The sequence below is a fragment of the Leuresthes tenuis genome, unplaced genomic scaffold, assembly GCF_036924035.1.
Source record: "Leuresthes tenuis unplaced genomic scaffold, fLeuTen1.0.hap1 SCAF_20, whole genome shotgun sequence".
NCBI lineage: Eukaryota > Metazoa > Chordata > Actinopteri > Atheriniformes > Atherinopsidae > Leuresthes > Leuresthes tenuis.
The window spans coordinates 13,123,030-13,260,878 of NW_027325374.1; the positions used below are offsets into that span (position 1 = coordinate 13,123,030).

At 40.4% G+C, this 137,849-nt stretch overlaps 13 protein-coding genes and 1 long non-coding RNA gene across 15 annotated transcripts in view; 3 read left to right on the forward strand and 11 right to left on the reverse strand.

The window, feature by feature from the left end:
• LOC140278906 (alpha-tectorin-like) overlaps window positions 1-2,859 on the reverse strand; it is a 13,199-nt gene extending 10,340 nt beyond the window's left edge. Inside the window, exons 1-3 of the mRNA XM_072373990.1 lie at window positions 2,782-2,859; window positions 2,620-2,643; window positions 252-367 (exon numbers count right to left, since the gene is read on the reverse strand). Coding sequence (XP_072230091.1) covers window positions 252-367; window positions 2,620-2,643; window positions 2,782-2,827 — 186 coding nt within the window. The 5' untranslated portion in view covers window positions 2,828-2,859. The remainder of the gene's footprint in view (window positions 1-251; window positions 368-2,619; window positions 2,644-2,781) is intronic.
• A 13,661-nt stretch (window positions 2,860-16,520) lies between these two features.
• LOC140278026 (neurexophilin-1-like) lies at window positions 16,521-17,777 on the forward strand. Its single transcript, XM_072372915.1, has 2 exons — window positions 16,521-16,580; window positions 17,070-17,777. The coding sequence occupies exons 1-2, from the start codon at window positions 16,521-16,523 to the stop codon at window positions 17,775-17,777; spliced, it is 768 nt and encodes a 255-aa protein (XP_072229016.1).
• A 2,376-nt stretch (window positions 17,778-20,153) lies between these two features.
• LOC140279014 (speckle-type POZ protein) lies at window positions 20,154-31,661 on the reverse strand. The gene is made up of 10 exons (XM_072374188.1): window positions 31,575-31,661; window positions 25,336-25,547; window positions 25,122-25,243; window positions 24,678-24,829; window positions 24,456-24,583; window positions 24,174-24,351; window positions 24,026-24,081; window positions 23,104-23,226; window positions 22,453-22,595; window positions 20,154-21,759 (listed from the first exon to the last, which is right to left on the reverse strand). The coding sequence occupies exons 2-10, from the start codon at window positions 25,411-25,413 to the stop codon at window positions 21,615-21,617; spliced, it is 1,125 nt and encodes a 374-aa protein (XP_072230289.1). The 5' UTR covers window positions 25,414-25,547; window positions 31,575-31,661; the 3' UTR covers window positions 20,154-21,614.
• Window positions 31,662-32,254: 593 nt separating this feature from the next.
• Window positions 32,255-34,013, reverse strand: LOC140278688 (uncharacterized). Its single transcript, XR_011909212.1, has 3 exons — window positions 33,849-34,013; window positions 33,544-33,648; window positions 32,255-32,706 (listed from the first exon to the last, which is right to left on the reverse strand). It is a non-coding gene; the product is annotated as an uncharacterized lncRNA (long non-coding RNA).
• A 161-nt stretch (window positions 34,014-34,174) lies between these two features.
• On the reverse strand, window positions 34,175-39,094 carry LOC140278862 (uncharacterized). Its single transcript, XM_072373958.1, has 11 exons — window positions 38,766-39,094; window positions 38,421-38,541; window positions 38,192-38,336; window positions 38,022-38,115; window positions 37,682-37,818; window positions 37,483-37,540; window positions 37,184-37,320; window positions 35,969-36,895; window positions 35,228-35,845; window positions 34,417-34,707; window positions 34,175-34,320 (listed from the first exon to the last, which is right to left on the reverse strand). Exons 1-11 carry the CDS (start codon window positions 38,849-38,851, stop codon window positions 34,175-34,177), a joined length of 2,760 nt encoding a protein of 919 aa, XP_072230059.1. The 5' UTR covers window positions 38,852-39,094.
• A 2,375-nt stretch (window positions 39,095-41,469) lies between these two features.
• On the reverse strand, window positions 41,470-43,648 carry ndufa4b (NDUFA4 mitochondrial complex associated b). Its single transcript, XM_072373756.1, has 4 exons — window positions 43,352-43,648; window positions 42,173-42,261; window positions 41,936-41,996; window positions 41,470-41,765 (listed from the first exon to the last, which is right to left on the reverse strand). Exons 1-4 carry the CDS (start codon window positions 43,400-43,402, stop codon window positions 41,709-41,711), a joined length of 258 nt encoding a protein of 85 aa, XP_072229857.1. The 5' UTR covers window positions 43,403-43,648; the 3' UTR covers window positions 41,470-41,708.
• Window positions 43,649-44,569: 921 nt separating this feature from the next.
• LOC140279013 (protein FAM117A-like) lies at window positions 44,570-52,618 on the reverse strand. Its single transcript, XM_072374187.1, has 8 exons — window positions 51,943-52,618; window positions 51,174-51,319; window positions 50,420-50,518; window positions 49,949-50,065; window positions 49,268-49,396; window positions 48,969-49,149; window positions 47,067-47,229; window positions 44,570-46,336 (listed from the first exon to the last, which is right to left on the reverse strand). The coding sequence occupies exons 1-8, from the start codon at window positions 52,064-52,066 to the stop codon at window positions 46,051-46,053; spliced, it is 1,245 nt and encodes a 414-aa protein (XP_072230288.1). The 5' UTR covers window positions 52,067-52,618; the 3' UTR covers window positions 44,570-46,050.
• A 2,967-nt stretch (window positions 52,619-55,585) lies between these two features.
• Window positions 55,586-64,583, reverse strand: rundc3ab (RUN domain containing 3Ab). The gene is made up of 11 exons (XM_072373133.1): window positions 64,222-64,583; window positions 60,130-60,245; window positions 59,741-59,868; window positions 59,300-59,385; window positions 59,115-59,204; window positions 58,940-59,020; window positions 58,599-58,764; window positions 58,299-58,456; window positions 57,936-58,055; window positions 56,864-56,964; window positions 55,586-56,761 (listed from the first exon to the last, which is right to left on the reverse strand). Exons 1-11 carry the CDS (start codon window positions 64,326-64,328, stop codon window positions 56,619-56,621), a joined length of 1,296 nt encoding a protein of 431 aa, XP_072229234.1. The 5' UTR covers window positions 64,329-64,583; the 3' UTR covers window positions 55,586-56,618.
• Window positions 64,584-68,066: 3,483 nt separating this feature from the next.
• Window positions 68,067-78,077, reverse strand: pth3r (parathyroid hormone 3 receptor). The gene is made up of 13 exons (XM_072373750.1): window positions 78,012-78,077; window positions 73,835-73,940; window positions 71,944-72,054; window positions 71,580-71,704; window positions 71,263-71,357; window positions 70,897-71,050; window positions 69,956-70,109; window positions 69,808-69,868; window positions 69,657-69,723; window positions 69,478-69,572; window positions 68,815-68,956; window positions 68,643-68,684; window positions 68,067-68,549 (listed from the first exon to the last, which is right to left on the reverse strand). Exons 1-13 carry the CDS (start codon window positions 78,075-78,077, stop codon window positions 68,067-68,069), a joined length of 1,701 nt encoding a protein of 566 aa, XP_072229851.1.
• A 2,224-nt stretch (window positions 78,078-80,301) lies between these two features.
• On the forward strand, window positions 80,302-83,290 carry taco1 (translational activator of mitochondrially encoded cytochrome c oxidase I). The gene is made up of 6 exons (XM_072373751.1): window positions 80,302-80,338; window positions 80,513-80,795; window positions 80,875-80,981; window positions 81,344-81,471; window positions 82,041-82,203; window positions 82,584-83,290. Exons 2-6 carry the CDS (start codon window positions 80,516-80,518, stop codon window positions 82,791-82,793), a joined length of 888 nt encoding a protein of 295 aa, XP_072229852.1. The 5' UTR covers window positions 80,302-80,338; window positions 80,513-80,515; the 3' UTR covers window positions 82,794-83,290.
• Window positions 83,291-85,304: 2,014 nt separating this feature from the next.
• Window positions 85,305-91,519, forward strand: kcnh6b (potassium voltage-gated channel, subfamily H (eag-related), member 6b). The gene is made up of 11 exons (XM_072372916.1): window positions 85,305-85,370; window positions 86,519-86,944; window positions 87,136-87,529; window positions 88,566-88,765; window positions 88,865-89,122; window positions 89,236-89,439; window positions 89,554-89,659; window positions 89,829-90,092; window positions 90,376-90,556; window positions 90,919-91,123; window positions 91,223-91,519. Exons 1-11 carry the CDS (start codon window positions 85,305-85,307, stop codon window positions 91,517-91,519), a joined length of 2,601 nt encoding a protein of 866 aa, XP_072229017.1.
• Window positions 91,520-99,624: 8,105 nt separating this feature from the next.
• Window positions 99,625-124,705, reverse strand: erbb2 (erb-b2 receptor tyrosine kinase 2). 2 transcript variants are annotated; one of them, XM_072373830.1, is made up of 27 exons: window positions 124,416-124,705; window positions 116,348-116,499; window positions 116,018-116,198; window positions 115,694-115,834; window positions 114,816-114,881; window positions 114,585-114,700; window positions 114,348-114,489; window positions 114,035-114,163; window positions 113,326-113,467; window positions 112,136-112,209; window positions 111,900-111,990; window positions 110,953-111,155; window positions 110,407-110,536; window positions 109,509-109,599; window positions 106,942-107,096; window positions 106,814-106,861; window positions 106,535-106,673; window positions 106,308-106,430; window positions 106,125-106,223; window positions 105,845-106,030; window positions 105,514-105,669; window positions 105,359-105,434; window positions 105,014-105,160; window positions 104,778-104,875; window positions 104,444-104,632; window positions 103,434-103,815; window positions 99,625-103,302 (listed from the first exon to the last, which is right to left on the reverse strand). In XM_072373830.1, exons 1-27 carry the CDS (start codon window positions 124,486-124,488, stop codon window positions 102,944-102,946), a joined length of 3,888 nt encoding a protein of 1,295 aa, XP_072229931.1. In that variant the 5' UTR covers window positions 124,489-124,705; the 3' UTR covers window positions 99,625-102,943. The 2 variants fall into 2 exon arrangements, with proteins under 2 accessions (XP_072229931.1, XP_072229930.1); XM_072373829.1 differs by having other exon boundaries at window positions 103,434-103,818.
• A 4,543-nt stretch (window positions 124,706-129,248) lies between these two features.
• On the reverse strand, window positions 129,249-135,172 carry pgap3 (post-GPI attachment to proteins phospholipase 3). Its single transcript, XM_072373419.1, has 8 exons — window positions 134,769-135,172; window positions 133,961-134,058; window positions 133,579-133,731; window positions 133,402-133,464; window positions 132,755-132,816; window positions 132,362-132,498; window positions 131,628-131,832; window positions 129,249-131,450 (listed from the first exon to the last, which is right to left on the reverse strand). The coding sequence occupies exons 1-8, from the start codon at window positions 135,055-135,057 to the stop codon at window positions 131,387-131,389; spliced, it is 1,071 nt and encodes a 356-aa protein (XP_072229520.1). The 5' UTR covers window positions 135,058-135,172; the 3' UTR covers window positions 129,249-131,386.
• Window positions 135,173-137,309: 2,137 nt separating this feature from the next.
• The window catches only part of mylpfb (myosin light chain, phosphorylatable, fast skeletal muscle b), a 3,513-nt gene continuing 2,973 nt past the window's right edge, over window positions 137,310-137,849 (reverse strand). Inside the window, exon 6 of the mRNA XM_072373103.1 lies at window positions 137,310-137,849. This exon is cut by the window's right edge and continues 454 nt beyond it. The gene's annotated coding sequence lies outside the window, so the exon portion shown is untranslated.

Sequence of the window (137,849 nt, forward strand, 5' to 3'; positions counted from 1 at the left end):
TCCAATATCCTGACTTTGAAAATGTCCACATATCAACTTTTAGGTGGTCTATTCATCTATCTAGTTTTTTATTTGTTTTGTTTGACTCCACATTCCATAATCTGTTTCTCTACTTTTGGATCTTTGAATGATAATAAGATGCTGTGAGATACTGCTGTGGAACTCTGTTAGCATAGCTCTTTAGAAGGTATAAACCACTTAGTTGAACTCAAACTGTCATTTTTTAATGATAGAAAATGAGGTAAGCATACGTAAATCTGAGAATAAGGTCGTCCAAAGTAAGAGAAAGTCCGTAGCAGCGAAATTGCAGGGGAACTTCCATCATCGGATCGTGAGCTCCTAGTTCCACCAACATGGTAGAGGGGTCCTATGAAATAACAAGAGCCACCACAGTTACTTTCACCATACATTTTTTTGACATTTCTACATCATGACATCTCAACAATAATATCCATGTTTTAACCCACAATTTCTTACAAAGCCCGCCATGTTACATCAGTGCAAATATAGTATCGCTATGAGATGCTAAGGCATAAGAATGAGATCTTGTTTCTCTACATCTTAGTAATGTATGGGAGTAAGATGATAAGGGAAGAATTTTTTTCACACTGTTAGCCTTTGTGGAACTGGGATGGGTATTTCCCATCAGGAGACGTAATCACTGTGGGATGCATCACATTGTCAGGATCGAAAATATATACGTTTTCTTCCATAAAATGATGAATTTGAACCCTTCAAATGACGATGCGTTCCTAACCCTAACTCAGTATTTTTTTTTTTTTCTCTGTTTTCATCAAACATTCACAGACAAATCAGATGTTGCCGTTGCTCATTTAACAGTAAAAAGAAGTGCTTCTCAATTCTGGTCCTCGGGACCCACTGCCCTGCATGTTTTAGATGCTTCTCTATCTCAGCACATCTAGTTTCAGTTGATGGATCACCAACAAGATTCAGCAGAAGTTGATGAAAAGCTGATAAGCTGATTATTCAATTCAGGTGCGTTTGAGCAATGAAACACCCAGAAACAAGCAGGGCACTGGGTCCCGAGGACGAGGACTGGAAAACACTGGTATAAAGCTTTTTCGCTCATGCTCTACAGTCCTGAAATTGTCTCTGAGGATCAGCTCATTTGAACAAAAATGTCCACAGCATTTGCACCTGACCTCTTGTGGCAGTTTTCCAGCTCACTAGTAAAAGCTCAATGTGCAAATGTAGTTGGTATCATAATTAAGGAAGGCAAAGCTCGTGATACTTTCATCATTAGCTTGTTATAATAATGATAATAATGTTAAAATTAATTATAATAATGAAATAATAATATGATTAAATGCACTATAAGAGAAATTACACTTTCGGTTTAAGTATTTAACTGCAAGGAAAGCTCAGGTGTGATCAAAATACCAAAAACTTTAAAAAAACAGATCAGATAAATGACTATAAAAAAATGAAATCGGTTTGTTTGATTTCAACCTCAGGTCAGTTTACTGAGAATCAGAAACACTTGTGACTGATTTATAAATTATTTCTAATTAGAAAATTAATTAGAAAATTAATTAGAAAATTAATTAGAAAATTAATTAGAAATTAATTAGAAAATATACAAATAAACACAAATATTTTTTTATTGTAGCATTGTAGTTATTTCTTTATTAATTTTCTTTCTAATTTTGTTTTTATTTAATTTATTATTTTTGTCATTTGTCTGTTAATTTGATTGTCAGTGCGTTAATTTCAGTTTTTTAATCTGAACCAATCAGGTTTGAGCAGGAATCGTATAATGTATGAGGAAACTATATAATCAATCTCTTATTAAATTCTAATGATACATCAAAGTCTTTTAATGAATGCATTTGAGGAATGAAATAAACACTATTTTCACGGAAACACTATTTTCAAATTGAAAATTTGTTTTTACAAATTTCCTAGTGTCATTAAAAATCTGTGATCCGATTGGCTCAGAACAAGACTGAGGGTTAAGCAATGACAATAAAATAAAGACAAATTACAGAAAGAATTACAAAAAAAGAATATGGAAAAATAAAAGGATAGAAATAACTCACATACAACATTATAAAAATAAAGAAAAAACTGTAGACATTTATCAGAAATTAATAAATAAATATGTACATAAATAAATGAACTAATAGATGTGGAGAAAAAATTAAATATCTTTACATTACTCTATTTGTCCTTATAATTTTGTTTATATTTGTATATTTCTTAATATTTTACCTCTACTGAGGGACATTCAAGCTTAAGTCCGCACTTTCTATATTGTACTAGTACATTTAAAAGTGTGCACATTTTTAGTTTTTGCTGAACATTTCATTATAATCAATAACCTTTAAACACTGACATCTTGGCATAGGTTGTGTACATATGAGATAGAACTGATATAGTATATCAAGTGTCAGTTTATAGGACTGCACTTACAGTGGCTGGTTTTACAACTCTGCGCTTCACGTGTACATTTGCAAATAAGATCAAATGTACTGCGTTCTAACACCTTATGCTTAAAGCTTTGCTCGTTAGAGCAGTTTGTCTCATCTGTTAACCATTTGTAACCTGTAGCACTACAGAGTATGAACAATCAACAAATCTGGTTGAATTTCAACTTACCTGAAGACTGAGCAGTCACGCCACCTAAGAAATCAAGTACAAACATATAATTAGACAAATATCTAAGAATGGCTCACATCAATACACATAAAATCAGTAATTGCATTTACAAAAATACATGCATATTAATTGAAATTGAATTGGAATTGATTAAATACTTACTTATCAGTGACAGAAGTAGGAGAGGCAAAATTAATTCACTTTCCATTCTTCAATTTTCAAATCAACCGCACATATTTGATGGAATAAATAAAAGAAAAAGAAAACTCTTTAGAGATTGAAACACGTTACTCTATAGAAAACTATTGAACTGAAACTTAAGTCACTGTATTTTAGCAGTCTGTGCCTGGTGCAGATTGTTCGACTATTGCTTGCAATAAATTGAATTCTCAATGTCTCTATAATATCGTTGAATGAACAATTTAATTTTGTTTTTGAATAAAGTTTCAGTCATACAAAGTGATAACTTTACCTTCTCATGTGTGTCTGTTGCTCCTGCACATCTCAGGTGAGGCTGCAGAGGTGGAGCGAGGCTTTATACAGAAAAAGTTGGCACAGTTCCACACAGCAGATGCCTTTCCAGTAAGTTGCATTGGATGGATAAAACAGTTTCCTCCTTATGAGAACTCAATCATTCCATTGTAGTGAGGAAATTATTTACACCAGGTGTTTTCAAATAAGAGACCGTAAACCTCCCCTCAGATTAAGTTTAGGGAAAGGACATCCCACTACACTTTTTCGCTGTTGCATAATTCCCAGGTGCCAATAGCATGGTGATTATGCTGTTAAATTCCATTCACACCTCACAAGTGATCCAAGATAATCACATATAACTGATGAGCATTATCATACATAATGTCTGAAGATACTTTTTAGTTCCCGACAGTTGAATTATCCGAAAGAAGTACGTTATTTGAGTTTTCAGCCTCATCACATGCATTTCAATCATTCTTTTGTTAACTCATTTATCATTCTCTCACTTCTATTTTCTTAGCTTCCCCCGAATATGATTGAAGATCTGTGGTGAGGCCCACTTCACATTTTAAAAACATTTGATTCTATCAACTAACTGATACAGTGTCAGGTTTAGTTTTCTCAACTTTGCAACTGAAAAATACATATTTCTGATAGTGTCTGAATTTTCTAATTATTTAACCATGATTACATGGTACATGCAGTGTTTAAATACAATTATAAGGTAATTTATAACTAAATTTACTGCAGTAAACCTGTAGGAGGAAGTCATTTCAATTCCATCTTCAAAAAAATGTGTTTTCTTGCTGTGATGCAGCTCCTCCACTGCACACCCATGTTCCAAAATGTTATTTTCCCTGACATGAGTGGAAAGATGTTGCTCGTGCTTCTGTGGTAACAACACCGCAATGTTAAAAATGAAAAAACAATTATAAACAATCGAGAAAGTCTGTTGCTATAAAAAAAAACAAAAAAAACAAAGCAATAACAATTAATCTGACAGATGTGTGCTTAAAATGTTCACCCAACCACCCAACCTTAGCTCAAGTTCTTGTTAAAGCAGCCTGTATAAGTAAAGTGTGAGTAAAAAAAGAAAAGCAAAGCAAGATGACAACAGAAATTTATCCAAAGTTGGTCAGAAGGGAAGGGAAATGACAAATTGTTCCCTATTATTACGAGTAAGAAAGAATGCAGAAATGTCCATTTAAAAAAAAACTTGTCAACTTAAAGTCACAGCAAATCGTACGCAAATCAACATTTAATCAAAAATTATTATTGCTATCGTTGGTGTAGCATTTTGTGTTGTCTGCAGATGTGAAGTGTAAATAGCACCATGTGTAAACAGGAAACCGGTTTACTGATTCATTATTGTATGATTGTGGAGAAGAGGTGGGACTCAATAAGCTTTAGCTTCTTTCCACTCTTTTTGAGCATATTATATGTCATGATTATTGTTATATTAATGGTGTATTGTTTCAAATAAATCACATCAAATCAATCAAATCACATCAACAGTCCTGTTGTATCACTCAGTTCAAGCCAAGCTTTAGCTGTTAGACAGATGGCTTCATATTTTACTCAGAAATACGCTTGTATACAGGGGAGTCCATGACTCAGTGACTGCAAGGTACCCAGGTCCTGTGATGCAAAACAATGCCAAATCATCAGCGCTCCACCACCTTGACAGAAGAGTTATTTGTGTTGATATGCTGTTTTTTGGTTTACACCAAACCGGGTTCTGTGCATTATCACCAAACATCTCCACTTTGGTATCAGCTGTCCAAAGCATGTTGTTCAAGGAGCCTTGAGGTTTGTTCAGAAGCAATTTTGCAAACATACAATTTGCTGCCATGTTCTGTTTTTTAGAGAAGAGAATTTATCTTGGAACATTTCCAAACAAGCCATACTTGATCAGTCTTTTTCTTATTGTATGGTTTTAACTTTTAACTACGGTAACATTAAATGAGCTAACTGAGGCCTGTCGAGTCCGAGATGTAACGCTATGTCTTTGATCTACCCAGACTGACTGAATATCATATCAGATTGAAGATAACTGCTGATCTCTTTCCTCTTTGCCACTGTATTAAGACACACCTGAATGCTCCATACCAACAAACTTCCCAAACTTTCCTTTTACAGGTGCTCACACTAGCTAATGGTCAATTAGTTAAAGTGTATTTCATTAGTCGCACCTGACTGCTCCTTGCCAGCTTAAATGTTAAAAGACCCTTACATAGCTAGGTCCAAACAAAAAGAGATATGTATCTCCTCAAGTGAAACTATGGCTTTGCTGGAGAAACAAAGGCATGAAAAAGAAAGCAACGCTATGAACAACGCTATGGTAACAAAACAATATGACCTCGTGTTTTGATAGATTGAGAAGTGGTTTGGCGACATCTCTGATGATATCTCTGCACTCACATACTGACTTCAGATCAGATAAACATATCCATTCAGCAATTAGTCTGCAGAGACATTAAAGGAAAAAAAGTTTTTAGGAATATAAACACATTTATCATCAGAGCCCAGCCAGAGCACTGAATCTTACAATTACTGTTAATGTTGAAAAGTTTCAAGAGCTTTTTTTTTTTTAATCATCCCTGGGAGAGTGTTTGTTTAAAGAAGTGTCTCAATAATATAAAAGATATATATTTGATGAGATGGTTGAAGAGATGGAAAATACCATACAAAAATTAAAGGTGTGCCAAAATGATGATCAGATAAGTTTTCTGGTCCATTTACTGAGTGTACTGTGGAAACCAGTAAAACCTGTGTGTGGAGTTGACATTGGATTTCCCATCAGAGGTCAGAAATTAGGATGGAGTTCAAAAGTGCCATACATCAATTAATATGTGATCAATTATCCTTACAGCAACAGCTTAGAAACAGCTAAGCTGTTACATTGAGCTAGGACAACCTGCTGGGAATCAGAAACCTTTTTGAGCACAGCCTGAGCGGCACCGGGCGACGGGTCTGTGGAGCAGAATCACGTGTAGTAAACGTGCAGGAGGAAGTCATTTTAATTCCATCTTCAAAAAGATGTGTTTGCTCGCTGTGATGCAGCTCCTCCTCTGCACACCCACGTTCCAAAATGTTTTGATGAGTTATTTTCCCTGACATGAGTGGAAAGATGTTGCTCGTGCTTCTGTGGTAACAACACAGCAATGTTAAAAATGAAAAAACATTTTTAAATGTCGTTTTTGTTTTCTGGTTCCCACATTTTGAGTTAAGCTTGGAGTGTGAAAGACTGAGTTGGCGGTTATATCATTTATTGCGTATATTATACTCTTCTTGCATGACTTCTTCTACTATTGTTCCTTCATTATTTTGTTTGTATTCTGTTTATCTTTTTTTGTTCTTTTTGTTTAACATGATGATTTCCCAGTTTGAGTCTATCTAAAGTTTCTCTTAAATAGCTATAATCATTTGTAGTCTTTCAAATCTTTCAAATAGGGTCTGTTTTGTTATAAAAAAAAACCTGTATCAGTATTTATACATGAAGCAGTGGCACTCTGCTGCTGCAGCAACAGATGAACAGTTAGTCTTGTATGTAATTTCCCTTTTTGTGCAAATGCATCATACGAATATTTTGGGGGAGGTTATACATGACTGAAATAGATCTGTTTTCAATATTTCCTCTGTCATGAGATCCGGGGCTGTTCAGAAAACATTTGGGACAGCAACACAACATCGTGTCATTTGGATAAATAAATCCAAGGACTGTTATTGTTACTACTCACTACACTGATTTTTTTATTGACTAACGGATGCGAGAAAGAGCCATAATTCGTACATGAATGAAATGGAAAAGCTGAGGAAGTTTCAGAACAGCAGAGACACACAGTGTTACCGCAGAATATACAGGTGAGCCATATTATCCCTTAGTTAGAGGACGCTTGGAGGTATCTGTTGGCTACAGCAGTAAGCGCCCGTCCATGGGAAAGAAAATAAATATATCCACAGAAATTCTCAATAGTGAACTGAGACTGAAGAATGAAAACGAATAATTCATCAGCCAGCAGAAAACTTCTGCCACAGTGCATTATCCAACAAGAAATAATTCAGCTGAATTGATAGCTTAGTGATGGTCTTTTTGAATAAGAAACAGGTGACTTTAGGTGACGTATGTCGCTGACTGGAACAGCAATGTAAAATTATGTAATAGGGTTTCCAAAAGTCCATGCAGAATGTGAGAAGCAGTAAAGTGTGCTTTCATCATTTGACTGCAGGTAAATTCCAGATGAACACATCTGTCATTTACATCCCCGGGGCCATCATTAGATAACCCTTGTCACGTGAAATTTCCCTTCTAATGCTACAGGGAAGGCTCCACAGAGGCGGATGGGGTTGACTCTGGAAAGCGAGACTGGTCACAATTAAACAACTTTGTGGGCAATCCAAAACACCACTTCGCATGCATTTAACACCAATGCACCAGGCATTAAATCTTCACAATCTGGCAGTTTGAAAAGTGTTAACAACTGAAGTAGGCGCCTTTTTTTTTCACCTTGTAGCATTTACAACGGCACTGGTGGCGCTTTGTAGGAGCATTATGACTCTTTGTTTTTCAGAACATTTTCTCTAATACTGAAAGGCAGACGCGACATTAAAATATAAAACTGAGTAAGTTTTCAAAGTAACTAATTAGTAAATCTTATCTCTTTGTTTCTTTGGAATTGTTTGTTATTTACGACATATTTTCTCTCTACTCTGGCAAAAAAAAAAATAAAAATCCATTATCTTTTTAAATCGTCATCATCTCACTGTCACTGTCTCACCCCTCACACTCAGCTCTGCTATGTGGGCTGACTTGTGAGGTCCTATCAAAGATTTGAAATAAATAAACATAAACTTTTAAGAATATAGCCTTTGTAGCTTAAAGTCTGCTTGATTCAAAGGAGAGCAATATAAAAATGAAAAAAAAACCTCAGCTTTTACATGGATGTTTAATGAAAGCAGCAGTGGAGTTTTCAGCTGCATTTATTAGCATCATCTGGTGTTTTAGTAAAGACAGCTGCATTTATAGGTCCAGCTCGAAACTGTAGTGGCTCTTGGGATTAGGAAAACCAAACCAGTTCTTAGCCAGAGTCAACAAAGAACGAGCTCCAGCATCGACCCTGAACCAGCACTGGAACTGCATTGATCGCAAAGAGGAAATTCTCAATGGTGAAGTCCAGTATTAAGAAAACAAATAATAATCATCTTAACACGCTGCTTTTGGGACGAAAATTGTGTTGGTGATAGTCACATCTAATGCACCTGGACTAGATTTCCTGGAACTTGAAGTTGAAAATATTTGTGGGAGGTATGCATCTCTTTAATGAAAGCAAAACATTAGCTTTGCTGTGAAAACAAAGCGTGCAATGAAAATAGCAGAAAAATGCTATGGAAAACAAAACTTGAAAGAACAATGAGATCTGACATGGTTGGACAGATTAAGGAGTGGTGTGGTGTAACTAGGCAATTTCACATTTCTCTGTCTCATTGCCTTGACTGTCAACATATGTACTGACTACAGGTTAGATCAATGTCTGTCTTTAACAATTCCTCTGGCAAACTTTTAAAAAGTTCCATATGTTCCATGTAAAAATCCATATTTAATCCTCATGAGTCAAATAAAGGCTTAATGATAGCAGCCACATTTCTCATCAACCCTCAGTTGTCCACTCAGGGCACTGAACCTCGCAATAACTGTCAATGTTGAAAAGTATAGAGAATTGTTACATTATTTGCTTAAAGAGGTGTCCCTGTAACGAAAGTCAACAACAAACGTGGTACGTGAGATGTGAAACACGTGCATCACAGTAAAGATATGCAAAAAATGATGAGCCGATAAGTCTTCTGGTCCATTCACCGAGTGTTCTCCAGAAACATGTAAAACCTGTGTGAGGAGTTGGTCAGAAAGTCCCAAAGCTCATGAGTGAGTTACGGTATTTGTTTTTACTGTAACAACCATAATTACATTGGGCTGTGGAGAGGGAGGTCTGGGGATTTCTGCTTAAACTATTGCTCCTGTGACCGTGGTCGTGGATAAGTGCCAGATAATGGAGTGGATGGATTAATGGTAGATTAATGAACGGGTGGAGTGGAAAAATGTCTTTGCTTGATTTGGCAGTCGCGCACTCAGCCAGTTTTAGATCCAATTCTTGCTTCTAAATGAACAAGGTTTCCGAAGTGAAAGCTTTTATTTTATACATTTAAAGGCCTTTTGGAAAAATAAAACCAGCATGGGGAAATACTTCAAGACCTGACAGAAATATCTCAGTGGACAGGGTCTCAAAATTAAGAGAAAATTTAAGATGATTCATCAAAATGGAAAGAAACTGCTTTACCACAGTCGGTATGAGTATCAACCCTGTTAGCTTTGGATGTTAACCGTCGGTAATCACAACACTCACCAATTAGTCATGAAAGGCCCACACTGTTGCTCTGTGGACACTTACAGCCAGACAACCCACTTCAACTCTTCCATGGAGCACTAATTGTTGGATCACATCTGAAAAAGAATTTCTGAGAAAAGTTTCAGGTGACCATAAACCTTGTGACAGCTATGATTAGGCCACTGCATGTGAGTCATCAAGGAGGTTCCATCATTTTGCCTGCAAAGGACACAGTCACCGCAGAAAGATTGAAAAAATCACATTTTAAAATAAATCTACTAAATTGAAAATAAGTGCTTAGTATTAATTTGCCTTCGGAGCAAATAATATGATATTGTAAAAGAAAAATTGCATTTTTTTAAAATGATGCTCTGATTTTGATTCACAGACAGTGATCACTTGGGGTTCCACAGTGCAAACAAGGAACAAAGCAGCTGAGAAACCAAGTTTTTAAATCATGACTAGCTCAGGAAAGCACAGCAGAGCAGAGATTGGGAAACTCAGCAATTTGATTATTTAAGTTTCTTGTTGAAAAAAATTGCTGGAAAACCAACCCAAGTTGGGTTTCAGAATCGGAATGTCAGGGCCATACCAGCCCAATAAGGCTGCCTCACAAATAAAGAATGGTGATAGCAAAACTCAGTGTTGCATATGAACGCATTGAAATGAACTTATTGAACTGCGAGGTTGTTTTTTTAATTGCCACGCATACTTAAGCAGTGTTTAACCACATTCTTGGCAATTGTGAACTTGTGCCAGCACACACCCAAGGGTAGCGTTCTCCAGGAGAAACAACCAGATCTTATGATTTCATACTGCACATAACACAGGTATAAATACTGGCTATACAACTAATGCAACTGCATTGCACAATCACGCATGTGTAGAACCACACGGCAACATTCCCACAGCAGACAAACCAACAGAACCTGACTAAAAGTGGCGTATTAAAACCAAAGCAGAGAGCTCAAAAGAGATCTATAAATGAGTTTTTCAAAAAAAGAGTGAGGCCTGTCAGCTGAATGTGAAGAATCTAAGAGACAATTCTCCACAACATAAAGGCAGATGAGTACATGTTTGTGCTGACTTTGGCACAGAAAGCTCCACCTCTTTTTTTGGCACAATGCATGGATTTATCTGCTGTCGTGCACCCACACCTGACTTCGTCTCACAGCTGCTGGCCTGATGTCTCCTGAAGCTTCTTTTAGATGTACAACATTTTGCTATTTCTGGTTGTTTTAAAGTTACAAAATACATTTTGACGCTACATTTGAGACTGATAAGTTTGTAACTGGGCATTTCTTGGCTAATATGCTTTTATCAGTGTATGGAAATGTCAAGTTGCAGATAGTAGGACAAGAGACAGGAGGAAGACAGAATTTTTAGCAAAATATTTGGATAGATAAGAATAGACAGAGCTTATTTTGATCATCTTGTAGTGGAGTCCGGTGCTGACTCAATACTCAATTGGCCTCAGTGCATGGTTTTTAAAAGATTTATTATAAATTGTGTATGATAAATGTGATGTCTGATACCTCCACGGTTATTTAGAGCCATCAATATTTTCTTAGGTGTAGCCTATGCACTGACAACGCCATCTTTTTTTATATAACAGTATGATTTTGTATGATCAAGAGAATGAAAAAGAATAAAATTACGAAACAGTAACATAAAATTAAAAGAGATTAAATAAAATGTTGTGATAACAGCACATACCAGTGTTTAAACAGGAAACTAAATAAGAGGATTTTCTCTTTTATATCATCGGGTATGATTCCAGTTAAGCCTGACAGATAGGATTGATCGATACAAACAGCATGTTATGCATACAGGCTGTGAGCATCCTATTGATATCTCTTGTTTATCTTTGCTCTTCGTGCTCCATTCTATAGACTGAAAATGTACTGAATATAAATGGCAATAGCGGACTTTTTATCAACAGAAATGTCTAAACTCTCTTGTAGCTTTGTCCTGAAAAGGGAAAGTGACATTTGATAGTTTTTGTTTTTTTATTGTAACTCAGGTTACAGATTTTCCAGGCGCAGCTTAATCCTTGAATGTACAACCCAAAAAAAAGTGAATAGATCAAATTACGGTCAGTCTAAAATTAAATGGAGACAGTTTGGAATGTGTTCAAATGCAGATTAATGTTTCATTAGTAATGCTGACAAAGTCACCTGTTTGTCTTCCAATGACTGACAGTGAATTGTCGGTAGAACATCAGCTGTGCACGGGGAGTGAAATCTTGGCATTTTGCTTGCAAAAGAAGGTGTGTGAACATTCAGCTTTCATTTTCGAGGTGCCATTGTGACAATACAGAAACAAGATTAACTCAAGAGATCAAATCTGTGCCAGGTCAGATTAATGCTGTAATCTGTCATTGGTTCATGGTTGACAATTTGTTTGTCTTTTAACGCTCACACCTACATAAATACTTCATAGTTACTGAGAAAATGTTGGCGACTGGATTGTTGCTTGACTGCATGTGTCATGACCGCCCTAAAAAAAAAATGACTGCATTTGTGTTTCTAAAAGTAAAATAAAAGATAGTCACACAAAGTTAACCTCACTTGTAATAAGTTTTATTTGTGGAATCAGATCAGAGGCTTAAAGGGAAAAGTTTGAATACATATACTGCAGGTAGCCCCAGTCTGGAAATACAGAATTGGTATCTGTTGTCGTAATTAATACTAATCGAGCAGTTTAAACAAAGGGTGTCAAGTTTAATAATGCTCGGCCCAACGTTCCAAACCGTTCTGACGCTGCTGAAGATGCATATGAATTTATTTGTGCACATAAATGTAGACTTTAAAGGAAACCTATTAAAAATATACTTGGGAACAAATGTGTATTACAAGCATTTTTAAAAGTGTATAAATGCTTTTTATAAATACAATACTGAAAACCCCCCACAAACACAAATAATGTTACTTTTATATCACATGAATTCAGATCTTTTTTCAGAATGAATCCTTTGAAGTGTCAGTACAGCTTTGCAGAAGACTATATGCCACACTCTGTCACATACACGTAAGTCATACTTTCCTTTAAGACAGATGGTGCTTTGAGGCATCTGTAAGCGACATGTGACTGAGTGCAGGGGAAAGAGACATCCAACTTAAGTAACTCCTCTTTACCAGAAATGAAAAATAACAATCCATCTGACAACTAGCAGAACATTTCTGACGCAGTACACATATTTATCCACCAAGACAAGTTTAACTTAAATCCGTAGCTTAAGGTGTTGCATAAGCAACATGACTTTCGGTAATGTGCGTGGCTGACTGTAACAGCAGTGTAAATTAGACAGGCAGTAAAGTAACCTGTGATCATACGACAATAGGAAATTCCAGGTAACGCCAATAGATATACAGCTGTCATTTACATCCCTACGGCCATTATTAGATCATCTCTGTTAAATGAGATTTCAGTTCAAATAGACACTGAGGACGTTAATACTCCTCACTTTGTGAGAGACAAGAGGGTTATCTGAATATAAACGTCAGCAACTAAATCCCAGTAACATTTATGACAAAACGTTCTAGCGACTGTGGAAAAAAATCCATTGTAAAAATTTGGATTGAAAGGCCTCAGAAGAGACACTTTGGGGTCGAGGGTTTGTGTGAGACTTAATGTGGTGCCTTTTTTCATGCTAATCTTTAACTGGCCACAATTAAATCGCCATCTCTATCAGATTACAAATAGAACTGAATTGAATGAAAACATAATTTATTTACCCCATAGGGAAATGATTTAAATATACTATTTTTTTTTAATCATATGCTTTCATTATGTGTTGTTATTGCTGCATGACCTCTTATATCTTTCTGTGTTACAACGCAGCTGAAGAAGCCTCATACTGATCACTCTCTGTTGTGTGTACAATGTTGTGTAGAGGAGAGTGGTCAGGGTTGCTCTTTATGCTCATTAACTTGTGAAGCATTCTTCATTTTTACAATCAAGTTTGGGGACTCCAGATCAGTCCCCAGCACAGAACGAGCCTTTTTTTTTAGCAATTTGTTCAGTTTCTTTGAGTCACTGGCTCTGATGCTCCAACCCCAACAGATGGCAGCAAAGTAGATTGCACCATCCTCCACAAAAGATATACAACACCTTGATGCAGAAATTGAAAGGCCTAAGCTTCCTTAGGAAATACAGTCTGTTGTGTCTTTTCTTGAAAACAGCCTCGGTTTTTCCTTTCCAGTCCAGTCTGCTGTCCAGGCAGAGTCTTAGGGATCAGTATTCCTCCATCACCCCCACCTCTTATCCCAGGATAGAGTGTTTGGCTTACTCCCGATCCTCCTAAAATCCACAATTATCAATTTTTGTTTTGCTTGTGTTCAAGATGAGGGGATTGTTTTCCCCACACCAAGCCACAAGGTGATTGACCAGTTCTCTGTACTCAGCCTCTTGTCCATCACTGATACCCAGCAACTGCAGAGTCATCAGAGTATTTCTGTCGATGACAGGACCCCCGAGTTGTATAGGAAGTCTGAGGTGTACATAGTGAAGAAAAGCTGTGAGAGTACAGTCCTGTGCTGCTGAACACCTTCTCGACATGGAACTCTTCAATCTCACAAACTGTGATTTGTGGGGTGTTCAATAATCCTGGTGGTTGTGGAGGCATCCACCTGTATTTTCTGCAGCTTCTTACATAACAGTACAGGCTGAATTGCATCAAAAGCCCTGGAAAAATCAAATAACATGATCCTCACTGTGCTGCCTGCTTTGTTCAGATGAAAGTGGGCTCACTGAAGCAGATAGATGATGGTATCTTCAACATCAACCCCTGGATGATAGGCAAACTGTAGTAGGTCCTGAAAGGTGTTCACTTGCTTACTTAGATAAGCCAATAGCAGTCCTTCCAGGACTTTCATGATATAGGATGTTAGGGCAACTGGTCTGTAACCATTGACGGGAGATGCATGAGATTTTCTTAGGTACTGGAACAAGAGATTATGTCTTCCACAGCACTTGAACTTTCTCCAGACTCAGACTAAGAGGTTGAAGAGGTGCTGTAGATCCCACAAAGCTGTTCCACACAGGTCTTCTAGACCCTGGCCTTGAAACCATCTGTAGCCTTGTTCTAGTTCAATTTCTCCTGCTGCCTCTTCACCTGGCTGCTGGAGACAGACAGGGGCAGAGGAGGTCTCATTGTATCCTGATGTGGGGGGAGACATTGATGAGGCTGTGTTGAAAACCATGACTGAGGTAGAGTGAGACATCATAGAGATGTAACAGGGAGGGTGTGGCTACAGGTAGTGTGTGGTCTGTATTAATGGACACAACGATATGAGCTGAACCTATTGAAATACATGTTCAGCTCATTGAATCTGTCCAGGCTTCCGTCAGTCGGATTCTCATTCACCTCGAAGCCTGTGAGCTTTTTCATCCCTGACCATGCATCTCTCGCGGTTCTGCTGGAGCTTACTTCTTACTTTTCTTGCTGCTCCTGTTGTCTCTGTCAGCTCGCATCATTCTGAAGATTGGTAGAGAGGCACTGGAGTCCAGTATGTTCCTGCAGCCTTGTGTCAGTGAAACACATAATACTGCATTCGCATTATTCTTTGTCTTCCTGAGTGCTCCAAGCTTTTCCGATTTATTTGATATGATATCACATTTTATGTGATCTGACATTCCCCAACAGTATCGAGGGAAACCCTGGCTTGAACTTCCTCCACGTGTTCTTCTATCTTGCCCGACATCTACTGTGTTTCCTTTTCAAATCGTACAGAATCTGGGGACTTTTTCTGGCTTTAATTGACCTTAATTAGGTCATTTATCATAAAAGATGTTGAAACATGTGAGAAATATGAGGGGAATCCCCTCAAGCAGCACAACTTCTGAACCAGCGCAAATTTCTGAAAAAAACAAAGAGCAGTTTTGCAGAAAAATTGTTGAAAAGAAATAACAGAAATAACAAAAATACACACTATACTATCAGAGCTACTGCAGCTTGCTGCCAATTTTGGTGCAGTGTATACTAGAATTAGAATAAATAGAACTAGCATTATCCAAATTAAATTTGCTACACTGGTAAACCTGATCAGTGGTAGAGACAGAGCAAAAACTGATGAGCAGAAAGGGTCTTAAATGTATTTGAGCTGTCACTCAGATAATCTTAGCATGGAGCATTTAGGGGCTGCTGCCAAATACTGTGTCACTTTACTGAGAGCATTTATCTACCTGAAAATCAGTACTCAAGCATTTTTATTATTTAAACTTATCATTTACTACAGCTTTTAGCTGTGGAATGAGTGATGTACATAATTTGTCATATTTTGTGAATAAAGTCAGTGAGGTTCTTTCCACAGGGCTTTGATTTGATCTGATCTTAAAGATTCAGATTTAAGACCTTAAATCAAGACCTTAGATCAAATTAACATGAACACACCCACTCAACGTTTCTCCCAGTTATTATGTTGCAGCTATTAATGCTTTTAATTCCTATACACTGCCAAATTCAATACAGTCTCTGTGTGTGATATTCCATGGCGGTGTACATGCAGGACCTCATGTTACAGACAGACAATAACCTTTAATTTATCTGAGATTAGCCTGCAGTTTTAAAATCTGGCCACAAGATGGCAGTATTATACCATCATGGTTTGGTTTTCTTCTTAAACACCTTTAAGGTTCATAAATTATCATTGCAATCAAGTGTTGATTGAGAAGATCATGCTGAAAGTTTTCAGCGGGAGTAAGACAATGAGGAGGACTAAAGGGTAAAACGCCTAAAACAGATACTGTATGATTCTGTTAATACTTCGAGGGAGGGTATGTGTTATGAGGGTAGTGCGTGTGAGAGAGGTAGCGAGAAATAGAGAGAATGAAGTCAGATCAAAACTGTGTGCTGAAAACCTCCAGATCTGAGAGAGCCCCTCAGTGTGAGTGCTGTGAGTGGAAGCAGCAACCCACAGAAGGTTTCCTCTTGGGCCGTCAGACCCAAACTTTTCTTTATTTGGCTATTTAACATGGATCCCCAAAAGTTCACTTGGCCTAAATGAAACTCAATTGAGAGTGGTTGACTGTTGGAATGTACGCACCATGGAGGTGTTTTCCCATCACTGTTTTGTTGGGATTTTTCTGAGAGGAGCCTTTTGTCTGGTAAGTAAGTCACTAAATGCACTCAAATCAAAATGTGATAGACTGATTCACTTATGTTATGGCACTTTACCTCTTTTGTAGTTATTCTCAGCTAAATTTTACATTACTAGGCTACTTTGTCCACCTTACAAACCTATGAGACTACTATTTTTCAGTTTTATAAGTCAAAATACTATACATTCTTTGAACATTTACATAATTAAAAAAACAGCTGATATCTCAGTGGTGTCAAATGTCTTGTTTTTACGGAAATTGATCAAATGTTAATGCTTTTTTTAATTTCAATCAAGCCATTTCTCTTTTCACCTAAGTACTTTACAGTAAATACTAGAGCATTCTTTTGTCTATTTTGAATTTTTGGTATCCGTCAAAAGTTTTTAATCAAGGATTCAGCTTGAAGTAGAAATGCTCTGCCTCTCAGTTCTTTAGAACATCTTCAAAGACTCACTGTTCAATTCCTCCCATGTTTTATTTTTTGTTCTTGTGTAGTTGGTTCTTGGTGCACACGAGGCTGAACTCAACAGAGATCAAGAAGCATCCTCAGTCAAGACCAGGGTGCTTCAGACCAGGAGTTTTGTTCCAGGCTCCAATCTACCCGTTCCCCTCTCCATCCCCCCATCAAAGCAGGGACTTTGGGAAATTCTCGGCGGCAACTCCAAGTCACACTCCAACCCATCCGTAAAGATAAAGCTTCAGCCCACCATGAAAGTTGGTGGAATATCTAAACTGTCCAGGACGTTCAGCTGGGGGGACTTTTATTCAAACATCAAGACAGTTAAACTGAATTTGCTAATAATGGGAAAGATTGTGGATCATGGTAATGGTTCTCTTGGAGTCTACTTCCGGCACAACTCCACAGGAGTGGGCAATGTGTCTGTCAGTCTTGTCCCCCCGATGAAAGAGGTTGAGTTCGACTTGGAGCGCCAAAGTGTGGTCAATCCCAAGAACTCAAAGACGTTCAACTGCAGGGTGGACTACGAGAAAACTGAGCGCAGCAAAAAGGTGATGCTGTGCAACTATGATCCATCGAAGACATGTAATCAAGAGCAAACCCAGAGCCACGTCACCTGGATGTGCTCCAAGCCGTTCCAGGTCATCTGTGTCTACGTGTCTTTCTACAGCACAGACTACAGGCTGGTTCAGAAAATCTGTCCCGAATACAGCTCCCAGAGTTCGGACTACCTGCCTACAGGTTAAACACAGCTCATTACACCCGAGGGAGATCCACAAAGAGGAATCCAGCTTGAACGGCTTCAAGCCAGACTGAGGGATGATTTTCATGAAAATGTTTTACCTAACAGTGTTAAGTAAATGTTTGTAGAGCAAATGTTTCATTCTATTCATCGTAGTGTATGTAGGAATGTAGCTTAAAATCATGTGCCTATAATTATCACTGATCTGCCAACTAGTTACCCGTCTGATCTTAAGAAATTTTACAGAGCTGCAAGAAGTACCCATTGCAGCCTTCATATTTTTAGCTTTTTTTCTTAACCATATTCCTGAGGTAGTCAATGGCCACCACCTGAATGTTTGCAGTAGTTGCAAATTTATTCTAATCACAATTACTCCAGTTACTCCTGTACAAAAATTCCACCCTGAATTTCTTTTACTGAAACTTGACGATTATAAGTCCAAAATGGGCTAATACAGTATATCATTAATGTCTTGTTAGTAACACTAAAGTCAAAGTATAGATAATCAGGGCACTGCTGATCAAATCCCGTGTATTCCCCGACCCTCTGCAATGTATTCTACTCTATAAACGAGTACAAACCCTTACAATAAAGTCCAGCAAGTGATGCTTTGCTGATTTCTGAGTGCTCCTTGGGCAACTGCTGGTCTGAGGCAGCACACGGTGACCACACAAATAATTAAACCCCCCGGGCCCACTGACAATTTAACAGATCTGTCTCATAAGCGGGTCTTAAAATGAGAGTTCTCTATGTGATGAATTGGATCTGATGGCGCTAAACGCATGGGAACCTCTATGTGTAAAGCTGGAAAATGTAAAAAAAAAATAAATAAATAAGAAAAAAATAAGGGGGAACAAAGAGAGAACACACAAGCACACACTCCCCCACTCACTTACTCCATCACTGCCAGACTGAAATGATTTATTCTCCTTTGTTTTCTAATATCCTTCAAGCTTCTCCAAGGACCACATAATTGACACGATTTTGACAATAGACTGGAAGACAATGAACAGACAAGCTGAGAGAAGCAGCGAATATCCCCTCACACACACACACACACACACTTGGAGTAATTTAGCAGACAATTACCTCCAACCTTTGTTCAAGGGAGCTGGTAGGATGAACCCCACAGTCTGAAAGATATGGACTTTTGCCTTCTTACGTTCACCTTCTGCAGAACCTGTCTGCTAAGTTTAATGGCTGCAGGGCAAATGAGAAAGTTGCAACACTTCCACATTTTATTGAACAAAGAAGCGGTCTGCCCCAACAAATTCCTGCACACTTCCAACCACCTGTAACACTGAAGATCAACATGCCTTAAACTCGCTCAGTGTTATTTCACATTTTCAGCATATTCGCTCCTTCTTCACTCTCTACACCAGCTGCAGTTTGGGACGAGGACAAAACAAATCACGGTCAGTGTTGGTCATCTTACTTTAAAAAAGTAATTACTTACCGTTACAAATTACTTCTCCCAAAAGGTAACTGAGTTAGTACCTAAGTTACCTTATTGTACGAGTAATTAGTTACTCAGCAAAGTCCATTGTTAGAGGACTAATTAACTCTAAAGAATCCTCCAACTACTGTAGCTGGTGGAGCTTTGTTTCAATCAATCTATTTTTTCATGGGTTAGTTTCTAAAATGTAACCGCAGGAGCAGCTCCAGTGGTCCCACAACTTGTCGACGTGTCCTCGGGCAAAACACCGAACCCCAAGTGGCCCCTGAAGCCGGGTGAGCACCCTTTCTGCACCGACTTTAATGCGTGAAAGAGTGACAAAACTGTAAAGTGCTGCATAGGACAGCTTTCAGTTAAAAGTGCAGACAATCAGATTTGACGAGTGGTTCGTAAAGTCTGCCGGTAAAACATCCGCCTGTTAAACTCACAGCTGTCATTCTGTGGGGTAAAAAGGAGATTTTGCTCTGCAATGTAGTGCTAAGTAGCGTGAAAAGGTCATTTAAAACCACTCGCCTTCAGCTCGTTAGTCGCTCTGAAAAACATTTCTAGCTCTTTGAGAAAGATCTGGAAAAGTTACACAATTGGAAGGATCCCCAGATAATCCAATCAATTTGAATGAAGGGGACTATAATCTTCAGGATTAATGCACTCACAGTCCTGCAGGGGGGGGGGGGGGGGGGAGGGGGGGGAGGGGGGCTCTGTGTGACGGAACGGACAGTTCATTGATTCGTATAAAAATACTCAGACAAAGATCCAACTGCATTCAATACAAAATAGTTGTGGTTTATTTTTCTGGGAACAAAAAAATGGCAACAACTAAGTGTCACTTCTCAAAATCAGAAATATCTACAGGAAAGAAACAATAAAGGTTCCTTCTATCAATTACCATTTATCCACCAGGTTGAAATGATAACTTCAAATGCATGTTTGTGTGGTTTGTGTTTTCCTTTTTTTTTTTTTCACATTTTCTCTATTCTGAACATTAAAACGTGTTCATTTCATTGTCATTTCCCTTCAGTCTTCATGCCTGCAAAGAAAAAAAAACAAAAACAGAAAAACTCTCCACTTATTTCAGTTTCCGCCACTGAAAATGCTTTTGTTTGACAGCTTCAAAAACACGAGTGTCTGTACAAATACTATGAAAAAAATAGAACAGTTCTGATGGAAAAAAAAGAAACTCTTTGACAACAGAACATCAACATGCCTGATTGAACCCTAATGTTATTTGTAACCATTGCTTGACATTTTTGCCTCCCTTTGTCGTGCCCTGGTGGGTTTGTTTGCTGTCACCATGGATACGTTTTTCCTCTCGAGGTCTAAAAACACAGATCCACACACAACACATACAATTTTTTCCCCCCAAGAATGACATCCAGTTGTGCGTTGCTATTTTCTGTATCCTCTTTAAGCTGCTTCTTCCCAGCCATTTAGAAAATAAGAATGGATGCAGATGAAGCTGGGAGAGTTCTATATAGGAGTATGTGTGTTGTTTTTGTCACTTGCTGATAAATCATCTTAAAGGGTACTTGTTGGTGGTGGTCCAGCTGGGTCTTTAGTCCATGAAGCTTGCTTCATTGTGTGCTTGCCTACAGTATTTTCTACATTACTGCTGGTAAGGGTTGGCAAGGGGTTGACCTGTGACTTTAGTGCAATGTTTTCCCAACAGTCTCTAGGAAATTCATGTTAATGATTTTGTCCCATTTCTGCTTCTTTGACTAGCCCTTGGTTGTCTTTTTTGGGAGTGGGGGGGGGCTTCTAGTTTTTAACTAGAGGTCCACTTCATCTTCTCACACACCGGCCCATGTGTCCTAAGGTTTGGGTGCCATTGTGATAGATTTAATCCAAACACCGTGAAGCTTTGTGATGAAATGGACACTTTAAAACTTGATCTGCCACAGTACTTCAAAGACCCAGATTTCCAGACACTTGGCTCTTACTGGGTTAGCGTGTCCAGTTCTTCCTCCCAAACGGACTCCAAAGTAGGAACTAGCAGGATGTCCAAGGATACACAGAAAAGAGCACAATGTCAGACCTCACTAAGCCAGAGCCAGGGAGAAAGGGGAGGGTGGGTGTGTTTTTTTTTGTTTTTTTTTTGTAAACAACAAACATCCACTTCACAAGCCCACGTATCCCTCGCTTCCATCTCCTCCTCTTCCTCCCTCTTCTTCCCTCCATCTTTAGAAGAGACTAAATACAGCAGGTTCTGGATGGGGCAGAGGCGGAGCTTCAGGGGAGGCTCCAGGTAGTGTAGAAGGTAACAGCTACGGGAAAAGTTGTCCCTGTGTGTTTAGGAGCAGGGAATAGATGTGTGTGTGGGGGGGGGGGGGTTTGTGTGCGCATGTGTATGTGACCATGACTGCGTGTAAATGCCTTGCTGTGAGGCTGTTAGGACTGTTTGAGGCGCTTGCGTGGGGGTCCGAGAAAAGGGCACTGAGCAGAAGCCAGGGAGCGGTACGCTTCGGCCACCAGGTGCGGATGAGACACAACCATGGACTTCCATCCGGCTGTCTCCATCACCTCTGCAGCGTGGCTGGAGGACAAAATGTGAGGAGAAACAAAAGAAATTATTATTTTCGTGGTCACTTTATCGGCCCGACTACACAATATTAATGTCCATTTATGGTGCGTCGGATAAAGTTGGTTAAGCCCATATTCATGATCGTTTGTAAACTTCTGGCCACAGCCACAGAGGAAAGACACATAGCAGCTTAAACTACTTCTGAGCTGAAATTAGTTATGATGTGCTCATAAGAGCGAACATGAAGGAAAGAAAACCAAAAATGGATTTTTTTGGACATATCACCCACATCACAAAAATATATGTGGGCAGACAATCTGCACAGACACGTGTTCAGAGTAATTATCACACATCCATCTGAGGCACCAGGGGAGGCGACAACAGACCAAGTGAGAAGTCAGAATGCCCCGATCCCTCAGAAAGACTTGACAGGGTTTAATGATATCGGACACACCACTCCACGGGGACACATGTGAAATTAAATGATTAACTGTGACAGAGCCACCAAAAGATGAGGCCTGAGGGAGCGGCCGAGTCCTGGTACCGTCGGTAATGATGCCGGGATGCAAAAGAAAGAGATGAAACAAACTGACATAACAACTGAGACAAAATGTACAGTGAACATGGGGGACCTGCGAGTCTGCAAAAAGGTGCTGGAAACCCAATTATACGTGACAAAGAGCTCCTTTCTGTGTGCGAACTTACTAGTTGATGAAGTCGACTGCCTGTGTTTTGAGCTGGTCGGCACTGTGCAGATCGGCAAGGATGAGGATCTCTGCGGCATTCTCCACAGACAGACTGGTACACAGGGCATCCTCGCACATGACCTTCAGTCTCTCCAGAGCGTACTGAAAAAAAAAGAGACGATTTCCATTATTTTTTTTTTAATATTACTGAAGTTTTCAAGTGAAAAAATATAAATCAACCATTAGGCTGGGCTTCTAACTTAAAGTTACTCAGATTCAGTTTTCTATTTGGTGTCGAGGGGAAGTGAGATAAGTGGGAAATCAGTCATGAAATCCAGATTAACTGATGGGACGAGGTTTAGGAGGTTTTGTGCCATGAAACCTCAGTCTTCCTATTATGTGACTCCCTGTACAAAGTTTATTAAAACAGAAATACTTTGTATTCTGATTTACCAACAGGAACTACTCGTTCTTATGAGGCACACAAGCATTTCTCCATCCCCCACACAGCTCGACTGATAAGGACGCAGTTGTACACGGGCCAATAACTGTGGCGGAGTGCTTAAGTATGTGTCATTGAAAACCCTTCGAACGTCCATCTTTTTATCTGCTGTACAGCACCTGCCCAACACCTCCACAAAGCAGAGGTATGACCGTGCTGTTGAATCACCTTATCAGCGGCTGCAAGCAGGTCGTCAGCCATCTTGTCCAGGTTGGGAGCCTTGTCTGTGTAAATGAAGCACATCATCTCTTTGAAAACTTCAGGCTCCACGTCGTTGATCTCCACACGGTTCTGGCAGATCAAAAAAAGAAACGAAGGTTGGATGAGGTGCTTCGCCATGACACAGCGTCCTTCATCTTTAGAGTCTTTGCTCGGCTAAAATATTTCAGTATCGTATTACCTGGGGAAAGAACGTTTCACTGTGTCTGCTGCTGTCAGTTCATTTAATTCAGGCAGGCAGAAACATTTTATTTACATCTTCTGAACTTTCTTCATTCTATTCGTGTGAAACCGCTTCACTTCTGCTGTATTTTTTATTTCAAATGAGAATTGTTCAAAAGTAAACGACACAGAAGGTTTAAACCATAAAACTCTAATGGATGCAACCTTACAGGAAACCAACAGCTTAAATAAAAACGTTTGGCCCGGTCTCAGTTTAACTGGAGTCTGGTAATTATAAACCAACATCCAGAAGAAGTTTCTCATAAGATTTAATGAAGCGACAAAATGAAAAATCTCCCCCTCTCTCTCTCTCACAGACATCTGAGCGACTACTCTCATTTCTTACACGTGCCAGAATGGGGAAAAAAAAACAGAAGCAATTCTCTGCTTGTGGAGCTTTGTCAGTGAGGGATGAATCCTGACCCCCCCCCCCAAGTGTAGCAGGACAATTGCATTTCGGCTGCACTATCATTCAGTTTCACCCAACATCTTTCTGTTGCAGCCATTTAACAACACACAATCCTTCACTCGCTTTAACCCTTCAACAAAGTGTGTGGGGGGGCTGTGTTTTTCAACTATCAAGGAGCAAAACAAATTTATTTCTGGAGGAAAAAAAAAGGTGGGGGTGGGATTGGGACCTTGGTCTCACCTTTTTGCTCTCCTCCATCTCGTGCTCGAACATGGCGCTGAATACAGGGGAGCGCGCTGGGGAGGAAAGGAAACGTGTTCGTGAAGGGAAAAATACTAACTTCTATATATTCATGTAAGATGGGGGTGAATCCTAATCATGTCTGTACCTGCCAGGATGGCTTTGTGGGCCTGAAACTCTTGGCCAGCCACACACAAGGAGCAGTCTGTGAAGCGGGAGTTCTCCCACAGGCCTCCGAGCTCGTCTGCTAGTCGACAGTCGGGCACCTTCACCATGTTCATTGTGTTCTGACCAGATATGTTGACGGAGTCCTGCACCACACTCACCTGAGGGGCAGAAAAAGAAAAAAAAAATCACTGAAATGTAATAAACCTAAACTGCCAAAACATTCAAAAATGAGCAATTTAAAGGTTAAGGCTCGGCGCTGTACCTCACAGAAGAGCGTGAGTTTGTCATCGGGGAGGAGACCATTGGCCTCATCGAGGAGAAAATCTCTTCGGATGAACTTTTTAAAGCCCCAGTCTTTCCCCTGAACGAAGCGATACGCTCTCTGACTTTCTGCAGACGGACAGCAAACACACAAGTCACAAAGATGAAGAAGCACAAACCTCTCCTCAGACTGATTCTGTATCCTTTCACATTTCCTGCTCACCCATGGCTTTGGTCTCCTCTCCCTTTGCGTTGAGAATGGAAAACTTGAACTTTGCGCGCACCTCTGCCTTTGGACAGCTGACCAGCAGCAGGTAGAGGGACAGGTAGTCTTTGCTTTCCTCATCCAGGCCTTTTGGATTCACTCGCAAACACCTGATTGTAAATTTTAAAAAAAACAGTCAACATCTGTAATAAAATTAAGTGGAGGTCATAAAATATTAATCAACTCCTAATGGTTTAAGTCACTCCTTAACGGACTATTATGCTGTGCTGTTCCATTATGGCTTACTTGTACAACTTGCCATCATAAACTGTTTGTCCAGTAAGCCATTTTAAACAAAGTCAAACCAAACAGCTAAACGAGCATCAAACAGGGTGGAGCTTTTCTCAATGTTTTCAACAGTCCAATTCCTGTGAAAACAAAGCAAAGCCATTGGGAACCCACCATTTTAGTTTGTCGTTTGCCCCCGAAGAGAAGGTGGAACTCTTGATGACCTCACCCATCTCCTCACGACAGAAACTGAAGTTGTTGATGGTCCACATGTAGGAGAACTTCACCACTTTGATCTGGAAAAGAGATAAATAACCCTCAGCAAAGCCTGGCGGGATTCACATAAAGTTAAATACAAGGTCACGTGGAATCCTTCTTTTTCTTTTACCTGTGTGTAGCACCAGCTCTCGGCCACAGGCCCGCTGGACATTTCCGCAGGGGGAGGGGGACTCGGGACTCTTGACATTGCCAGCGTGACAGAAGGTGTTGGGGGGCAAGAGGGTGAGGAGGAGGAGAAGGAATGTGTCGCTTCCACTCGTCAATGTTCAGCCTTCCCGTCCATCTGCATCAGTACACGCCAGATGGAAGCAGTTTGCCCCCCTTGAAGCACACAGGAAAATAATTAAAAAACCAAAAAGTTCTTAAAAAAAATCCTTTTCCGCCTTTAACGCGCTCTTCTATCATACAGACAGAGAAACCTTCACTAAAACATTATTCAAACAAAGCTCAGCTTACTGCGATGCACCACACATACACTTGATCTTCCATTAATCCACTCGATCATTTCATTCATGTGGTGGGGTTAGATGAATTGTCCCTGACTAAAAGGGGGACAGCAGTTGATCGATGGGCCTTGCGTTGGTTTTTAGGATCAATGGCTCCCGCAACTGCAAATAAGTCTCAAAAATTAACGATAAGTCAACGAGCAGCCTCCCAGGACCATGACGGGGTCTGGAACCAAATTCTCATGATTTTACACCGAAAAAAAAAACATGGAGACTGGTGATGCACACTGAGATTGTGTACCTTTGTCAAGGTTTTTAAAAAGAAATCCCAGGAAGAAGATTCTGGATCCAGATTGATGTCAGAGGTTTCTTCAGTTCTAACATCAAGCTGAGTTATACCCCAGCAGTGGGAAAATTGTCATAAAAAAAATCTGTCCATAGCTTTTTAAGAAATCCTCGGAATCACAATTTCCACAGAATACAACTTGGTGGTTTTTGCCTAATCTTGCTTTGAAAAGAAAACACAACAATGGTAAATCCGAGTCTCTTTCTTGCATTGGCAGAAGAACAAACAGACTTCAACAACCACATTTCATCCTTGGCAGAAATGATGATGCAACATTCAAAGAAAATGACAAAACTACACATGTACCCAGAGTACATTTGGTTTGCAGTACAAATAACATCAAATACATACCATAACCACATATTTGCAGCATGAATAAAAATGTCCATCTACCATCTCGACACAATTCCATATCAATTGAAGTTCCTTATCTTGATATGAAGCTTCTGTATTACAGTCTGCCACTTTGATGTAACCATAATCTTTTATTTTTCCGTCTCACATTGAATCTGTGACAATTTCCCCCTGTTCAGTATCAGGATTTACCTTTTCCTCTCACCAGTCTTTGAACTCTCAACTCATCTCTGCCTTGCCCCTCATTCCTCTCACACATGGAGCCTTTAATGTCTTTATGTCTTCTTTCTACAAATTCAATCTGGGCTGCAACTGAGCGACGGCTGGAAGATTAACTTTATAAAGGACCTGATACATCTGCGGTGAAGCCACATGAATTACTCAGCCTGAAAAGATAGAAAAACGGATTTGAGGCAAGTTTTACAACATTTGAACATATTTCCAGTGGTCTAAGGAGGAAGATCAATGCTGTCTTGACATCCTTCAAACAAATTAATTACATTTCAAGGGGGAAAAGGATGTAGCCTTTACTGTGTGGTATTTGTACACAACTGGAGCACTTCTTTGATTTGATATCTTATATGCAGTAACAGTCCCTACATCTTTCCCCAGCTAAACACCTTGGTGGATTGAAGAAATATCTTCATGAACTAAGGGGATGCTATTAGTCAACATCAAAGTGAGCGACAGTGGAGGAGGAAAACGTTTTACCCGAGATAGCCTCCGTGGAAACATAACTGCGGTTATCAACAAATCAAATTAAATTACTGAATCCATTTCAAACAGTTCCCATCAGCAGCACAGTTCCTGTTCCAACTTTTACTTTAATTAAAAAAAAAAAGAAAAGAGAAAAGACCCGATGACTAATGATCCAACAAGTTTTCTTGATTTCTTCAACGGTATCGACTGATGAGACGGAGAGAAATGAAGATAAGAGAAGAAAGTACCGTGAAAGAAAATGAAAGAAGAAGAGATAGAGAAGTCAAGTGGAAAAACAAATGAAAGATGGAGCACGGTCTGTGTGTGTGCTCCAAGATGAATTGCCACCAAAAAGAGGTTAGATGGAGACAAAGGAAAATCATAAAGAGAAAGAAGAAGAAAAATGAAAAGCAGAACAGCTGTAGACAGATGACTGAGATTAGGGCTCACTCTGCATTAAAAGGACTCCATCAGTGCTGTATCCAACTGATCTGCTGAATCCATTTAATTGAACTTGTTTACTGTCCCTTCTCAGTGCCTCGAGAAGACATTTGTTGAGAATGGTGTTACATGAATAAACTGAGCTGAAAGAAGAAGAAAAATGACATCATGGAAACTTCCAGTAAAAGTTCCAAAGTTCCTCTTAAAAAAAGCCTTAATGCAAAGGTTTCAGGTAGCTGGTTAATTGTGAAACCCCTGAACAGAAACCAGCCTCAGTGCTTGAAAAAGAATGTTTGATCTTACTGTGAAACACTGCATTCAGATCTAATCATTCAAGCTTTCAAGAATATTCTCAGGAAAACTTAGCATCCATATTCCTGTAAGGTCACACCACAGCAGAGCGACAGACATAACAGCAGATGAACAGATTTGCAACATTAAGAGCACACGTACCAGACAATTACTTCATGATAAAGGTCCATACAGCCTTAAACAAAAAAAAAAGGAGGACCATTCCAGGTCATCTGTATTTCACAGAAACTTTCACAGACCAAATTAGAAAATTACCTTAGAATTTGTGAGAAAAAAAACTGGCCCAACCATCATCTTGTGTTAGGTTCTTTCATTTTAACAAGAAGAGGAGGAAGCAAGCGAACAGGCATCAGAGCGCAGCTGTTGCTTGAAAAACTCACACCAGCATGAACTCAGATTGTGGCCACAGTCATACATGCTTCCATATTTTAAGAAGGTTACTTTGCTTGGCTGCACAGTAAACAAATCAGCTGTAACAATGAAACCTGCAGGACGATGACAAAATCTGACTTGCCTATTCTTCCTATATAACGTCCTATAATTCAATTATATATTGATTATGTATACCCCAAATCCACTACTTTGCTATTCTGTACACACAACATCTAATGTCTGCCGATCGTCCCTTTTCTTCTTTAACTGGATGGCGTTAAAGACGGGGTTTCATTCAGTTGCAAGCGACACCAGCAAATTTCTAAAGGTTAAAAGCTACGTGATGAATTCATATGCAAGCTTTCACCAGGCAATGTGTTAACGTATGGCCACTGTACACAAGTAATTTTTTTAAATTGTAAAGGCAATCAAAGTCTACCAAACAACTGGTGCCAAAAAAAATCCATTTCAAGTCTGGTGAAGCTGGTGCAGGACGTGAAAACAATCTATTAACCCTGTAATCACAATTTTAATCTCCAGCCAACAGTCTATGAGGGCAAACCAGACAGAACCTTGAAGAAACTACTAGAACAAACAGCCTAGTTTATAAACAGTTAGTTTATCACAAAACTTATCAGAGAGCAAGAGGAGAGAAATCTTACAGACAAGATTTGATTAACACAGATTTTGGATACTAAGGTCAACAAATATAACACGTCGGAAATAAGAAATTAAAAAAAAGTATATCTGTGGAGTTATGATACATACAGTTGCATCCATGGCCCGACCGCCTTTTCCCTGACATTTTAATACCCCAAACACAAAAAAAAAGAGCTCAATCTCTGCTCTAAATTAAAGACTGAAGGTATAGAGGCATTTCAGACAGCAATTTCCAAGAGGAATGGAGAAAAATTGCAACCCTTGTCAAAGTGTCAGTGAACACAATGTCTGTTTCCAAAGCGCTGGTCTTTGAGGACTGCAGTCAGCTACAGACAAACCTTAAAATTATAATTGGTACAGGGGCTGGGGATCGATTGCAGAGCACGTGTTCAGCCTCTGTGGAAGCGATTTCATATTCTGCCCTTGGACATGGTGCTCCTCCTTTCCTAAAAACTCAATCTCAGTAAGGTATGAGCTATTGATTTTGCTCCAGCGATCAGCTTGCCTCACTCGCACCCTTGACTTTGTGCAGACCCACAATTACAGTGAAGGGGATTTGATGGGAGAAAAAAGCTTTACCCATTTCTGTACTTCCTAACTAGAAAACCCTGCTCACTTCACCAGGCATGGGAGGTTAAATGGAGGAGAGACCTCACTGCATATCTAATATGCTCACTCACCTTGCTCATGCTATTAACAATAGTTACACATGCTGTGTTGACCTCCAAGGTCAACAACTCCCAGGGAAAAAATTAATTGCAAATATTTTAGTCTTCATAAGTAGGGTTTGGAGGGATCTGAGTAAAACTGAGCTGACACTATTACCATTTGTAATACTGTAAAACAGTGCGAATGTAAGAAATGAATACATGTGCAACATAATTCACACTGTACACATTTCAGTGCCATGTATAGCTAACTCACAGAGAACCTTTTAAGAGGATGCAAACTTTTAAGACCAACTAAATATTTCACGTAGGAAGAGTGAATGAGTGGCACAGAACACTAAGTAGATGTCTAGTGTATGTACGTGCTTTATTAAACTTAGTACGGGACCCACCCACAGCTTCAGTCCTCTCTGACTATCAACCTACACAGAGCAGAAGTAGAAATGATCATATTGTTCTCCCGACTGTAAACCTGCACATCGGAAACTTTACCGAACAACATGCAAACACATGCACACAGAACACGAGCTAATCAACTGTTACTCTCCATCCAACGTTTTTATTCTTGTGTCGTGTTTTGCTCATATACATGTTCTGATTTCCCTCATTTTCTCGGTTTTAGTTGTATTCAGATGTTTGATAAAAAAAACAAAGAGGGGGAAACAGTGTCGATCAGATAACCACACAACATAACCCTGATTAAACAGGCAAATATTTGAAATTTATTTAGGATTTAACTACTTTTCCATGGAGGGAAAGTTGGATGAGACGCATTTCACACCTTGCAAGTTACATCTCTTTTCCCAACCATACAAAAGTGGCAAACGCAAGCTAAAGGGTAGTGGATTTTTCATGTGGGTCATCACTGTAAAGGTGAGCTCAGCTAAACTGTGCAATGTGTTGTGGGCAAAAAGATGGGCTCAGGAAAATCTTTAATTAAAAGGCTATTTCAACTCTGCTGCGTGGCAAGTTTTTCCCTTTGGAAAAATGGGCAACAACTGAAATAACTGCAACAACTGCAAGACGTTCAAGTGTCGCACTCCGAGTAACACCACTTCTCCGATAAATAAATATCATATAGTATTGTTAAAGAAAGCATGGCTGAAGACCAGTAAAAATCTTTAAAAAATCCAAATTATTTCTGACGAAAATATTGGCTGGACAGATTTTCATAATCTGTATTCTTTTTTAGAAGACACACACACGTTTTTGTTTGTTTTTTTAGGTAAGGAGTGAAATAAACAGCAAAATCTTTGCTGTGGTTTTCAGTGTATTCCCAGTTGAGTTGACTCACGCAACAATATGAAGATCCACACAGAACTTTGACTCACTATCTTAGCCAAAAATAATAACCAACAACTTGTAAACCAGACGGTTTTTGAGCAGCTTGGTAAAACACAACTTAGAAAAACATACCATGATAATATGAGCACTTCTAAGGATAAACCTACTACAATAAATACACTAATGTGCATTAGGTAAATGGTCATAATAAAACAGTTTGAAGGCCCAAGCTATAAAGTATCTTGCTCCTGATAAATATTAATAATCACATGTATAATTACCTTTCATTTCAGCGTGTTTCTGTTGAACAATTCGTCTTTTAATGACATGATGCTGGAAACTGACAGAAGCCCTGCTAGTAGTTAATGTAGGCAGTGACAGTAGCAGGTAGTTAACCTGCTAACAATACAGAGGACTGACACTTGTATATTATTTGAATTGGTACTCCACTTTAAATGCCTGTAAAAATGACACTGTGCTCATAAAACGAAAATATATTTAGAGGTACAAGCCTCTGATAATGTTATGAGTACATAAATCCTGTGTGTAATCCACATAATCTATCGATAGCACGGATGCTAACTTAATCGAGCTCGGTGGCTGGTTAGCCACATTTCTGTAGCGGCTAACGTAAGCCAAACAAAAAGGTCGGGGAAATTGCCAAAAAATGTGCCATTAAAAATATAACACGACCACCTTCATTGTGTCATCTGAAGTCGTCAGTTCTTCTATTACGGCTTTCTGGTTTGTTTACCGACAGACTCACCTGTATGTTGGGTTAAACTATAACGCTAGTTGTCCGGGATTTTCTGTTGTTGTTAGCTAGTAGTTCTACAACTGGCAGTTCCCGATAGTCCTGTTCTACGAGCAGCGCCCCCTTCTGTCTCGGAGCGATATCAAAGCCTATGTATACATTACTATAAATCTTAGCCTATCCACTGGTGAGACTTTTGTTTTTGTTCCGACCTTGCCAGTTTGTTATTGGAAGTGTATTACGCTATGTATCTTCAATATTTCTGTTGCTCACCATTCACAGGTATCCAGGAGTACTTTTTCATTTTTTTACAACAAAAGCATAACTGCTTTTCTCAAATACAGATGCACATGTCCTCACAGTATGAGCTTATCGACTGGTTTAGCTGTGAGGGATTTGCGCCATCTGCTGGATGCGGGCAAAACACCAGACAAAAAAAAATGTCTAATATAGTCGTAACAATACATTTAGACCCATTTAGTTTTGGGATATACATCTAGAAATGTACACTATTGAAATTATACTATTTGAAGAATTTTTTCTATGACGTTTCTATATATGTTTATATAGATTAAAAATATAAAAACCTGTATTATGTCAAGCAGAAATCTCAGTTGAGGGACTGTGTTCAAATGCATTTATTGATAGGAGTTCTGATGCCATTCACAAAGGAAATATTACTAATCACACAATCATATGACACACAGGACTTTATTCAAACTTTTCTTGGTTTTAGATATTTAGTTTCATACTGAATACATATTAAAACGAAAGCCGATAACAAAGCACACATTGCCACAGTCGAATGCTTTTAATATGCACAAACACACACCCTTCCTTTATACAGTATAACTCAGATTTAAGAAAAAAAGACAAAAGCTATACATGAGAGACAGAAAGGAATTCTTTGTAATCAATTTGTTGACAATATTTACACAGGTATAGACTCCTGTATGCTCCGATTAGTAACAACATGGCCTCAAATGCAGTGTAATGCCATCATTTCTTAAAGATTCACCTCCGTCTGTTAGGGACAATAACATTTCCGCTGGTCGCAATGGGGATTAAGAGCTTTCGCTGCTCCATTCGAAGATATTTTTCAATTAGCACCTCCACTGGCACCTTGTCATTCACGTATCCCTGCCTGTAAAATGCAGACACACACCAGTCAAATGTCAGGAAAGCAGCTAAATTGAAATTCATAGACATCTGTCCTTTGCTTCGGACTACACATTTCAAAATAGTTTTTTTTTTTCTTCTTCTTTTTTCATCTTTTCTGCTTTAGCATTTCTCTCTAAACACCACAGGACATTGTGTGCTGCTTCGTGACTGACGGCCAAAGGGAATTATTATGTGATTGCAGCACTTGTAGTTTGAAAACTTTATAGTGGGCACTAGGTTTCATTAATGCTAATACAGGTTTTAAACCAATGAAGGGTCAAATGACTCATTACAGAGAATTATCAGACTTTGCTTTCTACATTTAGCTTTGCATTGTTTTTCAGCTCAGAGGTGAGTTAGGTTTAAGCAGCTCTAAAACCCCAACATACCACCAGCAGAGTACCAACGTGTCAATGTCGCTATTAATCGTTCTTCAGCTTGCAGTTAATGTGATTCTTGATGCAGATTTGCCGAGCTCAAGCACTTCAACCTACACTAAATGGCAAGATGGAGATGAAAGTCAAGTATGAAGAGAGAGCTGTGTGAGTAAAAAAAAAAAGAGCCATGTGAAGATAAGTTTTGTAATATTTGAGCATTTTGCGTCAATTCAGCGATCTAATATAGGACTGTATTTATTACCATAAAACTCCTGCTTGGTTTTGTTCTGACGGAGGAAGTTTGTGACCTACTTCCCTCCCATCTTTACAATGTTTTCCACAAACGCATATGATAGGATTTTTGGGGAGCTGCTCATCAAACAACAAAAACATCCGTCTTAAATTTGGTGACACATTCAGTCGGGCACACCGTGTAAACGCACCTTTTCAACAGAAGTTTAGCGTCTTCAACCTCGATGGTTTTTCTCTTTGCATGGACGGCATACGTTTCCAAGTCCTCAGCCAGCCGGTCAAAGAATTTATCCATTCTATTGAGATGATGAGACGCATTGATTATCTCAGCATTGATAGTATTATATACAGTATCAGATTTCAGAGCAAACAGATGTTCCAGGTGATCAAATACAGGTTCTAAATTCAAACCAAACAGAGAGGAAAGACATTGCTTTTCAGTTTGGAGTCAAGTTTCTCGTTTATTTGTTCAAATGCAGTTGAAAGAGTTACTCACATATCATTTAGAACCGGGTAAACATCAGCAGAGACCTTTGTTTTGGCAAAGTGCCTGAAGACACTCATAAGGTAGGCCTTAGGAAGGACTGTGTTCTTCCTTGCTGGCCCCGTCTTTCTCAGTCTCACCTGCTTGGATTTGGCCGCAGGTTGTGCTTCAGGTGTAGCACTGAAAGAACAACAGACATTAAGAGACAGTCTATAAAAAAAAAACTTTACTGGCGATAAGGCAAACGCAAATTAAAAACATTTAAAAAAAAAAAACACTCTGTATGACACCCGACACTTGAAATCAGTGGCGTCGTCGTTTAAATAAACTACAAGTTTCTACAAGAAGGAAACGTATTTCAGTGTAGCAAGAAATGCAGCTTGCCTGGCTGGAATGTTTTCAAAAGCAGAGGGCGACGCAGCAGGATTGGGGTAAAAAAAGTTCCTTTTCTCTTTGACAAATGCTGGCGTCTTGCAGGGGAACTCTGAAAAAGCCATAATGAAAAATAAAAATCAAGTTTCATGCTTTTATGATTTCATTAAAGAGCAAAAAAATGCACACGGTGCTTAAAGAGACTTGCCTTCGCCGTCATCATCCTCATCCTCATATTCTTCTTCATCGGCATCCTGAGCAGGAGCTTCTTTGCGTGAAGCATCACTCCGTTGCCTGCTGACTTCAATGTCCTGCGTCACCTCCAGATGAAACGAGTTCTCCTTTTCAGCCTCTGGGTCATTCTCTGAGCAGGAGGAATCTTCCTGTTCAGCCCAGTCAGGCATCCCAGTGTGAGGCTGACTGCTCTCCTGGCCTCTCATTTCCAGGCTGGTGTTTAAATCAAGAGTAGTGTGGGCTGTGGGCTTCGCATCAGACCACGCTGCAAACAACACAAATTATATTCACCGTCAAACGGACAGCTTGTGAAACCCTAAATCTCAATACCACCGTAAATTCCGGATGTTTTCATTTTTCTCCATATAACCCTCAACTCAACTTCTTAGTGTCCCAGTAGATAATAAGTAGTCCTTCCCAGGTCACAATGTAATCTATTTACGGTTTCTTCCTCTCAGATTTGAGGATCTGATGTCTGTTCCTTCTCATATCACTAAAATAGGTCTGAATTTTGGTTTGTTGCTTTGCTAAAACAAGCTGTGATTTCTATGATTTGTGTATAACTGAAGTAAACCTGACTGAGCCGTTGCTATCAGTCAGTTTAAGTGTGTTTTGTTAAAAATAGAGGTCTCGTTTATTCAAATCTTTTCTGCAAAGACATTAAATAATTACAGAAATCTTAATCTATCTTAAATAAAGTTTTTTTAAACTGACATAAAAGAATAATAATAATAACATACGTGGCAGGGCTGTAATCAGTGACTGACAGAAATATTTGAGTGTACCTGTCGCGGTGGCCTCGGTCAAACCCTCCCCTGCCTCTGTGACAGGAAGAATGAATGCACCCTCAGAACGATGAGCTCTTCGACTGATGTGTTCTGAGTCATGTTCCAGCTGTTCCAATACCTCCTCTTCCTCCTCCCTTCTTCCAGTCTCATTTTCAGTCTGATACTCTGCTACAGCCTCCTCTTCCTCAGACTGGGAGCCTGCTTCAGCCTCATCTTCAGACTGGGAATTTGCTGCAACTTCTTCCTCATCCTCTTCTTCCTCGGCTTGAGAGCTCAGAGCAACCTCCTCTTCCTCAGACTGGGAGCCTGCTTCAGCGTCATCTTCAGACTGGGAATTTGCTGCAACTTCTTCCTCATCCTCTTCTTCCTCGGCTTGAGAGCTCAGAGCAACCTCCTCTTCCTCAGACTGGGAGCCTGCTTCAGCGTCATCTTCAGACTGGGAATTTGCTGCAACTTCTTCCTCATCCTCTTCTTCCTCGGCTTGAGAGCTCAGAGCAACCTCCTCTTCCTCAGACTGACATATCTCGACATGTTTAGCACCCTCCGCGGCAGCACCTTCCTCTTCTTCTTCAGTTTGAGAGTCTGGTGAGACATGCTCTTCCTCAGACTGAGAACCTGCCTCAGCAGCGCCTTCCTCCTCCTCTTCAGTCTGAATCTCCACTTCTTCAGACATGACTCCAACATCTGTGTCACCAGTCTGAGATTCGGCTGCATCCTCCTCTTCCTCAGACTGAGAACCTGCCTCGGCGCCTTCAGACTGGAATTCAGGAGCACTCTCTTGACTCTGAGATTCAGCAGCGCCTTCCTCCTCCTCCTCAGTTTGAGAATCTAGTGCTACCTCCTCTTGTCCAAACAGACAACGTGTCTCAACATCCTCTTCAGGGTTGGAACTGGCCGCACCTTCCTCTTCAGTCTGAATCTCCACTTCTTCAGACATGACTCCAACATCTGTGTCACCAGTCTGAGATTCGGCTGCATCCTCCTTTTCCTCAGACTGAGAACCTGCCTCATCGCCTTCAGACTGGAATTCAGGAGCACTCTCTTGACTCTGAGATTCAGCAGCGCCTTCCTCCTCAGTTTGAGAATCTAGTGCTACCTCCTCTTGTCCAAACAGACGACGAGTCTCAACATCCTCTTCAGGGTTGGAACTGGCCGCACCTTCCTCTTCAGTCTGAATCTCCACTTCTTCAGACATGACTCCAACATCTGTGTCACCAGTCTGAGATTCGGCTGCGTCCTCCTCTTCCTCAGATTTTGACATGACAGCAGCATCTTCGCTCTGAAGTCCAGCTTCAACTGCATCTTCCCTCAACTGAGCCTCTGAAATGCATTCGTCTTTCTGAGATTCAGCCACAGTCGCTTCTTCACTTGGAAACACGTGCACCGACTTGTCTGTTCCCAGCTGGTGCTGCTCCACTTCTTCCTCCAGCTCCATGTCTTGGATCTCTCTCTGAAGCTGAGAGGCCATGACAGTGGGTTTGTCCTGAGTTGCAACAATGGAAAAGTTGGAGGTCATGGCATCGGGGTGCTCGAAGAGAGTAGTGCTGGAGTTCACAATATCAGCCGTGATGTCAGGCTCGCTGAGTTTGCTTAGACCCAACGAGAAGCCCTCAGAGTGTGCAGTCTCACCGAGATCTCGCTCCACCAGCGCACAGCTGCTCACACCTGGGTGACACGGAGGAAAATAATAATTAGCAGTGACACTAAATGCACCATTCGCTCCTCCAATGCAAAAAACAAAAAACCTAACAGCTAAATCTGCCTATTCAAAATGTGCATTTAAAGACATGTAATAGGTTAGAATTGACCACAATTCCCCAACCAGAGATTAAAAAGAGACCATCACTACATTTATCATTCATTATTTTCTCTACAATTCAGTTGACTAATAGATAAAAATTGACAAAATAAATAAATAAATATATATATATGTAAGAAAACAAAGAAGATCACCTCCCATCTGCCGTTTAATCACAGCGGCACCAAACTCTTCCTCTGAGATTTTTCGACGATTAGAAACTCTCCTCTGCAGGCCCCTTTTCTCAGTCCGAACCTCAGCAAAGGGTGTTTTTAGACTCAAGGAGGTGGAACTGAAAATCAGATTGGACATATAATATGTTTTAAGTGTGCATTCATCCACTTGTCACTGGCCTGTGAATCAGATCAGTGCTTCAGTGTCGGATCAATTCATTTTCATGAAAACAATCAAATAAAACGCGACATTACAGATTTTTTTTAATCAGGAAGTTCACCTTGACAAAGAAAGCGATGATAGGTCACCAGTCGAATTTTCAATGTCCGCATCAGCATCTGCAAGCATACGCACACTCCATAAAACACACAGAACGTTCCTATGCTATAACTGTAACTGTATGACTTTACATTAACAGAAATGTAGAGGGGTTAATGTAATTAGTTTTATCAATTTGAGCAAATCAGTTGCAACTTTACCCTCACCATGTTTCAGGCGTTTTTCAAAAGCTGTTACATTGAGGCTCCGGTGTGGTCTCTTTCTGCTCAACCCCTTTGGCCTGCTCGCAACGTTTCCAAAAGTTATATCAGGCAGATCCAGCCCAGACAACTCAATACTGAAAGTATAGAAAATATAGACCCATCTTACACCACATAAGTTAACCTGTTGTCTACAAACAGCGAATAAAAAGAAGCAGATTTGAAGAAAAAGTGTGTACCTCTTAACAAATATTACAGAAATCACTTAAAATACTGTTGTTTGGACTTCCTAAATACCAGGACCAACCTGTGACCAAAAAAATTAAAAATAAAACCTCACCTCGAACGTGTCCTGGTAACAGTATTTTCAGCTGATGGCAGTTCTGGCTCTTCAGACGGCCCTTTCCCATGAACCACGGGGGATTTCACGGGCTCTGAGAGACATGACAAAGGTTATGGCTCCAAGAACAAGCTGAAACAACAAACAAACGCGCAGATAAATGCACATACCTGTCTGCAGGATGTTCATGAGTAAGTGCCTGGGAGTGTCTCCATCATTAAAAAGCACTGAGGCTGTAGCAGGCGTGTTCATTCTTCTGAGGACGACTGAGGCAGTCCTCCGTTTAGTGGCAGGCAATGCTTTTTTAGTTATGGTCTGGGAAGGAGGAAAAATAGGTCAAGTTTCGTAAGGTTAAAAAACAAGACAACGGTCAGCAAATACCCTGCTCTTCTTCTTCACCTCGCGAATCTTATGTTTCAGGCTGCGCCGTAAGATGTTCTGTGGGGTTTGAGCATCACCATCTTTCTTGCTCAGTCTGTTACTGCGCCGAAGTCCGCTGGTACTCGGTCCCTGAGCGTCACTAAAGTCAAGACAGTTTATAATTGGATTAATACTAGGCACACAGTCATGCGTAATGATCGGCAATCAACATTTTTCGTGGCGTTACATTGAACTACCCTCAGTGTCAGTTAAGTTAGGTTCAGACACCAGCAAATGGCTAATGGCAATGTCAAATGGATTTCGATATTGTCATCTATAGCTCGAAATATCAATAACTGCTCGAATGAAAGAAAAAAACAGTACATGCGATTGATGGGAGTCCTGGGTGGTTCTGTGGAGAGAATATGTTTAAGCAGGACCCGAGCAGACAGGTCCTCCGTGGGATCCATTCAGACACCGAGCGAAGGCAAACCAGCTGGACAGCTGAAATAAGCTAACAAACGTTTGCAAGCAAACACTAACGTACGTTAACTGTCAGACTGTGTGGACAGCCAAATGTTTCCGATAGCCACGTGTTCAACAAACAAACATTAACCAAAAAGAGTGAGCTTAATTATAGCGTTAATTTAAATCAAAACCCTGTGCTAAGCGCCTACTGTTGACTATTTCAACGTTTTCGTTCGTCTCACTGTCCCGCGTTATTTTTGAGTGTATCATCGCGAGAAGACGGGTTCTTCTTCGTCTGTTTCTTTTTGCACCCTGCAAAGGAGCTACCACCACTCTGCGCCGTTTAAAGAGAACGGTGCCGCCGCCACCAACTCAAGTGATCGGCCTTATTTAAGCGTACAAAATAATTCATACCCACAACATCTAACAGAAGAAAACACAATTTAGAAAAAAACACGTGTCCTTTGATACTTTTGATATTTAGTGGGTTTTTTTTGTAAAATAATTGCTAAGATTGAACTATTATTTTAAGGTGGGATCTAATTGTCTAATTACCGCATTCAGAATTTTTCACACTTGTTTTCTTAGAATAGATTATTAGATAACACATAATACATTGAAACACCTCATCTCACAGCACGTCTTCTCGTTTTCCACTCTTTCATTTTCACAACATCTTGGTCCTCCTCTCTATCCGACTCTCTGTCTCTTTCTCCTCAATTACGGTAATCACACAGCCAAACATGCTCATCACATCTGAACACAGCTTGTTTGGTGTCCCCCAGTGCATTTTCACTACAAGCCTGGGGTGGGTCCCAGTGTTGTCAAAGACCTTTTCACTTGGTTCCTGTAACAAAGATGAGATATCACAGCTCTTTGAAAAACTAGATATCTGTCACAATGCCTTCCCATGTCCATTGATGACACAGCTGAACTTTTAAGACACAGTTTTCCAACTGTTTTCAATGACGTGTGAGCTCAGAGATGAGCTTGGGGCAATTGGTAAATGAATTACTGACCATGGTACGATTGAAGATGTGCTCAGTAACATTAGGGACATCCTGGTGCCATTTCCATACTTTGCACACAGAAGTGGGCCACAGAAGGCAGAGTTAAAACTAAAAATAAGACTGATGCCCAAGTGATGAGGGCAGGGACTGTCCAGGGAGCCCTGATCCCACTTCAGGTTAAAGCTGAGTCAAGACAACTGTTTAAACTGCTGAACGCCTTTGACTACAATACTCACCCACAACATCAAACAGCAAATAGAAACCAAGGCACATTTGGCTCAACGTGAGCAGCTCTACCCCTGAAAAAGTCTTTCTGACCCCTGCCATTAATCTCACATCTTATTCCTAACAGAACATACATATTGTGGATAGATGTAAAGTCATGGTTATTTCTCATGATATTTGGACTATTTCTTGAAATATACCACTCACTACTTTGAACTACTTGTATTGTCGATAATGCTATAACTGCTTGTATCAGCTAAATCAAAACACACTTTTTAGTGCAAGCATACATTCTCATGTTATCTTCTCAGTCTTTATGATTTGAAGGGTGGCAGACAACAGCACTTCTAGCACAATGTGCACTAAAGAAGCTTTAGTGTCAAGTGTATGCTGATCTAAGAGCCAAAACAGAGGAACAAATCCACTAAAGATTAGATAATTAGGTACGTGACTGATGGGATTTTTTTTTTCTTTTCTTGCTAAGCAAGAGAGTAGAGTAAAAAACCTTGAAGGAATATAAAAAACCTGAACCAGTCAGCGATGAGCACCCTTAATGATGGATGTTGTCACCGACACGGCCAGTAAAAATAGAAAATCTGAAAAGTTGACAGAGTGCAGAACTCCCAGCTCATGATAGGAAACAGATATGCCACAAATGTTTTTAAGTATTGCTAAGACTCTTTTTTTTTTGTTTGTTTAAAGGTGTCACCTCAGACAGGTCAAGTCTGGCTCCACCCCCCCGGTTACTCATTCACCAGCTTTAGAGTATAATTGCTGAACTAAACTTTTCTCAGTCTTTCCTGAAACAAACAAAAAAAAAAAGATGTTTCGGAAGTATTATATCCTAATCAAACATTCTTTGAAAAAAAAAAAAGAAAAGAAAAGAACAAAATGATCATAGTGGCGCTCAACACATTTCCACTTTGACTGCGCAGAGCTTTGGTGGGTCTGTTCTGCCGAGATGTAAATATTAGTTTAACGGCAGATTTACTGACAGCCTTTGTGAGACTCAATATCAAGAGTCTCACACACAAACTTCAAAACTTACAGTTAAGCTTAGTTGGAAGTTACATCGCGTAGAATACAGGTAAAGATTTAGTGATTCAAGTTGGTTTCTTTCAAGAAGTGGATGACCAGGCATCAAACTCTGTGCTTTTAAGTTACTGCTGGTCAGATCATTTCACGATTTACACTGTAATCAAACCTGAAAGAACTACTTGATTTCATAACAATAGCCCAAAACACTAGAATATACTTATTAACACTGTGTTAGTGCAGCACCATGAACATACTAATATGCATTTGGCATTATTGATCTCGATAACAGATGTCAGGTGGTCTTTCAAGCCAACCTGTGCGAAAAGTAAAGATGAAAACGAGCCACGTGATTGTAATGGTTTTAATAATTTACAGCACAGCAAAGCAAAATAAAATACATTCATCAATGAGTAAAACAGGTGGTAGCCTGTTTTAGTCTAAGTCATCTGTGAATGAACGATCCCCCTTCCTCTTTCACACTGGTAATAGACGGTCAGATTCAGATCCTTCATTTAGTTTCATGGCCTCTCTGTATTTGATAAAAAGAGCAAAGGCTCCTCACACAGATGAGACAAGACACGCTGACTTAGAAATCTGGTCGGTCCTTCTTCAGTTTGGAGTAGTCCATGTTCACTGTGAAGAGCTGGAAGTGCACACAAACAAAGAGACAAGTACACACAATCAGTATGATAGAGACATGGACTTTGACGTAAGATAGCAGAATGAGGCTTGCGCTTTAACCGAACACATTAAGGAATCAGAGAAGCAATAAACTCGCATGTTACTAGTGCAAAATGTGTAGAGGGCTCCTACTTTGTACTGCTGGGTGGGCTCTAGCTTGTTATAGGGCTCGGGGTTATTTTTACGGTCCCATCTGAAGACAGAGAAAGAGGAAAACTCTTAGTAAAACAACAAATTGCTGAAGACATTCTGGTTCTTTGCCCAACACGAAACACTGTAAAATCACCCGACTTTTTAAAAACCACTGACAGACAAAAAGTCAGCCGAGGCCAAAGAAAAACAACAGCTACTGTCTCAGGTGATACTTACGAGACGTCAGGGTTCTTCAGAGCCAATCTTCCCAAGTACATTATGCTCATTGTTGCCCCACCACCAATGAAAATGAAGAGGGGGATCAGCTAGTGGGCAAAGGACAGAAGTTGTATTAATACACAAGGACAAGAAAGTGTGCAGATTTCTTGTGCTGTGTATCACCTCCACTTGTTTTATCCAAATAATCTCACGTTCAAATTGTCGAACTCTTAACTAAAAAGCAGAGATCACTAGACAATCATGAAAAAATTCTAAAGGCTGATTGTGAAATTAGCAAGACACTCTCAGGAGGAACAGTAACAGCCTAAAACAGGTCTTCATGCTGAAATGTATATATATCCTAATGTCTTGTTATTACACAGAGTTAAAGCGACATAATGAACACTACCTAATTTTAACCAGAAGGAAACTAGCGTTTCACTCAGTGAGTGAACAGCAGGGGACATAAGCACATAACTGGTCTGTTAATATGGACGCTGCCATAAAGCAAACAGTTTCACCCTGTCGTCCTTGGACAAATAGACTTCAGTCAGGAAGACCAAACGACGCTGTACGTGCTCCACCGACCGATATACATAGCTGCCATCATCCTCCTCCATATGTTTTTTTCTTGGTACACCATTTTAGCAAATCTTTTTACAATTTCTGGCCTCTGAACGTCGGCTATCACAGAGCAGTCGAGCTGGTGACTCAAATTTTTACACTCCCAAAAATAATCATAAGGCGGACGCCAGAGCAAACACACAAGCTTTTAAAATGGGCGGATAACAAAATAGCTTAATATACACAAAGTGGATTTAGGTGCGTTCAAAAGCTTTTTATCATCCGTTTCATCCGAAATCTGTGTGTTGAGGAATTTAAAATATCATGCTGTTACATCTATACATTTTATTCGTGAGGCCTGTGCGGTCAAACAGACCAAACGTTTACATTCACCCTCCCTAAAAAAACAACAACAAAAAAATCAAGCAGCGCGTGGATGACTAAGACCTTTTTTTTTTTTTAGATTTGGCAGATTGTCACACGTCGGACAATTAGGGAGATTTTGAGAGTCGGAGGCGCGCGTTCTGCCTAACGGCACGCGTCCACAGCGCTCCTCAAAGGCACGCTTCAATGTCACAGGGTTGTTAGTCAAATAACACCGAAAATGACGGTAATGCGGTGGGGGGCACTTACAGCTGGGTGGCTCTTGAGCTGCTTGGAGACGACTCCCAGTATGGACGACATGGCGGACGTTCCTCCGACACTAGTCCGTTAAAGCGAATTTCTGTGGACAGCACGCGCGCCGCTGCAGCTGGGTGGATTTCCTCCGGTTTCTCTCAGGCCTGACGCACGCGGAGCTGTACACCACCTCATTGACTGTAAGCCAATCCCACAATGCAACGACAACAGCTGTGTAGCTGAACCCCAACGTGGTTAAACTCTATTTACTGTATTCAGCTCTTAAAGTCCCCCGCCTCCATTTCTTATTTGCAACACACACGTACACAAGAAATGAGACGGACATTAGAAAAAAAAAAAAAAAAAAAAAAAAAACACGAAGACCCCTTCAGGTTTATTTTGAACTGTGAATAAGAGACCGTTTCCAGGCCTCTCGCCATTTTCCAGCCACTGACTAGATTATTACCCAAGAGATAAGAAAGACTCGCTACAACAATTCTCTTTAAGGTTGAAACCTATTCATTAACGTTGTTGTTCTTATGGCCATCATTAATTTATCCCTAATCTCCCTTTTTCACCACACTTTTGTGAAAGGACCCCTTGAAAACAAGAGTGCATCTGTGATTAATCACCTTTGAAGGACAAAATCTACTTCGATTTATTTGGGTATGGGGGTGGGAGAGCGTGACTTACCACAGAGTAACAGTTCATTTTACCAGCAAAAATCGGGTCATTTTTCACCATCGTGACAACACAATCCAATAAAAACAGAATTTAATAAAAAAGGGGGCCATAAACAGATTTGATAGAAAGGTCACCATCTCGATACGGTTGGATAGTAAGTTACACTCTTTTGCATTGATCAATTAATCAATTTGTTGCCAAAATGCCAGAAAATAGTGAAAACAGTCATGACTGCAGTCATCTGCAGGAAGGAAAGAAGCTTGGATACACAAAAGCCAATCATGACAACTTTCTTCATGAGATTTTTTCTCCCTCTATGATTATGAAACTAGTGAAGTTGCTTTTGGAGATAGATGATGGAAAGATCCAAAAATTCAACATCTGGATGATGTGGCAGCGATGGAAGCTTGTCAGTACTCCATTATTGTGAACGGTAGGAAAAATATTTATCATTCTTCCCATTTCCCAAATGGGGCCACAGGTCTGGCACCACTCTGTATCGTTAGGAGATGCGACTTCAGAATGATTCAATCATGACACAGACAACAGTTTATCATCATATGTTTATGTGGACAGAACCTGAGACAACAGTACATCCCCCAGCATCCAAAAAGACTCAGGAAGCATTGAGTATCATTTGGAAAAAAACAAAAACAAAAAAAAAAAGACTGTTTCAATCCATCTGCATTTCACCAGAACGCTAAAACTAGAAATTAGTGAAAAGATCAGTCAACTTTCCATCCACATGCACACATACAAACGAACCTGTCAGACAATAAACCCGGGAACAACGTGTGGAAGAAACGCCTCTACTAAAGAAAGCCTCTCCCTGGAAGTGCATAAAAGTCTACCCAAAACAATATCTCACGTAACACCCGCCTCGAACAGACTGACAGAACAAAACTAAAAAGGAACAGGGGTTTTTAGCTTATGCTGCAGGTAACTGGAAACAAAAAAAAAAGATGTAGAAAATACACTTTACTACTCTGAAAATTTACAACAAAGTACAAAAAGTGAATATAAAAATAAGAATTGCGACTCAAAAGTAGCAGTTCAATTTGTGCAAACATATCTACCAGAAATAAAAACTATTTGATCATCGACTTGTCAGCTTGGCAGAACAAAAAGAACATCTTCAGCAAAACATCAAGGATGACACATCTATACCACTAAAAATGGTTAGGTAGTCAACTAGGCTGTGAAACCTCAAACTATAAACATACCGTCAAGCACACATCTAGAAACATTAATGAATTATAGGTCTTTATCCACTAACACATACACAAATTAGTTTTTTTTTTCCTTCTTCTTTTCTTTTGTAAGTACACAAGATAACAAAAACATGTAAAACTTTAAAGCAGGAACGCATGAGCCGAAGCCTGAAGGTATCGATGCTACCCAGCTCCGAACAAATGGAAACTTCCCTTCAGTTCACAATAATCAAAATGTGATTTCATTGTCTTTCCTTTTAAATCAAGCAAATATAAAGTACCCAACTGATTTGTCATGCACTAGCGACGCGTGCAAGGTCGAGCTGCACATAAATATCTTTGAATACTTAAAAACAAGCAAGCTCATCCAAGAAGGGGGTTTTCTCACTGCACCCAGACTCCCGACACGCTGGACAGAGACGGACACATAAAACGCAGCTCATGGCTTCTTTGAAGAAAACAAATCTGTGCAGTAAGTGAGCAGTCAGTCAAACAAACAATGTGTCAAAGCTCCATGTTTCATTTGTTGTTTTTTTTGGCCAACAATATATGTCTTTGGATAATAAAATGATGGAACCAAATTTAGAGATGTCAAATTTCCTTGAAACCCAAAACTATAGCTTATAAAGCACTTACTTTGGATTGTGTACAATCTTCATCCCCCTTTTTTTTTTCTTCTTCCCACCTCTCCAAAGACTATAATCTAACTGGCTATTTTATACCTTTAAAAAGAAAGGAGTGAGCCTTTCCTAAAACACAATCTCAACACACCTGTCCTCAGCCAGTTAAATATTTGCCACCTCATTTCCACAAAGGGGATCAGAAAGCGAGGCCCTCTCCGGAGCCCTCTCCCATGACGGTGGCGGTTGCCGGAGAATCTGAGGGAGAAGCCCGGTTACCAGAGGACGCTGTCTGGCTCGTTCCCTGGCTGGAACAACTCCCTGCTGGGGAGACGGCGAGGCTGCGGAACAACAGGTCCATGGAGGGGAGCAGAGGCTTAAGGAGGCTGACAGGGCAAAAGGCTGAGCCCCCATGGGGGGTGAAGTTCACCTTGTTGGGGTCTGGGCAGGAGGAGATGAGGGCTGGCTTGGGTTGGCGTGGAGCACTAAAGAATGAAAGGAGATGTGGCTGTGAGGCCAAACTCGTACTCAAAAGTATAAGCGGTGGAAATGAGGTACAGATTGAACACAAACTTCAGGATAAAATGATCACGATCACACGTGCTACACATGCCACTCAAAGAAAGAAAAAAACCTTGAAACCCACAAGTGTCAGTATTTACCTTAGTTGTATATAATAGGTTTTCAGGTTATTCCCTTTTCAAGTGCATAATGTCATAAAAAAATAAAAACAGCTGCCTTACATTGTCCCATCTTTATTTACCCACTGGTGTAGTTTCTGCTAATTCAAGCATATCAGCCATGATCAAAGTCTGCGAAATCTCCAAGCCCACAAACTCAAGAGCATTCATGCATGCCTGACATTTAAGGAACAGAAACCCAGTGCGTGACTTATCCACTCACCTTGCTAGAAGCACTAAAAATCAGATATTGCTCAAACACTTCATCATCAAGACTTCATCATAAACAGACACTGGAACCACTACACAAAGACTCGGTGCGTTACTTCATGCTGAAGTGATAGCTTTGGGGGAAAATGGTCATGATGTAAGAAACTAACAGAAATGTTAATAGCACTTCAAAATAAAATGATCAACCTGCAAACAAGTGTCATGTGGACTGCAATATTTCTCCGTAGTGGTATTCAATCCAACTCCATCCCATCTATAACTGCCAAGGCGGCCGGTCACATTCAGATGAAAAACAAAAACACACCTGATTTCCTCCCAGACTCGGACCTTTTCGCATCCCTCCGGAGGCTCTCTCTGGAAGCAGCAACTTTTGTTGGGTCCCGGAGAGGAAGAGATCAGCAGAGGCAGGGAGACGTCAGCCTCATTTTGGGAGGACAACGGAGACAAGAGGCACATCTCTATACCGTCTATAAAGAACAAAACCAGAGGAGAAGAAAATTAATTCCGTAGACGAAGGCCGGTTGTCGCATACAGCATGAACACCTGGGAGTCAGGTCAGAATTTACGACACAGCTGCTGCTCGCACAGTCACTTCGCAGCAGGATATCCACAAAAAGAAACACTCCAAAGCAACGCCTGAGTCGCAGGTGGTGGACGGGTCCCATCAGGACAAAAGGCAAACATGTACACCGTCTGGAGCACAGCTAGAAAAATCTCTGGGCTGCAGTTCAGATGTAAAACGGATTCTACAAGCATTTAGCTTAATAACAAAATCACAGAAAAAATTTAAATAAAATTTGCCTTTTAGGGCAGCAGACATTTTGAGATCTTAATAATTCTTTCATATCTTGACAACTATAGTTCAGATCTTGCCATTCTGCATACTGGCCCACTGTGGTGACTCCATTTCCTTCGCAGCTAAGAATTAGGACTAAAGGCCGACCTCGCTTTCACAACAGAAAAGAACGACAACTAAAGCTGTCAAAAATGAGCTTTTAATATTTATACCCAGTATGACCACAGGAGGGCACTCAAATACCAGACACAAGTGGTAGGTTGTGCACTTGTGACAGACTTCTGATCATATCCATATCCCAGTATACCTGCATGTGAAAGGAATAGAGGTATTGACAGAAATGCGTCTTACACTGTGGACCGTGTGAGAAAATGTTCCAAGAAATGCAAACGCTCCTAACTTTTCTCGGTTGGAGATCATCGTACCAGCGAATAGAACTGAACTCACACTGGCACATGGAGTCATTTGACAAAAGAAACTGAAAAAAAGGTGAATAAGAGCAGCTCAACTGGGAATTCAACTGCATTAATTCCCACTTACACGTCACCATTATTACAAAAAGATGGAATTTTGGAGCATGTGTGGAGTGCTAATAATATCTAGTTGGGGATATCCGTGCAGGAGTGAGTCGATCTCCAATCGTCGTGGTGGTCCAGCTTTTAGAGCTTCAATTTCATATTATTTGAATCAGTCTAACATATTTACATCCATTTCCAATGTCTGGTTTTGGTCAGTTTAATGCAAAAAAAAAAAAAAGAAAAACTGAGAAGAGCAGACAGCTGCTAATTTTCCCTCCCACTTTATTCGACAGCCCTGGTGTCAGCCCATAATTGCTTGCTAGCTCGTAGGTCCTGAGCGCTTTCTGGCAGAGTTAACAGTGGGGGCAGAAGGACAAAGTCTGTCATTGGGCATGAAATGGGTGGGATGAGTTATCAACATTTGGTTTCCAGAAAATGACCAACTAACAAACACAATTACATCTACAAAGAAAAAAAAAAAAACAGCTTCTCTGCCATTCTTGGGTCAAATATCCATATAAAGTTGTCGCATCACACAAAGACATTCTGTACTGAATGTTTTGTTCTGAGGGAACAGCGCAATGGCAAAACATGAAAATGAAAGTAGACACTGACAAAAGATCTGAATGTATGAAGTAAATGGGATTAAAATAAGATCTGAGGCAATATGAGCACACTACTTAGAAACAGTTTGGCTCAATTTCCTGCAGCATGTCAGAAACTTCTGTTTATAGGTGTACTGAGCCACAGAAAAGCCAGTCAGGGGAAACAAATAAGCGTCCGTTGCTACACCTGTGAGATGGAACGCAATGTCTGTGTCTAAACACTGCAAAGGACTAAATAAGATGTCAAATGGTCTGCACTTATGTGGTCAAAAAAAGTCAAAACAAACCTCGGTGAGGGTCAACAGAAGCATCCACAGAGTTAGGCTGGGAGGTGCAGATGTAGTTGGGGGAGGAGCAGGGTGAGGAGGAAGATGAGGACAGTGGTGTGGTAGTGCTGTCATTCTGAGATCCGCTGCTGAGGCTGTGCAAAGGGACTGGAGCTCTGTGACCGTCTGGAACCTCGAGAAGCTGTCGAGACCACAAACAAAATGATTTGCATTGTGTTTTAATGACGCTGAAATTATTCCGGACATAAGACAGCAGCAGAAACGCCTTCACGCTGTGTGGAGGCCGTCATGACGCTCACCGTGTGCTGTGGAAGTGGCGGCTGGCTGATGAACATGCCTTCCAGCTCCTGGTTGAGGCCCTCCACGCTGCAGCGCAGTCGAGGGACCAGTGTAGACAGGGGAGTGAGGGGGATGGGAATTGGCTGAGTCTGAAGACACAAACAAGCCAACACAAAGTTCGGTTCAGCACCTCTTGACATGCAATGAGACAAGATACTTTCTAAAACATCTTTCTCTGAAGTGCTTCATGACTACTTCCTTCATATGAAAAGCGCTACATAAATACAGTCCATTGTTAGTATTAATATAAGAAATAAATCCTCCAGACTTCCTTTTTTTTTGTTGGTAAAAACAAGTTTTAAAACCATGAATGACTAAAATAGGCATTTATTGATTTGTAGCCACTTTGGTCAGAACGCACTAGAACCCAGTGAAGAGTAGCACCGTGCAACAACACAAGCACCAGCTGTGCTGAAAAGCAGAACTATGCATTTCTTCCTGAGAAGCAGAAACGCATGTGATCTTCCTGTTGCTTTAGTGTTTTATTTGATTCACTTCCTGTGTAGAGCTGCACGGCTTCTTTATTCACTTGTGATCAGTGATGAACTATCTGGGAACCGACAGCTTTCACAGACAGAAGATCGTGTCCATTCATATGGCCTGGGTGAAGTCAGTGTGTTTGTGTGATGATGACGGGGTACCTGAGTAGCTCCAAGGCTACAGCTCCCGTGAGGGTAGCCACACTGACGATCTCTGTCATGGCCCCCAGAGACTGCAGGTTTGTTGCACTGCTGGAGTTGTTGTTTTAGTTTAGCAATCTGCAACGAATACGTTAATTGTCAGTCAGCTCGTACACAAAAACACACCACAAGTCCCTTAAATGCACACATCGCAGATCTAACATAAAAAAACAGCTTGACAACCACTTTGAGATACGATAACGGGATGATTCAGATAAAATATGAGAGCTGGAGAATCAGTGAAAAAAAGGGAAGTTATCCTTGCAGATGAGATCATCTGCCTCCTGTTGCTCAATGATGTTAGAAAAAAAAAAAAAAAAGAGTCAGGCTTTTTTTCATGACCTCGCCGACTTTGACAAACAGAGAAAGTCCGAGTTTGGAAAAAATCTGTCTGTTATGAACACGCGTTGAGCAACACAAGTGGAAACTCACCTCTCGCAGATGCTCAGCACTGCCCCATGATGCTGAACGTTTGTGGCTGCCACTACCCCTCCTGCCCTCCTGGGATTTATCTGCCCACGAGTCCGGGGTCTGCATGAGAAAAAGAACCAGTGCTTTGAAGACTGCATGTGAATAGCAGGATATCACATCTCAGGACTGTTGTGTTCAAGGCGCATCACATAAAGACCTGACATTTGCATCACCAGTAGCTTGCCACTCTGCATAGATGAGCTTTTCATGCTAAAAAGGTTCATTTGCAGCCACATCATATCATCAACACCCACAGACTCTCTTCACACTTGTCGAAAAAGTTAAAGAGCAGGAGAAACTGAAAAACAAAGAGTGGAGGATGTGGGCAACCGAAGAGCAGTGGTGAAGGCCTGCACACTGAGCAGAGAGGATGGGTGCAACCAAAACGACCTCGTCAGCTGACTTCAGGGACTGTTCTTATGGCTGTGGTTCACACTCTGTAATAGCTGTGCACACACCGGACACTCCCTCCCTCATACTCTCCATCTTACTTGCAACTTCTTCCTGTGCAAAACCTGCAGACTAATAGATCCTGACTCATACCGATCTGCCCCAAAAATATACCGACACTGAACGCAACGATGACTTCTAAAATAAACCCTGAATGAGGATAACAGTGATCAAGTACTGCATTCCACTCATTCTTCAGACAGAGCAGCTCAGATTCAAACTTGCCAGCATTATTATTTCCACATTTCTTTAAAAGAGGGCTGACCTGGGTGGATTTGTCCTTGCGAGACAAACTGCTCTGGCTCTCCGGTTCTTTCGGCCAATGTCCCTGAAGGTAAGGCCCGATGATGGCGTCGAGGGACATGGTCCGCCTCATGCCTGAGCTCAGCTGGTGGGATTTGGCCTTTCCAGCTTTGAGTGCAAGAGACAACATTTTTATTTCACACAAGGAAACCGGTTAAAACACTCTGATGCGGCAGGATTTCATGAGGACTAATTATCTGTAATTATCTCATCTCCAAGAACAAGGACATAGGTATTAGAAAACCAGCGGGGTAACATTGGTGTTACAGTGTGCTTGGTTTGAGCTGAATATGTTGCATCTACCTGCAATGGCTAAATGAAAGATACACTAAGCTTTAAGTTACTGCATATTACCATTTAACAACATAAACACAATATCAAGATCAGCAGGCCGACATAATTAACAGCAATCTATTGTGATAAACGACTCAATGGGAGGAAAACATTTAAAAAGTGCCCCCCAAAAAGTAGACTTTTTTAGAAAAAAAAAAAAAGTACTAGGTCAGTTGAAAAGGGAAAAGTTGAAAACTCGCTTGGGAAGTTGTGTTGCAGTTACAGATGCTGCAACTACGTCCCTTTTGACACCCTTGCTTGATGTTTTAGCACAGCTCTTCCCCCTCCCACCCTCACTTTGCTCTTATATTAAGTTTAAAATCAATACGTTGTTAATCTGTTGGTAAACGATGGACATTAACATAATCCATATGGTGTGACAGGTGTTAAATTCATACCTGACTTGCCATCTCTCCGGTTTGGTCGGGGTTTGCTGGCCAGCTTAAAGGGAACAGTCGCCTTGAGGGGCTGCGGACCCAAAGCAGCAGATCTTGTGTGTCCAGCTCCACTTCGGCCAGACATGTTTACAGTAACAAATCTGGGACCACTTAGCTCCTAACTACCTGAAATTAGCTGTAGCTGTTCTGCCTGGTGGAGATGTGGGGGCGCTGGTGGTGGCTGGCTAAATTACCAGCTGCAACTCTTCCTCCAGTTGTGATGATGACTACTCGAAACCGTTACAAATTTTAGTCTGCAATCACACACAGAAAACTTCCGAGCAAATGGAGAAACTTTACTTGGAAGTGTAACACTTAGCTCGACATATGAAGCGTTTTATTATGGTCACGTCCTCGTCGGTGGCACTTTTTCTCTGGCTTGTGTGCGAGTTAGCAGCCTAGCAAGCAAAGTTTCTTTGTGAGGATGTTGAGATATTTCACCTCGTTATCGAACGAGGAAGCAGCTCCAGTTTCAAAAAGTCACTTCAACGTCAACTCCTGCGTCTTCCGAGCAATTTTTGAAATGTATTTCATTATGATTTCTCGGGCTAGAGCGTGTTTTGATGGCCTTGGAAGTTGCCAAGTGGACGTAGTTCTTCGCCCTCCGAGTTCTTGTTTAATGGCAAACTCCAAACACTTCCACCACCACGCTGGAGTGGATTTAATTATGCGAGGGGTGGACCCAACTCTCAAGCTCACTTTTGATTGGTTGACACAGCCTACAACTTAATTCCTATTGGACATTCCACCATCAATCCGTCAAACTCCGGACAACTAAATTTTCTGTCACCGCCCCCAATTCATATCTCGCATTAACTGATTTTTCGACGTTCATTTCGAGTGGAGCGACCACATTTTATGTTGTAACATCTATAAGTTGGCGGTTATAACTGTATCTACGAAACTGGGAATACCTAAACTGCTGTTACATGCATATAAATGCTGCGATTGTTTTGAAGTGTGCTCTGCCATGTATTTAAAGGGCCACATCGTTTTGCTGTAGAAGCTATCAATATTTAAAGACAAATGTGGTAAAATCACTGCATTTAAAGTTTTACAAAGATTAAAGTGGAAAGTATTTCAATCAAAATATGCTCAAAGGTCTCAAATATGAAAGTCCTTATAACCTGCTTCAAAACCATTTGCATTATATATACCATATAATTTACTGCATTATCTGACATTTTTATGATTCAGCTGCTTTGTAAGATGCTGGGTAGCTTGTTTATTCTAGTAATTTTCAACATACAGTACTGATAACCGGATTTTGTATTATTTATGGAAATTTCAAAGTATCTTTCTGACTAAAACTTGCAAGAAAGTTAGTAAAGAAATAAAAAGTTTAAATTTTACCTTGAAAATAGAAAATAGAAACAAATTTTACCTTGAAAATATAAACAGAATTGTATGAAAACTCGAATTGTACTTAGACAAGTACTTGGCCTGGTATACATTCTTGCATTTTACTATACCAAAGCTTATCACGCCACACTTCCATCATTAAATTTCATGTAATGATGGATTTTTCATAGCTTTCCAGATATCAGCTGGTTTCAGTTCCTTCTAATACAATGTTAAAGTAGATATGCTCATTTCTAAAACCTGCATGATCCGTTACACCTGTGGGTATCAAATTAATTTATGTAAATTGGTGTTGTGGCATTGCAAATTACTGTAAACTTTGCTGTGGTCTATTGCACAACCAAAACAGGTGCCAAGAAGTGGCTACTAGACTTTCACACTGTAGGAAACAGATAGAAATTGCATAAACATTTGATTTACAATGATAGAACATTTTGATAATTGGTCACCTCCTCAAACCAGAAGACAGTAGTCAGGTCTCTGTGTGCTGTTGTACTGTACAGACTTTGTCTGCCTTTTCAGACAGCCTGGTCAGGTACAGGGACCAAGTTTAACTTCATCCTTCCCGCCATAGGTTGACTAAGTCACTTGTAACCCAAATGATATGATGCCCAGGTTATCTGCTACAACAACAGTCTGTGTACAAAATATGTAGAAGGGATGAAAGCACACTGTCCTGTGGTGTGTCAGTAGCAGTTGAAACTGCTCTTTCAGTGTGCAATCTATGATTGTTGGGTGTGTTGTTAAATGCAGAAGAGAAATCTGCAGAGGACTAACAGGATGGCTAACAATAGGAGATGACACTGTAGCAAGCTTACAGAGTTGTTACCTGTGCATTACACATGTTATCTGTCATAAGGGCAACAGCCAACAAAACCACCTTGCATAATTGTTTTCATCACCTTTACTCATTTATTCGTTTTTCATCATGACTCCCAACTGGGTGTGTGTGTGTGCACCATCTTGGGTGTACAGCAGCTTTGGGTGGTGCATATGCACATGTGAGACAGTGTGCATTGTGGGAGATAAATGTCTTGACTGTGTGTCAAAGGGAGTGCCAGTGGTGGGACAGGAGAAGGGGGAAAAGATAACAAGATAACACTTTCATGAGCCGATCCCAGACCAGTTCAAAGCCTCAAAGAGTCGCCTCACCAAACCGCACTGTCTCAAAATGTCCCCTCCTTACACAGGACCTTACCTCACACTTAGATAACACACGTCTATGTATGTCTGGTCCTGCAAAAAGGGTGTGAAAGTGTTTTATCACAGAGGAATGACGTGCTAAACCAAGTTTTCAGCTGCATGTTCATCTGTCTAGTGCAACTGCAGCCAACAATTGATGTCATGTTCACAAAAGACAAAGCCAGATAACTGAACACAACTTAGCACAAGTCTCCCTGGCATCCATCTATTTACAGCCAGGGAGTTAATTGGACTGTATGTCGATCTGGAATGTATCTTCCACATAATGCATTTCTAACATTTACCAAAGGACATTCAGCTGCTGTTTGTTCTGCTCTGTGTATTTGTCTGTGCTAATGAATAAATGAGCCTAACCTTTGACCTCACCTTATTTCAAACTCATTTGAAGAGAGACGGTGTCGTGATTCACAAAGTTAGGTCACAAAGGGAAGACATGAACACAATGAGTGACCGAGGCACAGGCGGAAAAGAGCAAATCTGGGGGTTTTCTTAGCGCTACAGTACGTGAAAATGTGAATATTCTCAGTGGTGACGATTTTTAGATGAATGCGATGGCTGCTCATTAACGGTATACAAATGTACACGACTAAGCATTTCTGGTCTATTCAAAGTTAGCATGATACAATGATATTTGAATGTTTTTTCTATGAAAAATGAAATGAAAAACAAGGTAAAACCTCATTGTGATGCCTCTGGGGGGGCCACAAAATGTCTCCATGTGATGGCGATACGCACCATATTTCAATGCAATTTAGGCAACAGTGTTGAGGAGTTACTTTTCAACACAATAAGCATAGTCATTAAGTCACTTCCCTCAACAATAAAGACCGTGACCCGCTGGTGGTGCCAGAACCAAAATCAAAACATAAAGTCGTCAGTAGTCATTCCTTTGAGTTCATGAATGTCAGTATAAAATTTCACTGCTATCTACCCAATGATTTGAGAGATATTTAAATGATTAACACACTGATAACTATGACGCTGCCAGTCCTCTAGTGCGAGCCTGACTAATGACCCATACATTCAACACATATTATCATTTAATGTTTCAAAAAAAGGCAGTTTTATTGCAGTTTTTAGACGCGATGTTTTCCAGCTCTCAACAACACTTGATCGCATTAGATTGCAATTTACATGATCAGACAAGATGTCATGAAATTGTGACAGAATATTAAAAGCAAATGAACATAGGAAAATAACAAATGAAGACACACACACATATTTTGCACATTCATTATTCTCTCCTGCTAAAACTACTTTATCAAGCCACGTTTTGAGGAAATACACAAAGAAAGCATTCATTCTGCATAGTCTCAATGCATTTTGCATTTGTATGCTATTATGTCTGTCTTTACTCTCAAGTTGCAGTGACTCTGCAAACCTCAGCAGTCTGACAGGTTCTCTGTGTCCCATCCTAAAATCAGTTTCTATTCTACAGTATGATTGAGTAAGGCCTAAACTGTCATTCATCCTAATATCATGAAGCTGCTGCTGTTAAGTTTTAGATAATCTTCATCATAGTCCCTTAACTTAATTACAAACAAGCCTCATCTCTCCTCATCATTTGATAATAGTGTACTATTGTCATGGTAAAACTTTGCCTTTGTTTCCTAAAAAGTTGCAACAGCTCCTCCATTCTGCCAGTGTTATGCAACAGGCAGAATAAGATACACTTACAGACTGATAAGACACAGACAAAATGGACAAGGACATACAGTACAACCCTACAGTGATGACGGTGATCAGTATAAGACCGTTACTGCACAAAATGGAACATCGTGACACACAGTGAGACATGTCAAGCCAAAACCAGCTGTTTGCATTCCAGGAGAAAGACTGAAGGAGGCCATGAGGCAGTACAGCAGCTATTCGTGCATCTTTGTTGGAACACTCCCAGAAAGGGAGGTTGCTCTTCACAAAGATGTAAGTCGAAGGAGTGCCAGGCTCAGAGCAAAAAGGTAAAGTAAAGGGACTGATAAAAGGGCCACAAAAGAGAGCATGTGTCCGTCTATCGAGTGCAGTCATTTTGTCTTCTGTTGACTTGTCTGTTGGCAGTGTTTCTTTAGCTCCCCCTAGCTGGGAGAGAGGGCAGGACTGTTTTCTGTGCTGATGTTGACCAGGCAGTCGCTGGACTTGAGACTAGACAGAGATTTGCAGCTTGGCAGGGAAGCCAAAGACCCACACAGGCCCATCATGGAGGGAGTGTAGTCCTTTTCTGGTTGAGTTTAAACAGAGGAACGAAGGACAGGTCAATTCAAGTATTCATTTCTGGGTGATTGTTCCCAATGTTGTTTTAAAAATGAACAGTAAGGTTCACCTGTGTACCACGCTCCTCCGTTCTGTTTCCCCTCAGTCCTCTGGGAGTCAGAATCCAGGCTGACCTCCACAGAAAGAAGCTCTGTGCTCGGGAAACTCCGCCTACAGGTCAACAAGAGGATGAGTGAGGACAACATACAACAGCATGCCCCCAGACAGGCCGGAAAAAATGTTTATCAACTGTTAAAAAAGGGTAAAAGTGGTAAAAGGATGGCATGCATTGAATTAAAAGTCGACTGTCAAATTGAAACTATGAAAATATCCACTATATTTCTGTTCTTAGTTCTCAGTGTTTGCCATTAATGTATATTTTTTGTCCTTTGTATTTCGGACGTGAATTGAGTAGAAGCAATGAATGAGAAACAAAATGGGAAAAACATGCCAATTACACTTATTTTTACTATGTTTTCAGCTTTACTTGGTTATTGAAATTTCTCCTGCAAATACAAATCTGACTAGTGATAGAAGTGGTAAAGTAGAAGTAGAAAGTCTAAAGTGGACTCTTTAGTACTAAATTTATTCATATGTTTATTTATCATAATAATATCATAATTTGCATAAACTTGCTCTTAAAAAACAGATAGGGAAGTTTCTGTGATAGTTCAGAGAGTGTGAAGCCCAAAGCATATTGGTTTGGTTTCTCTCAGCACAACACTCCAAGATTAAACAGCTAAGTAACAAAGTAAAAGCCTGATCAATATTAAGATTCTTTGTTCAGATGAGAACAAGATTAATTAGTTTGACTCTGAAGGTAGTCAGCATATTTAGCTTGAACAAGGCCTGGACTGGACACAGTGAATGCATTGTGCTGACAGTAAAGGTGGGAATGCAATGATATGGGGCTATGTGACTGTAAAAGGTGTTGGAAAAAATCTTCTTTATATTAAATGGATATTGACCAGGGATGTAGTCACTTCTGTTATTTTCTATATGTATCTGGTGGTTTTTTTGTGTGCAAAATACATGTTTTCAAATTGCAGTTAAGAGACTAAACTGATATCTACTATAAGACAAGAGTTAAACTGATTATGTTGTATGCAAGCTGAAATTAACCAGGCAACAGACAGTCAAACCTGCGGAACAGCTTTATGTCTTCTCGGTTGTTGTATGGCTCGAGGGCTGGCCACTGGTTGACCAGAGGGATCGTGAGGTTTTTAGCCAGGTGGTGTGAGTCACAGGGAATCAAGCTCGTCCTGACGCACATGTGGGTAGAATATGAGGCAAAATTTCTTTGTGTCATTAATAACAGCCACACAATAAACAGACTTAACTGAATTAAAGAAAACAACTGTGTTTACTACCGTAAACTAAATAGCACTCGTTAGTCAAGCTGAGCAGTAGGTTGCAAAACTGATTATCAGTCTGTATGAGGACAATAATCTGCTGTTGTTCTTCTAGTTGAAACCTGAACACCATGGTATGTCTAATGCCCTTACAGCTGCTCCTGAAGCTCCAGGATGACAGCCTCCAGTTCCTTTTTCTCCTGCTGGCTCTGGCTCTGTAGCTCCTCCAGCCGGGCCTTTAGCCTCTTGTTTTCTATCTCTGTGTTCTTCAGCTGGGACTCACGCAGGCGCACAAGCTCCTCCAGGTAACCCTGGCAACATAAAAGCACCTTATTTTCACCGTTGGAGCAATCCAGGCATCACAATGTGACTTATACTTAACAGTAAAAAGGGGGAACTATTCCTTTCAACATTATTTATGAGTTTGAAAACACAAACATCCTGTCTGAACACCTTCTGAGCGTTGACGATTTTGAACCTCTGCTCCATCTTGCGGCACTTCGTGCTCCAGCTCTCCTCGTCCGTGACCAGAGGGATGTAGGGGTGTTCTGGAATGCTGTCATCACTCGTGCTGCTGTCAATGCTGTGGCGATCATCATCATCACTCAGGTAATCATAGCTGCAACAAAAGTAGCCACTTCCAGTATCTTATTTACCCGCCCTGAAGACTTTATCTGCTTCATACATCCAATGATGAACATGAAACCCAAACGGTTCACAGGGTTCTCAGAATGCACTGTATGGTCATTCAAACAATCATTTAGGCATTTTACATTCAGTGTCAATAAACGTACCTTTGTGTGAATTTCAAGTATGGAGTATAGTCAATCACTGCTGCAGACTTTCCATCCAGAGCCTCCCCTTTCAGACAGAAACTATAGGAAAGGAAACCATTCAGAAATAAGAACAAAAACTACACATCTAAAATGCTCCCTTTGAGGTCACTGTACAAAGGTTAGGGCTCCCTACCTAAAATCTATGGCTCCTAAACCTATAAGCATCCCCGTTAGCACCGTAGCCTCTTCTCTTAACATGATGGCTCCTTCAGCATAGAACCTCCTGAAGCCCAAAGACAAGAACAGTTAGGCGGGAGAAAGTTTCATGCAGGGACTGTGCAACATTATTGGCTGGGGAGGTACAATCAGTTTTCTGACCTGGTTGTCCTGCTGTCCCTCAGAGCAGTCGCGATGTACTCTGACAACCGCTTCTCCATCAAGGCTACTCTCATCCAGGCTCGGCCCTGATATTGTAAAAAGTTAAAAAATTAAATAATAAACAAAAAAAAAGAGGATGCCTTAAGGTATTTAATACATAAATACATGATTTGTACCATATTTATTCCTTGTCCACAAAGCGTTAACATCACAGCAACATGATAGGTCAGTTACAAAGATGACCCTTGAGAGTTATTATCATGGTGTGAGAACAAAACAGGATGATTGTTGGTATTAGGGGGCATTTTGTCTTGCTTGATGTGGCAGCAATTATGGTTTATGCTATCTAAGTACAGCATTACTTTAGGCAGCATTTTGGACACTTCGGATTATTTGCGTCTGAAATTTTAAACCTAAATAATAACTTTAGGTGGCACTTGCCTTTGCTCGTGAGGTGCTGATGTTTTCCATACTCTCGATGCTACTGATGCAGCTGTTGGGGACTTTAGCACAGGCCAAGCGGACATAGTCCCAATAACTCCTCTGACCATCAAACCAGCTACCAGAGCCTTGTAAGAGAATGTAAAATGTAAAATGTAACATATGTAACAGTGCAAAGTGTATCAATTTCAGTAAATGGTGAAGACTTGGGCCAACTGGTACAGCTACAGACTGGATTGCTTTCTAAAAACAAGGCAGGAACAGATGGTGCTTTTGGAGTAATTAACGCTTCAAACTTTTTTTCCCATGACATTAAACATTGTTATTCATCAGTATCACATGCTTTATCTAAATTTCTCTTCAGCCAACTCTCTCTTCAGCTCATTTACCTTTAAAACGGTGACTGAGGATGTGCTCGAGGATGGCTGCAAAATTGATGAACTCTTCAGATGAGTCATCAATGGGCTCAGCTGTGTATTTCTCTAACAGCGTCTTAACTGAAAACCTACATGTGGCAGAGAAAGATAGAAGAACAAAGATTTAAACACAGAGCTTGGATGCCAAGAATGACGTTATCATGAGAATAAATTAGTCAGTCAGAAGATTATATTGGATTATGACTTTTTTGTTTTGCTTTCTTTTTCTTTTCCTCATGTTACTGTTTGCAGAACAAGTCAAAGATCAAACTATAAACCAACAGCTTTAAATCTCTACTTGATAATAACAAAGCACAAAGTCCACATACGAACCCAACCGTATCAGACAAACATGTTTTGCGAGTGTCCTCAATTTGATGAAACAATATTCCCTGTGTATATTCGTGTAGTCTTCTCATGTGACTATTTGTGAGTGTGACTATCATAATGTATCTTCCATTTCCTGAAGACTCTCATTTCTATGCCTCAGCCTGATGTCATCCATTTACTGCGATAGAGTGTAATGGTAGATTTTCCAGGAAGCTCCAACAACTCAATTTACTGGATAGCTTTTAAGACAGTAGTCCGATGTGATGCATCCACAGCTGTTAGGGAGCCCTCCTGTGATGCGAGTTTGTGCAGATTTTGAAGAACATTTTCACGTATAGTTAGTGGATTCAGACAGTAGTCAGGCAGCTTTACTTTATATAATGATTATTATCATTTTTCTAATTGTCTTGATCTTAAACTTTCAAAATTATGATCTCGATCTATCCAAATCCAAAACTGAAGTGTCATTATAAAAACTAATACAACACTTATTTAGTTTCAGCATACTGCTGGAGTTTGCAAATCTCCTGTGAACTCTTTATGAATTGTATCTTAATATCACTCTTGCTTATGGAAGATATTTACATTGTGGCTGATTAACCAGATCATAGTAACTAGTCAGAGACTTCTAATGAAGGATTTGAGCAGTTGCTTTCTTCATTCTATTAATTCTCTAGTAAGATATAATTGACAAAACAGATCTGACAGTAAAACTTGAGGAAATAAAACAATGAGCATCCCAAAGACCATAGTTAAAGTTAGGTCAAGCCAAACCAACCTCCTAGGTTCATAGAACAGCCACATAATATTTTTGAAGTATTTGTGTTGACATAAACACAATGTTAGTTCTTTGCACCAATACTAAACAGGTTTATCTTGGCTTGCCTTTCACTGAAACATGATTTTGTTTCTGTGTCACTGTCCAACAAAGCCTTTACATAATAGCAAAGCACTTTTAAGGGCATTTTTCATGCATTGCATGCTATGTGTTTGCTGTTTGGTGTTCTTGAGCCTGATCAAATTTACTTGCTCTTAATCTAGGATTAACAGTTCAATTTAGTCACAAAAGGCTACACTGCCAGCCAATATTGAAATGATTATGTGTTTCTACAAGCAATGTTTTGTTGATGAAAACATGAACAAATTATATGTAACCGTTAGACAAATTGCTCTGTGACTGCACCTAGGAAAGCACATACTGTGTCGAGCCCACTGCTAACGCTTGTATGCTAACAATTCAGAGGGAAATTTCAACTGGAATATTACATCCTTACTCCCCAGCTGAACAGGATCCCTATCTTGGAGAGTTGCAGGAACCTCATCAGCCTTTACTTCAACATGCAATACAGATGCTCTGTGCACTGAGTGATGAAAGTGTACTAGTACAACCTACAGTTATCAAATGGTCCTGCTAAAAGTTGCTAACAATAGCTGAGGTAGCTGGTTAGCAAACCCCACTAGCCAAAACGTGTTGCTATTCCTGCTTACTCATAACATCTGGTGTAAAAGGAATACACAATAACATCTACTTGTGAACCATTTCGTCTTTGTCTGTTCATATTTTAACATTTGCTCATTGACACTAAACAAAACTACAATTTAACAACCACAGCTGAGACTGACCTTTTTAGTTTTTGGTATAAAACAACCGAATTAATGGACAAATTCAAATTTGGACCTGTGAGCAAATGTTTTTGCCAATTTAAGTGTATGGAAATCCTGTCAAAATTTATCAAGACTCTCGCTTAAAATCACAAATTTCTTTGTCGTGAAGTCAAAGTGTCGTCAGCAGACTATATCTCATCAGACTTTACTATCTGGATCAATTAAGTGCAGTTATAAATGCTACTTCAGTCAGGGCTAAAGTGATGAATAAATTGACTGATATCCCCTTAATGGCTTGCATGGACAAATAATTCATAATTACCAGAAAATGCAAATATTAAAGATTCTCTAGTCTAACAACAAATCTGTATAACAAGTCTTAAATGCACCTTTAAACTTTTCTGTGGCATTTTTTTTTTATCTCAAGCAAGGTTATCTTTCTCCAGAAATGACCACTCCTAAATCTTTTCCTGAACACTAAATAATTCAGAGGGTCTATTTGTGGCAAGAACACCTGCTAAATGCTACGCCTGTTGACGAAGGGGAAAAAAAAGCCTCCAACAGAACACAATGAGATTAATTTAGACGGACAGGCCACTGGTTATTTTTTGCAGACTCACCAAATTTACCACTTTAAAGCCCACACACTGTGAGCTCAAATGGGGTGTGCACATCAATAAGACAATGCTAACACACGCCAGTTAGTCAAGTGATTTCACTCCCCATTGTTCCAAAGGAAACAATGTGTCATTCAGCCTCTTTGGCTCGACAATAATTGGCTGACTATCCTTAAAAATGAGCACAATCTATGTGTTTTTACAGTATTACAGGCAGCAAGGTTGGGACATGATCTCGATACACCTGTCAAAGGCTCAGGAAAAGTATGTTGCAGAAGTTCACTGTCCAAATATATGTTTGTCCATGCAGTAATTTTCAGTCAAATTTACATAAAGTTTGTCATTCACATTTTACTGGAGTCAGCATGTCAAGTTTATGGACGTGGCCATCAATAAGAAAAATGATTTGCCAACTTTGATGGCTGTTACTAATGGCAACATGTTGACAGAGACAAGACAGAGCAGCCATACAGTCGGTTTCAAACTAGTTTCTGTAGGCGTATTATCTTTGAAGGGAATGCCAACTAATTTCAGCTTTCCTTGTAATCCTTTTTAAAGTGACTGTCTGCTAACCGAGAGGCATCTTTAGACATGATATTAAACTTCACATCTTCCCTTGCATGCCTCACTCCTAAATGACTTATTAAGTCAGAATTACAGTATCTGCAAAATGGTTTTAATTTATCTTTACAAAGTTCATCATAAAATCATAATAAAAACAAAATATGACACTTGTTTGTTCTTCGCTTTAGGCTCTTGAATTTCAGCTGCTGTCTGGTCAGGCTTAGACAATGAATGTATTTGTTTATGCTCAGATTTCATCAAGGAGAATGCATGTGCTTTTTATCCCTTTTATTTTCCTCCAATCGAAATTTACTTTGCATCTTATATGTGTTTAAATTGATGCCTGGTTTATAGCTCACGTTTGAACATCATTAATCTCTAGTAAAGTACATTTAAAAATCTCACAGAGTCCAATCGGGGCTTTGTGTACAGGCCTCACACTGCTTCCCTGCCCTCAGTCCCTGGGGTGCCAGCTAGTCCTTGCTCCAGGATGGTTGTCGTCATAGCAACCACGCCATCAGTGAAGAGAAAATAAACTGCACTGACAAAGATGTCATAAACTCACACAGTCAGAGTTTTTTTTTTTGTGTGTGTGTGAGTTATGTCCAATTTGATGTGTATAATAAATATCTATACCGCAGGGTTGTAAAACAGGCTTCATACAGGCTCAGAGAGTTCATAAAACAGACTCATGGATGACGTCAGTGGATCTCAAAATGTTCCTTCTGTAGGCTGTTTCCTTTGCCGGTAAATAGAATAAATGAAGACAGCGGGTTGAGGTTGTTGTTATTAAAAAGACTAAATATAACCACATGATCATCAAGAATAAATGTAGCTTGTAGCTCTTTAAAAAATTCAAATCTAACCGCTTGCATGTAGCCCAGGCTTTCGCCACTGGCAAATAGAAATAAAAGAAACCCCCACACAGCCTCTCTGACAATAAACTGACCTGCAGACCGTGATTAGGTTTTTTCTCTCCACCGCCACGTTCCGAGCTGACGCTTTTTTCGAGACGTCTCCCATGGCCATCGCTGTCTGTACATAGTCGGGCTCCATCCAGCAGGAGGCAGCCCTGGAATGAAAGGACCCCTCCCTGTCTGTACGCCACCGGTCCTCCGTCACTTCTGGATGCCAGAGAGGATGCTGCGAAGCCGCATCAGATCCGCAGGCAGACAGCAGAGGAGGCAGTCTGATGCATCAGATGCAGCAGCACATGCAGTGCTGATATTAGCAGTGATATTATTATCACTCCGACATTCACAGGGGCGAAAGGAATCTGTCCCCTTTCGCTCTCTCTGCCTCTCTCCACCTATACTGTTTGACTTATTCGTGACGTCGCTGGCACGGATCGTCCTCACATCATGCGGACGGACATGACGAATCACCTCAGCCCCATGGGTGACATAAACTCCCATACAGCAGTTTTTGTTTCCCAGTTAAAGCTTGTCTGTGTTGTTCCTTTGAGAACTTGAATATTATGAATTTGACTGATAGATAAATTGTTAAACCTATTCTACAGTCTGACACAGGAATGAATTGTCCCCTGGGTTAAAAAGAGGTGTAGAATGAATCAAAACATCTTTATTCATGTCATTTGATGTGTAGAGTTAATTTTCAGCATCATGTTTTTCATTTTGCATATTTGGGGTGTTTTTGTAGCCACATTGCATCTCTCTGTGGTCATTTGACACTACTTTATGGTTGTCTCTGGTCTCATGTTGGTCAGATTTGATCTCATGGTATTATTTAGTCATTAGTGTCATTTCATCAGCAGAAATATGAAGTTTGCTGTTTCTGATTATCATATTTTGCCATGAAACTGGACTGTCGCTTTGGGTCCCTTTTATCTTTTTTCTTCCAGTTTGTCATTTTGTCTCTCATTTTGGTCACTTTGTGTCTCTTTGGGGTTATTCATTTGCCTTGGATTGTTGTTTTTTGTTGAAATTTACATCCATTTTTCTTGCTTTGGGATTCCCTCTGGAATATATTTCCTGTTTCTTGGATAAAACCAGCAGTTTCTTATCTGTTGGGCTCCTGGGCTTGCCTTCTCTTCATGTCTGCAGCCATATGCTGTTTTAAATCATTTTCATTTGGAAACATGTGGCTGTATTCAATACATGTCAGTATAAGGGGTATATTTTTTACAGATATACTGAAAACAAGCTGGGATAGGCTCCAGCCCCCCGGAGACCCTGAACTGGACAAGGTGGGTATAGAAAATGAATGGATGGATATTTAAAACACGTTTGATATTTCAATCTGATTAAAATATCAATGCGTATATCACTTCAGGCACTTTCTGCTTGTTAACTAGACACGTTTTAATATTTTGACGTATTATTTTACACAGTTCAACCAACAAACCACATCATTAGGTTTAGGGTAAAAGTAGAGGGTCATACCAACAGTACGCAATGTGAAAAGATACATAAAATCACAAAAACACATTCTAATAACATGCAACTTGAATTTGTTGCAATGCCGTGCATCCATAAAAGATGAAGTCATTAAAAAAAAAAAGTTACTAAACATCATATAGCCGTAACAACGAGCTGAAACAAAGTGACTTAAAACATCTGCAATGCTGTAAGATGCTGGTTGATTTTCTAAAGCGAAAAGAAAATCAAAAGGAAAAGTATGTTTTCAATCTATTTGTCGCATGTTGCAGAAGGTTATCAAAAAAAAAAAAAGACAGCTTTTTAAAGAATGTATGAAGCCGTAGCATGTAATATATTCACGGAGATAAAGATCTCAACAAAAGACATTTCTGCTGTAAAAATTACAATACACTTTTTTGTTGCTTTAGACATCGTCATTGTTGGCCGTTTGTCAATAATGATAATATCACCATCCCCATCTCAGTCATAATTCTGGCTCATTTCCTCTTCCCAGCATCCTCCTCCCTCCCTTTTTCTTTCGTCTCCCGCAATGAGAGGAAATGCTCATGTATGCTGCTCAGTGCCAGACAATACTCATGGATACCCTTCGGTCCCAACCCTTTCCTCTCTAATGAGCTGACAGCGGGTTGCCTCTTCATGTTGTTGGGTGTGGATTGGGTGGGAATTGCGTGTTTTTTATTGTCCTAGTGGCGGAGCAATAACTCATGCATATTTTTCTGCTGCTGCATTTTTTTGAATGCTTCAAATCCCAAAGTGAACCGCCACTCCAGAGTCTGCTAACTCCTCCTCAAGGTCTGCTACAACGAGACAGGGGGTTTGATTTGAACAGAGCTATGAAAAATTATCTCTGAGAGTTTTCTTGGTCTTCCAGACCTCAGCTTGAGCTCCACATTTATAATACCAGACAGTTTTTTTTGTTACATTTAAAACTGAAGAATCACTAACCTGAAAGTATTTGCCATCTACTTGCAGGCCTCCTTTGCCTTGAGAGCATTAATTATTTCAATTTTCAGAATTCTAGGCTGCTGATTGTTGGGACCATAAAGTCTGTGACTGTCTTGGTTAAAATCTATTGGGTCAATTGTTCTTTGGTATTGTACTTCTCCCAGTTGTTATTTGAGAATTTTGAAAAACAAAAACGATACATATAGTCTGTTGGAAATGGTGAAAAAAAATGCCTCTGAAAGATTTGGTCAGCAATGTACAAGCGTGACTGTTCACGGCGGCAGAAATATTGTGAGTGGCGTGCCCCAACCTTTGCATGTATGTATACACACGTTGGTAAATGGTCTTACCTCTGTTGTCTTAATCTCTCAAGATGCCCCAACCAGAAAGGACAACTAAACATGCAGCGTTTTTATTTTTGCAACAGAGTACCGAAACTCAGTCTATTATCTCCCATGATGCAACTCACTCCTGTTCCTCCAGCAACTCTGGCGATACATTTGCAGTCCTGTTGTACTTAAGATTTAGTTCAGTTCTGTTAAATTGCCCTAATTATTTTTACACTGCATAGACACTGAGCAGTCCTCTCTATGTCTAAACACCAAAACAGTTGTAAAATATTTACAAGGACAGATTTGTGTCTGTTTGTCTTGTGAATACTAGTGGCTTGTGTTGCTGGTTTGTCACTCATGCTCGAGGTCTCAGAAACAACTCAGATGCCTGTTGCTTCGAGCCGCGGCCTGGGGAGAGTGTGCGAAATACTGGACAGTGTTGTGAGGGCGCTGAGGGCAGAGGTTACACGAAGGAAGGACTTAAGGGCAAAATATGTGTGTCTGAGCCTTCAGGCCTCTGTCACACTGATAAATAGGACCGTTTAGACCACATGGACAACAACAAAGGTGGAGATTTGTCTAGACATGCTGTCTAGACTCATCTGACTCCTGAAAGGCATGAAATTGTGACAGATGGATTGTTAAACTCCTGGAGTTATGCTCTGTCCATCGTAAAAAATATGCGGAGGTCTGCTTCTGGAAAAGGGAGGGTCGTCGGAAGTGCAGTTTGAACTGGGGGTCAGCCAGTGTGGCTTGGAAAATCAAACACTGGGAAGATGAGATCAAGGAGAAGGATCACCCTGAAAAAAGTGTCAGTGATTACATGTGTCCACTGACTTCCCTAAATTCTCTGCAGCGTCACATATTTCCTGACTGTTTAGCTTAGCTTTTATGATAGGCTAGCAGAAAATAAATAGACCCACAAAGAGCAAAAATTGTTTGGGTAACTCAAGAGCTCAGATTATAATAGAAACCAATAAATAAAGCATCGCAAATATGTTTGTATCCCCATACTGTTCAAGTATCAAGTAAAATTTGATCCCATCTACAGAAAAATCCAGTGAACCATAAATCTCCCCACAGGGTCTTGCTCAGCAGCTCTTATCCAGTCGTAATAATTACAAGATGGTCTCCAGCTCCTTCAGAGATAACGAGCTGTCTGGATCTTCTGCTCCACGACTTTTCCAGTCAACCTTTCCTTTGTCGGCGCTGGTATGTCTGGCAAAAACTCCTGACTCAGCCCCCCCTGGTTTCCACACAGCAAGGTCCTGTTGGGGGCTTGAGGTCTCTGTGTCACCAACAGCGTATACACACAGGCCGCTGTGAGGGTGGAGGGAAGTTGGGAAAGTGTAGCGTGGCGCCCTGACTGCTGATCCACAGCTACAAGAGGCCGAGGCAGCTCCACCTGAGCCCACCGACCCTCCTGTGAAGGAAAGCGCTCTGGGATTGGTAGCAGACAAGCAGACGCTGTGGGTGGTGGCGTGTGACATCATCCCACCGTAGTAACAGCTGCCTCCGCCACTGCTGGTCATCCTGGCTTTCTGTTTGATGTCCAGAACCAGGCTGCGTCTTAGCCACGCCTTCTTTACCTCTGCCTGCACCTGAGAACAAACAGTTGCGTTTGTCATTTTTAACAAAGTGAAATGAGTGTGAATTTGAATTTACTCTACAGAACTATAATTTAGCTTTGTTACCTCCCCGTTGCAGAAACAGTAGATAAACGCCACAAAAAAACCCTGAAAATTAAACATTTTGGAGGAGTCAATATTGATAATCAGTGCAATAGTAGTAGCAATATATTAACTCATGTTAACCACTGTATCATAACATTACTGGTAGAGTTAGCTTTCATAGCTATGTTCTGACCTGAGAAGAGTTGAAGAACATCTCATAATGCATCTGCACCTGCCACAGCAGCCCAGTAACCTCAGTGTAGGGAAGAGCCATGAACACAATGTAGTGAACTCCAAACAAGGGCATGAGAACTAAAGTGGACTTAAGCAGCTTCCTGCAGAACACAACAAAAAGTACATTCATGTAGCTATTGTTCCTTATAGATACATCAGCAAGCCCCCATAAGTCAGTTTAGAACAAAAGTTTACCAGTTATACTAATAACACAGAGATTCTGAAATAAAAGATAACCTGTAATAGAGGCCTGACATCCTAAACCTCTGAGGTAAATAATGCCCTGATTTGAGGTAATTTTGTATGTCCACTCAATAGCACCAGAACACTTAGGTTACTTCATGATTGGGCTAAGTTGATCACAAGACATTATTCAGGTCAAAAACATCCTGGACTGAAATACATTCTTTCTACAATGCCACTATTACCTTGATGGACAACATTTAGACATTTCAGATGTAGTTGCTCTAACCACCACTAGAGTGACCAATGGGGTCATTTTCGAGGGCAGTCTCAAATGCCTGTCAGCTTTCAGTCAGCTGACATGTTTTGTGGGCAGAGTCCATACATGAGAGAAACATTTTATTTTGTGTTTAACTTAGAGGATTACAAGAAGAGTTACCTGTACTGTTGTCGGGGGTCCAGTTTACCAGTGTTGGTTTCCCACAGTTTAGAGGCAAGTACACGGATTATGTTAATGAAGAGGAGGAAATTAACCTGCAGGAGAAGAAATATAAATCAACTTTTCTTAATTACCAGAAACTCTTTCATGCTAATTGAATTGAAATGCCTAAATCTCACCACAATGGCTGCCAGAATGGGAACTTGATAGATCCATTTCAGGTTTCCGGCACTGATGTCCCAACATCTGAAAGCAGTGATGAACAAGTGAAGTGAACAACGGTGAGACAAATATGAATAACAAAATATACAAAGGCATCTCACGACTCACTGAGTGTCTGCCAGTGAAGCTCGTGCACTGACCCAGATGGACACAAACACAGCTGGAACACCTATGATGAGCAGAAAGACAAAATAGCCGAATGTTAGTTCATTGTTAGCGCTGTGGCCACAGTGCAACATGCTGCAGGGCCACTAACCCCAGCCCATGATGGTGAGAGCCCACAGGTAGTTCTTGTCAGAGAGGAAAGCCATGAAGATGAGGCTATGGAGGTACAATCCCTCCACCAGAATCCAGTAATGATTGGTTGCCAGGAAGTACAGGAAGAGGGTTACAGCAGCTTTACAACCAGCCTGATGAGACAAAACAACAGCCAAAGGAAGGAATCAGCATATGGGTGAAGGGTTTATTTTAACACTTGGGTCAGGTTTGAGATACAATTTTTAATATTCCATTTTCATACACACATTCATACACACTTGTACTAAAATAAAAATAAAAATTATGCCTGAAAATCAATTGTAGCAAGCTTCACAAAGCATAAACACGTCAAAAGGGGGAGACAGTTAGCCTGAAACACAGTTTCCACATAACGTTCAGTTTGTTGATTAAATTATAATGGAAAATTATCAAGCTTCTACAGGTATGGCATTAGTTGTCAGGCAGCCAGTAGAGACTTCTGCAGTCTGTTTGATTTGGATTTGGTTGCTTAAAAGTAACATTAATTAGTAATTTTTGAGGATGCTTCCAGCCGTAATCCCAAGTTTTAACTCTTTAAAAGCTGACCTAATGACCTATCACAGGTCAGCTCAGCTGACCTAATGACCTAACACTGCTGTTGCTCAATATTTGGCGCTATACTAATACCAGTCTTACCATCTTAACCATTAGCAACAGGGCGAAAAACAATATTTGCCAGTATGTTGAATCATTTCTTCATAACACATTTCACTTATTCATGTTTTTTAAATCTAAGATTCTTATATTAATGTCACAATGTCAAATAAAATGACCTCACATGCACTGTACATGGACTACAGTCACTGTGCTGATTATCACGACGTACACTGTCCTGACGCAAAGACTACGAACAACTAATTAAACACGTGTGTTAAACATAAAAAGAGGGTCATTGTTTACCATAGGAGGCTTCTCTGTTGTGAGCTCAGGCTCAGCTTTATTGTCATCAGATATGGAGGAGAGCACAGCGTCCTTCACAAATATGCTAACAGCTCGACAAATGAAGGAGGTGAAGAGGTGAATGTGGATGTAATTGCGCGTACAGTGGAGACGCCTGCAAAGTGTTTGTGTGACAGAGAGAAAGAAGTCTGAATAAAATCTGAATCAGCAATGCCGTTCAGATTATTGCATGAATTCATTTGTCTCTTTCGGTGAGTCATGAATGCATCATCAATAAAGTAATTTCAGAGGCAGAAACACTTTCAATAACTTTAATCACTTTGATGATTTGGATTGGAGTTAGATGGAGGTCTTCTGTTTTCTTACTTGAAATAGCAGAGGATGGAGACTGCAACCAACAGAGATGCTAAAGAAATGGAGTAGCCGATGGTGTACATAAGATGGAGTCGCTGGAACACCTTCTGAAACAAAACATACTTTAACAGTGTGCATCTGTGCAGAAGAGCGGGTGTCGATGAGCAGGATCTGAACCACATACGTATTTCTAGCTGTGTCTGAGAAAATCCTTCATCTACAAACTGCAGGCTGAAACTTTTCTCTCTTTAATGCCACAAACAGACACATTTAACCAACCACCAAATCCCAAACTGTTCATAGACACATCCAAATGGTCAAGTACATACATCCTCAAGGCTTCTGTGGTTGGAGGTCAGGTATCTGGTGCATTCAGTGTAGTTTGCCCAAGTGCGGTTGTTACTGGGCACTAGTTCCCAGTTCCCTGACACATCACACTGGCGGTAGGCTCGTCCTGTCACAGGTGTGTGAGATGTAGTCACAGGCAATACAGCATAGATTAAACAGACTGTAATACAATAGAGAAGTCTAAAATAAACCTGACAAAACCTTCAGGCTCTGAGCTCAGCGATTAAAGTTTGAAATTTGTTTTGTTTTATCTTCTTTAAATAAAATGACTGCAGAGACTACATTCAAACCACATATGAGGATGAAACTCATCTCCTCATGTTAGTGTCTCTGAAAGTTGAATACCTCTGTGGTTGAAGTCATAAATGTACTCTGGACACGGGACCGAGACCAGCTGACGCGGTCTGCTCCGCGGCCAGCAGATGATTCCATCCCACTCTGGGACACAGTCACCTTCTTCAAAAATAATGGGAGACAGAACAAGACAAAGGGGAAAAAACAAAATCAGAAATTAAATCAGATTTAATTTTTTCTTTTTTTCTATTTATTCATGAATTTCTTATTTCCCCAATTATGGTTGAACAGTCCAAAATGTGTAAAAATACCCCATCAACAGTAAATGTCCTGTATACAAGTGATTACTATGGTAAAAATAAGCAGCTAAATGTCCTCTTTATGTTTATAGACACCTTTCATTTTCTAAAACACAATTATTTAAGCAGAAGTTCAATGTTACCAGCATGCAACGTCGTTATTATCTCAGTGAGTTCAGCTTCTGGGAGTACACATCCTGAATTTGAAATCCTGGGGAATTATATCATCCTCTTGCTCAGGCTACAGTACTTTTTGAAAGCTCGTTGAAGTGGAGCTTGTTGCACAGAAAGCGTGTATCATTATTTTGTGGTGCTTTTGTCCAAATGATCTTACAAGTGACTCTTACATCGACAAGTGCATCAGTGTTAATGAAGAACACTTCAAAATGTGAACTGGAGAGGATGGGACGTCCACTCTAATTCCTAAGCTACAGCTATCCAATGTACAACTTTAAGTCTAACAATGGGTTGCTGCTTTTCTGCTACTGCACATCTTTTTTTTTTAGGGTTGACACATGACCCCGTTTGCAAGACAGCGAATAAAAATCAACAGCTGCAGGACTTGAATCTCCTCCATGTTCACTGTTGTTGGGGTGTTGTCTCTCCCTTACACACAGCCTGGACACCAGAGATAGATGTAGCCTCCAGTAAGAAAAAAACAATCCAAGCCTTAGAAGCCAGCTCTCAGCTGGACATTATGTCCAATAGCCAGCTGACAGCCACACAAATCTGAATGAATACAAGTTTATCAGAAAAGTACGTTACATTTCACTTAACTTTTCACCTCAGAAAATGTTTTACTGATTAGTTTATGGTCTAAATCTCTGGTTTGAAGTCTTCTTCAAGGCAGCATTGTGTTCATTTTGTGAAATAGAACACAATGATTCCTTTTGCTATTGCCAGAGCTGAATTAAAGCTGAGGCAGGATTCAAACCAATGGATGCGTTAAAATGGTCACATCTTTTTATATGTAATGTATGCCGTTGCTTTATATGGCTTCATTGTTATTGTGTGACCTTCTGTATGATAGCCGTCAGGTGAATGAATATATTACATTTAGCTCTTTCGTGGATGTAAAGTTTTTTTTTAAAAATTATAGAATTAAGTAGAATACCATAAAACGTATTAATTTCCACCTCTGGAGCCTACATTAGTAAAGCATCTCAATAAGTTTTAATCAATGGTGAAATAAGAATGAAGGAAGTTTATTTCAAGTGTCATAAGTTTCCTTTGAAGGTTTCATATGATATGAGTGTGTGAATGTGTTTCTGCTCTGACATTTTGGAGAAGATTTAAACAACCACTGTTCCTCTCTGTCTGTGATTATTCTCGTGCTTCTCTTCTGACATCTGACTGCAGCTTCATCTCAGATCTCAGATCTTTGTCCTAATGTACCAACGTATTTAACACAGCCTCTGCGTCATAGCCCAAATTAAAAATAAGCTGCTATTGTGAATTGAATGGCGGAATCACAGTTACTGGTTAGCAGGATATTGGATGAGTGTTATATCTGATTTCAAATGAATAACTGAGGTTATAAATAAATTTTCACTGTTATACATTTGGACATGCACTCACTGACCCACGGATACTCCGAATAAAGGGCAGGAACATTCTGAAATGATCAAAAGCAGCACACAAACCTCTGATGAGGGCCATTTGTGCCTGGATGATCCTTTCACACCTTGCATGAGCACCAATCAGAACATAGATTTGCTCGTCACGTGTGATGACGTCATCAGAGTCTATCTGTAAAAGACACAAAAATGGATAAAAAGTATCAGTGAGAACACTTTCTTTTTTTTAAAATGAAACCCAACATTTGAATAGGACTAATGTATCTGCATTCAGGTCTCAGCCTTAGCTTGTGGGCGCAACTACTAAACTTTGATTTTATTATGTTTTAAGATTCGTGCAGCTACAAAAGGTTTCCTATTAAAAGTCTGTCAGAAGTGTCCTTCTAAGTAGAATGATCTGTCAACCGCAAACACTCCTAAGGATCTCATGTGCTTCCTCCAGGTGTTGTGAAATAGTTGTGCGAGGATGAGGTATGTGGTGATCCTCCGCTAACCCCTTTTTGCCCAGCAGTGGGGGAAACTGTGCTGGCCACATGCAAACCTTCTCCTCAGCACCATGGCTACGCTGCTGAAAGCCACTCTGTGTTCCTGGTTACCTTTAATAACAGAACGAGCGATGATAGAGATAATTTTGCAAGATTTAAAGAAAAAGATTTTGTGACTGTTTGGCATGAATGTGTTGCTTATCAAGCTCCTTATTATTAATATTGATCATTACATTAATAGTACTATATAACCTTACTTTTGAGCTGCTAGAAATGTTGATGCATTAGTTCATTAGACTTCAGCTGAAATGAAGGATCTGAGTTCTGCCTCTCACAGCTGCCGTCCACTCAGGCCAAACAAAATTCTTGTTAAACAGATTAAACCCCATCTGGAGAAGTGTACGTAATTTCATATGTGATAACTAACACTCTTGGCATCGGCCATCAAAAATAAACTGCCAACGGGAGAACAGAGTTTCCAATAAACAGTCAGAATGCTGAGCAGCGATCATTTCCTTCAGTGATTTGTTTTAGGAGGGACTGTCAGAACAAGTCAATAACAGAGCTCAGTGTTGAGCAGTTCAAATCTCTTACTGTTGTAAAATAGCAGAGGCGACACGTCGTCGCTTGGCTGATAATATCTACAGTATGTATGTGTGTGTAATTCTGGAGTACAATCATACTGAGCAAAGCCCTCAAAAATGATAAACATCATAGCAGGGAAACCATTTACCTTTCTGTGTGCCGAGGGGGCTTTCTACTGACAGATATTGCATTTTGGTAAAACAATTAGTCTTCACATCCACTCGCCTTTGTGCTGTGAGAACATCTGATCTCTCGGGCCTCATCCTCATGCGAAGTGATTTTCAGGCTGACTGATTTGGAGATTGTAAGTCTGTCAGAGATCGAGACTCGGGTTCGACCCGGAGAAGATTAAGAGATGAAGAGATGGGGCCTAGGGGTGATAGTGGTGAGTGTTAGTGGCTGGAGGCCCATGCTTCAGTAAGTGAAAGGCTGAAAAGGTTGGAGCTGATGACAGAGAGCTGTGAGGTAAAGCAGACAGCAAGTGATTTCTGATGGAGGAGATTAGGGGCTGCTGTTTGGGTTTTTAGTTTAACTGCAGCTGCTCTTTTTGTCAAATCAATATTCCTATTTAGATTTAAGAGTTTTCTGGTAAATTTGCGAATTTATTTGCCACTAGTTTCCAGCAGTTCATTATATTCCCACGTTTGCTTGACCTCGTTCTTACATTGACACATTTTGACAGAAACTACATGACGCATCGACAATCCAATGGAAGTGTTCAAACCATCTCCTGATTTCCTCTATTTTTGTGTGAATCTCAAGCAAAGATGCATCAGATTTCAAACTAAGACAAGTCTTACACACACAGTAAAAACATAACTATAGTGTAATTATGACTGTTTTGTAAACTGTTCATAATTGTGTTCTTAAGCAAACTGGGCCTGAATGACTGTTTGTCATCATTAGTTTGTCAACAGCATGCGAAACTGACTGCAGCTCAACTAGACAAGTTTAAGTTTGATCTCAATCAGTCCTGTTAAGTCAAGTGGTCTCCAAAATGGACCATTTTCAGAGACAGGAATTTGGCTAGAAAATCTTAAAGAGCAGCAGGCTATGCAATAAATAAATTAATTAATACAAATGAGGACGAGGGCCATTGAAACAGATCATCCTGGGCTTGTACTACATTTCTGCGGTTTTGGGAGTCCAAAAAAAACGGAGACACTATCTACAAATAAGGAAGAAAAGTGAGCATTTCCAGTAGTGGAGAACCATCAAAAATTCATCAAAGAACATGGCAACAGCTTACTGAGGAAGTCCCAAGAGTTCCAGAGAAAACATCAAAGAAACTGATGTCACCTCATTGAAGGTCATTGTTCATGACTGCAATATCTGAGCAATACAAAGCATCTAAATCACTGCCAACCTTGGAGAGCATTACGGAGTTGGATGACCCTTAAACCTCTCGGGAGAAAGTGTGAGATTGATGACTTGAGAGCTGAACGATAAGGAGGACTGGGCTCTTGTTACATGGTTATTTTACTCAGAATACAACAGAAATGACCACGGAAAATCCTCAGGTTGTGTCAGTCTGTGAGTTTAAGGGCAACTGATTTACACAGCAGGACATGCAAATGTAAGACTAAACCTACCTCTGAATGCCTCAAAAGAAATACAATTAGAATTTATGAGTAGCCTTCGAAGTCTGGACCTGAACACATGGACAGATTACAAAGCAACAAGTTCCAGGCACAGATGTGTACGACGTGCCCCCCTTCGTCAGACAAAAGATTTAAAAAAGAAACAGACTGAAGGAGAGGCAAAATACTATAAATCATGCAGATAAGTGATTGTTTTGACTCCAACTATGTACCTTTAGCATATTTTGCATCACTATAGTTACTTTTTGCTCTGTTTTGATATTTTCACTATTTTTTGTGGTCATGTTGTTGTCTAACTTTTGTGGTGTCATGATTTCTCATTTTTGTCATCCCCTGTTTATGTTTTTTTTTGCAGATAGTTAGCATCTTCTTATGAGTGTTGGGAGTCTCATTTTGGTCGTTTTATCTCTTCTGATCTTACATAAAACTTTGGTGAACTTGTGCCTCAGTTTGGCCATCTGAAACGTGTTCTTGTGCATCTCTGTACGATTGTTTTATTGTTGGTTTTTTTAGCGTCTCTCTGCAGCCGTCCAGTCTCACTTCCTAATGGTTTTGTAGAGAAACACGATGATCATATATGACCTGATATGATCATCTTGGCCTTTTTCACGATTGATTGTCAATTTTGCATTTCTTCGTCGCCACAGTGTCTCTTTGGTGTTATTCTAAACCTGTTGATTTATGCTGGTTGTATTAAGACCTATGTCCAGCTGGCCCTGCTCAATACTCAACCACAGGGAAATTATGAGGTGACACCTGAACAGAGCAGTTTAACTCTCCGGTGTGGCAGCACTCAGTTCTGCAGAGAAGAGTTGTTGACAATTCCACCAAAGTTATCAAAAATAGTTGCATGCAGTCTTAGCTGCTAAAGGTGGCCCTTCCTCACATGGGTGATTTCAGTATACGCATACCAACTGATACATTTAAGATATGTGTAAAAATCTAAGAAAGCAACAAGAGAGAGTTGATCATTTCCCTTCAGTTGACCATGATGAATAAGAGAAAAAAAAAGCCTTTATTTCTAAGTAAGACTGCCTTAAAAAAAATCCCCCATTATCTCATTTGCTTGAAGGAACAGAGGAAAATGACACCACTCCGTCTTTCTGGTGAATGGCTGGCACATTTCCCCGAAGGCGATAAATCTTAGTCAAAAATTCAAACCATCAAAGTGGATCACAGATGCTTGAAATTTTCTAGCTATGGCCCAAAGTGCAGCAGTCAGACTGTTATTTCTGACTCAGTGTAATAATAAAGTGTAAGATGTGATACTGCTGTGTGAAAACTTTAAATTTAGAACATAAAAACCACCCTTTTGAGAAATATACACAGATAATTTCCCTCCCACCAACCCATGAGCACAACTGCGGGAGGATTATTTCTCCAAATAAACATCTACTGCTCTGAAGAGGCATTTATTTTTTATATGTTATTATCTAAAATATTCAATAATTAAACACATTTAGCCTATTGTGTGATTTTAAAAGATTAAAGCAAAGCAGAAATAAACTTTTTTTTTTCCTATTTGTGCAAAGAGTTCTGATGAAATTAAAAGAAGAAATATAGTACACTTACCAGTGCAGTAACTGTTATCAAACAGTGGAAAAGAGCCAAAGCACCAGTTCCTTGTGGTGACAACATCACGACTTTTCAACCTTCGTCTTTGGTCCACACACACAACTTTCCGCGCACTCTCAGATCATTTTCTCCTCCTCAGGTGGTGTAGACGTAACTTGCCGAGGTTTGTTCTTCTCTTGTGTCCCATCAGTGGGTCAAATTTGATTTATTTTCTTTTAATATCTTTTTGAATCAGTCAACAAAAACGACCTTTCTTGAGCTGCAGGATGTCTTGACATCCACAAAGACTTTTTAAAGAATTCCAGATTTTTCCAGTTTTCTCCCTGAAGCTCAGCTGACATTCCTGATCGGGTCTGAGGGCACATGTGGCCGTCAGAGAGCAGAGTGGACAGAGGAGCAGTGAGGATGAAACCTCCTCTTTTTACAGCTCTTTGGACAACTAGGTTGAGACGTGTTGGCCTTGATTGGCTGTGCCTGCCATGTCTTTAACTCTTTGTGCTCCGCTGCTATGGTCACAAGTCTTTGTTTGCCATCCTGTTTGCGTTTCTGTTTTTATCTTTTTCCACTTATCTGCCTCAGTATTTCCTATCCCCACAGCAGAGTGATAATGTAATGGTGCATTTCATGTCACTCAATGGGGCCCTTCCTTACAGACAAGATTACTTTCACTACATTATGATTGTCAAATGTGAGAGCAGGCACTGTAATACAAAGTTGAAACTATACTTTCAGAACTTAAATAAATCCTTTACACACAATTTGCAGAGGAAGAAAAGAGGCATGGCCCTCAATAGCAGTGCATGTACACATTACATAATGAGGTAGAACTACAGGTGTAAGAATGCAGATCTTAAAAAGGACAAAACCCAATTAGATTATTCAGATTGTGTGAGCTCTGAGTAAACTCTCAGCACTCCTCCTTATCACCTTATCACAGAAAAGTCCCTGCCGATGCTAATCTTTGCAGGTTCCATTTTAACTGGGAGTCGTCCTTATAATGAGCTTGCGAACACACATTATTCAGAATCAGCACACACAGTCACTTTCTGTTTTTTGGGTCAGTGTGCAGACAGGGTCAGAGCCCTATTCTGTCCAGCCTTCATAAATAGAAACAGCATGATTTAAGTCTTGTTCCTTGGCAGGAAACCAGTGTTTCTCCTGCAGTTCCCACAGTAGAACATCTCAGAGAACAAAACTACCGTTCTGTACAAATGATTTTTAAACAAATGCACAGATATGACATATTCTTAGTAAAAGTAAAAAAACAGGTGAAAAGGAAACTTCCACAGGAGGAAAGGTTCATTGGATGAGAAGCTTGTTTGCACTGTGTGGACATTTTGATCAACAGAAACACGTGCAAGTCACACTTATCCATTCATAGAGGACTTTAAGATTTTTTTAATTCAAGGTTTTTATTTAATTTTACTATTCATTATTATAACATTATTATCATAACACATGTTACTTATGTTACTAATGAAATAAAAGGCTATAAAGTACAAAAAAATAGATTTGATGAAAGAGTAATATTTAATAGATTTTTTTTTTTAACAAAGATTTGATGTTTTTTTTTAAAGTGGAAGTGGGGGTCCTCTGTGAATGTCTTGTCACTAAATAGCTCCATATACATGTTACTACAAGGTCATGTTTCATATGAAGCACACACACATTTGTACTTACTCCTTAATCATAATATCCAGTAACAGTTGGAACAGTTGGAGATTATATCTAAACATAAAACATGCAAAATAAATGCACACTAGATTTCTCAATGTTTGCAATGTTTGTCCGTTGGGGACAAATATGGAAGTAATTTTTGATTCCGAAGTGGCCCCCCCTCTCAATATTTACGCGGTTTTTCATCATTCATACAGTGTAGCCTTTTGCACATCTTCTTATCTCTTGTATTCATGTAAGCCACTTACTATAAATTACCCTGGTGTCCTTATCATAGTTTTTTTGTATTTCTGCTATTGTTGTCTTCTTTCATCTTTTTTTTTTAATTTGATGTCTGTGTATCTAATTGCATTGAGTGAGGAATTTTTGATGTGTCTGCAAAGCACCTTCAGTGTTAATCACTGATGTAGGAATTAGGACAATAATATCAATAATACTTTAAAAAAAAACATTATATACAGTTGCTATTGCTGGTACAGCCTAAATCAAACGAGGGCCCCTCAACAACATAAGAAGTCTCGTGATATTGTCCCATTTGAAGCGGCTTTCATTTTGATAGGGCAAACTGTGACGTCATCTTAACCCGGAACTGCCGGTTTCACAACAAGGGCAGCAGTTGCTGCGTGCTCTGCTGACTTGTTAAGACTGTAAGTTAGAAAACTTTATTTGCGTCTTTTTATTCATGTATTGCTCTGACAGTTAGTATTAGCTGTAGTTAAAGGTCTGGTCTGCAGACGCAGCGTTGCTGTTTAACGCGCTCTGGGCTCCGCATGTGCAGCAGTAACTCCGCTCATTAGCTGTGGTTGTATGTGTGTGTGAAGGGCATGGCGGGGCCGGCGCTGATCAGGGCTTTTCGGACCCTGCGGCCCGCTACGCTGGCCGTGGTCTCGGGCAGGCTCCCGGTACAGCCCGTCCCTTCACCGACTTCATGCGCGTTGTTCCCGGTGTGGAGGACGTGTCGCGTCAGGACGCTGCAGGTGTGCTCTGCCTTATACGCCGGTCATAACAAGTGGTCGAAGGTGAAACACATCAAGGGACCTAAAGATGAGGCGAGAGCTAAGATGTTCATGAAGTTCGGTATGCTGATCAGAATAGCTGTGAAGGGTAAGTGTGCGGTGCTTTGATGAATCAATGAGGCGCCGCCTTCACTCAGACTGACTTCATGTGCAATTGTCATCTGCAGAGGGTGGATCAAACCCAGACTTGAATTTAAACTTAGCCCAAATACTGGAGCAGTGCAGGAGCAAGAACATGCCGAAAGCATCCGTAGACGCAGCGATCAAGAGTGCGGTAGGTTGACAACTCAATGTCGCACATAAATGAGTAAGAAACCAATTAAGAATAAATAAATCTAAATCTTCAAGTCTCTTGAAATGTATAATCTACCATTTACCGACTTCTTAAAACATGACATCATCAGTGTGTAGCATAGTGCAAATAGTGGTATGATGCTGACATCATACCAAGTAAAAAGAAAAATATCTTTAGGTCTGCCCCAACAACATCTGTTAAGATTTATTTTGAAGTTTCAGGTACAATAATGTTGAACTGCTTGTACTCATTGGAGTTCTTGATCCAAGATCACACCGTCAAAAGTGTAATGAAAACATTTGTTTTCCTAAAGTTGCATAAAACAACTTTGTCACCGACAGGCTAAACCGACGTCCCAGCACATGTTTGAAGCTCGGGGGCCCGGTGGATGTCTGCTGCTCATCGAGGTCCTGACGGACAACAACTCCCGCACCAACCAGGACATGAAACGCATGCTCGCCAGGAACGGGTGAGAACAAGCAGTTTCACTACAATTTCTTTATTCCTCGAATCCTCGACAATGAAGAGATGTCACCCATTACAGCCACAATTAAGTACAATTTTACTTAATTTTACAATTAAGTAAAATAACTATCAGCTGTTCACATATATAACTGAATCGCAATAATGCAGCCAAACCATTTAATTATTCATTAATACAAGATAGCAGAGTGTTGGGGCGGATCAGATGGGATGGAGTGATACTTAATGTATAATTGAAGTTTAGGGACAAGCAGGACCACAGATCATTTATACAGGACAGTGTGGGTGGGAGTGTGCAAAAGGCAGTAACCACTAGATGTCCCCACACATGCAGAGAATAGTAAATACAGCAGAAAAACCTTGTACTGTATTGGTTTATACAGCTGGCTTGATAGTTAAATTGCCCAAATGCTGCGTTATTTACACAACATCTGCTCGATTATTATTATTATTCCGTGTTTTTATGAATTAGAGAAAATGTTAACCTGTGGATCTCTGACTTCAGAAAGAAAATGTAAAAAAAAAAAAAAAAAGCAATTTTCCACCTATTTTCAGAGGGATGCTGTCAGATGGAGCCCGTCACAACTTCAACCGGAGAGGCGTGGTGGTGGTGCCGGGTCAGAACATCACCGCAGAGAGAGCTCTGGAGCTGGCCATCGAGGCGGGAGCTGAAGATGTCCAAGAGGCTGAGGACGAGGAGGAGAAGCCCCTGCTGAAGGTGAGACTGCAACCGCAGGGAGAATTAAATCCTGTCGTACGCCAAAACTTTTCAAAGAGTCCCCTCAGACTCACAGAGATAACGTATCTTAAATTATATGGCAGTCCTTACAAAATTGTCTGATAGTCGGTTGACTTTGTCGACAGCAACATGTCAGTAATGTGACTGGCCATAAAAAAAGAGCACCTTAGAGAGGCAGAGATGGGCAGATGTGAGGTTATCTGCAAAAAAATTGTGGAGTTATTGGTTTATAATAATGCTCTACAATGTAAAATTGTCCTAAAGATGAGTTGCACAGATGAGTGATGTTTTTAATCCTCACAACTGAATACAAACAGCCACAGTTGAACTAATAGCATCATCTGTTTGCCTCTCCTCAGTTCATTTGTGACATGACTGACCTGAATAAGGTGCGGACCTCACTGAAGGAGCTGGGAATCCAGATTACATCTGCTGGGTTGGAGTTTGTTCCCCGCAACTATACGTCTCTGGACCAGGACCAGATGGAATCCGCTTCGACTCTAATAGAAATCCTCACTGACTGTCCAGATGTAGTGCGAGTGTGGGACAACATCCAGGCTGACAGCTGAGTGCAGTTTTATGGACACTCGGGGATATCTGATTTCGCAGACAAAGGATTTGCCATTTGAGACCTTGTACATCATTGGACGCGAATACTACTGTATGCCACCAGAGAACAAACGTTATCCTTAGACTGTTTCGATGCTTTGCTTGTGGGAAAACATGGAAGATAAATGTAATTGTGGTCACTGTTCTGTTCTGATTTCCTTTGAGGGACACAATGCAACCACTTCCCAGCAGGATTTTCCACCGACTGGTCCTTCTCAGTATGTTTGCAGAACCTTGCTTTCTCAAACTGAAGCAGAGTGAAATAAAATCTGCCTCTCTCTGTTGGTGAATCCTGTATCCTGGTTTGTGAAGCAGGGTCTGCACAAGTATTCATAATTGAAAACACTGAGTGAAATTCTACAAGCTGAGGAAGGAAGAAGTGTTCATGGATAAAACAAACACAATCTATCAGTCCATCCAGACATATGAAATACTCTGAATAAAGATTTGTGAATGACGCATGTTTATCTTCAATTCAACATCAATTCTTCTGTGTCATAATCTGACATCTAAAAATATGCCAGTATTTTTTTTTGTTTCATTTTATTTAAAGTACTGCACAATACATCACATTAACTGTACAATCTATTTTCAGTTTAGCAGCACCGGAGGCAGAAGGATTGATCATCGATCATCATTCTGTGTTATTGGTCCACAGCGTAGCTTCCAAATAAGCTGAAACGCCAAAAATACTTGACTGTCTTGATTGCACACTGATGTTTTTTTTTCAGAAAGGTAAAAAAAAAAAAAACTAAGCTTGTTGAAAAAATTATTTTTTTATTTTTATTTTTTTTGCCACTGATTTACCCCTTTAGGGCATTAGCTGTAAGGCCAGAGTCACTTCATAATAAACAGAAAAAATTCTAACAACTCTTGCTTTAAATACCAAATGCAATATTTTACCCCTTTTTTTTCACACACGTCTTCTTAGCTGTCTGACACTAAAACAGCATTTTATGAACACACAAATGAGGGAGACTTAGCTTGGAGACATGCCTGTGTTCCTGAGATGGACACACAAGTGACAACATACAACGGCACGCATTTCGATCCATTTTCATCCATCCGCACAACCTCCATAACACTTTGACCGCGCCCACTTTGGAAACCAGATGAATACCATTTCATACTGTTAGTCCAATTTGCAACATATCATGTTTTTGTCTTAAAGCACTCAAAATAGACTAAAGTTTAGAGTGTGCTTTTTTTTTTTTTTTGCTGACCGCAAAAGGAAGATAAAAGCTGTCCTTCACTGCCAAAAGCTGCACATTAGCCACGCATAACAAGTGATGTCATTTACGAGCGAACATGTTACCTCTATAGAATCAGCTTGTGTAATACTCTTGTTAATCTGTAAAATATTATTCCACCTCACCAAAAGTGCTGAAGCTATAAACATTAAATCTATTTTTAAATAAAGAATACCTCGAATGATGAAGGTTACAATTGAAGGGCATTTTGAACAGATGTCATCATGGGTCATTACCCCCTCATATTGCTATTGTGCCAACTATGCAGTCAATAAGATCCTACATAAACAGCATGTAGGAAACATGTTGAGTGGGTAGTGTAGCTTCACTCGGCTGATTTTGTGTGACGTTTTTTTGCACGTGTAACGAGTGATTAAATGCAACCTTTCACACCAAAGTAGCTCCAAGAGCACTGATTAGATGATTCGATGCCAACAGGGAAGCCCAGTGTAGTGGCTCTGAACCAGCTTGCTTTGTTATCAATGCCCAACATTGATTTTTCTGTTGCTTCCTCTCAGCTATAGCGTGGCATTGATTGGGTTCCAATGTTGGCGTGCTGCAGGGCAGTCCTCTGCACTTTGCCAGTGAGGAGGGTTCAACATTGACATCTGCAGCCACATAGCGCTGACAAGAAGAGCATTAGTTTTTGTCTAAATATGAGCCAACAAGACAACACATGTCTAACAAGCTCTCAAAGGGAGGATATGGCTTAGGGGTCCAGAACAACAATCATTTGGCTTTTTGCTTTCAAATCAGGTATGTTGTTTTTACAAATATATTTGTAGATATTTCTGAAAATGTTATCAACTAGTAAGGTATCTTTCTACAGAATAACCGATGCTGTTCTTACCTAGTAACACTTTCTGAGTCAAATACTGACTTGCTCTATTGCTTAAGGGATTAGATTTTAGTGTTTCTGAAAATATACACAAAAGTGTGGAAATCTACTATTTAAATCAAGTGTTCCATGATAACTACACAAGGGGAGCGATAATGTGACTTATTGTAATATTGTATATGTATTAATAGTATAATGTCATTTTAAAAATGAGTGGAATGTACAAAATTAAAGAACCAATTCCTGTAGCCTAATTTTGAATACAAACTATGTTTTTTTTACCATCTTCAGTCCAGCAGAACTTCATGTCTGACTCAGACCTTATGAAGGGTGGGGAAGCAGCCATCAGGAGCCCTGAATGCTGTTCACTTCAAACACCAAGAATGGAGCTGCGGAGCCCCTCCAAGGGGATGGACCGCCCTCAGAACGTCACAGAGAAGGTCACCCAGGTACAGAGACCGACAATCACGTGTGCTCAGTCGCTGGCTGTGTGACAGCCACAAAGTTGCATCTGTGAATTAATGAACTCGCTCATTCATCACCAGATTTCCGGTGACTCATTATCGCTTTTCCTGCTGTCTAGGTTCAGCCAGTCATTAGTGCACACAGTTAGGGTGTTCTGATTGCTAAGAAAGGAAGAGAAGCCCGATGAATGTTGCCATGATGGAAGACCGCTGTTAATTAACCCCCTAATGGAAAAATCAGTATGTGGTTTGGTGGCTGGATGTTTTCCTCATGGGGGAGAAAAACAAAGACACACATAGGGACAGTTCAGTTCAAAGCTACAGTTATTGCTGCTGTAGCCCTGCGGCTCTCCGCTCTCCATCACTGGATGCTGTGTGGTGGATGGGAAACAAATGCAAGAGAAGTGCTTGCAACTGACCTTACAACTCCATTCCATCTGATGATTTATCTATCTAACTGATCTTACAGAGCAATACAACTGATAGAGCTATGAGCACAGTCAGGGACATTTTTCAGGGCAGCTAATATTAATTTGAATTTGGGCCAAAGACAAAAACTATGACTGTGGCAGGACGTTAACTCGATTGTGACATCCAGTTTAGCATTCCAGCCCTCCAACACACCAGCTGTTCAGGCAGCCCACACAGCGTTGATTACAGGACGTCGTTGCTCTCTGTTCTGAATTTAGTTTCTTAGCTTTTTAACTTTCTGGATATAATCTTTACTGAAGTCTGCTGAGAGTCACCAGTGACGGGATGGTCAAGCATTTGTTAGACCTACAGGATCGCAAAACCAGAGCATACAGCCTGCACCAAGAGTGTGATCTACACCGAACGTCTCCTAGATAGGTCTGTTAGGAAGTATTAATTCAAAAATGAAAAAAACGTTTTTTTAAAAAAAAAAGGCTTCTTTCAGATCACGCACTCGGTTTATTGTTTTCCTTTTATCCAAAAGATCAAATCTTCTTGGCAGTTTTATGAATTTGTAATGATTTTTACATCTCTGAGAGGAAATAGTTGCATCAAAATGACATGAAACATTGCATATGTTTCATATTTCACTGTGGAATAAAATTCTACATTTTCTTATGACACATTAACCATTTATTTACATTTTTTAAATGTTTTTTAAGGTGCTTTCTTTGGAGTCTGATGTACTACCTGAATATAAACTCCAAGTACCTGACACAACATGGTGGATCCTGCTTCACTACAGCCCCTTCAAGGCATTTTGGGACTGGATTATCCTCATCCTGGTCCTCTACACAGCTGTATTTACTCCTTACTCAGCTGCCTTCCTCTTGGATGAGCATGGGGATTTACGACAGAGGAGCTGTGGCTACACATGTAACCCTCTGAATGTAGCGGACCTCATGGTGGATGTCCTGTTTATTGCGGACATTGTCATCAATCTTCGCACAACGTACGTTGACCAAAACGATGAGGTGATCACACAGCCGAGCCGGATAGCCAAGCATTATATCAAAGGCTGGTTCCCTATTGATCTGCTTGCAGCGATCCCCTTTGACCTTCTCATTTTCAGCTCTGGCTCTGATGAGGTAAACAGATTTTGGTTCTTTGCTTATTTTACTGTGGGATGCTTCTTAGAATACCCATGGTCATATTGTATTGGTTTGTGAATTATTTTGGGATTGTCTCCAATGCTTTCCTGACTTTTTCTAAAGTTACTTAATACTAAATGCCTAAATCTGACTAACATCTTCTTCCCCATTGTTAATGGAAACCGAAGATGGCAACACTAACAAGTCTACTGAAAACAGCTCGACTGTTGAGATTGGTCCGTGTGGCGAGAAAGCTGGATCGATATTCTGAATATGGAGCTGCTGTCCTCTTCTTGCTCATGTGCACCTTTGTACTCATTGCCCATTGGCTCGCCTGCATTTGGTACGCCATTGGCTTTGTGGAGAGGCCGTATACGGAGACGGGCTGGCTGGACAACCTGGCTGAACAACTGGGAAAGTCATACAATGACAGCGACTCCTCCTCTGGTCCATCAGTCAAAGACAAATACGTCACCGCTCTCTACTTCACTTTGAGCAGTTTGACGAGCGTGGGGTTTGGTAATGTCTCTCCAAACACCAACTCGGAGAAGATCTTTTCCATCTGCGTCATGGTCATTGGATGTGAGTTGTATAACACTATTGAGGACTGTAAGATAATTATTAGGGAGGCATGACAACCTTTATAATCTGGTTCTCATCCAGCCAAGTAAGAGGCTAAACAAACAATCTACAGATGGTAGAACCCAACCTAATCTTCACATGAAAATTATAATTGAACCTTTTTTTCCTTTCTATTTGATACTTTCTTTCTGTAATTAATAATAATAAAAAGAATTCTCTCCTAAGTAGCTTTTAGCTGGGTTTGTTGGTCAGGATTTTTGTTTTTCTCCAATTTGGTAGCGTTCTGATGTCATCAGCAGATAAGACAGTAGTTTGGTTTTCACTGCCGTTTTTTGATTTGCATTTAGAAGACACGACAATGTGAAATGTGAATAAAAAGCGTATGGAGAGAATAATACTAGTAAAAATAAAACGTACACTTATTTCATGTAGTTTCTGTCTGTTTTGGCAAAAAACCTGATGCACATTACTGAAAATGGAAACACTTTTACAGATCACATCTGACATGCCAAAGATTAAACGTATCTAACTCTACAGCTGTCTCCAGTTTAGGCCAGCACATAGTTAACTCCCGTAACTACTCCCAGATATAATATTCTAAATATCTCCGGATATGAAAGGTATTTCTTAAGAAGAGCTCATCCATTTTCCTCTTGTGTATGTCCACTGCAGTTGTAGTTATTTTTTCCTCCTGGATATTTGTTTTTACTTCTTCTACTGAATTACAACAGCAAGCAATTTAGCCTATACCACCACCCTCTGGTAGCACCAAGCAGCGTAGTTTTTTTTGTTTAAAGTCAGATTTCAATTTCTTTTTAGCAGCTTTTCAGAAGTTTGTCTCTGATTTGCTTCATTAGTGAATGAAAAAAAAATACTACTAACTTCACAAGTACGTCACACAGCCCCCCCAACTTAAAAATACAAATGTCCCATATAAAATGCAGAAGAAGCATTTAGACTTGACATAATCTTCTTTTTTGGCAAATGTTACAGCTTGAATGATACAATCATCTGTGTATTTCTTCCTCTCTCTTAGCTCTAATGTATGCAAGCATATTTGGGAATGTGTCTGCAATCATCCAGCGGCTGTATTCTGGTACAACCCGCTACCACACCCAGATGCTGCGGGTCAAAGAATTTATCCGCTTTCACCAAATTCCGGGTAGTCTGCGCCAAAGGCTGGAGGAGTATTTTCAGCATGCCTGGTCTTACACAAATGGCATAGACATGAATGCTGTAAGCAAACAAAAGGTGACAGCGTTTACCCCTGGTTGTTCCGTATTTGTTTTAAATCTAATCACTGACGTGTTTAAGCATTTGTATTCCCATACTCAGGTGTTAAAGGGATTTCCAGAGTCTTTGCAGGCAGACATCTGTTTGCACCTCAATCGTTCTCTGCTACAGAACTGCGAAGCTTTTCGTGGAGGCAGTCAAGCATGTCTGCGTGCCTTAGCAATGAGGATCAGGACAGTCCACGCCCCTCCAGCAGATACTCTGATCAGCTACGGAGACATCCTGGACTCTCTTTTCTTCATCTCACGTGGTTCCATCCAGGTCATGAGGGATGATGTGGTGGTAGCCATATTGGGTAAAGCTATGTAACCCTACTGTAGGTGCTTTGACTGTAGTGTGTCAAAGAAATCCTAAAAACATTCTTCAAAAAACTCTGTATTCAAATAAAACATAAACATTCTCTTTTAGAAAAGAATGACATCTTTGGCGAGCTTATCTATCTATACGATGAACCAGGGAGGTCCAATGCAGACGTTCGCACCATCACTTATTGTGACCTTCACCGTATCCCTCGGGATGACTTGCTTGAGGTTCTAGATGTCTATCCAAGCTTTGCCGACAACTTCTGGAGGAACCTGGAGATCACTTTTGACCTGCGAGATGTGCGTTGGCAGTTGGTTAGAGATAGCAATGTTGATGTTACTGACTTATGGGTAAAAATAGAATGATTTGAGATATGTGATGAATTCATTTGGGAAAAATAATGAATCACTTTTTGTTGTGGTCACCAGGCTGATCAAGTGCCATTGATAACAACTGATGATTCAGGGGATGACTGGGAATGTCGCCCCAAACCAAAACACAGAAACCATTCCCTTGACTGTAGAATAAGGCCAGGTGAGATATGTGGTACTAAATCGCTGTCACTCACTGGTTACGTAAGCTCAAAAGATTTTTTGTTGGCATTTCCATTCAGACTCTGTCAGAACCAGGCTACTACTTGAATGGGATGAGAAGGCAAAAAATCTACTGTAATCGAGTGACCGATATGCTTTCCTGTGAACAGATGGAATTGATCACGAAGACTCATATCCTCTTCGATCCTGCCATCACTCATCACCTCAGGCAGGCTGGGAGGACCACTGGAGCTGTGGATCCTCATGTTCTCAGTCAAGCAAGCACATGGCAAAGCCTCTTGCTCACAACGCCAGAGTAGAGCTTTACCCTTCAGAAGACGCCATGCGGGACTACTCTCCTCCTGCTGTGCAACTGCTGCCCCAGACTGGAACCTCAGTGGACAGGGATGCAGTGTTGGATCGGGGCCACCAAGGTAGGTGGGGATTTATCTTGTCTGAAGTTTGTCCTAGAAAGGCTAACAATTCCTTAGATGAAGCACATCTTGCCACCTTTTGTCTTCAAAGTTTAATTTTTGAGTTCAAGATGAGTCGTTGCGCACGGATTATGCAAATGTGTTTAATGATGATGCTATTAAGTAAAGGAAGAAAAGTGTTTCCCGTTTGCTCAGCGTTGTCTTCAGGAGAGAGTAACTCCATTTTGGCAAAAACTGAAAAAAGGTTGAATATTTTACATTGATTTGTCTTTGTTTTTGTCAGCCTCCTCTCTGAATGTGCCAGGGATGTATCGATACTGGCCAGGCCGAGGGTCACAAGAGCTTTCCAATCATGTGTGGCAATCTTCCTCTGTGCACACCTCAAACCACCACCCACCATTCACAGAGGAACGGCCCAGTGACCTCGAGTCTCGACTTGAAGTTTTGCATTCACAGCTCAATAGGTGAATTGTTCACCTAAACTTCAGCTTATTTTAAGCCACAAATCACAGCAGTGCCTGTGACTCTTTCTTAACTGCTTCATTATTTCCCACAATAAACACACTGTATTCTATCATTTATAGTCTTCTGTTGGTGTCTTTAAGTGTCATCTGAAATTAAACCAGACCAGCTAAAAAGCAAGACTGGACAGGATGCTTATCAGTATAAGTATGGCAGAGATGAATTATCAGAAAAGTGATCCATTTGGTGTGCTAAACGTTCAGGTATAAGGATGCGATGACTGGATGCAGCAGGGGCATGTAGGCTTAAGACAGTAGCCACACCAGTAGTCCTCTGTTCATCTCTTTGTTTCTAACCCTCTCAGACTGGAGTCACGCATGACAGCCGACATCAACGTTATTCTGCAGCTTCTCCAGAGGCAGATTGCCCCTGTACCTCCAGCTTACAGCACTGTATCGTCCACTAACATTCCAACTGATTCATCTGGCTTATATGGGACTGGGACTCTAGAGTTGCCCAGCATGTTTCCCATTTCGCCCGCACAGATGGATGGCCGAGCACCGATACAGGTATGGAATCATACCAAGACACATGGGAAAAGCATAAACTTAACATCCAAAGTAAGTCTAAACTTTAATGAACTTCCTTATTTTTTTTATTTACTACAGAACTTTGACCAGACTGACCTCAAATCCTCCAAGAAGTCCCAGGAGTCTCTATCCAGCGGCATCCATATGACTGCAGCATCTGACGACACAACGTTCATGACCCTCACCCCTGAAACCGACACCCATAAAGGGTTAACTCTGCAGCTTCCCCAGCAGTCTGTCGAATCTTCCCTCACAGTTAACTCCAGGCTGCGCGAGAACCTTCGCTACCCCTCACTGCCAGTGAACCTGGATGCCACCTCAGGACGGGCCGAGATCCAGAAACACTTCTCAGACCCAGTGCTGCCTGTCACCTGACTGCCAGAAAACTCTGAGCTACTTATAGGGTCTCAAAAAAATCTTTGTAAAGTCCATCAATTCTGATCGCAAACAAACAGATATCAGTACACATCTGGGCAGCAACTGTTGTCCAAATCAGATAGTGGTAGCCAAGAATGATTTCATTTGAGACAAGTTTACATATTCTCAGTTTTGCACAGTACATCTGAAGATTTTGCCTCAAGAGTAACATTTGGAAACAATTCATCTTCTTTGTATAAAGGACTGACGCAGAACAACTATCATATTTTCCAATGGACAATTGCTCATTTATTTGCACAGGACTCAAAAAAGACTTCTTCTTTTATCTTGTTTTATATGATCTTACTCCATACCATCTTATCAATGTTCAAGCCCTGTTCTATCCCTATCCTATGAGCTTTAATCCATCTTTAACCTGAGGTTATGGCTCTGATCTACTGACCACTGAACGTTGCTGTTACACAGAGACTTGGACTAATGAGAATGACTAATAATGACAACATGACACTATTACTGACTAATAATGTTACTTGAAAATAAAGCAGTACTTCCAGATTTTGGAAAGTTTGTATTTTAGTAAATATAAAGCTAAAGGCAGCAGCTGCTTTTCAAAATGAACTAAAATATAAAGGAGAAAAGGGTTCAAACGTCTACCTATAAAGTCTACCTCTTAGAAAAAACAAATAACTCACAAACCGATTCTGCTGACTTTGTTAAGAGAAGATGTGCAGTCACTTTTGCTTTCAGATGATAACAAATCATTTCTTTTCAGCAGCTGCACATTTCTTTACTGTATTTGTAAATCATTAATCAACATTTAATCTGTGTCGCATCACTGAACCACCTTAATTTGTTTTGTTCTAGCTCCATCTAATACAACTCTTGCCCTTTTCCGTGTCTTATTTCAATGGTCCCTAACCCCAACATCCCATCTGGAGCTCTTAACAATTGAGTCGTAAAACTAAATGACATATTTCAGGCAGTTTTTTCAGTATGTTTCAATCCACAAAAGAATGCATTGTTTCAACCTGTAAATCTGTACCGGAGGTTCTGTACAACTGTGTTAACTGTGAAGGACGGTTTATTAAATGAATAAATGTGGCCGTGAATAAAATCACTGGCGCAGAAATCTGAATAATGTTCAATTCATACTAACAAACTCCATCACATTTTTTAGGTTAAACTAAATACAAGTTAAAAACAGTTTAAACACCTGAATCCATACTCGCAATCAGTCCACTTTCATAACAAAATATAACGCGCTGTTAAGAGCTGGTAATAATGCAAATATTGTAACCAATTAGGTTCTTTGTCCATTAACGTCCATTAACAAAAATGACCGTCTACAGAGGCTAAACTTAAATGTCAATGCGTTACTGCCATCTACAGGCCTGGAGAGGAGCAGTCGTGTAGTACTGCTGTGCAATTAGACTGCAGCATACTGCACTATCTTCAAAGTTTTAAGGACTGCTGAGGATAAGCAGAAAAACCAAATAGTCTGAAAGAACATTAAGTCTTTAAAAAAAAGTTCCTGGGGCTGGAAGTCGTTTGCCAAGTATTTTGGGCAGTAATGTGGTTTGGTATTTGTTTTTGTTTGGTCCTTTGCACAGGACTTGATTAATGAGAAATTTGTATCACGATTAAGCGTGGCCCTCCATATTTCTAAATTTCATCCTTGAAATGTGCAGTACATCTTGAAAAAAAGAGAAGTTGCACCCACAAAGTGATTCTGTGGGAATCACTTTGTGGGTGCAAGAAGCACAACTGTATCCCTGTTAAACTGCATTATATTTGGTATTTTAGAATAGAATGTCTTTATTGTCTGAGACTTATAGATAAGTCTCCCCTTAGAGAAAATTACATAAAACATCAATAACATCATTTTCACAAGATCTGGGACCCCTCCATTTGCCATGTATTGAGAACAGATTTGTCCTATGTGATGTCATGTAAACAGTGGCACTATGCAGTACCTAAGATTGTAGAAATATGATAGCATTGTTTTTCTCTTTCTTGTTTTTTTTTTTACAATGAACTAAAATGGACCAATTCATTGACCTGTTCCCCAACCAAGATGTGGAGTAACTTGAAAGGGTGGAGGGTGGGGGATAACACATTTGTTTGAGTCATGTAAACGTGTCTGTAAACGCTTTATACACTGAGCATGTTGTCTTTGCTTTTGTGCAGGTGACAGCTCATTTAAAACTGACCTCAGCAGTAGTTGACAAAGATTAATAATTACTTCAAGAAATGACTAATGTAAGACAAAAAACAACTACAAAAAATATGCAAAATGGCCAGTCATGCTAAATGGGCACGGAAACATCAAGAGATGAACAATTAAACCGATGACAGTCATCTTCAACAAACTAAACAGAGACACAAAACAATGGCTACAAAGAAATGGAAAGTAACGCAAAATGACTCTAGTGAGGTATAAAGCGACTTCACTGAATTGATAACGAACACAAACAGACAAGGTTAGACACAAAACTGCCACAATAACATGATAATAATCCAAAACCCATGGAATGACCATGAATGGACGCAAAAATGACTGAAATCAAACAAAAAAAATTTAAGCAAAATGAGTGCAGATGCAGTAGACAGAAAGAAAAATGATCAGAATGATACAGAGATGTCAAAAGACCACAAGAGACAGAAAAACACTTCAAACATCCACAACATAAACTGACACAAACTGGAAATAATAGACACAAGGTTTGCTTAATTGTGTGTCTCTATTTGTCTGATCACATTAATCCTCTTTAGAACCAGCAGGGGCTCTTTTGTGATCAGGAACCTGTTATTAGCCCTTGAAGTTAAGTTAAGAACCACTGGATTTCCATGAATTTCTGTGCTGACATTAATCTTCTCGTCAGGATGAATTGTTTTGACCTTGGTGACTTTTCATCCGGTGCTCTCATCGGCTCAGCGTTTTGTAAGCGGCTCAGCTCTGTTTTGTATCGATGCTCTTTAGCAAATGTAGGGATAAAGAGTGAGCAGACTCGAAACAAGACGAAACAAACCCCCATTCAGCCCTCATCATCAATCCAATCATGACTTGGGGCTCGCTTTTTTTTTTTTTAATTGAATAGTTATCATTTCTCTGTGTTCTAGTTGCACCACCGACCTGCTGTTGTGTCTGTAAGCATAAAACAAACACAGAACACTCATGTAGATATTTACTGTGTGGATCCCCTGTACTTTGCGAGTCTGGTCTTTTCCATGAATAGTATAATTTGCAAAACCACCTCGGTCATGACTTTGATGGATGCGTGAACACATGCATTCACAGCCGCTCCCGCAGGTGCTTGACATTTATGTTAAAGCAACACAGGGTAGTTGGACCTCAGCATAAACACAACAACAAAAGCTCATAAGAAGGTACAGTATGTGTCCCGATTTTGTTTTATTCTACCAAACAATTTAGGACCCCCAGGTTTTTATGCATTACTGAAAAAAGGTGTTACTTTAATCTGCAATGTTGGTGTTGGTGCAAGTTTATCTTTTGTCGTCTGAAGCATTATCGTGTACCTGTGTGTCTCCCAGTGTGTCTCCCAGGTCCCAGGTGGATCCACTGCCCTGCTGAACAATGTTGCTTAAACTGCATCTTCGTCATAAGCGGCTGGACAACAACTTTACCTCAGGATTCATCTGGGAGGAATTTGATTTTGATATGTGCAATGGCCACGAGGAAGGCCGATATACCTGGGCTTTCTTTACAATGCTGTGCTGTGTGGTCGGTTTACCTGCCTCGAGTGCCATCCTGTGGGACATTTTTCAGGCCCACAAAAGAGGAACTCCCCTCACACCGAATGATTTTCTCATCCTGAACCTCTCCATCATGGATGCTGTCTTTTTGGCCTTCCTTGCACCTGGATTATTAAACCATTTTATATGGGAAAATTGGACATTTGAAGCATTTTGGAACGCTGTTTATGCTTTGAACACATGTGGAAGACCCTTCATGATGGCTTGCAACTGTCTCGACTGTTACCTGGCTGTGGTTCATCCGATCACTTACCTGAAGAAGAAAAGTCTGGCTCCCAGGATTGTGCTCACTGGCATTGTTTGGACTCTCACAGTTGCCAATGGGATCGTATTCTTTCTTTTCTACAGGTTATACTTCAGCTTCTTTCCTTGCATTACATTTATGATTGCTATTGGGATCATTGGCATCTGTGATAGTTTAATTGTCCATACACTTGTAAAGTCAGACCCTGGCAGAAAAGGCATCCACCCCCAGAAGCAAAGAGCCATTCAGATCCTCGTCTGCAGCCTGGCCACGGCGGTCTTCTCCTACCTCCCTCCAGTTCTTCTCTTTGCTGTCGGGAGACCTCTGAGTAGCAGTTTCGAAATGTTTCTGTGTACTATTGCTCTTCCAATTACTATTACTTCCAATCTAGGCTCTGCTATTATGCCTGTGCTCTACCTATATAACACTGGAAAACTAGCTTATTTCAGGCTTGGATGCTGCAAGTCCTAATTTAACTCCCAGAATTCCCAGCGCTGATATCCTAGAAAGTGAAGATGACCTGAATTCCTGTGTCCTTTCACCGGGTGTGTTTATGACTGTGATTCCAACATGTTCAATGTTATGCTGATCTTCTGTTACATGATCAATGTTTTTGTTTTGCCTCCAAGTTTTTTGTATTCTAAAACTTATATTATCAATGGTCTGCTTGTAGGCTTTAGTTTGAATGTTGATATTCAAAGTGGAAATGAAGAGCTGTTCTAAATTCAAATTTACAATACTTTGCAGAGGAATAAAAAAAAAAAAAAAAGAACAATATATAACCGACTAAAACATTGGAAAAAGAAGTTTTGATTACCTGTCATTAGACAGAAATATATATATATATATATATGCAACCTCTACAACAAACACCCTCTGACTCAAACCACCAGGGTGGCAATGTCGTGCAGTAACAAGCACTGCAACAAAGTTAGAAGAGACCTTATGTAGTTTCAAGTTCAGGTTAGAACCCAGGCTGCGGTATTTTGAACAAGGTGGAGTAGCTAATGGATTTCTGGGACTGCCTGATAAATGAGGAGTTTCAATATTATGGATGATTTGTGACTAAAGCTTGATCTACTTATTATCAATAAGTCTAAATCTAATGTCACACCAATATTTCAAGTCTCAGGGATGCCTCTCTTTCAGAGTCTCTGTGTATTTTGGGTCCAAACGCCATTACTTGAGTTTTGTGATTGCTTAGTATTTGGAAGTTGCAAGACCACCGTGATCGAATGTAAGCAAAACGGGCCTATGGATAAATAGATTTGTGCATCATCTTCAGAAAAAAATGGAAAAAATACTGAAAACGGGAACAGACCAAAAACAGGTTCTCGATTAAAGTCCTGTGTAACGTTTGCAAATTCATGACGACATTTGTCAAATGTTCTGTCACTGAAGACTTAATTTAGTACAAAGATGTCATAGTATGTATCAAATGTGGCTGGAAGATGAACACAAACAAAACAGTCGGTATCAGAATTCATCCTGACGTTTACAGACTTAATGGTGAAATGTTTAGGATCGATAGCATGAAATTTCAGTCATACGTAGACATGACTGCAACAACACCAATGGCCACTTGTTTTAGTACATCTAAAATTTCACTGGCTTTCGAACACAGAAAATACACATCAGAGCAAAATTAACTCATCACACTCTAGAAAACACTGGGCTTCTTTATCAGAGTTGGCGTCATATCAGAATCCAAGCCTCAGACTGAGCAGTTGATCTAAAATTTGGATTAAAAAAAGTCCAATAAACAGATGTTTAAAAAAAAAAAAAAAAACGTAAACCTTGCATGCACAACGATCATGTTACAAATGTAAATGATGACGGAAAACTGATCATCTTTCATGACAGCTGCATTCACACAGGTGTGCCGGTGGAAGCAAACATCATTTACATACCGTGGTACCAAACATGGTTGTTAAACAAACAAGATGGAATGCAATGCAGTGGAAAAATATGTTTTTCTACATGACTCAAAAGGGAGTTCTAATCAAACATATTCATCTGTCAGTCTTCAGTGTTCAGGCCTGTTTGTTGGGCTTTGATTCATACATGCATATATTTATACATGTTAATTCAGTGCTGACTGAGGGCCTGAAACCTCTCATTACTGACATTCAGCCATTTCTTTTGTGAACAGAAATTTCAGAAGATACTCTGAATCATCTGCTGGAGGTTTGTTTCTGGTAATAGTGACATTTCTCCACTGAGGAATTTATCTGTGTTTTTCCTTAGTTTGGTTACGTTTTCTGAACTGATATCATACAGTATGAATGCAGTAACATCATTTTTTGACAGAACTGGACTGAATAGGACTCCTATAAATCAGATTTGTATTTAACTCGTTTACTTTCTTTATTGAATGGCCTTTGGTTGTGAGACAAAGCTATCTCAATCAACGACATTGAATTTAATTGACTAACTGACTGGGAATTTGTTGAGGGTGTACCATGACCCTGACTTGGATTAAGCAAGTGTAAAAAAAAGATTGGTCCACAGTCTTTCAAAGACTTAATCCCTTACAAATGTTCCTTCTGAAAAAGTCTCATACTCCTTTTTCTACCGTGCTGCTGAACGGTTGCCTTTAGTTTTTTTTTTAAGCGTTGTTTTTTTTTTTCAGGCTTTTGCCACCTTGTGCAGGCTCAGGATGGTCGACTGAATAAAATCAAGTTTGATGTGATTTGTTGGTTTCTTTAGTTGGGCAACTATTTTCTTTATTTCTGAATTGACATGATATGAATTTGTGTATGAATGTGCATAGCAGAACTGAATTATGCTCTTTTAGCCTTCAGTAAAACAGTTTTGAATGACAGTTGTTGTGAATTCTGCATCCTAAAATCTCCCACTGATTTTTTACTGACACTTCTTCTACATCCCAGTTCAGTTCCTGTGTGTGCAAGGAAGCTGTGTTTGCAGCCAGCTAAGTAGCATCGGTTGTTATTTTTTACGATAAGCTGCATATTCAGATCCTGATGTGAAGATGCAAAACAATAAAACCAACCAAATGATCCCTTTACTGACTGATGGCTGGACAAAGAAATCTGTGACAGATAGTCAAATAATGGGACCCTATTCTCTCATCCAAAGCGTTCCAAAGTCCTTGCCATGTACGAGAAGACAGATATTGGTTTTGTTACCACTTCCTAAACTAAAGTCATCTGTGCTCACAGTTGCTACCAAAATATGAGAACTTCCAGTTTGTCCTTTTATGTTGACATTTTTTAGTGTTGCTTAATAGCCAATCATAAGTTTTACGATTGAAATCGGAGTAGACTTTTCTCTACCACAAACCAGGCGCTGCCAGTGGATGAGGACTCTGAGTGGATATTGCATTGATATTTGAAAGAAAATAAAAAAAGAGAGACTCAGAAGTAAAATAAGTGTAACTTACCCATCACATCAATTCTAAACATTCTGGATTAGGTTTGTAGAAAAGACCACCTGGGTAGCATTGCATGCCCTTCAAAGCTTATCTGAATTTGAAAATTTGCTGTACAGTAACATCATAACAGGGATGCTCACGCACAACAACAGCATCCTATCAGAACAGCTTGCATTGTATTTGCATAGTCCAAAGTTTTTGGACCAAAGATAATTCATAATATAAATATGTGAGAGCAGCTTTATATTTACATGATCTGTGTCATTTAGAGCTTTAGAGACCCTAAAAACACCTCTACAGCGTTCATTGGATAAGGGGACAGCAAAAGGAACAGTGAGGGGTAAAAGTACTTCCCTTATGAGGAGGAGACATTAATCAAGAGCTAAAGTTAAAATCATTAAAAGACTGTAAATTATTACATGGATCTTTAATACTTGCAGAGTAAACACCGGAGCTGCAGTTCCACTCACCGTCACTGGGGGGCAGTTTGCCGTGAAAGGGAGCCAGCAGCTGATCCTGTCCTAGTTTCCAAATGTAGGGTCCTGTGTGTTAACACCAATAATGATTTCAGTCAAAGTACATGCAACAATTAGAGTCAAGTGTGTTGTGCCAAATAAATCATCACCATCTCTGTTAGCTATAACATGTCAGTGCAACTTATAGGACATAAGGAAATTATATTCAATGAAACTAGCTACCACATTTATTCTTTTTATTTATACAGATATATATTCCATACATTTACACGATGGGACTTACTGACCAAAAAGGAAAGGATACTTGTACAAACTCCCAATAAACTGTTATTCATACGCCGCCACAATTATAAAAGCTGTGAGAGGCAAACAACAACAAAATATTCACATGAAAAATACAAAAGATACAATTTCTTCAAAATGTAAATTACATATATTTAATGTTACACACTTATTAGCTGCTTCTTCCTTCCTCTCTGGTTAACTTACAGGTGACAACATGCACGGTTTCCGTGCTTTAGCTTCGTTTTGAGACTTACCCACACACTTTTGTAGACGTTTAAACACATTTATAAAAGAGTCACAGGGCTCGTTTTCCACTTGGTTTATGTTTCATCTGCTGGATCAAACATTCATTTGCTTTGTCAACATTTAGGCTCTGAACTGGTTCCAGTAGAACCAACAAGCTTTTATCTAAAAGCGATGTCAGTAAACACAAGCATCTAAAGAGAGAACAAATAATTGTAAAAGGTCACTCCTCGGTGTTGTGCAGGTTACATCTTAGAGATATATAAATGTCTCAATTCATAAAAATCAAACAACAGTGTAAACACACCAGTGCATGATTTCTGATTGCATATCAAGTTTATATTCTGATTTCACAATGCACAGAAATCTGTTAGCTGTGCTTGAACATAGTCATCGTCTGAAATAAAACATTAGAAGAAAAAAAAAAAGTATCTCCAACACAGATTATGTTCAAGTGTTTTTCTCTGTTTTTTTTTCCCAAATATGCCCCTGACACCTGACAGCAGATTTTTAAAAAAGTTAAGTTAGGAGACCTGAAGAAGACAGTGGTGCTGCAGGCAGATGTGGAGAAGTGTATAAGAAGTCCTTATTAAGAGTTACACAACATTCAAAACACAATGCGATCAATGCAAAAAATGCATTTTTGGTCAATCTGAATTAGGTTTTTAACGAATAGCTTGTCTTTGTGGGGATGAGGTCATCAGCTGACGGAAACAATATCGATGAAAGGTTTCATTTCAAACACCACACTTTATATACATAATAATACACTGCCTGGCAGAAAGAAAAAAAGAAAGAAAGTTGCACGCTGATAGTTTGTTGAACAACCTTCAGATTGGATTACAGCATGCGTTTGTTGTGGCATCGTTTTTATAAGCTTTTATCCAATCTCCCATCATTTATTTTCTGTCCACAGTTGCATTTGATTTTAGCCAAGATCCTGTGTCGATTATGGAAAAGTTGGACTGAAATAGACATTTTTCTGCAGCACATCTCAAAGATTGTGAGGCAGATCCATGTGTGAACCACTCTTTCACAAAAACAAAAAAAAATCTGAGGAAAACCTGCTCATTCAGTATATTCAGGTAGTCAGCTGACCTCAATGGGCACGCCACATTGGTGACTTTTTAACATTTTTTTGTTGTGAGGGGGCCGGGCTGTGAATAAACACGGAAATAAATATTTTTTGTCATGGATTTCAATTCCCACAATTTGAAAATGATGTCAGTATGAGACAGCTGAAGGAATTTAAATCAATTCTTCACTTTGTTATCAAAAAAAAAAAAGAAAAAAGATTGAGATAAGAACTGAGATCTTATTCTGGAACGAAAACTTTTCAAAACCCGTATAAAACATCAAATTAATCACAGAGTAGAACTGACATGAACTGAGCGGCTGAACACATTTAACTAACATCTTAGCTCTCCCACAGATGACCCCCCCCCTCCCATCTCGGTGTGGACAATTCAGACGAAGCAGAGAAGTTCAAAAATGCAAAATGTTGAATCTCAGTAGTCGTCGTCTGCAGCTGGACGATGAGCTGCTGTTCGTTTAGTACGCAGTCATGATGAGCCTCGGTGAGACGCGCTCTGCTGCTGAGCCTCAGACTTCTGTCGACAGTTTTCTTCTCAAACCTCTGAAACTGACGTTGGCGGGGACGTGTGAGTTAGCACAGCGCGGACAACAGGGACATGGGAGAAACACAATGGCTCCATTGAATAGGGTTTCGACCTCCCCCCAGCCCAACGCCACTTAACACAGGGGAAAAAAAAAAAAAAGCCTTCAAGAAAATTCTGTTGATTATTAACTGGGATGCCAGTAAATTCTCAGAGTGGAATTTGAGCCATGCATTGATTATCCAAATGGGCCAAAGCCATGTTTTTGTCTCCTCTGAATCACAGCCAGCTGCAGCTTTTTGCTTCAGAAAGGACAACGCTTGTAAATATACAGAAATTCTTCAAGTTTTGTGGAGGATATTTCATTGAAGTTGGAAAAGCCACCAAACCCAGACAACTCACTGTGACAACACAAGCATGGGAGGCATAATCAGTATCCAAATATATAGTGAAGTTTGCATGATTTTTATATGCAACTTAGTCTCCCTACTGTTTTTATAAAACTTAAGGGTTTGCCTTAATTTCCATATTCACTACATCTCAACAGTTACATCTTACAGCTTAAAAAGTCTGCTAGTACCTCACAAGTGATTTCTTGTACCAGAAAGTAGCTGCAGCCTCCGCCACTAAGAGCCACATACATCAGTGAGGCACAATGCGGATGTCTTCTCCATACAGGATGCCTTTCTTTCAGGGAGCATGTCTATAGGCCAGATGGGTTGCAGGGCCTTCTCTGTCTGAAACAAAACAGCTTTGAGAGTGTTGGAGACCCCCATCGGGTCCAGGAGAAAGTGACCAGAATACTAAGCATCATCTTCAATGCATATTACAATTCACTTAGTCAAACTGTGTATATTTCTTTTTCTCTGTAGGAGCTGAGGGAAATACAACTGCTTCACATGTGGTGGGAACGACCACAGAAACTGAACAAATTAAAAGAAGATGACTATTAGAAAAACAGAATAAAATCAGCGTTCGTTAATCCAGTCAAATATTTCTGTGATAATTACACACTCATCGTACCATCATGGTTTTTTCACAAGTGGGAACTTTGCTTATCAAGTTATTTACAGAGGCTGAGTAAACTTGTTTTTGGCACTAAAAAGTCAAAGATTGTTGAGTGAGTGACAGGAATACACATGATGCCACAGACACCATATTAATGCTACACTGTGCTGAGTCAGCGGTGACTTTTGATGGACAGCCTCCGAGTGTCTGAACTCTGGTGCTTCTGTCTGACATCAATGTGCCCAAATGGGTGCCCATACAGTTTCAAACAAACACCCGACTCATTTCTGTCACAAAAATTCATCTTCCCTTTCTCTTTTTTCCCTCAGCAGAGCACAAACTGTGCTCTATATGTGTCTTTTCACCTCCCGGTTTCTCTCCTCAGGTATGTCCGCTCCAGGTGTCCGCTAGTCCAAGATACTCTGGATTTTCTGCAGTGGGAGTCACAAACCCGTTCACATGCCTGGTGCCTCCTTCGTCGCTCTCCAGTGCTGGACGGCCATCCACCTCCAAGGCCCCTGGGGAAACTTTAACTTTGGCAACAAGGTCCAGGTAGTACGGATTGTCAAAGGCAGGAGAAGTGGCGCTAACCGGGACCAGATAACCTGGGTTTTCCACACTGTGACCAGAGCTCAGGCCATTGGGGAGGCGTCTGTCTATTCTAGAGCCTTTACGAGGAAGCGTAGTTGGCCGCTCAGGGATAACTGGACGGAGATCCTTGATCTCCTGGTTGACATACTCTGAGAGGGTGGACAAAGGAAAGAAAGGAGGACAATATTCAAATGTTTGCTGTCGCTTTCTGTAAATATACTGCTTTAGTTTCCAACAGTAAGAAAAAAAAAAAAAAGAAGAAAAATATTCAACCACTCACCTGGCAGAGCACGATTATGATTGTATCCATGACTCCGCCTGGGCAGTGAGTGATTAGGGTGATGAGGAAAGCCATTGAGCCCGTCAGTCTCTAGTTCATCTTGGCTCCCATTAGGGTAGGTGGGATCTTTGCAGTAGCGTCCAGGGCTGGCCGGAGGCAACGAATGGCCGTCTGACGGTGCGTCCAGGAAGACTGAGTCCGACTGCCCTCCCGCTGAGGGGCTACGAGCCAGCGTTGGGTACTGAGGCCACAGGCCGTTAGCGGCGCTGGCTCCTAACGGTAGGGTGGGGCACTGGCTGCGGCCAAACGTATTCAGGGAGGAGTACATGCTCCGAGGGCCACCGGCGGCTGAGGGCTCGAGATCTAAGCTCTGATTTCTGCTCTGCTGGAATGAGAAAGCACAAAGAGGAAACCTTTGTCAGTTATCAAAGATGAAAGCGATGGCTTTTTCAGATTAAAACCGAGCAACTTTTACAGCTTCATTCAACTCAATGACAAAATGAACTACAACGTTGCACAGTATTCACTTTGTATTCATATGTTAAAATAATGCCACGTATGATCTATTAAGGCGTGTTACAAATAAGCTGTTCTATACAACATAAAAAAGAAGCAATCAAAAGCCATTTTATCATGGCATAAACAGGAGTGTTGATGTTTTTCTTTGCATTTTTTCATCAGATATGTCCAAATACATGCAGTATTCATATCAATACAAAAACATTCCTCATTACAGACAGTGCTGTTGCCTCATCTCAACATCCTTAATGACATGTAAACAAAAAACTCGACTGTAGGCACCATTTTTTCCCCCCATGTCCACGCCATTATTTCCAGTCATGACAATGCATCTCATTGGGACAAACTGCAGACATTGTCCAGACCTGATTCTGTGGACACTGTTCAGCATTCATGTATAAAAGCAGAGGCTCTTCCAAGTCAGAATAAATTAAATTAAGATGGGACAGAGTTTAACAACAACGACAAAAACTATGTCCTTGTGCACTGACCCTGTATGACTGTTGCCTGGATGGCCCGTTGGCCTGTGACTCGTCTCCTTTAGGCCTGGGGAAGAGGTTTGGCTGGGGAACCAGATACTCCTCAGCATCCATCATTTCCCCCATATTGTCCCCCTCTTCCAGAAGCATCCGGTAAAACCGGCTGTCCACTGGGCTGCTCATGCTCATCTCCTCATCGTTCTGCAGGACAGTAAAACAAAAAAAAAACGGATGAACAAAAACAGTAAAAATGAATATCGATTATTAAGCCTATATGATGTTAATGAAAACTATTTCCAAGCAGAGTTACACAAAAGAAAACATCTGCAGCATGAATCACGTGTACCTTAATGACTAAATAGCGAGAAGGATCTCTGGCCATGGCACTTAAGTCAAGGACCAGATCTTTGAACTTCGGCCTGCTATCTGGGTCGATCATCCAACCTGTCATGGAAATAGAATGGTGCAAACTCATATCATGTCTAACTAATGAGGGAGAAGAAATAGTTCCAGCAGAGCTTTCTTAACAAAACTTGCACTTTAAATTATCAACCAAACGATTCTGTGGTCTGGGGTACTGACATTTGACCATGATCATGTAGACGTCGATGGTGCAGATGGGGGGCTGGGGAAGCCGCTCTCCTCCCTCTAAAACATCTGGGATTTCCCTTGCTGGAATAGTGTCGTACGGCTTGGAGCCAAATGTCATCAGCTCCCAAACCGTCACCCCTGAGAGAAAAGTTACAATACTTACTGTCAAAACACCTTGAAAAATTTATATATTACTCATTTAATTTTATTTAATTATTTAATTTGAGGTACAATTGAAATTCGTGACTCAGAATTCAGAACTAAATTCTCACAACATTTTCTTAGTATTAGTTTGTGATAAAATATTCAACATAGGAAGTGCTGAGTGACACTGACCATAGCTCCAGACGTCACTCTGATGAGTGAATTTTCTGTGCAGGATAGACTCCAAAGCCATCCATTTTATTGGCACCTAGACATACAAAAACACCAGTTTGAAAAGAATAAGAGAAATGAGAGAATATGGTCCCACAGCCACAGCTCGACATTACCTTCCCTCCATCAGCGTGATACTCTGTCTCATCTATATCGAGCAGACGGGCCAGACCAAAGTCTGTGATCTTTACATGGTTTGGGTTCTTCACCAGAACATTTCGGGCAGCCAGATCTCTGTGGACCAACCGGATATCCTCCAGATAACTCATCCCCTACACCAACACATACACACATCCATCACCCACAAATCCATGTGTCCACAAGTATACAAACTAGTGCCACATCAAATGTGAAAGGCAAAATAAGAACAATATTAGGACACTGCTGAAAGACAAAAACACACTTCAACTTAATTCAATACTTAATCAAATCCAACATAATTGGTACCTTGGCAATCTGGACACACCAGTTGAGGAGGAACTGTGAACCAATGCGGTCCTTGTTCTCCCTGACATAGTCGAGGAGGCAGCCGAATGGCATCAGCTGAGTAACCAGCTGCACTGTGGAGGTCAGACAAATCCCCAGGAGACGGCACACATGGGGACTGGTGACTCCCGCCATCACATAGGCCTCCTGAGAGGAGACAGAGGAAAGTCATTGAGGCGATTGTGGAATGTATTTCAATATACTGTAACCGTGCAGGTTTGTGTATTCGGCTTGTTCTCACATCAAGGATTTCTTTATTGGCCTTTGGTGAGGTGTTCTCCCGCAACACCTTAATGGCCACTGGTATTTTCACATTTTCCCCTTCAGGAGCCCACACCCCCTGAAACAGTGACCAAAATCATCGTCATATGTAAAAACAACAAAATACTAACAAATACTGTAGTCGTGCATCTTTCTCACGTACCTTGAAAACAGTACCGAAGGCTCCTGCACCCAGCACTCTGAGTTTTTTTAACTCAGTCTCTTTCAGGATACGCATCTGAGCTTGATTGGGAGACGCACCGCTCGGGGTTAAAGGCTCCACCAGCTGCACACATGAAAGAAGAGGATGGCAGGTTACTTCTTCATAGTCTACACCACAGAAACAACACAGAGTCAACTGTGATGTGCTCCATCATTCCGAGTGCTCACCTCCTGCTCCTGCAGGTACCTCCTCACTGTCTCCTTCCTCTTCAGCTTATTCTGTCTCCTCAGATAAAAGACCAGCAGACCCAGCAGGATGAAGAAGAGCACCACTCCACCCACCGCGGCAGCTATGGTTGTACCCGGTCTAAACAGAAAGTAACAGTTTAGTGCAACCTGTAAGCCTTCAAATGAAAAATGCATACAAATTCCAGAAAAGCTGCACTGATTGCAAATCATTACTGAAAATACAAAAGATTGCAAAGACAAACAGCTGAAGTTGCTCACCCCGTCCTGGTATCAACGGGGCAGCCTCTATCATCCATCACGGTGCAGCTGAAATACAGAAGCACTCGGTGTGAATGACTCTTAATGAGTGCTTGTACTTGTGAGCTTGGATGTGTGCATTCACTCACGACAGTGTGCAGTTAGTGTTGCAGGGTAGGCAGTGTCCTGTAGCATTGCTATACTTCCACACGGTTTGCTGATCTTCCTTCACACCACTAGGACAGTGATCCACACACATCTCTCCATCCTGGTAGTTTCGACACTCGGTGCAATGTTCGGCTCCCTGGAAACACACAGAAGAACATTTAAAAGCGCCCATGTTGAAGAAAGGGAAGATAAGCCAGGACAACAAACACAAAGTTTTAGGCAGTTCAGATGCAGCATTTTTGTTTGGAGAGAATAAGGCTGCGTAAATAAGGCTGCGTAAATATACCTTATACATGCCCTGAAAATAAACTCAGTACACGACTTTAGAAAAAAACTTTATTAGTGTGTTAGTCTGAATGAAATCATATTTTCAAAAAATATCTGTTCAGATTGAACATTGTTAAATTTACAACCCCAATTCTTAAAAAGTTGGAAGGCTGTGTAAAATGTACATTGAAGTCTCATAACCCAATGTTGTATTCAAAAGAGAACATGGAAAACATAAAATGTTGCAAGTGAGACATTTAACTATCTCATGGAAAATATTAGCTTGTTTTGAATTTGATGGCAGCAACATGTCTCAAAAAAGTCAGAACAGGGTCAAGGGAAGGCTGAAAAAGTAAGAGGAACTAAAAACTACGCGGCTGGAAGAACACGCTGCAACTAATTGAGTTATTTAGATTAAACAGCTCAATTAGCAGCACTGACTTTATAGAACATTCCATGGATTTCTACATTTATAGAAATCCTTGTCTTTGAACACATCTCACTGTGCCACCCACAAAGGCAGGTTAAAGTTCTGTCATGTAAAGAAGAACACATAAATGACCATTATCCGGAAACAGTGCCGTCTTCTTCTGGCCAAAGCTCATTCAAAACGGGCTGAGGCAAAGTGGAAAACTGTTCTGTGATCAGACGAACAGCAATTTGGAAATCCTTTTTGGAAATGATGGAAGTTGCTTCTGCTGGACAAAGAGCAGAGGGGCCATCTGGCTGGTTACCAGCACTCAGTTAAAATATACTGCATCTCTGATGGTATGGGGGTGCATTAGTGCCTATGGAACACATCTGGAGAGGCACCATCAACGCTGGAAAGTTCGAGGTTTTAGAACAGCACATGCTTCCATTTGGATGATGTCTTTTTCAGGGCTTTTTGCATATTTTAGGAAGACAATGTTAAACTGCATACTGCGTCTATGACAACACAGCTTTGTAGTAGAGGAGTCTAGGTGCTCGACTGGCCTATTGGCAGTCCAAACCTTTGACCAACTGAAAACATTTGGTGTAATATGACCTGCGAAATATGATATAATATATATCCTAATATAATACCCAGGACTGTTGAGCAGCTAGAAACCTATATCAGGCAAGAATAGGACAACTTTCTTCTCCCAAAGGTCCGGGAACTCATGTCCTCAGTTCCCAGGTGTTTACACTGGTAGGAGAAGAGGGGATGCTACACAGTGGTAAACAAAACCCTGTGCCAACTTTTTCAGAAATGTTGCCACCAATAGTAAAATGTCTCATTTTCAACATTTGATATGTTTTCTATGTTCTATTGTGAAAAGATTTTGGTTTTTGATTTTTGCAAATCATTGCACTCCGTCTTTATTTAAATTTCACACAGCGTGCAATCCTTTTGAAAATGGGGTTGATAGTTCTTGAACTAAACCGGCAGAAAATATGTTCTATTTGGGCTGGCATTTGTCTAGCAATACAAAAGTATTTGCATCACCAAACACATGCAAATATAAATCAATCTGAAACTAAAATAGTTGGGCACAGACCAAAATGTCTGTGGACACAGCTGACAGACCCAAGAGCAACAAAACATTTGATTTAGCGATGAGTGAAATGCCTCCACTGAGTAGACCTATTGTCTAAATATTTCAGACTTGCTCCATATTAAATAAACGGTGGAGATTGACCTGGCTTGGTAGATATGAAATGGAAATCTGTTTAAATAGGAAGGAGGCCCGATACATTCAGCCAACTGAAACATATGTTCTCAGATTGCTCTGTTCGGTGGTTTGATGTCACATCCAACAAAATCCCCTCAGCAAAAGGAGTGTCCATGGCTCATCATTTCTGTCTTTCAATTACAGAAAAAACAGCAGATGCTTTTTTAATCAGGCTGGAAAATGAATGATTTTTTTTAGTAATTTGGTCTTTTTTTGGTGTTATTGTCTACTTGGGTTAATGTAAAAAATGCCAATGACAATTTCCTACAGCCAAGCGAGACATGTCTCAATTTGATTTATCCAACACTTCCATGCTAAAAGGATTCTTATTCAACAATAGAAAAACAGACAGTAGCAGGATTTTTATTTTTTTGCTTGATAAATAGAAAAAACAGAGAGTTTACACGTGATGTTCAAATACTTTGATTAACATTTAGCCAATGATTCTGGCAAAACTAATTTGGTGTTAAGTGCAGCTATCCCTTCTAACATGCAACTGATAGGTGGAGGCATTTCTCCTGAGAATTTTCTTGAAACGAAGTCCACCATCTACTGATGCTCATACTCAATCTGTCCACATATCTTACCGGGCCGTGGCAGGACGCAGAGCCATTAACCGGTCGACACTCTGCATTACAGGCAACGCACAAAGATCCATCTATGTATTCTCGTACAGACCTGCAACAGAAGGACACAGCACATTTAACATGTCCTCCGGTAACACGGTCTAGTATTTGTTGGATACTTTAATCTGAAGAACCTGACACTGACACAAGGCCAAATGCTTTTAGAAACGGGGCCCCAGTTGCAAATAACCTGTTGACCTGCGCAGGTGGACTTTGAGTCTACATAACGCAGGGAGGGAAAACCACACTAGGAAATATGAGTGAGGATTCTAAAGATATGTCACCATGAGATCCTTTAGTTACTGGGCAATTGTTTGGAAAATATGTTTATGCTTGCAGAGAGTTAGATGAAAATATCACCCAACTATAAAACCAGAATGATAATTTTTACACTCTTGTTTTGGTACAAATTAGAAAAACAGCAGATGGTGTAACAATTAATTATGTCTCTCATCCAACTCCAAGCGAGAAATTAAACACACATAGCTAAAATTAGCACAGAATAATGTGCTTATGAGTTTAAGATTTACATTAACACAGTGTTGTTGTAAAAAGACAAACAGATCTCTATTGATTTGTCATCCTGTAAAGATGCCTCTTGTACAAATGCACATCATATCAAACGTGTCACTGATCTACCATTGCTTAATGGCACACGTAAAGTTAGAAGATTTTACTCTGATTTCTTGTGCCGTGACCAATTTGACAGCAGCAGCCAGTCTACTGTAAGCCTCACGTACTGTTCGTCCACCTGCTTCATCTTTTGGGCTTATCACATCAAGTATACTGTATGATTTAGAAGACTTTCAGCTGGTGTTTTATTGATTTAGTACACACACACTCACACAAACGCTCTTACCCCTGATAGACGTCACACTGCTCCACACACTCAGTGCCACGCTGAAAAGACTTGCAGGACGCACACTGGCTGGGGCCTGGACCCCAACATCCCCCCTCACACAGAGGGTGACACACACGCTCCTCCCTCTCTGAGAAAAAAACATACGGAGACAGCAGAGCATGATGCAAACTGAACATTTTGATATTTTCTCCTCTTCAAACTAGATCACCATGTTACAAGTGAGTGATTTACTGCATCATTTTACACATCAGTTTTCAGTTTGAGACAATCTTATAAAGAAATATCAAAAGCACAAGCGAATCCTGCAGACAGATGCACAAGTGCATCACCAAATAGAAATATTCTAAATCCAACAGCATCCATGATTCTTGCGCAAAATGCATGTGATAAAACAGTTTTTCAGCACAGCTGGATTTCAATAAAATAAATCAACCTGAAATTGTATCTTTAACTAATAGTCGGCCTTCAACTGACAAGTGCAAGACTGAAGTCCAACTTGGAACAGCCCTGTCCCCTGTTTGCATGATGCTTGTGTTAACCTACCACAGACTTGGGGGTCTTGATTCTGGCTTACTATGCGGTGGGGCCCTTGGGTGGGGTGAAGGAGACTCCCCCACGGCAGTGAATTGGTGTAGCACAACTGTGAATTGTTGTATAACAAGACCAAACCTCCGCTGACGCTGCGTAGAGAACGCAACGCAAGAGACTGGATGTGTAGATTCTGAATGGCAAGTGAAAACACACCCCTAAAGAGAGGAGAGTTGTGTGTTACTAGTAATTAACTAAGGGCTCAATACAACAAATTTTTTCAGTGTTATAGCGATGATCAGGAAAATATCAAGCGACACATGAAGCTCTAAAAAGACAAACACAAAGAAGCATGAATGACAGCGAGACTGTAAATGAGGTACTTTGATTACAACAAAGAACAGAGACTGCTACGATAATCTGTTATGCTGCACCTTATTGAAAAAACAGTGTCAAATTTGACCTAGTTTGAGCGTTCTGCACTAATCAGGCAGACTCTGGCTGGCATGTGTTCCCCATCTGAGCAGCAGAGCTGGCTAATAATTAGCATTTACTACTGTGAAAGTGAGCTGAGTGCAGACGAAAGAAAAAAAAAAGAAAAAAAAGAGTACTAACAAAGACACAGTGTAAGTGGATGGACATCAACACTGTGGCATGCAGTGACGCACAACACAGAAAGAAAATAACCCCATATTTGGAGTATGTTTTTGGTGCTTTTCAACACCTATTTAACATTTTCTCTGTCTCTGAGCAGTCATTTACGCATTTGCCCTTTTCTAGATTTAATGTTTTTTTTTCAGCTAGTTTTCAGAGGTTTTTTTTGATAGTTTTATTCGATGGTGAAAATCACAGCACAAGACAAAACCCCAGCAGAATGGTGCAGGGTGTGTAGCTGAAAATGATGATATAAGACTGGAGAGTTTGTGTGCACTCTGTACATACAGGCAGTTTGAAAGACTTACATGTAGAGCATCCTGCCTCTGATCACCTTCAGGTTCTCAAACACAGTGAGGTTAGTCCACTCTGCTGGCCAGGCATCAATGTACAAATAACCTTTCAGCAAAATTTAAAAAATATATATCAGACAAGAATACTGAGATTTCTGTATGGTCTTACATTAAAAGTCTGTATCATCTATCTAGTAGCTTCTCTTTTCTTGATAAAAAGCTCACAGAAACTTAAACAAACATATCAATACCTGTAATCTCCTCCAGTTTCTTGAAGGCGCTCAGCTGCTCCAAAGTCAGGCCAGATGTGTTGGTCGCAAGGTCCCTGAACAATGACAACAGGCACCAAGAGTCCGTTTGATATTTCAGATGTTGTAAGAACAGCTTCAATCATTGTTTTCCCTCATCAACCCATGAAATTACACACTGTTTCGGTATAATCTTGTGTCATCATGATGCGGGTTATAGGAATGCGGGTTAGCCCAAATTTTTTATGGTCCAATTCACAATACAGGGGAAATCATATACTTTCATAAAGACTAATTAGTACAAGTTTTAGAAGATGGTTTATCAACATTTTGCTGTTTTAATGGAAGTCATGTAGGTAACTCCACTGATTTCATATTAAAACTCCATAAACCGACAGTAAGAAACTCTATATTGTTTCTGCATTCAGATGCAGTATGTGTAAACATTTCCTTATATCATTTCAATTATATTTTACTTTAACGCCATCTTCATTATGGCAAGAACATAAGCAAAAGCAGTTTTTCCATTGGAAAGATTAAAAAAAAAAAAAAAAAAAAAGCCTAAATTGTCTGGGTTTAAAGCATAAATATGTCCATAAACAGGCTTAGGCTCGGGTGTCAGCTTTTTGCTCTACTTGCACGAAGAAACACGCACAAGTGTTGCTGCAAACTCAAATATTTGAAGTGCTGAATGAGAGGGATGTGGCTCTGTGTCAAATTGAAGTCCTGGCATCAAGCTGTTCCTTGTGTTTACTGAAGTGATTGTTAAGTTTAAATTGAGCTAACTACTTTCTTTAGTAATTTCTAATGGTTATAGAAAACAGAGGTTGTGGAATTTATAACATTTAATCCTCTTTATTTATGATTATTATTCAAATTAAGTTGATAGAACAATGATGATTTGGTCAATAAAGGTGTGTCCTGTGCTATCACAAGTAAAGGCTGTTATATAGTCTGCACTGGTTCCTCTAGAGCTGTTCTGATGTTGTGTTTTTGAAGGATTTTCAACTGACTTGAGGAGAGAGCAGTGCTCAGTAAAATCACGACAGCTTTCTGGGGCAAGTCAGCGTAGCAGAACAAGAGTCCACAGTTCACAAACATAAGCACCATCCTTAAATCTAAAGCTACATTTTGTAATTTGAAAAATTTCATAAGTAGATGTGGGTTCTGAGTTCGACCTGTGAGTCTCCTACCTTGCAAAGCTCTGAGGGCGGAAAGCGAGACTTCCAAAGATTTTCTTACACTTGTTGAACTGCTCCACATTAGAGGATGTTACCATGGTGACACCATGGTTGTCCATGGCACCGAGGTTGTCCATACCCAGACCATAACAAACTATGACAGACAGGGAAAATTGAGATTTATACCTATATCAAATCTAGACACCAACTTGAACTTCTACTCTATATTACTGAATCTAACTCAAAGTAAACTCTAGACCCAACTGCAACCTCAAGATAAAGTTAAAAAAAAAAAGGATTTTTTTTTTCTTTTTCTTACTAATTCTAACTCCTGGGACAAATGCCAATAACAACAAGTTACTGCAGAAACAGGTTTACCTACCACACTTTGCATCAGAACATCAGTACATGCAGCCAAAACTGTGTTCTCACACCAAATCATTCATGTGAGGAATTTTTCAAGCAAAGTAAAACATTACAGTAGTAATGACACATTACTATTGAGCTGTATATAGTGAGAGTGCTTTTTCCGTGTTTGGACTTTTGGTAAAGAAAAAAACTATAAAGCCTCTTGGCCATGTCTGGCTACTTTACGTGACGACTTGCTGCCAGAGCAATGTTTTAGTATTTGCATTAATGAGAAGTTGTACAGCTAAACACAACAGGGCTGCCACTGAGTGTATGTAAACAATGTATAGTTGCTAAAATGCACGGCCCAAACCTTTAGGACAATCTCCTTCACACTTTTCACATTTCTGCGACTCAGTTCCGTCAAGTTGGGTGATGACAACTTCCTGGTTGGCTCGGGGGCAAACCAAAGTACAAGCCACCTCCATAGCCAGATAGTTATCTACAGAGAAGGACAAAGTGTTCAAAGGCCATCCAAGAGTCAATAAAGAGCAAATAAATACATACTAAAATCTCTGTACATTCACAGCAATGAAAGAAACTTAATCTGAACACAGCACATGGTCCACTAACTAAATATTGTTGTAGCTTTTCAGGAAAGTGGATGTTTTTAGAAAAGTTCTTACAAGGACACGTCTTAACGCAGGTGGCTCCAAAGTTAAACTTTCTGTCCGGGTTGGGTTTGGTTTGATAGGTGAGAGGGTCATAGATGGTGGGAGAAGGACAGTTCTCCTTACACACACCACTGTTGTTGAAGTGAAGACATGCCTGGAAAGAGGAGGAAGGAGGAGACAGTGACGACAGAAGTCTGTCTGACAACATGAAGGAAAAACAGTGGTGATACAAGTGTGTGGGTCATTTACCAGACAGTCTGAGTCTTTGGGTCCGGTGCATCCGGCAGCACACTGCTTGTGACAGCAGTCATTGGGAAGAAGACCTTTACATCTCTGACATCTGGACGCACAGTTAATTCTGGTCACTTGAAGACAAAAAAAAAAAAAAAGAGATGTCAAAAGACAACAGTTTCAGTGACGCTTGAACGGATCCAATAAAACCACATAACATCAATATCATATTAGAAGATTGAAACTTACATATCTGGCAGTCCTGCGCAGTTTCTCCCCAACAGCTTTTCTGACATGTGGAGGAACAATTCGGACCTGGACCATAATAAAACAATGCAATGATGGAAAGACTGATCTGAGCAGACAATTCTCACAGTTTATTAACCAGTAAAAAACAAAAGCTAAAGGGTCTACTTTTGGCTGGTAGATCTGTGGTTCTATAAGGCACAACTAGACACCATCAGAACTGTTAAGTATAGCAACTTTATGTAGTGAGGTGCACAAAGGTAAGATTTTGAAATTCCCTCTTGGCACTCGAGTGTTTAGAAAGAATATCATGGTCAAAAAGGTAAGATCAGACCATAGACTGTACTAAAGGTGGACATAGACACCAAGTCTGACAAGTGAAGCCAATGAGGAAGTGCTGTTAAAGGCAATAACAGCAAGAGTTACAATGCAGTGACTGCAGAAGATCTCTGACTCCCATTCAAAAAGTGTCACCTTCTGTTATGAAATACCAACTCAATCTTCCCAAAAGTCCTAATGATGTTATCTGCTGACTCTGCTGAAGAGATGTATGTTTTTCGTGGTGTGACTGGTTTGATTGACATGTATTTGAGGTCTATGGGGGTAGCTTAGAAACCTTTTTGGGGGAGATGAAACAAAACTTTGATTCATCTAGCAGAGCTGGATATCTGGTCCCACTCATTTGAATTAAAACTGGCCAGAGGTATAGATATACCTAAAGTTTTCTAAGTTTCCCTAAGGGGTTTCCCACATGTCTATGTGTCCAAGTCAGTAATCTTTTAATACACATGGTGCAGTGCTCTCTCCATCTGTCTGACATTTCTTTTTCTGTACTACCCTTTGGGAGGATCAGTATTTCAATCACTCAGTCAGCTGCTCACATTTAGGGGCCCGAGACTGCAGTCGGTGCAGCTTGGAGTGGATGCTCTGCTCGTCCAGTGTGTCTCTCCAAATGATGCTCTGGGGGTCTGGGAAGCACAGCTGGGGGTTCCCCCAAAAATACACCCCACCCAACAGGATCTCTGCAGGAGAAATTGGAAATGAAAGGAGCTACAAAACCTGCACATATAAGCGTAACGGTGAATATGAACATGTCGCACTCGTAGCTGACAGTGGGGACATGGATGAGCAAAAACACCTCACGCATACAGTTGCAGACCCAGGCCGAAGGCTTGAGTAAAAATTCACCTAATCTATTAACTAACCTGTGAGGCTACGAAGTCGGAGGGTCCTCAGGCCCTGATCGGCCCGAGTGTTATCCAACACAACCAGTGAATAGCTGGAGTTATACAGCTGGCTACCTCTTATGATCCGAAGGCTGTCCAAAGGCACAAGGCTCACTGAGACATGTGCAACTAGTACATAACCCTGTACCTCAACAATACCCTGGAAAGGAAGAGATGAAGAGTTAGAAAAAAAAAAAAGTCAAAGAAACAGAAGGAGTGGCTAAAACATTGGAATTAACTAAGCTAATTAGCTAAAAACTTTGTATGGCACATGCTTCCAATGTTTAAAGAGTTCCAGTCAAACTATACCTGTAAAAAGGAGAGATCAGGGTTCCCATGGAGGTGTGTAATTTCCAGGTTGCCGTGGACAACCTGGCAGCCGGTGTATAGCAGCCTCAGGGTCTCATAGTGATTTTCCAGGCTGGAGGGCAGGGCCAGCTCCATGTCTGTACCCAGGCAGACTGCAACACAGACAAATCACCCCAAATTCATCCAATGTTTTATGTACAACGTGACACAGAAGTGTATCTTAACAGTAATAATTGACAGACAGACGGGCTCTATAGAAAAATTATATACTATGAATAGAACCTTGAGAAGATACAAATATAGAAAGTTACCAATAAAAAAATTCTGTTCATTGAATTATCCCCTTTAAATGGTATCATAGGCGGAAAAACTCTTTGTCCAAACACAAATGATGATGAATGCACAGATTTGCGTTCCGCATAGTTTGCATTGCATCCTTGAATGGATACTCTGAAATAAAACCCACATACACTGCCTCTCTCTGAGGCTCTTAGCATATATATTTTGCTCTGGCAGCAGAGAGCCCAGATTCCCCACAGCAGGTCACACACAACACTACATTCAGGGTCACACAGTATTACAATTCAGGAGGGCTTTTGCAGACACATAGCTCCCATGCCTTAGCAGGCAGTCACACAGTGGACAGTCCCTCCTCTTTGGAGGATATAAATGACTTCCTCTGGCTTCCTTCCAACAGCCCTTCAATAGTCAACCCACTTTTCTTGATTGAGCCCCTCACCCCACACTGCTGTGCCATCTCTGTCCGTCCTTTTGAAGAAGACTGCTAGATGGACTGACATCACTGGAGGAACAGGAAGTCCTGACAGGCAGTAAGAGGGTGGTTTTCAAATGTACTTACCAAATATGAGCATCTACCATAAGTAAAGTTTCCTTATGATTGCAGAATATTGAGAGGATATCAAATCTACTACATATTAGCAAAGTAATGGGCATATTTAAGACCTGCATTAAAATCTGGCAGAGAGCTCCTGCAGCAAATGGTCTATGATTAACAGTGCGGCTGCCAAAAATACACACCCAGTAGTTGCAGCCTGTGTCAAATAACAAATTAAATGACTGTTCACTGCCTCTTTCAATGATGTCGTCATGGAAAACATTCTTACATGTCCTGCCAAGAAATAACGCGCTGCTTTTACTCTCCAGCTTTTTATCATTTTTAATAACACGCAAATAGAAGCGGACCCCTTGAAAGTTGAAACTACCACACACATGCAGACAAACGCAGTCCCCTCCAGCTCCTGAGATTAGGTAAATGTGCTGTAACGAAAAGCACAACAGAGCAGAATTTCCGTTTCTAATAGTGTGCGTTACTCCCGTTCTCAGCTTCCCCTCCTTTTATCCCCTCATTGTTTGCTCTCCAAAAGTCCCTCAGCAACGCCTGTGTGTATGCGTGGCCTTGTGAGGAGCAGCCCACCCCTCTATCGCTGAAGCTTAAAATACTCCCTCTTTTATCACTCACTCGGCTCTGTCTGCCCACTGTCACCTCACTATCCACATGTTAATCTACAGTTTTTACATACTACTGCTGTGCTTAAAATTAGAGTAATTTAAAACGTTCCCCTGTCAACCCCTTGGTTCATTTCAGTCTGCGAGCTGTTGCCAAACTCTGAATTGTGTCATTTCATTGAAATGTGTGTCACTGCATATCTAAAAGATGACACACTTGCATTCGTGCTGCCAGGGGAGTACAAACTAGGCTGTGGGTCAGTGTCTTGTTCAAAGATGCATCTCTGACCTGTAACCTTCCAGTTTATGAGATGATTGCTATGTCAGACGGATCATCTATGAAGCATCCTTTTGCACGCACACACACACACACACACGTACTGTTAAATGTATTAATGCTGCCCTCTACACAGATAGCAGCTTTGCTTTTGACACTTCCACTGTTCGAGTGCTTGTGTGCCTAACAAGAGGTTGTTCTTAATACTTTGATTATTCTGTTTTTCGAGCTTTTAAAATTTAAATTGTTTTTAATAAATCAGAGTGAACTTAGTAGGTTTCCATGTACAGTTCAATCCAGCTACAGTTTGACTAGCTCAACTATGCCCTTTTACTAGAATACTTTCCTTGCCCCAGTACAAGCACAAGAAGTTAATCGATTCATTAACTGAAGTATATCTGCCTGAACTATGTTGAAGGTGAGGGTATGCCCCCTTTTATATTCTTGGAACTGAACTATTCCCTGCTGACTTATTACATTAAGGACCGTAACAACTAGCCAAGGTGTGAATAGGTCATTTTTACATTTTGTTTTATCCCACATAAAATGCACACTATCTGTTGTGGTTATTCTCTGCTTACCAGCTTTGGAGAATTGAGAATTTGTTTGTTCCAATGCCATGATGCTGTGAACTGTATGAGGAATTCTGCTGCTTCTGACCTATTCTGAGAAAGATCGTTGTACATGTAAGTATAGCTAAATTCATTGTACAGGTTCTGTCTATTGGTTACTTGAATGGTGATTTTTTTTTTCAGATGACGCTGCGGTTATAAAAATCTGGATTTTGTTAGAGCAGAGCAACAGTTTGGAAATGCTTAAACCGTCGTCTTAATAGTTTTAAATAAAAACTTCTGACGTGTTTAGCCATCTCACAAAAGAAAGAAAATAAGCAGCTTTATTGGGCACTTGGTTGCATTAATATACACTTAAGCTTTATTGTTTTTTCAAGGCCCATTGAGAAGCTCGATTTCATACGAAGTTCACGTGTTTTAAAAGTCTGGTTTCCGTCAGATGAGCACAATATTCTCATAATTATATTATCTTTAAATAAATATTGGGGTAAAATCACAACTTGATGAAGGTTCCACATATATACGGAGCTTTGCAAAAGTCATAGCAGAGTCCCAGTTGAAATTGTGCGCAACTGAACTTTTCTCATTGGAAGTGAGGCATCAATTGGTTGAAGGGTCTGAGTAAGACACACGTCTGTCCTTAGATTGACTGCACTGCCCTCCTCCGTATAAGCAATAAGTGATGAAAACAAGTGATAGCTGACAGAACTGGGTACTGCACACCTCGTCACACACCATAACTTGGATGTGAACACTGGACTCTGCTGAAGCTGAAGACTGTCAAAGCAGCGCAGAACCACTCAGTCACAGCAACTTTAACAGCAAATGCGCTGAGGAATCCAACCGCATATATTTCAATATTTGGTTCTAATTAAAGGCGTTAAGTGAGGAGGGGGTGTTATAATTAGCTGGGCTTAAATTTCTCTCTCACTTTTGGTGTTTATAACGGGTTGCAACACTACTGATTCCTCTGGCGAAGCTTCGTCTTATAATGTGTTCTGTGATGTTGTGCGTGGAAACAAATTTGTGCCACTCACCATTCAGTCTTTCACATCGACTTTTTGTGGCTCTTTGAAGCAGTTTCACTGTCTGCTTCTGCATGAACAACTTCTATTGGAGTTTGCCAAGGGCAATATAATTATTTGAATTTTGTGTTGAATTGCAATCCTATACTCAAACCATTGTGAAAATATGACAATTGAGATTTAATATACAGAGATTTAAAAAAAAAAAAGAAAGGATGATTTCACAATTAAGGATAGTGTTTAAACATTAAGTTACAACGAAAAGTTTAAAATTCTGTCAATGTTGATCCACTGGGTAAAATATCTTTTAGCTATAATGGAAACAAACATTGTCGCTAGATTTCTTTATTTTTGTAGAGTATTCTTTTTGCAAAATACAATTTCTTTTGTTAAAGCGACTGATATGAATTCAAGAACGAGCATGGAGCCAGGAGGATGACTTTGTACTCGCTGTGTGGAGCTGCTTGAGAACCAAAGACAGAAAACTGAACGCCTGCTTGCAGCCACACCTGTGTGTGGAAGAGTTCCAGTTCGCGCAGGGAGTGTGCGTCGGTGTTTACCAGCGTGTGCGCGGCAAGTCACACGGACACGATGCTACTGCAGGAGACGGTATTGTGGCAAAGCCTGCTGTGCAACACACCAGAACAATCAAGCAGATCTTCCGACCTCCAGTCTGCTGTAATGGATGACATACCTTCAAAGCTCAACACAAAAAGGAAAAAAAAACCCTGATCCGACCAAACTTTCTCTGTCAGTTTAACAGCTCTCAGTTTAACATGGAAGTCCTGATTCTGCTGCAGTCGGATCACTGCAACGTGTCCTGCATAAATTTCTCCCAGCCTCTCTGAATACATTCTTTCTTTCCTCTTCACTCTGCAGCCAAGGAAGAAAAAACAGGTATTGCTCAACAGACAAGCAGAACAGGATCTGTACTGTACTTTGTAGAGAAACACAGATATGACCTCCTCGCTCATTCACGCTGTCACAACAACATACTCAGACATATAACACCACACCATGAGGAAAACCCTGCACATTAACTGCAGTCTGATGGATCTGCAGCTGGAGCCACGCGTGGATTTTGTTGTTTAAAAAAAAAAAAAAACAAATCTGTAAACTGAGAATACAGCAAACAAAAGACACCGATAGGAGAAAAATTATAAATAATAGCCTTCTGTCAAACATACTGATTCATAATATCGTGGAAAGAGTCTTAAACGGAAAACATTTTCTCTTGGAGACATCTGACAGTCTGTTAGCCAGAGTCGTGTCATGATTCAGGTAACTGAGAGAAACCTTTCCAGGACACGTTACATGACTGAGAGATTAAAGGAAACCCCAACAGAAAATGATTTAGCATAGCCTCAGCGCACCTTGGTAATGATTACCAACTTCTGTGGAACTCTTCTGTGGAACTCTTCTACGGAACGAGGGAAGGACTCTGTCAAACACATCAGTCCAAACTTTTCCATTGCTATTCTGTCGAGTTGGGAAGTGATGACTGGGAAGGCCACAGCATACACCATTCAGCCACCATTCAGTCTAATATTGTCTTGGTCCTCCTCATGCAGCCAAAAGAGCCCCGACTACTCAGGATGCAGACAAAGTACATTTGAGGATGTCCTGGAGTGTCTGGATTTAGGACATTAGAAATATATCCTTTGGGCCCTGTGGGTTGTCGGGTGGGTTTTTTTGTGGATTGGGCTTGCTTCCAATAGATACCGTCGCATCCCATTAGATTGGAGTTTGGGAAGCGGGTGAACACTCCGTCATGTTCGTTCAGCCCTTCCTTGAGAAGTTTAGGCAGGACCCATTCCTGTTCTGCCTGGGAAAGGGTTATACAGTGGGGAAATGCTATTGCCCCACATGGGGATGTGACTGGTAAGTGTCTAAGTAACATCCGTGTGAATGCCAGGATGCAGGTTTTCCCAGCAGAACGTTGCAATGTAACAAGATTACCTGTCTTACTCACTTTACTTCTCAGCTGTCACAACGTTATGGATGATAAGTGTATAATACGCATGGTTTTCACACTGTTTGCTTGGGAAGTTTAAGCCTGTAAGTCCACCTAAAAGTTCTAAAAGTCACCAGCACTGAGAACAGAGATAGGTGGACTTACAGGCTTAAACTTCCCAAGCAAACTATTGAAAAAGCTAAGTATCTGGACACAGGCTGAGGTCGGGAATTATTAGTTCTGACTATTTCTGTCTTGTGAGAGAAACTGCAACAGCTTAGCTGCAAGCTATAAAGGGTTTAACATTAAGTTACCAACAGTAGCTACTAGTAAACGTTATATTATTGCTTGGTGCGTCCATCCCTCGTCTCTCTGTGCCCTGCCGGCTGAAGTCTCACATGTTAAATACATTGACGGTGACTTGGCAGGCAATTTCATCCAAAGAGACTTGCAGCCGAGCAGTACAGAGTGGTTAGGCTAAATAGGTTTGTGATGGCCTTTAAGTTCAGAAGGGTTTGAATATATTTTGGGAGTGATCACCCTTTTTTTTTTTTTTTCCCTAAAGCAAGAACTGTCAATATTCCTGTTTCCAGCTTCTCAAGTGTTAACATTTCCTGTGACACCTTGCGTGATAATAATCTTTGGTTTTAGACAGCTGAGCAGCCAAAACAGCACGTTTAAGTTTCAAAAAGGTGGTTTGTGAGTGGCACCCTCATACAAAAAAGGAGACGTGATAAGAGGACGGCATGCCACAATGGAAAAGAAAGGCATGGCGCTGTCATCACTTCGTCTGCCCTTTAAAGCCAAAGGAAACCAGGATGACACTGAAATTATCATTTCATCTCAATTTAGGAATTACTGTCTATTACTCAAGGATGTAAACAAGCTCTTCTACTAAAGCACAGATCATAAGAAGAGTTGATCTCTTTTGAGGAGGATTAAGACCAGGAACCACACTCATTTTAATGAGTAAGTAGTTTAAATAGTTCCGCACTGTGATTTCCTTATAACGGAGATGTGTTGCGCACACTAAAGGAAAGGAAAGATGAGACTTGCTGACAGTTCCCCTCTGAGGATGTTAATGAGGTCCGCTGGTGGTCCCTTCCTCAGCTCAGTGTGAGTTAGATCGCTAACACGCAGTCTAGACTGGTGAGTCACGGCTGGCTGAGTTAACCAGCTACGGAGGCCGATTCAGTGGGAATTAATCAGCTCTCACAGAGTTCGGTTGAGTGGGTGCACTGGAGTGTGACAGGAACATGAACTCTCAGGAAATCATCGCACACACGGGAGGCTACGGCTTGTGCGTGTGTGTCATGACAATAATTAAGTTAACTGAGAGTAGGATCATCGAGATTCAGCCACTTGAGCATGATGCGTTGCTTAACTCTGGGAACCAGTCGGAACACTCGCGCTGATCTGATGCTGCAGAGATCGACACCGAAGTGCACCAACCTGTTCCCACCAACAATGCCGTTGTATTTGAAAAATGACTTCACCTGTGACTATCGGCTTTGTTTGTGTGTGTAGTAATAGTGGTGGAGGTTGGAGCGGCTTATAAAAACCCAGACAGATGTATCTGCTTTCATGAGTTGCTTTGGCAGTGAAGAGTTGGGGCTTTAACAAACGATTCCTCTTGAAATATTGAATCCAAAGCAACAACGCGGTGTTGTTTCACGTAATGACTCGTTTGCAAAAGCTAGAACAGTATAACAGGATACCTTTTCCAGTAGGCTTTTAATTTTTAACCCTGCACGTCAATAAAAATCGACCAATACAAGTCAATAAAGTCTGAACTGCGGAGATAATTCTCAGTTATTGGTGTTAGGGTTTGTGCCTTAAGCTTGTGTTCATACAAAAGCTTTTAAAATCATCTCACCAGGCTTATTGATGTTTCTGATTCCATTTAAAAATAGATCGTGTGCCCCGTACACAAACACTGATATGAACGAACGTGGCACCAAACTATGTTTTTCTCGGTTTATCTCCTGAATGGCAGATCTATTAAAACGTCCAATCAAAAAGTCAAAATGCAATGCAACTTTCCTCAGGTGCAAATCTGACAAAAGTGTAGTACACGTGTCTGTTGCTGGAACAATGTGATTTGTATTTGTGCAAAGCTGTGCTGTCGGTTAGCTCTTGTTTTACTGGCAGGCACTCAAGCTCAAAGTGTGACAAGTGGCCCTCGATCAGACAATGTCCCTTTTAGAGTCAGAAGTGAATAATTGACATCGTCATGATCCTTGGCGCACAATGCACTGCCTGTTTGGTTTTTTTTTGTTGTTGTTTTTGTTGTTGTTGTTGTTGGTTTGTTTCTATTTACGAAAAACAGAAATAAATAAGTAAATAAAACACAAAAAACTTCGCGTTGTGCTTCTATCCTTCCCCAAACAGGTCCTCAGATCCCTTACCTGTCGCACAGTCGCAACAATCTTTCAGCGGGGTTTGTTCTGTGCAACTTAAGGCGCTTCGTGTTTCTGGGTGGGAGTTTTTAGTCTAAGCAGAAAGTCTCGTGCGAGCCCACTGTGTGACAGGTGTGATTTTTTTTTTTTTTTTTGCTCCTCATCAGCGCTTCGTAAATCCCACGAGCCCTTTGCAGGGACCGAGGGGACGCGGCTGCGGAGTCACGGAGGAATGTCGTCCTGCCCAGAGAGAACCTCGAGTATAAACGAAATAACGACTGCAAGACTCTGCTGCCATAATTCGGACGTGTAAAGATTCTGTTTTGACCAACAACAAAAAAAGGAGGCATTTACGACGAATTAAAGTTACCCACCTTCTCTGCCCAAAGCGCCCGTCACTCCGAGCAGAACGGCCCCGACAAACACCAAACTTCTCGCCGCCTCCATCTGATCGAGCCTCAGCGCCTTTAGTCCATATTCCAAACTTGGATGTTTTTATTATTCCCGGCAAGGAAAAGCTGTGCTTTGGTTTCTTCCCCTCCCCAGTTTAAGTTCTTTTTTTATTTTTTCCGGCACCGTATGGAGTTGTACGTTTCCCAATCTCAGTGACTTCCTCCCATGGACTGTTGGTAGTAAAACTGTGACTGCGCACTGGAGTAGAAGCGCGCTCCCGTGAAGGCCTGAGCGGGGAGTGGCAGGTTGACTCAGCCCGCCCCCACTTTAGGCTATCTGCAGCCAATGCTGTCTTTAAAAATTGCAACGCATGACACAATTATGAATATAATGCCCCAACACTAACCATTGTCTTACATTGTCTGATGGCAAGTATTTAAATGATCTTTCTACTTTTGAAAAGTCAGGGGTGTCTAAGTATAAAATAAGGCGAAGCAGTCACCGGGAAAGAAGGACACATCACTTCACAATAAACTCAATTCTTGCTGCATTACGTTTGATGTAATATGTGGTAAGTCTTTAAATGTCACTTTCTTGGTCATTGTATAGTTAAAGTAGACTTCAGCTGCAGATAAGACCTCTATATATTTTGACACTAGAAACGTCTCACATTCAGTGATCAAAGTGTAAACTTGTCTGTATTCACAGGTAATCAGAACTTAAGGGCCCAAAAAGCCTGATTTGTTTGGGTCAAGCTTTGGTCAAGTATGCAGCACACAGGAAATATGGAAGCCCGGAGCCTCCAATTCACAGACACTAATTACAGCAATTCATAAAACACCATGTCGTCTATCATTTTTAATAAGGACAAAGGCATATATGTCAGCCTCAGTATTTCAGTTTATTTTTTCTCCTGCAAAAAACATGTTGAACCTGTAAAACCGAATGTATGTGTAGCGCCATGTGAGTGTAGATCAAATTATTCTTGCAAAGTTTGAACCTTCTCGGTGAGAGATCATCGTACATGTAAGTTCACCCAGATTCACTGCATAGACATATTCAGCTGCAGTTACAGTTATAAAAATCAGGATTAATTAGTGCAGGGCGTCGGTCTGGGAATGCTTAAAGCTAGCTGACCTTTTTTACAAAAAGATGCAAAATGATGGAACATTGGAGCTGAGATTCATTTGAGTCCAGGTGAACGTATACATGCAGCTTGATTAGATGCCCGGCTGCATTAGTCTGGTTTTGAGAAGCTGTATTTCATGTGATTTTGGTTGGACTAACACGCTTACATGTATTTTAACGTCTGATTTGTTGGGTGAATTCAGTATAACATATTTCTTTCACATGTCGTAAATGTACATTAAAGGCTTCGTATTTGCCTCCAAATCACTCCCACAAGATCCTATTTGTGTGATTCAAGGTGATCATGCAGAGAATGTCTGCACATTAATCATCCCACTCAGTGTGGCTCAAACCCCCAATAAAAGTAACATATTTCCTAATGTAAGGGGACTCGAGGATACTGGGGATATATTAACATTGAAATATCTGGTTTTAAAAATGGTGAAATTGACTTTTTAGTGGTGAAACAAGAAAATCAAAGAAAACAGGCATGTAGAACAAAAACCTAGAAAGAACGTCTGAACTGCAGAGGTAGGTCATTCTCAGTTGCTCTTTTCGCCTTCAGCTTGTGTCCATGCTTTACAAAGAGTGATCCAAAAAGTCATTTTTACTAACATTATACATGTGCTGAATCAATTTCATATGAAGGACTGTTTAACTCCTTAAATATGAATATTTTCTGGTTGCATTCCATTTGAACATCAACAAAAAAGAAAGATCATACATAACGTGGACATATTTAAAATAATCATGGCACCGAGATTTAATAATAGTGATTTTTATTGATATTTGTGTGTTTGCCTAGCTGGCTACCAAGCAGATTTTCCCGAAACGTGCCGGTGGAAAGTAACGTAACCAAAGGGAGAGCCCCTGCTCCTTTGGCCCATATTCAGATCACACTCTTTAAAACTGCAAAAACATGACATTGGTCTTGGTGGTGGAGGCTCTCTATGAGTTCTCCTGTGTTTGTCATGTTCAGATGACTCAATTCTTGAGGTGAGTTTTATATAGACATTGGTTCCTTTATATGTTGACAACTTTTATGCTTTGTGTGGACTATAAAATTCCATAAAAAAAAAAAAAACACATGTAACTTTTAAATAAATGTCATAAGTACTGTAGTGCCTGATACTTATCAGCTGTGTAGGGAGTTTAACCCAGTGAGCGATACCAGTAGTCTAAAATAAAACATTTTGAGATAGTGTGTCCAGGGGAGGCTCAACAGTACAGTACACACTAGATTCTAGCTATGTGCCTGTTGATGGGAACACGCAGCATCTTCAAGTTCACCAAAAATGGGAAGGTTTTACCCTACTTAATGAGAGAAGCACCCCCAATGAGAGAGAGAGTTTGCACAGACATTTGGACTTTGAAGATCTCTCCAGACTTGATGCATCATTTTGTAATTCTGATACGGACCTGGTTAGCAATAAAAGGTTTCAGTGTTTGACTGAGTCTGTGTCAGCAGAGTTCTTCCTCCACCATCTACACATATGCTGTTTGAAGGCGACCATCCCCAATACACCGCAGTCACATAAAAAGAAAAATCTAACTGGAATGTAATAACACAACACTGATGTTCTGTAATCTATTGGTTATTTTTACATGTTTACTGATTTTCTTATTTTTTTTCTCTCATTTGTGTATCTGCAGATCTGCATAAATGATATATTCCATTTATGTGTTACATTTTCTGAGTTTGGGATCCAAGTGACCATTGAGTTAACGTTTATCCATCTGTAACTGAGCAACATGCTAAAAATCAATTTTGTTTTCTCTGTCACTCAATTTACAAAGGGGGGGATTATTTACAGTATGCCATCTTGGAACTTCTTCATATTTCTTTCACTTTCTCATGCTCTTCAGTCACAGTCAGAAATCAGGAGTTGAAAGAGAAAGAATAAACTCTATTCATCCCAGTCAATCTCCTCTCCCCACCCACAGCAGCCAGGGTCAGAGTCCAACCTCCTGCACAAAGCCTCTGGAGAAACCACAAAAAGCTACTTTCTCAGCCACCAAGATCACAAGTCAAAGACTTTTTATAAGGTTAAGTGGTGCTGGTCAAGCTGAAATGTTCGTTTCCCACAAAAAAAAAAGTCAGTTCAGCATTGTGGTGAGGGATGTTTTCAGCAATAAACATCAGTGAAGTTTAAAAAATGGGCTTTATCGGGAGTCTTCAACCATGAAGTCTCGGGTAAAGTTTGCTGACTCATATCAGCAGTAAAACTTTGAATTAAGAAGCCATATAAGCAAAAGTGAGATCCGTCCAGGTATTCCAGGTTTCTGATAATTAAAGAAAAAAAGACAATAAAAAGCTGTTTTTTTATTGGAAAAATAAATACATAAATAAATCTATCAGGGGCGCAAAAATTGGTTGTAATTGCCTGGGACACGAGAAACATACAAAACAAAAGCACGGGTTCAAAAGTGTGGAGGCCAGCAAGCTGGTGAGAGATAGTGTGTGCAAGTGAGAGCGTCCAAACCTTCAAGTTCCTGCCAACAAAGAAGAAAAAACCCGTTTCTAAATTCACAGAGGAAGATCTCGTCCCTTGTGTGCTGCACCACTGCTCTGAACGACTCGGCAGGCGGTCACATGTGGCTTCACCAGGGGAACCCAAGGACAAAGAAGCAATGCTGTCCTCATACGTCCAAACAAAGGCCCACAAGAATCTGTTTTGATTTCATCAAAGACACAACAATAACCCGGAGGGATTTATGTGTACGGCGCTGACATAAACAGCGCAAGGTCTGCAGGCTCCTCAAGCTGCTGTGGAGGAAAGGAGCAGCGAAACCCACACATACATTGTGATTAGTTTCTTGTCACGCTTTTTTGGCCATTGAGTCAAGGTGCTCCGTTAACACTTGGTTCAGTAGACTGTCAAATTCCGTAAACAAGATCTTGGGTCTCGGCCGCAACGAAAAGGTCACAGAGCATTTGTAGTCTGACCACTGGGGCTTTTTTGTGTGGTGTTTGCATGTTGACTCTTCTAAGTTGACCGTAGGGTCCATAGGCTGGGTACACCTACACCAGCCTTTTACCCAATGGCAGCTGGGACGGGCCCCAGCACTCCGGCGGCCATGAATAGCATACAGCAGGCATGGGGAATGAATGAATCTGACTGAATTGAAGCTCACCAAATGCAAAGATTAGACCAAAGATCTCTCCTCAGAGAAAATAAATAAATTGCATTTTATTCAGAATAAAACGAATGTGTTCATTGTGTTAAAGGTTGAGTATTTGACCGCTTTTGAATGAATGAAATCAGTGCAGCATAGAAAATTTACGCCTGAGCGGCAATCTTTGTGACACTGTACAATTATAGTTTACTTGACTGATCCAGAGGTTGATTTCTACAATAAGCACCTTGATGACAATGAGGTGAGGGGGCATCTGTTGCAAGATAGCGTCTGATTAGCGTTTGTTGAAATAACTGCTCTGCTTCATCCCCCAGCACAGAGGTTCTTTGGAGGCAACTGTTCTTATTTTCTTCTCCGGTGCATCTAACCGCAGCATCTGACATGTTTGGCCTATACTCAAGCAACAGTTTTAGTGTCATTCTTCTTATTAGAACAAAGCAGTAGTCAGTTCAATTTGTGAAGTCCTTACAGAGGAACCGAACCATATTCAAAGGATAAGATGCTACTCAAACTGTGTCAGCAAAGAAAGAAAAAAAGCCCATCCAAGCTTAATTCTTTATCAGACATGTTTATTTATTCAATTTCTGAATAGTATCATTAAATATAAGATGTAAGGTGGAGTGAAATGCACTCAGAGGGAGAAGTGATGGTGCACAGGGCAGCAGGCAGAGGGCGGCATAGGAAGGTTGGAATGAACTACAGAGCCAAAAACTCCAGTTTGTTTCACACGGACTCTTCAGGAGATCTTCAAGCCATCACCACAGGTACAAACAGCGCTGAAATCATCTCAAGGTCATTGTCTAATTGTTTGATGGGGGGGGGGGGAAGCTTGTTGTTGCTGTACTCTTACACAATTCTTGACCTGAATGATTAAATGTTTTGTTCTTTTCGAGATATTTGTAGTCATAATTAGAATACATCAGTTTGTGAATTATGATGCTTTTAAGACACTCCTATATATGAGAGTACATCCAACTTTGGCTGTTTGCGTTTCATACATCAAACGTACATTTTGTTTTCATGATCATTATTTTCAAATCCCAGACCTAGTCACCCACTCCTTCAAACCGCTTCTCCATGTCTTCCACCCTCTCTCCTTCCCCACCCCCATCCCAGGCTATCAGCAAAGCTAAATTTATCCATTGTGTCACACATGGCTGGTAAATATATATATATATACATATACTTTTAGAAAAGGTTCGAGCACAGTCTAGTACTCTCTCACACACCCAGTAATTCAGCTTGTGATGGCAAAAAACAAAACAAAACAACGCAATGTCCACAAAAAGGCAACGTGTACACACATACTGGTCAGTGTTCACATTCTCTCACGGACGTACAAAGGCATGGGGAGAATTTCAAACAAAAACACGTGTAAATGTACACACACTCGTAAAGTGCATGTGTGGAAGGGAAGCTCGGGAGGACGAGGACATGCGTGGAATGAATATAAAACATTTGGTGACAGAAGCATGCTCATTGACAAGCATGTTATAGTACAGGTAAGGCAGACATGGATGGAAGTGGAATCTTTTAAATGGTGGAGGGGCTGTCTGTGTTTGTGTCATTGTGGGGAATACTTCAGAAAGAAATGCAACAAAATCAAATGAACAGGCATAAAAACAGGAACCTGAGTGTTCACAGGAACAGACAAACACACCACAACGAAACCCAGACTTGATCAGAAACTCGTGGAAATGTGGAAAAAGTTGACTAAAGCTTCCCGTTGAATTGCTTCCCTACCTCAATCAGTCCTCACGCTAAAAGGCAATCCAGGTGAATTTAAATATTTTCATCTCAACATCATCATTATCATCATCATCATCATCATCAGGCATGTCCCACCGAAAAACCAAACTCAAGTAACTAAAGTACATCAAGTGAGCAGAATAAAGCACAGACTGGTCGACAACAACAACAGACTTAAAATCAAATAAGGCAGATGATTAAAATCAAGATAAAACTGAGTGAAAGACAAAAGCAGCAGAGCAAATGAGAGAGGCACAAAAATAAAGGGGTGATGACGAGAGAAAAAAAAAAGAAAAAAAAACACAGTCAGCTAGAATGGCCTCCGACATAAAGGCTCTCCTCCCTCTCTCTAGAACAATCAGCTGGCAGCCCCCTCTTCACAAGGGGCACCGCTCTGTCTGCTTGTCCATTTTTGGCACAGATGACATGTCGAACTGCACAGTCGGGATTGACCACGGATATGGTGCCATCTATTGTCAGCTGCAGCAAACTGCTCTTTGTGCGTGTCCAAGCATCTGGTGGTGGGAGTCAAAAGTGCAGGGGATCGATTTCAGAAGTCCATAAGACCCCGGAAACTACTCAGATACGAACTCAGCTGGAAGTCAAATTGAAGTCAAGCACGTTTTTTCCTTCAACCTGTCTCGTAGCATACTGTGTTAAAGTTGTGATAAATAAGAAAAGCAGCACACATGGCTGTACAAGGCAAAGTAGAGCAAGCATCAATCATAACAGTTCTTTCAAAGAGACAACTTAAGCCCAGGTAAATGCAAGAAAAAAATATATATACACAAAATGTAAACAAAGACTACTTTGATGAAAGTCAGTGGGGTCATGCATGTCATCTGCGAGGCGGAGCTACTTCAGAGTTCAGGTGCCCGTCTGCCCTGACTGGAGAGGTGTGTGGGTGGAGGTGTGATGAAGAGGCAGTGAGCTCCTCCTACTCGACTTTAACGCCCATCTTCTCTGTATTTAATAAGTACAGGCTGTCGTCTATCAGAAAACTGGAAACAAAACAAAGAAAAATTGACATTCTCAACCAGGTACAGTTGGTTTTTTCCACTTATTGAGGACACAACAAGCACAAACATGTCTCATTTTAATGACATTTTATGGCCAACATTCCTCTCTCTTTGTGACACGGCCTTCGGGAAAGCTATGAAACAAAAGGTGCAACATACCTGTAGAAAAGGAAGTGCACCGGGATGGTGCTGAGGTGCCAAACAGCGTGAGCATCTAGGACCCAGAGCAGCGGGGGGAAGTCCAGCAGCTCCAACAGGGCCAGGCCGTGAAGCAGCAGCACCACCAGGCCGCACTTCCACCAGTACGGAAGGGTTCGACGGTTCTGCCAGCACCAACACAGCCACCACAGGAGGTTCACCATCCCTTAACAAAGACATGAATCAAGAAAAAGTTTTAAAAAATAATAAAAATATTAATAATAAAAAATTATTATCTAGAAAAACAGCATTAAACTAGGAAATACAGTTGCTGCAGAAAGTTTAGATTACAAGCCAGCTACTAAACTGGGTCAGGTAAATATAGACGGCTGCTACATGCAATCCAGTATTCTGATTTTAATTGTATTTTTTGTGCATTGTGGTTTTTTGTTCCACATATAAACATGTCATCCTGCTTTAAATAGCCCAGATTAGCTACCTGGAGCATTCTGCTGGAAATAACATCAATATCAGACACAACTGCGCACGAAAAGCAAGGAACGTGGACACATCAGTGACAAGGTATAAAGGGATATGAATAACCAGGTTTTTCTTTCAGGAACGACTAAGACTCAGTATCACTATATTAATGTGCATGTGAACGTATTAAGTGACTTTGACTGCATACAGTCAAAAAAAAACTGTGTATCTCTTTATAAATCAGCCATTATCGGGCTTCTGAGCAACTGCTGTACCGATGGTGACGTTGGCAGCCATGTTGTAGCCGTAGTCAAAGCTGACAAAGGTCAGGTAGGACACATGCGATGTAAAGACCAAGATGAGCAGGACTCCCACCATGCTGGACACCCCAGGTCGCCTCAGACCCAGAGTTCTGGAAAAAAAGAGCAGGGAACGTAAATAATGTGTAAACACAAAGGCCTGAACACAGGCGAAAATGTGACATCCTTTCTGGTTTTTGGAATATTATATCGTGAACAATGAAACGTTACCATGGTAACATGAGACAGGAGTCTGAGCAAGCATTGATGATTGCTCGCACTAAATTGGCGATCATATTTCCAACTTAAGCCTGGCCATAAATAAAAAAAAATCTGCAGAAAACATGGAGTCCCTGCTGCGGAGCTCACCTCACACAACACAGGTAGATGGAGTAAAGAATGACTGCTGTTGCACAGAAATAGTCCATTTTCTGGAAAAGAAGACCACAGAAAACTCCTTTATTGTCAACAAACATCCAACATCGTGCAGCTGATGTTGATGAACTTTTAAGACAACAAACTGCACATAGCTGGAAGATTTGTCAGTAATGGCATTAGGATGCTACTGATTTGCTAAGCTCATTAGCCATGCAAAGAACAGAACAGTCATCTCAGTAGGTGGTGCAGGTTGTTTTTGGGGGTTATTAACTCCGCATGCAACTAAACTAAAAACAGGGGTTCTGTTTTGTTTTGTCTCCTAATTAACACTAAATCACTTGACAGGCTGTAATCTGAAAAGGCTGCTTTTATCCACCCTCAGCTTATTGTTTTGTACTGCTGGTTTTGTGCTTTGCGTCACAATAGCTCTGACTAAATTCTGCACATTAGCAGCGATAAGCGAATACAGATTTTTCTAAACAATAAGTGGAGCGAAACAGAGCGGAAAGGTGAGAGATAATTACGTTTTTGACCGCGTTCTCCATAAAAACTTAACGGGATTATAATTCTTTTAGCCCCGACAGTCTGTGGACAAACACGGCTTCATTACATGTATCTAGACACTTAATGACTTTTACCTCAGTGAGAAAGGTGTCCTTCGTGTGAAACACTGTAGACCAGAACCACGCATTCAAAGATACCTGAACACACACACAAAGAGGTTCTTGTTGAATTTGCACAATGAATTCTGTTGTGGCGAGACGACGCAAACATGGCAGAAGAGTCGCTTTAGTGTCCCCCTGTTTGCAACTCACCAGAGAGAAGGCGTTGATGGTGTGGTACATGGGGCTCTGGCGTGGCACCGTGCTCCTATAACGCAGCAGCATGAGAAGGCAAGCCAAGCCATTGAGCAGAGATGCCATCGCAGATGCCGGCTCCTCAAAACACAGGAAGCGCGCAAACGGCCACTGGGAGAAGCAAAACACACCACCCATGGTTTCAGTTTTGGCTCAGACTGTGCAACGCGGTGCGATGGGAAAGTAAAAAAAAATCTGCAATATATCATTTAATACTGTATATGTAAACTTAATATGTCATCATTTATGGTGGGCAGAATCCCGTGTCTTCAATGAGGAACAAATGAAGGTACGACTCTGTGGTAAAATGCTCACTCTAGACTCTTTTAGCCTCACAAACCTTGCCGTGGAACTGCGGGATTCTGTACCCTTCAGCCTGGTAAAGGTCCACAGTGGTCCACATGCAATGATAGCGGCAGTCGTCACGACATGTCCAACCTGGGACACAGGGACAAGCGGAAAGGAGCCGAAAGCCGGCACAGACACAAGTCAGAGGGTCAACCTCAGTTCGCCTTACAAAATCGTTCAGAATATAATGAATCTCTGATTTAACTGTATAAAGTATAACTAGTTTACAACAACTGTTTATGACATCTCTAACCAAAGAGCCAAACATGTTCCGGTTCTTCTCTCCAGATTAAGGAACAGGCTTTTAAATCTAAATTAATTTGTGATTTTTTTTTTTAACTAATCATTCATAACAATAATGACTCTTGCTCTCAATATATTAGCTGAAGTAAAGTGGGTTTCTGGTTAGACTTCACATAGCCTGGAAACTTTTGTGTTTGGATCTCACTCAGACACCAAACAAATGTTAATGGGAGGACCAGGGTGAGAACGTTTGCGAGACCTTGTCCAGCTAGAAAAACTGGCTTTTAATCGTTTCATGTTACGAAACTGTAGCAAGTTTTGTGAGAGGTCAACGATGAGAAATTAAAGCGTCTTTAAAGTCACACCGCATGTAACAAGAGGAGGAATGAGCAGACAAACACAATTTGAGTGCTTCTGGTTAGCAAACTAATGGAGTCATTTAGCAAACGTTTAAAAAAACACACTTACAATACAACTAAATTAAATGAATGGACGGCTGTGAAATCAATAGCTAGCAAGCTAAGTTAGCCTAACTCACCTGCCTTCAAACGACTCACCTGTCAGCACCATGTACTGCGGTTGTGTGGACTGGAAACCCCGCAGCCGAGCTCCGGTGCAGTTTGTCCGGACACACAGCTTTACACAGTCCCGGTAAACGGGCTCCTTGTCGCCTTGAGAGGACTTAACGGTCGTCACTGACATCAGGAGCAGAATGACAGTGGCCAAAACGGGGAGTCTGACAGATGTGCAGCGGGGAAACACTGAGGCCATGGCGGTGGGTCTCGGCCCGTCAGGACTCACAAAGGCACGGCAGGATGATAGCGGCACTGAGCCAAAGAACCACATCACCACAGGGTCATTCCAGGTGTGTGGGGACAAAACCGCGCAGGGAACGCAACACACAGTTACAGTAGTGGTTCCCAGTTCCCAGAGCTCCCCTGTACTCTGCTCAGGGTCAAGTTTCACATCTACATAGCGTTTCCTGTCATTATTTTCAAAATAAAACCACGTATTTTGAAGCTGTTAGTTTGAGGGGCAACATTTTGAGTTACACCCACAGTATCAGTAACAGTGTCTGTTTATAGTTCAGAATGAACCTCCACCGTAAATGTGAAAAATGCAAACCTGTTCATTGGCCAGCTTGGATTCAACAAAGATGTTTTGAAGTAATAGTTCGCTTTTATTCTGACAAAAGAAATTTTGTCGCATGTAGGTTAACATCCTGTTACAGACAAACCTTGGTCACGTGATGCTTTGATGTTGCCCAAACATATATATATATATATATATATATATATATATATATATGTATATATATCATGTGCATGTGAACGTATATATATATATGAATATGTATAATATAGAAGGAGATATCTGTAATTGCTTTGAATTTATTGGTGATGTTAGTCAATTAATTGATATATCTAAATTATAAGTATTGTTGCAAAAAATTGCCACTATATACCTTCTTTGGATCTCTCACCAGTCAGTTGAAAACACCTCCAGCACCTAAACCTGCTGCATTGATTTCAGGGTCTTTTTCATTCCAGCTCACAATATTAGTTATTCATTTTCTAAGCTTGGCCCTTCTAAGCTTTCATTTCTCACGAGACTAGAGAAACAACCATTTCAAAATGTTCATAAATTATTTTTTACCCAGTCCTGAATAAAGAATCATCTGTTCTAAAAAATGGATTCCCCTACTGCAAATTCACGCTTTCACACAAATGATGATTCTGTGTTGTATTCATATAGTTTTTGTCACATCTTCAAAATAAGCCTCTTGTTGAATAGCTTTGGTAAAAAGTTCCCTTTTTTAAAATAAATGTTTTTATATATTTTAGCAATAAGGGTTATTTTGGATATCTCAAAACCCTTCACTGGAAACTGTTACTATTCATTGGAGCGACATTAAACGAGTAGATTTTTTTTATTACTCCCTCATATTTTTAAAATCACATTCTTAATGATATTTCACTGGTAGGTGTTTATACTATGTTGATTCCAAGGTTTTCTATATAAAATCACCATCAGGATTATTCAAGCTCTATCTGGTTTTATTGAATGGGTGATTAGAAAATTAAAATTCATTCATTGAGATGCTCTCACTTCTGACTCTGACTTTCTCTTGACTCCACTGTCATGGTGACATTTGTTCAGGTGTTGCTTCACCAGTAAATCAGTGCAGAATTTGGTGAATCTTTCTGAAGAAAATCTTTCTAGTTGTGCATCTATCATTTAGAAAGTTTTCTTCCCTCTATCCCGGTCTTTCCTAACAATGTTTGGGAACTGGTTGAAAGGTGAAGGATGTTAGTGAAAATGATGTGCTCAACTTTCTTGAGGTATACCAACCTTCTGCATGCTGCTCCCGTCCTTTTCCCCACTCACTAATCTTGCTGAAAATGGTGAAGAAAATTTTTCAGTTATTTTACTTTTTGACTTTTGGAGATCATCTACTCAGTTATTTGTTCAAAGTAATTAAATCTTGATATGCTTAAGCGTTGCATGTCACTATATATTTGGAGGTGATGTATATGAATGTGCAAGCATACACCAAAGAAAACAACCTTGAACAAAGAGTATTAAACCTTGAGTGCTCCTGTGTCATGCACAGCATGTCATGAATCTTAATCCTTCAAGGACCAGGACACTGTTAAACCTTTTATTTAGATTGATTTACATGTTGCCACATTTATTTATGGTTCGCTTGTGACCACTAAAAGACTTATAAGGCAATAACTCGAGGACTGAAGTTGATCTGAAGCTGCTCCTTGCTAGTCATGTCTTATTAATACAATGCAAGGTGTTTCCTTTTTTCCGTTTGTCCTTCTGTCATGCACATTTATGGTAATGAGCTGTATTGGGAAATGATCTGACAGCTGTCTATGCTTGGGGATTATGTATGTAAAGGCCAGTAGCTGTGACTTGTGCATAGCTGCAGTTTAATCACTGCATTAAAATGTCCCATCTGAAGCTTGATAATGTGTCACCAAATGCATTCAACAGTCAGAGTGCAGTCAGTGCTCTGCAGGGCTCTTCACTGTCATCCAGCAGCGCTTTCACCCATGCTCCCACTTAAACCAGAAGACACAGTGTGGTACGAAAGATAGTGGAGTTTATTTGTACTTCTTTCTTTGTTACAGTGGAGACTGACACAGTCACAACAACAGGAGAGAAACAGCGATGAGAGGGGGAAAGAAAAGTGAAAAAACAAAGACTTTTTTACTTTTGTTCGCCTCTTTTCTTCCCCCCACTCACCATCTTTCCCCATCTCTTTCTCTATTTACAAGATCTTTTTTTAAAAAATTCATGCTTTCCTTTTTTCACTTCAACTTTTCCTTTCACTCCTGCGTATATGAGAGGCAGTGACGGGTTAAAAGAGAGGAGTAGGCAAACTATTATAGCACAGTACTCCCACTCTTTTACTGCGCTCTCCTCTCCTATACAGACAAGGGGAGAAAGCCGTTAAACATTCTGTGTAAGGTTGAGACTAACAGACCGCCTGGGTCAGACTGCTCGCTTGTTTCAAGCAAGTGACTGTGTATGCACCACAGCACCCAAGAGACATTTTGACCAACCGCTGTTTACACTGAACTGCATGTGCATACACGCTATGCGTAGGTGTGATGCATTCACTG

What these genes read in the sequence shown, in the direction of transcription:
- erbb2 (XM_072373829.1), bottom strand. Translation starts at nt 124,488, where the DNA reads ATGGAGGCGGCGAGAAGTTTGGTGTTTGTCGGGGCCGTTCTGCTCGGA. An exon ending in CCGACTTCGTAGCCTCACAG is followed by an intron (nt 115,835 to 116,017) that starts GTTAGTTAATAG and finishes TTTCTCCTGCAG; the next exon opens with AGATCCTGTTGGGTGGGGTG. An exon ending in CTGCGTTAAGACGTGTCCTT is followed by an intron (nt 114,164 to 114,347) that starts GTAAGAACTTTT and finishes CCTTCTCTGTAG; the next exon opens with ATAACTATCTGGCTATGGAG.
- rundc3ab (XM_072373133.1), bottom strand. Translation starts at nt 64,328, where the DNA reads ATGGAGCCCGACTATGTACAGACAGCGATGGCCATGGGAGACGTCTCG. An exon ending in AACCTAATCACGGTCTGCAG is followed by an intron (nt 60,246 to 64,221) that starts GTCAGTTTATTG and finishes TGCCACATGTAG; the next exon opens with GTTTTCAGTTAAGACGCTGT. An exon ending in AGGGACAGCAGGACAACCAG is followed by an intron (nt 59,205 to 59,299) that starts GTCAGAAAACTG and finishes TTTGGGCTTCAG; the next exon opens with GAGGTTCTATGCTGAAGGAG.
- LOC140279013 (XM_072374187.1), bottom strand. Translation starts at nt 52,066, where the DNA reads ATGTCTGGCCGAAGTGGAGCTGGACACACAAGATCTGCTGCTTTGGGT. An exon ending in GTGCTGAGCATCTGCGAGAG is followed by an intron (nt 50,066 to 50,419) that starts GTGAGTTTCCAC and finishes TATTCGTTGCAG; the next exon opens with ATTGCTAAACTAAAACAACA. An exon ending in GTAGCCTTGGAGCTACTCAG is followed by an intron (nt 49,397 to 49,948) that starts GTACCCCGTCAT and finishes TTGTGTCTTCAG; the next exon opens with ACTCAGCCAATTCCCATCCC.
- pgap3 (XM_072373419.1), bottom strand. Translation starts at nt 135,057, where the DNA reads ATGTGGTTCTTTGGCTCAGTGCCGCTATCATCCTGCCGTGCCTTTGTG. An exon ending in AGGACACCTTTCTCACTGAG is followed by an intron (nt 132,817 to 133,401) that starts GTAAAAGTCATT and finishes CTTCTTTTCCAG; the next exon opens with AAAATGGACTATTTCTGTGC. An exon ending in GGCTGCCAACGTCACCATCG is followed by an intron (nt 131,833 to 132,361) that starts GTACAGCAGTTG and finishes GTCTTTGTTAAG; the next exon opens with GGATGGTGAACCTCCTGTGG.
- kcnh6b (XM_072372916.1), top strand. Translation starts at nt 85,305, where the DNA reads ATGGAGCTGCGGAGCCCCTCCAAGGGGATGGACCGCCCTCAGAACGTC. An exon ending in TCAGCTCTGGCTCTGATGAG is followed by an intron (nt 86,945 to 87,135) that starts GTAAACAGATTT and finishes TGGAAACCGAAG; the next exon opens with ATGGCAACACTAACAAGTCT. An exon ending in GAGATGTGCGTTGGCAGTTG is followed by an intron (nt 89,440 to 89,553) that starts GTTAGAGATAGC and finishes TGTGGTCACCAG; the next exon opens with GCTGATCAAGTGCCATTGAT.
- ndufa4b (XM_072373756.1), bottom strand. Translation starts at nt 43,402, where the DNA reads ATGTCGTCCATACTGGGAGTCGTCTCCAAGCAGCTCAAGAGCCACCCA. An exon ending in AGCTCAAGAGCCACCCAGCT is followed by an intron (nt 42,262 to 43,351) that starts GTAAGTGCCCCC and finishes TTTGCCCACTAG; the next exon opens with CTGATCCCCCTCTTCATTTT. An exon ending in CTGAAGAACCCTGACGTCTC is followed by an intron (nt 41,997 to 42,172) that starts GTAAGTATCACC and finishes CTCTGTCTTCAG; the next exon opens with ATGGGACCGTAAAAATAACC.
- LOC140279014 (XM_072374188.1), bottom strand. Translation starts at nt 25,413, where the DNA reads ATGTCAAGAGTCCCGAGTCCCCCTCCCCCTGCGGAAATGTCCAGCGGG. An exon ending in AGATGGAGGAGAGCAAAAAG is followed by an intron (nt 23,227 to 24,025) that starts GTGAGACCAAGG and finishes TTGATCTGCCAG; the next exon opens with AACCGTGTGGAGATCAACGA. An exon ending in TGCTTGCAGCCGCTGATAAG is followed by an intron (nt 22,596 to 23,103) that starts GTGATTCAACAG and finishes TTTTTTTTTCAG; the next exon opens with TACGCTCTGGAGAGACTGAA.
- LOC140278862 (XM_072373958.1), bottom strand. Translation starts at nt 38,851, where the DNA reads ATGGATCCCACGGAGGACCTGTCTGCTCGGGTCCTGCTTAAACATATT. An exon ending in TGAAACATAAGATTCGCGAG is followed by an intron (nt 38,337 to 38,420) that starts GTGAAGAAGAAG and finishes CCTCCTTCCCAG; the next exon opens with ACCATAACTAAAAAAGCATT. An exon ending in GTCTGAAGGCGCCGAGGCAG is followed by an intron (nt 35,846 to 35,968) that starts GTTCTCAGTCTG and finishes CTGCTGAGGCAG; the next exon opens with GTTCTCAGTCTGAGGAAGAG.
- LOC140278026 (XM_072372915.1), top strand. Translation starts at nt 16,521, where the DNA reads ATGGAGGTGTTTTCCCATCACTGTTTTGTTGGGATTTTTCTGAGAGGA. An exon ending in TGAGAGGAGCCTTTTGTCTG is followed by an intron (nt 16,581 to 17,069) that starts GTAAGTAAGTCA and finishes GTTCTTGTGTAG; the next exon opens with TTGGTTCTTGGTGCACACGA.
- taco1 (XM_072373751.1), top strand. Translation starts at nt 80,516, where the DNA reads ATGGCGGGGCCGGCGCTGATCAGGGCTTTTCGGACCCTGCGGCCCGCT. An exon ending in CGCATGCTCGCCAGGAACGG is followed by an intron (nt 81,472 to 82,040) that starts GTGAGAACAAGC and finishes ACCTATTTTCAG; the next exon opens with AGGGATGCTGTCAGATGGAG. An exon ending in AGGAGAAGCCCCTGCTGAAG is followed by an intron (nt 82,204 to 82,583) that starts GTGAGACTGCAA and finishes GCCTCTCCTCAG; the next exon opens with TTCATTTGTGACATGACTGA.
- pth3r (XM_072373750.1), bottom strand. Translation starts at nt 78,077, where the DNA reads ATGTTGTCACCACAAGGAACTGGTGCTTTGGCTCTTTTCCACTGTTTG. An exon ending in CCATTCTGGCAGCCATTGTG is followed by an intron (nt 69,573 to 69,656) that starts GTGAGATTTAGG and finishes CTTCTCCTGCAG; the next exon opens with GTTAATTTCCTCCTCTTCAT. An exon ending in GACCCCCGACAACAGTACAG is followed by an intron (nt 68,957 to 69,477) that starts GTAACTCTTCTT and finishes TGTGTTCTGCAG; the next exon opens with GAAGCTGCTTAAGTCCACTT.